The sequence below is a fragment of the Spermophilus citellus genome (assembly GCF_964194105.1).
Source record: "Spermophilus citellus genome assembly, chromosome: 9".
Lineage (NCBI taxonomy): Eukaryota > Metazoa > Chordata > Mammalia > Rodentia > Sciuridae > Spermophilus > Spermophilus citellus.
Genome location: NC_138191.1, coordinates 121,295,673 through 121,433,521, shown reverse-complemented (window position 1 = coordinate 121,433,521; position 137,849 = coordinate 121,295,673). Strand labels below are relative to the sequence as shown.

Below are 137,849 nucleotides of genomic sequence, written 5' to 3'. Positions count from 1 at the left end.
TTTGTTCTCAGGCAACATCTGGTTGTGTGCACAGTACAGCAGGTCGGGAGGAGGGGCTTCCTGCCTGAGGTCACGCAGCGAGGAAGTGGCAGGACTGGGCGGCTGCTCCAGGTCTCCTGGTCTCGTTCCCTTCGCTGAGCATCAGCTGAATTCCAGGGGCCTGGGCTCTGGTGGCCAGGGAGGAGGGGCCACCAATCCTCTGTCCCAGGGATTCCCAGACCTAGTTTAGAGAGGGCCAGAGAGCCCACTTACTGGTTATGAACGGAGGCGAAATTGCACTTTTTTCATCAAATTTTTAATCCTCTGTGATCCCCTGGGTTCCTGGACTCCTGGTCCCCGGTTGCGGAGGGAAGGCAGGCCGGGGGACCATTATGCCCCAGTCCCTGCCTTAGGATGGCTCCCCGTCCTCAGCAGCTGTCTGTCTGTCCTACAAAAGTCTGTCTGCTTAGTCAGAGAACCAGATTTGCCACTGAAAGGAATGTCCCCTGACCCCGGACTCCACCCTGGCCCCCGCTCCAGGAGACAGGGGCTCCTCCCCTGGGCGCCCCCCCATGGCTCCCCTCCTCCTGACACAGGGCTCCGGGGCTCCTCTAGCCCGGCTGTGGACACTCAGACCACTGATGTGTTCTAGAGCCATGGCCAGCGCCTGGCCCAGCGTGCAGCCGCCTGGGCCCTTCCCCTGCACTTCCCATCATTCTGAGTTTGGGCGGCTTTCCCACAGGTTTTGTGTGGTGTTTGTTTCTTTTCAGGGTAGCTTCATGCCCTGCCCTGGCCTTTTAACAGGTGAACTTACAGAACGTGGCGCGAGGAGCAGGCTCTGAGGTCAGTCACAAGGATTCGAATCCCAGGGGTACTGCTTACTGTGTGCTATTGAGCAGATCACTTAACCTCTCTGGCCCCAGCTTCCTCGTCTGTAGAATGGAGATGTAAAATAATGACAAACGGCCAGGTGGCCAGGTGTGATGGCACGTGCCTGTGATCCTAGTGATTTAGGAGACTGAGGCAGGGGGATTGAAAGTTCAAGGCCAGCCTGGGCAACTTGGCGAGACTCTGTCTCAAAGTTAAAAAAAAAAGTTGGGGCTGGGCTTATAGCTCAGTGATAGAGCACTTGCCTCACACATGTGAGGCATTGGGTTCAATCCTCAGCACCACATAAAAATAAAATAAAGATATTGTGTCCATCTTTTAAAAAATCTTAAAACAACAAAATAAGTGGTAGGGATGTAGCTCAGTGGTAGAGTGCCCCTGGGTTCAATCCTCAGGACGAAAAAGAAAAAGAGAAAGGTCAGAAAAGATACTCTGCTGGGATCCAAAAGAAGAGGGTAAGAGGGAAGAAAGAGATTGCAGGAGGGGGAACAGCATGTGCAAAGGCCCTGTAGCAGCCACAGGAAGCAGAACAATTACTAGGGGAAAGAAGGCCCGGACTGTGGGGGTACTGCAGTTGGGCTTGCTCAGCATCTTTCATGAGTGCCTTCCTGATAGAACGAAAACCCAGACCTTTCTGAAGCCAGGGTACAGACCTGACTCGGGTCCTGCTGTAGTTTGGATGCTGAGTGTCCCCCAGTGGTCTGCATTAACGACTTGGCTGCTGGGACATGGTGGAGCCCCGGGGGGGGGGGGGGGGGCTGGCCGGAGGGCTTTGGGCCACCAGGGTTATGGGACCCAGTCTCTTCCTCTTCTGCTTTCTTGCTTCCTGGCCACGATGAGTGGCTCTGCTCGGCCACGGACTCCCACCATGCGACATGGTCTCCCCTCAGGTGAAATGCTAGAAGTTTCTGCTCCTCACTTACCGCACGCTCACTCTTGGGACACTCTCAGATTCCAGTTGCCCTGAGAGGATGCGGCCCACGGAGAAGCCACAGGTGGGTGCTGCAGCATGCGCCAGGCCGGCCTCTGCACTGGGCGCCAGGAGAGGGCGCCACTACCCCCCAGATGCCTGTAGCCCCAGAAGACCCACACAGCTGAGCCCAGCCACCTGTCCATCAACCACCCGAGGTGGTCAAACACTAGTTCCCAGGCATGATCCAGAGAGATGGACCAGCCGGGAGATCACGGCTGACCAGAAGCTGAGCAGGGGTGGGAAGGGCCGCGGGGGGGTGGGGACGAGGTGGCTCAGAGATATTGGGAGAGAAGAAGCTCTTAGGGGCGATGGCGAGGGCTGCAGGCTCTCTGTGTGAGCTCCGTCTGGCTACTTCCTCCTGCTCTCTGCCTGGTACCTCCGTAGAGTCACGCGGCAGGGTAAGAGCGAGGGCACCCGTGTCAGATGTGGGCACCATCTACCCGCTGTGTCACCTTGGGCAAGTCACCTAACTTCTCTGTGCCTCAGTTTTTCTCTCCATCAAGTAAGGACATTGAGAAGCTTGAGACTAATCACCTCAGGGGCTTGGGGAGCCCTGCCTGGGGCTCAGCAGGGCTGCAATAAATACTTTTGAGTGAGTGGATGAGAACAGGTTGAAATGCGCAGGAATCCAGCTTGTTTTCTCCCACTGTCTGCAGACTGGCTCTGTAGAGAGGCAGGTTTCCCTTCTTGGATGCCGATGGACGATTCAGGCAGAACTCCGAGTTTCTGGTCCCTCTTGGTTAAAGTAAGCAGTGTCATTTTGGTAATTCAAACTCACCTGCCGTAACGAGAGTGTCCACTCTGGCCTGGGGAGACACAGTGTTCTGATTTCACCCCTAGCTCAGAACCGAGACAAATGCCTCTTTCAAAGAGTGTTTAACACGGGCCAGACCCCATGTGCGGGACGGTCAGCTGCAGGCAGAGCTGTCAAATATGAGGAAACCCAGTTAAATCTGAATATTGGTTAAATAATGAGGAATCTGTGAGTGTATGTGTGTCTCCAAACATTGCACGGAGCTTACTTTAGAGACAAAGTTATTTGATGCTTATCTGAAATTCAAATTTAACTGGACGTCTTGTCCAGGATTTGTATTTGTTATATCTGGCCACCCTCAGGGCAGAGGACATGACCCCCAAATAATTCGGCCCTTGTCCCCTGGGGACACTTGCATCTGCTGAAGGCATTTGACTCCAGGGGGGCCAATAGTGCAGGGACACCCCTCTCCCTGTTCTCCCTCTGGGACAGTGGACATTACCTGTAGGGGGAGCTACCACCTGCCCAGGAGACACGGATCCAGTGGCCTAGGCTTCCACCCTCGGAACTCTGCCCTTTGACCCTTGGAAGCTTGTTTCTTCTCGACAGTTGGGAGGTGCCAGCCGCAGCCCTTGACCTGACAGAGGTGGGGAGCAGGAGTTCCTGAGGGCGGGTGCCATGGAGCTTCTGGAAGGGCCTGGGATCCCTGGAGAGCCACGGGGGATCCGGCTGGCTAGGACCCCCAGGGCGGGCGAGGAGGAGCCAGCCTGGAGCAGGGCTGGAGGGGCAGCGTCTACCTGGGCGGGAAAAGGGAAGCACCGAGGAGCCAGGCTGGGAGGTGGCCGGGAGGTGGCAGGGGTGGCTGGGGCGAGGCTGCCGGGAGGCCTCTGTCAGCTCAGAGCCGTCCCCATGTGGGGTCAGAGCCGATGTTCTGAGAAGCCTCCAGACCCCGGCCCGGGGCCTGGCACGTGTCTCCAGCTGGCCACGCCAGGCCACGTCCTGGACAGACCTGCTTCCGCTGACTCCTGAGTCCATCCCCCTTCCCTCCCCGACACTGGGGCCAATGGAGTGCCCGGTGCAGAGCAGGAGCCGAGCAGGCCACGCAGGCCCACCTCTGTCCCCAGACCCTGACCCACAGCGTCCACCCTGAAGCTGGAAGGGGGCACACAGCCAGGAAGGGCGTGAAGGGAAGGGCGCTTCTGCCTTTGGCGTCTCCTTGCCTTGGCTCTTCCTCTCTTTTTCCAGAACTGGGGACTGAGCGCAGAGACACCCCACCACGGAGCTACATCCTGGCCCTTGTTATTGTGTATTTTCAGAGTGAGTCTTGCTAAGTGGCCCGGGCTGGCCTCAAACTTGTGATCCCCCTGCCTCAGCCTCCCCAGTCACTGGCGATAGACGTGCACCGCCCCATCCTCACCCTGGTCCATGAAGATGACTGCTGAGCCTCTTGGGGGTCTGTGGCGAGACGTCGGGGTATTTCTGGCTTTCCTCATTGGCATTTTAGGGGCAACCCATCAGTCTGCTTTTCTGTCTTCCAAATGTCTGTTCTCTCCTCTTCTGTGCCAATTAGTCTTGTGGTTTTGTGCATCAAAAATAACCCCTCTGCCTTCGTGTTCGTGGGGTGTCAGGAGGGGAGCAGAGCTTATGTGCTCAGTCCGTCTTATTTAACCAGAGTTCACAGTCGGATGCCAAGAGGCCGAGGACATGGTAAATAGTGTTGGAAGACTGGACCCCACCTGCAGAAGGACGGAATCGGGTCTTATGGCGCACCCAAGTCAACAGAAAACGACCCGAAACTATGAAACCACTAGGGGAAAACAGGAAAGCTCCGTGACATGGGCACAGGCAGAGATTTATTTATTTATTTATTTTGGATATGACCTTGAAACACAGGCATGAAAGAAAAGCAATAGATAAATGGAATTCCACGATAATCCAAATGCTTCTGCAGAGCGAAGAAAACCATCCACAGAGGAGAGAGAACCCGTGGAACGAGAGAAAACGACAAGGAGACCAACGTTCACATCGGATAAGGGTCAGTCTCCAAAATACACGAGGAACTCGGCTTGGCGGCAAGAAAACAGATGACCCAATTAAAACACGGGCAGAAGACCTGGGTGAGCGTTTGTCACAAGAAGACCTGGAAACCCACAGACGGGACAAGAGGCTGACCACTGGTCATCAGAACTGCAAGTGAGAACCACCGTGAGATGCCACCTCGTGAGTCTTAGAAGGACCGTCAGTCAGCAGGTGCAGACAGCACAGGTCGGTAAGGACTCACTACAGAGTCAGGCGTAGTCACCGTGGGGGCTGGTGGGGGTCTAAATCACATCATGGCCATTAAGTAAAATAGCAGGGAGCTTCCTTACCTACCCCCAAAGCAAAAACCGGAGGAGCTCAGGAGCTCTGCTGTACTGCAAGGTCGCTTTTGTTAGTAGCAATGTGTTGTGTACTTGAAAACTGCAAAGAGAATAGAGTGCACACACACACACACACGCACACACACATGCACACGCGCACACACACATATACAGCCTGACTTAACCATTTAGCCATTTTGATATATGCATCTGATGCGTCCACCAGAACTTCACGCTGGACATCGGACATCTGAGCATGTATTTTTTTTTCTGGTCCAATCTCAAAAATAAATACCAGGGGGCCAAAATTCTCCTCATCTCCCCAAAAGGAAACTGAGGCTCAGAGAAGCCCCTGAAGAGCTACCAGATGGCAGGACCCGCAGCCACCCCCAGCCTCTGTCTCCAACACCGTGGTTCCCAGCTCTCCTGGAAGTGCCCAGGGAGGGCTCCGCTCTCCTCACCTCCCCAGGATGGCATCTCGTGGGTGAAGTCCTGGGTGCCAGGAGGAGGCCCTGGGTGCCACTCCGCCCCATCAGACCGTGTCCTCTGCCTCTACAGAGCTGGGCATTCAGAGAAGGCTGCACTACTCACTCGGCCTGTATTTTTAACAATTGGAGAACACGGGCGCGCCCAGCGGAGGGGTGGGGTGAACAGATTCCGGCCCATCCATTGGAAAAACACCATTTGGCGGCTCAGAATGATGAGGTAGAAGAATATTTAATTTCATGGAAAAATGCTCCTGGCATATTGGAAAATTGAAGAAGGCCCTTTCCTAAGCAGGAAGTGCAGAATAATCCCATTTGAACAACAGAACACACACAGACGATAACAAATTAATTAACAAGGAATCAATGTGCCTGTGCTGCTCTGGCTTGAGAGTCTGTCACCCAAACTCACGTTGAAATTTAATCTCCATCACGGAGCATTAAGATGGCGAAAACTCCGTCCGACTGTGGTGTTTGGAGGAGGGACCTCTGGGAGGTTATGAGGTTAAATGAGGCCATCAGGGCGGTGGGACTGGCTTTATAAGAGGAGAGACCTAATCTAGGACCTTCTGTCTCACATGTGACACCCTCCTGCACTACCTTGGGACTCGAGAGAGTCCCCACCAGAGAGAAACACTTTATTATATGTGGCCCTTTTATCTCCCAGCCTCTACAACCATGAGCTGGAAAAACCTTTCTTCTTTATAAATAGTACCCAGTCTGTGGTATTCAGCTACAGCAACAGAAAGTGAACTAAGACATACATCCACCTTCATGGCAGCATTATTCACAGTAGCTAAAGTGTGGAAGCCACCCAAGTGTCCATGGATGGATAAATGGACAAACACAATGTGGTATACGCAGTATACCCTTGGCATCCTCGGGGGATTTGTTCCAGGACCCTCCTCAGAGATCAAAATCTGTGAATGCTCAAGTCCTTTATGTATAGTATTGGCACATAGTATGCACACACCTCCTGCATGATTTAAATCATTTCTAGATTTCTTATAATACCCAATACAATGTAAATAGTATGTAAATGGTTACTATGCATATTTGTTTAGGGAATAAAGACAGGAGAAAATTCTGTCTGTGTTCAGCACAGATGCAATGATTTTTCCAGATGTTTTCTGCCTTTGGTTGGTTGGATCTGCAGATAGAGAACGCACCAGTAAGGAAGGCCACGGTGCACACGATGGAATATTATTCAGCTTTTAAAAGGAAAAAAAAATTCTGTCGCACTCTACAGCATGGATGAACCCTGAGGACATGAAGAGGGATGAAATAAATCACTCACAAAAAGACAAATACTATACGATTCCACGTATATGAGGGAACTTAAAAAAGTACAACTCAGAAACATAAAGTACAATAATGGTTATGAGGCCTGGGGGAGAAGGAAGGAGGTGGAGTGGCCAGGGCATAGTGGTACATGTCTGTAATTCCAGCAGCTCCAGAGGGTGAGGCAGGAGGATTGTGAGTTCAAGGCCATCCTCAGCAACTAGTGAGGTTCTGCCTCTAAATTAAAAATAAAAACAGCTGGGGATGTGGCTCAGTGGTAAAGTATCCCTGGGTTAAAAAAAAATGTCTTATGGAATGAATGGCTACGCTACATTATGGACGTATCCAGTAACACTGAACCATATGCTTCAAAAAGGAAAAATGGTCAAATGGTCAAGACGATACAGATTATGTGATGTATATCTTACTACAATTTCTTTGAAGTGAAAAAGCAAAAACCACGCTCAAGAAATGACAAAATAAAATTGATAAAAGAACCTGAAAAAAAGGTAACATTACTGCAACCCTTGATCCTCAACACCAGGGTCCCAGGGTCCCAAACCAACATCCACAGTCAAAATGCATCCTCTCTCCCCTCAGGTAGGAGATCAATCTCGGAAGCCTCCATCACCCTCCCGGTCCTATCCCTTCTGATCTCCAAGGCTCCCCACCCCCACCTGGGGTTCAAGGACTCTCCACCCCTGGAGTGCTGCCCCCGCCCACAGCATCTTACACACGTTTTTCTCTTTACTTTCAACTCGGGCCTCTTCTTAGGCCTACTTTATTCATTTTTCTCTTCTTTTTTTCTCTTTGGTCTTTAGGGAGAGTAGAGGGCGGATTAGCCGGAGGGCAGATTAGCTGAAGGGCGGGAAATGGCAGCGAGCTGTACCAGGAAGGAAAGTCCCCACCACAGACCAAACAAGGGGAAAGGATCTGACATCTTAGCACCCTCCATCCTAGGAGACTCTGGATTTCCTCTTCTAATTACGACTGTGCAATTAAAAATGGGTAAGATAATAAAGTCTATGTTATGTGTACTTTACCACAATTCCTTTAAAAAGTGGGGAAAACAAACCACGAGCAGATACACACTCAAGAAATGACACAATAGGGCTGGGGACACAGCTCGGTTGGTAGAGTGCCCATCTCGCGTGCACAAGGCGCTAGAACATTACCTATCTCCTTGATGCTCTTTTTTTTTAATTTTAATTTTTTAGTTGTAGTTGGACACAATATCTTTATTTTACTTATTTATTTTTATGTGGTGCTGAGGATCGAACCCAGCGCCCTGCCTGTGATAGGTGAGTGTCCTATGGCTGAGCCACAACCCCAAAATTGATGCTTTTTAAAATAATAATTGAAATAATATTTCAGATACATTGAGTTAAATAAAATATTACTGAAATTAATTCTACCATTTTTAATATTTATTTTTTGTAGTTGGACACATACCTTTGTTTTGTATATTTTTATGTGGGGCTGAGGATCGAACCCAGGGCCTTGCAGGTGCGAGGCGAGCGCCCTACCGCTGAGCCCAGCCCCGCCCCGCCCCGCCCCGCCCCGCCCCGCCCCCTAACTCTATCTTTTGAAAAAACATCTTAAGAGTCAAAAACTCAGGGGCTGAACCGAGCGCAAGTTAAACTCAGACTTAGGCTGCCCGAGGTCGCAGCCGGAGGACACTATGGAGAACTCTGATCAGAGTCACGTGGGGACCCTGGCTGTGGAGCAGCTGCCACCTCGGCCACTGTGGTTCACCGGGATGGTGGGACAGCCACAGCTCTGGGAACATGGCACCAGCAACGAATGCTCTGGCCTACAAGTGACACCTGTCATTTCTGCTCACCTGTCATTGGCCAGAAATAGTCACATGGCCCCACCAGCCACAAGGGGGCGGAGCAAGCCCACTGCGCTGGGGGCGGATTTTCCTTGCTTTAGGATACACAGACCGTAATAAAGAGGCAAAAAGAAAAAAATATACATAACAATAGAAAAAGTAGAACGGAGCAAGGTAGGAATTATGGTGTGTATCAAATTGTTTAATTTAAAAATTTAAATATTAGGATGCATTTAAAATTTTTAAAAATCATGTCTGAGGTACAACAAATATTTGTGGAATGTTGAACACTTTTTTGAGGGGTACCAGGGATTGAACTCAGGGGCACTTGACCACTGAGCCATGCCCCCAGCCCTATTTTGTGTTTTATTTAGAGACAGGGTCTCACTGAGTTGCTTAGCACCTCATTGTTGCTGAGGCTGGTTTTGGACTCATGATCCTCCTGCCCCAGCCTCCTGAGCCACTGGGATTACAGGTGAGCGCCACTGAGCTGGCTGAGAACTCTTTCTGAAGAGATGGCAGCTCTGATGAACCTCTGTTTTGCGTTATCATCAACAAAGTGCTTGCCCATTGGGTACCTCATTTAAGTAGCATGGTTTCCCTTGGCAGAGCTGGGTTGGAAGCAAGTGAGATATTGATGGAGCTCCTTCCAAACCCCAATATTTCTTCTCTTTCATTTAGCATCTCCTTTCCTAACCTGACTATCTGTTCTTCTCTAACACTAATATTTAACTTGCTTTCCTGCTGGTATCACCCATATTTCATACAAGGAAACCGGACCAAATGGAGGGACTGGTCTAGTGCCACACAGCCCTGAGGGCAGGACCTGGATCCAACCGCAGGTCTATGAGAATCAAAGCTGTGACCGCCATATTCCTCTGCCACGTGGGCTCATTTCTTCAATTCTAGAAAAACCTCAAACAGCATAGGGATGGGTTTGGGAGGAACTTCCATGATCTTGTGGTCCAGATGGTCTTCCCCTAGCAATGCCTGCCTGAGGCCCTGGGTCCTTCTTACCATGCTGACCCCAAGTGGGATGACACTTTGAGACCCTGCCTGGAATCTCACTTCATGGACAAAAACGGCCTGACCTCAGCAAGGGGGCCAGGTGACTCGGGCATTTCAGGGCTGCCTTTTCAATATGCTATTTTATTTCTAGCTTCATAGGGCTTGATATGAGCTTTCAGAAATGTATTTTTATGAGATTCAGAGATATTTATTTTACATGCCCTTTAAAAAGTGCTAGTACCATGAATAATAATAGCTAACAGGTCGTCGGTGCTATCCGTCAGGCACACCTCTGAGGCATCAGCACGATTATTTCACCTCGTTCTCACATGACAGCCGGCTACACATAACCCAGGATCGTGGGAACAAGAAGAAACTTGATGCCATCAACCCGTGTAGAAGTGGCCTCAGCTGGGGTCCTCAAGCTGGGAAAGCCAGCTGTGTCTCACTGCAAATGACTTACTCAGTCTCTGCTCCTTAGAGTGGTCCTGCATCATTCCGCCGTTGGGATGGGTTATCCTGAAACTCCAGAAGGGGAGGGGCTTCCCCAGCTGTGCTCAGCACCACAGGCCTTTCTAGAAGCGGCTCTGGTACTTTTGTCTTGTGTGACATCAGTTCCCATTTACCGCGTGCTCACCAGGTGCCGGACCCTGTGCTGAAACATTTATAAAAATGAGCTCCTTTGGTCCTCATCATCCCGTGCGGAGGGTACCACGATCGTCCCATTTCACAAGTGAGGAATAGGAGGCTCAGGCAAGTTGCCCAAGGTGTCATTGCTGGTGGTGACCGGGCCTGAACTGGAAACCATGACTTCAAAGTGTGGCCGGAGGTTCCTCACCCTTTGTACCCATTGGTGTTCGGGGCTGGATCATTCCTGGTGGTGGAGGACTGTGCCAGGCACATTGGGATGTTTAATAGGACCCTGACCCGTGACCCCGAAACGCCACAGCCTTCCTCCCTCGGTTGTGATACTGGAATCATGTCTGGGCCTTGTCACATGTTCCCTGGGCTCAGAATTGCCCCCACTGAGAAGTCCTGCTCCAACCACTAGGCCTCCCTGGCCAGAGCCCAAGGCAAAGACCCAGCTGACCAGGTCACTGCCACAGGGCTGGGGACACAGTAAGAAGAGTTTCAAGGTAACTTCCGTGTCTTCTTCCAAGAGTCTGAGGGCAGGTGTTCTGAGCTCTGTGGCCCTGAAATCGGCTGCCCAGCCGCTGAGGGGCCTCTTATCTGAGGTCCTCATCCCCCCCCCCACACGCCCCAGGTCATCTGGTCTCTCCTGCCGGGGGCTGAGTCTGTCTGGTGGCCATTAAGGAAGCTGCCTGATGATTATCTCTTGGACAGAGCTTGGCTTTATCTCTCATCTTCTGTTCTAAGTGGGACTAATGACCGTCTGGGACTCTGGGCCCTGCGCAGCCTCCTCCTGTCTGTCTTCTCAGTGCGGGGAGCTAGGAGGCCCCCAGAACCTCCTCCCAGCTCCCAGGGCGGCCCTTCCCACCTCCCCAGGCAAGTCAGAGGCCTGAGAGCCCCTGCAGATCAGCCTCCCCATGGCCGCCCAGCCCAGGCCGTCTCCTGGTCTGGCTCCCTTTGGCTTCTAAATGTGGTTTGGATTTGGGGGTCCTACTCCTCTCCTGCTCCCCCAGTGCCAGCCAACACCGGGCATTACAATACCCCAAAAGGCACCTGCCTTATTCACTCCTGCCTGTCATTGTGTTTCCCTGGTTTCCCCTGGGAGTAGCCTTTTAAAAATGCTCCTCTGAACACCTCCCCCATAACCACCCACCTACAATGCTCTCTCTTTCCCCATCACTCCCACTTATTTTTTTTGCTATTTTTGTACTAGGGATAGGATCCAGCAGTGCTCTACCACTGAGCTCCATCCCCAGCCCTTTTAATTTTTCATTTTGAGGCAGGATTTCGCTAAGTTGCTGAGGCTGGCCTCAAACTTGTGATCCTCCTGCCTCAGCCTCCTAAGTGGTTGAGATTACAGGCACTCCCAGCTAGCTTCTTAAAAGCATCATGTTCACTTCACCACAGGGCCTTTGCATATTCTGTCCACTCAACCTGGACTTCCAAGACTACCTCCCACCCCACCAGAGCTTGGGTCCAGATTCCTTGCTACATGTTCTTTAAAGCAGTATCTTCTCCTCCTTCTTCACTCTTATGTAATATACTTATTTGGGGGTTGTTTAAATTCATTTTTCCCATGAGACTGTGAAGTTCATGATGGGGGTGACATGTCTGCATTTCCCTATCATTGTATCCCTAAAGCCTAATATACTGCCTGGCACACAGCAGTACCGTTAACATGCTTGCGGGATGACTAAATGAGCTCCCAGAATTCTCCCAACACGCCTGTGAAGATCTCACCCGAGTCTAGTGCTCTTTCCCAGCACCTGTTCTCACAACATTATAAGATGCAGAACATCGACCTGAAAAGACACCAAGGGCTCTGAACCCTGAACATCTGCCACTTCCCATCTCCCACTTTCCAGCTGTGTGATGTTGGACCAGTTCCTAAATATCTCTGTGCTTTTGTTTCCTTTTCTGGAAATTGTCAGAAATCATAGTACCTGTCTCATGGGGTGGTTTTCAAGATCCAATAAATTTGTTTCTTTAAACATGATTTAAAAATACCCTGCCACAGCGTAAGTGCTCAGTTACTCTTAGTCATTATTAATATTATTAACAGAAAAAGGATAGATTCTAGGATCAGGTGGGCCTAGTATTTTTCTCCTATTTGTAAGTTATTTTCCCAGTGTGACCCTGGGCAAATCATGACACACTCAGAGCCTTGGGTTAAATTGCATCTGTTGAATTGGCATCTGAAGAACCTCAGAAAGGGTGGTTGAGAGGGCTGGATGGGACTTGAGAGAAGCATTTAGCACGGTGCTGGTACCTCGTGGTCCCCCTTCTGTGGCTGAACCGGTCCACGTTGCCTTTCGGATAACAAGTCCTATATGGGTAGCTTCATGGGGGTCTTATATCTGACCACATTTCTATCCCCTCTGTACCTGGCACATAGTAGGTGCTCCATTAATAGCACTTTACTGGACGAAGGAGCCCATAAACGGGACCACGCTCTGCCTCTCTCTGTGTCCAACTCAAGACGGGAGCAATGTCTACCATCTAATTTGAATCACTGTTTGTAGACAGACTAGATTTTTAGAACTGGCTGTTCATTTTTTTTTTGTTTCCAGTCCCACTTGGATTTCTGAATTAAACTGAGAAAGATACTGTGATGGTTAATTTTATGTGTCAGCTTGACTAGGCTAGGGATGCTTGGAGAGCTGGTAACACATTCTTTCTGGGAGTATCTGGGAATGTTCCAGAAGAGATTAGCATTTGAATTGGTAGACTGAGTAAAGATCTGTCTTCACCAGCATAGGTGGGCATCATCCATCCCCTGAAGGCCTGAAGAGAACCTTCTGGTTCTTTGCAGATTACGGCAGATGTGTGCTCAGGGCCTGAGCTGGGACGTCCTTTGCCCCTGGTTCTCTGGTCTTCAAACTCAGACCAAGGCCCAGACCATTGGCCCACTTGGTTCTCGGCCTTGTGGCTTGGACTAGAGCTACACCACTGACACCCTGGGTCTCCAGCCCGCAGACGGCAGATGGTGGGCCTCATAATCACGTGAGTCAACCCCTCCTAAGACATCTCCCTCTCTATCCTAATGGTTCTGTTTTTCTGTAGGGTCTTGACTAATACTGAGGCTTATTAACCGATCCCAAATCTCAAGTCTTAAGTATTCTTATTGTAAAATGGAGCTATTAATAACATCTGCCACATAAGATTATTCTGAAGAGTAAATGAAGCAGTATGTACTTAGCGGGTAGAAAATGTTCGCTATCGTTCCCTTCCCTGAGCCTCGGTTTCCATATCTGAAAATGCTCATCCAGTCCTCATTCATTCATTTGCTCAATACAGGGCCATCGTGGCCAAGACTTGGGGGCAGTTACAGAGGTGAGCAAGCCCTGTCCCTGCTATGAGGGTCTCAGTGTCTGCTGTGAGATGACACATCAGTAGGAAAGAAACCCAGAGGGAGAGAGCCGTGGTATGTCCATAGGGTATGTCTATGGGGTATGTCCATGGGTCTGTCCATGCAGTTTGTCTACAGGTGTAGGGTCGGGGGTCCTCTGAGGCTTCAGAGAGCTTGTTAGAGAGGTTACAAAGGTCATGGTATCACCAGATTGGTGTCATCACCAACATTCCATTGGTCTGAAATGCAGCTCTGGTTTTTGTAACCCAAGTCTGAAAGGCACATCCGTCCTGCCGAGGCCCTTCTTTCTACCCTGGCTCATGGAACATGCCAGAGGCTGGTCAGGCCGTCAGTACCACAGTGAGCACCCAGTTTAGTCATTTCCTTCTGAGATGCAGCCTTGCTTTCCACCTCTCCCTCTGGGTCCTGCCTTCACAGGGAACCTAGCTGATTCCCCTACACTTCTGTGCAGCAATGTAGAGGATGTCCTCAGGAATGCACGGCTCCCTATCTGTTTCCCCAGAGACTAGCCTGTCATTTCCTGGGGTGGGACCCAGCAAGGAGAAGTGTGGGGTTTGGAGACGTGGAAGAGGCTAGGTTAGGCCTCTGGGCTCCTGAATTCAAGTGGGTCACATGCTAATCACTGATGTTCGCAGCTGGTCCCAGGGAACTGACTCCTACCAACCAAATTCACAAGACACTGAAACATTTGAATAAAAATTTTATACTGAAACTGGGTGTATATGTGTGGTTGGGAGTGATGATTCATCTCCAGTGTCCAAAATATTTGCACCTGTTCACCACAGCAATCTCTTGTCTTTTTTTTCAGTTGGAAGAAATTTACATGCCAGGAGTATTTAAATATCAGGAGCAGACCTGATACTCTGCTGTCAGTGGCCTGGCCAGAGGTGGAAGGACGTCTGAGTCCCCGTAGTAGACCTCAGAGAAGAAGCTAGACTTCCTCGGTGAGAGCCTGCCTGGGCCACTTTTTTCCTGTCAGGAAAGGCCTCCCTGCAGTATTTTCTGTCTCGTCAACGCTGCATTTCATTTTAAATTGCATCTGAAAGCAGATATTTTCCCTCTTGCCTATTACACCTCTTAATTTGTCTCTCCCTCTGCTGTTATTTGTCTCTATAAAGTGTTATGCATGAAAGACCCACATAGCACAGTGCTCCTTTGCCCTGGGTGAGGCTTAACAGGAAGGGAAGACACAGGCTAAGTCCAGGGAGGAATGTGAGGGCCTCCCGGTGGAGATGCAGGTGTCTGAGAACACATGCCTGACAGTGTGCACATGGGCATGATTTTGGAGGTGTGTTACCTGAGTGCGGGTACGTGTGCACATGTCAACCTTTGGACTACTGTGTATTTACGTCTGTGCGTACTTGGTCGTAATCACTTGGGTGTCTAAATTGTCCGTGCTCACATATCTGTCTCTGTGCATCTGTTTCTATGCATGCAAACACACGTGTGCACATAAACACGCGTAGACATCTGGGTACATGTATGCTGCGTGTTCTGTCTGGTCTTTGGTGCGCATTCCCGCGGCTTGCTCTCTTTCCTTGTTTCCCAAGCCTGCGGTTAGCATCCTTCCCTGCCCCACCCAAAGGCCCTGGCCTCAGGTTGTGGGAAAGGAAGGCAGGGCGGTGGTCTGCGGGGGACAGTGGAAACACTGCCTCAGCCGGACCCAACCGCGGCCACGTCTCTCTGGTTTGGCACCAGCCACCCTCCGAGGCCCAGCCTGCCACAGCAGCACCAGCATGGCTCAGCGGAAGCTCTGAGAACCTCTGGACAGTCCCTAGCTCCCTGGCCGTTCCGGACTGGCACTGAGGGGGTGAGAGAGGTCACCTAACGACGGGCATAGCCCTCCAGACTAGCCTCATCTCCTGCCCCTTCCGGTGGACCACGACCCAGGGCAGAGCGGGCGCGGCGGGGGAGGGGGTGTCTCGGTCGCTCGCAGTCCAGCAAACGCACGGCAGTATCCAATGGGCGACTGTGGCCCAACGGGGATCCCTCCAAGGCAGCCAATGACCTCGCTGCGCTCTCCACCCCCGCCCTCGCCAACCCCGCGCAGCTGGACCATTGGTGCTGATGGGCTGGGGGAGTGTGCGCGGCGCTGGCCCTTTGAGGGAGGGGGCGTGGCTTGGAGTCCGGTCCCCTCTCCCCACCCTCGCTCAGCCCCAGCACCCCCTACGCCCAGACGCGAGGCCATTGGCCTGGCTGCGGTGCCACTGCTGGTGGCGATGGTGGTGGCGGTGGAGGGGGCCGGACCGCGGGACGCGCGCGGGAGGGCGTGGCCTGAGGGCGTGTCCCGGCGGGAGGCGGGGCCGCGGGCGCTGTCGCAGTGAAAGCCCGAGCGAGCCGCGGCGGCGGCGGAGGCGTCCGGGCGGGTGTGCGCGCGTGTGGGGCGCAGGCTCAGCAGCGGCAGCGGCGGCGATTCAGCTTGCGGCGGCGGCGGCCCGTCTGGAGCGGCCGCTGCGAGGACGCAGCTGCAGCGGGGGAGGCGCAGCCCGGGCTGCGCGCTCCTCGGAGCCGGCCGGGGCCGGGAACAGGTGATCCCAGCGGCAACCCCGACCCTAACCGAGTTGGCGGGGCGAGAGCCCGCGCTCCTGGGGGCAGCTGCAGCCGCCCAGCCGCGGCTCTTCTCGGACAGCGCCCGGCGCTGGACCCAGACTCGGGCATCTCTGTGCTCCCGGGGGCTTGCGAAGCCTCTTGCCGCCTCAGGCTCGGAAGTGCCGGCTCCCGCTCCTCGGCCTCTCCCCGCACCCCGGCGCCCTCCTCGCGGCGAAGCAAAGTTGTGGACGTGTCCCGATAGCCGAGCCAGGGTGCTGTCGCGATCCAGCCGGGGGTGCGCGCGCTCGGAGAGGCGCTCTCACGCCAGCGCGGCCACCGCCTCGCCTCCCGAGCCGGCCCCCTCTAGAAACTGCTTCTGAGGCTGAAACTTTGGGCGCAGGCGAGCGCGGGAGGGAGGCCGAGGGACGGAGGGCGGCTCGGCGCGGGCCACCAGGACGCCGCCTGGCCCCGGCCTGCGGTCGCCCCTCCGCACCAACCACCTGGGCGCCACGGACGGCATGTGACCGCCCCGGCGGCCGCCGCAGCGCGGGAAGGCACGGGCCCCGAAGACCCAGCTGCTGCGGGGAGGGGCCGCGCGGCCACCAGAGGGAAGTCTGCGGCGCGCCGCCGGCCGCTGCGGGCCCGGGCCCCAAGCCGTGCCGCCCCTCTCGCCCGGGCCCCGCCGAGGCCGCGGCACCCCCGCCCCGGGGCGGGAGGACTCGTTCCAAACTCCCTGAACTTCGGGGACAGTTCCGGTAGCCGTGAAACTCCGGGTGGGCATCCCTACCCGGGAACCCCCACCCGCGCGGGTTCCCTGCACGCCTCCCGGCACCGAAGCCCTTCCCAACACGTGCCTGCCCTCTGAGGGCCTTGGGGCCCCAAGCGGAGCTGACGGTCCCCAGACTCGTGCCGGGTCACGATGCTCATGAGAAAAGTGCCGGGCTTCGTCCCGGCCTCCCCGTGGGGGCTGCGGCTGCCGCAGAAATTCCTCTTCCTCCTCTTCCTCTCTGGCCTGGTCACCCTGTGCTTCGGGGCCCTCTTCCTGCTGCCCCACTCCTCTCGCCTCAAGCGCCTCTTTCTGGCCCCCCGGGCCCAGAAGCCCGGCTTGGAGTTGGTGGCTGAAGTAGGTGGACGCTCTCCGCCCGGTAAACAGGAGCCGCCTCCCAACCCGGCACTGGCTGAGCCAGCCCTGGGCGCCCGCCACCACCGGGTCAGTCCCCGCCGCAAGGAGTGGATGCGGCGCGCCCAGCACCTCAAGGAGTGGATACCGCGCGCTCGCCCCACCGAGGAGCACATCCCCACCACGGCCTCAAGCTCCTTGCTCAGATTTGATTTCGAAGCGTTCCAGAGACGCCTCCGCCACCCGGTCCTTGGAACGAGGGCTGAGAGTACAGAGCCACAGAGCCCAGTTCGAGCCCAGCGGGAGAAAATCAAGGAGGTAAGCACCTTGCCCCCAACCCGTCCCCCAAAGACAAGACCTGGTGCTCCCGTCCATTTCCTTCCTGGCCCCTGATCCACCCTAAATCTTTGAGATACATTTGGCACCCCTCTCTTCCCAAACTTCCCACCTTCTCTCAGCCCTGAATACTTTCTTTTCAGGGATTCAGTTACTCCTCTCCACCCCTGAAGGAAGGCTGCTGAACCCCTGGAGCACCTGCTCCCAACCCCCAGATTGGTGCTTATTTAGTCCCCAGCCCAAGTGGGCTCCCTTGGAGTTGCTAATGAGAGTGGAACTCAGGTTCCTTAGGGCCCGTTCTGTTTGCATTTACAGACCTGGGAGCCAGCGGCAACATTGTTTCTTGTTATGTCTTAAAAAGTCTTTTTTTTTTTTTTCAAAGAGAGAGAGAGAGAGAGAGAGAGAGAGAGAGAGAGAGAATTTATTAACATTTATTTTTTAGTTCTCGGGGGACACAACATCTTTGTATGTGGTGCTGAGGATCGAACCCGGGCGCACGCATGCCAGGCAAGCGCACCACCGCTTGAGCCACATCCCCAGCCCCTTAAAAAGTCTTGATTCACCAAACCCCTGTAGGACCTGCTGCCTGGAAACCCAGGATTTGAGGGGGATATGGTGTTCTGCAAATATCTTGTAATCTAGTCGGCACCCTACAAACCAGAGGTGTTGTGCTTTCCTGATTTCCTGTTGAGCTTTGGAACAATCATGCATAATTGCTTGTGACAAGAGAAGGAATGGTCAATAAGGCAGTGGTAATGTTACAGAAGCTCTGAGGTTATTGGCTTAACGAAGCAGGTCTTAGACTGATTGTAGGGATTGTACCTGGGAGGGATTTAGAAATATCACTTTGAGTCTGAGTCTTAGTTTAAGAAATCAAAAACAAACATTAGCCTTGCAGACGGTTGCTAAGTCGCCACTTGCACCTAAATATTCAGTTCTGGGGCTGTGAGAGCAGCTTACTGGAGGCTTGTGCCCAGCAATGCAGAGGGGGCTGCAGTGACACCCCCAGGCCACGAGGGGGCCGTGGGCAAGCAGTGGGCCAGGGTCTCCTCCCTAGAAATGAGAGGATGCTTTCCCCTCTGCATGGACCCAGAAGGAAAGAACTGCTTCAGCCTGTACTTCTTGGTTGGCTGTGGGAGGGCAGGCAGCAAGGGTCAGGACCTGCCCTGCCAAGACCTACTCAGAGCTGGCAGAGAGCTTGCCTATCCCTCCCCATCATCCAGTCTGTCCTCCCTCCCAGTGCCCACCTCTCCCCATTTACCTTTGCTGTTACTCTGCGGTGCTTCCCTGAACCCTATTCGAGACTGTCTTAACTAGCAATCTCAGGACTTTTTGTGAAGTCAAGATGGGAAGCCACAACGCTTGAGCCCTGGGGGTATGTGCGTGTGCATATGCATGCCTCCTGGTTTCCAAATTCTTGCTGAAACCTCAAAGGTTCACTGAAGGCTAGAACTTGAAGTACTATAGTTAACACTGTTAAGGAGCAGTGCGGTCCACAGTTCACCTTGACCCACGGCACCCTTTCCCAAATCTGCTCATCGCTCTTTCTGCCCTCCTGGACCTCCTCCCAGGGCAGTAACTGCCAGTGAAATTACATACCAATTGCATGTGTGCAGTTTTTCATGCAATGTCCAGAGCTACCATCCAGTTTTCAATAGGATTCCCCATAGGATTAAGAATGAAGTACTACTATCCTGGTCAAAAGAGATGCATGTGACCCATTTCTGAGAGCCTGGGGTGGGAGCCATGGTGGAAGGTGTAGGTTGGCTTGTGGGGAACTTGGTTCTGTCCTTCCATATCAAGGCAGCCTCCTTGAGGCCGGGGGTGATGACTGGGGGCAGTGACTGGGAGTGGTAGGAGGGGTGGGGATTCTGTTTTGCAGGTGGGTGTAAAATAATATGATAGGAGGTAATTTGTGTTGGTTGCCAATTTTCCACGGCATCTCTTACACCCTGGAAGTTGCTAGAGGAATGTTCGCATTTACCTGCGGCAGGTGCTCAGCAGCCCTCTCTTACTATCTTGAAGACCCTGAGCTTCCTCAGGGTGGGAGGGGCTGGTATAGATTCCTATTATGTTTGAAAGCCTGTGGTCTCTTCAGGCTTCTTGAGTCTAACACCCACCCCCACCCCCCCACCTGAAAAATCTGGGGCAGAGGTTTTTGGCTTCGAGGTTAACCCAGAGTTTCCATCCCTGCCGTCCCACCCGGTGAGCAATGCAGGTGAGCAATGCAGATGACGGCCGCTATCTTTATTTCCCTCTTGTTTAAATTTGTCTCTGTGTCATGCCTAGGGGTAGATCATTTCAGAGCAGTGCCTGTTTTCACAAAGGGGACGGTGGCATTTGTCTTTGGTTTGTTTATTTCCAGACATGGATTGATTAGACCCACGGAGCGGACGGGGAGCAAGCATCAGATAAAAAAGGGTCTGTTCTTAGAAGATGAGGTTTTAAAAGTGAAAGTAAATGTCAAGACAGATTCAGAGAGGGTGATAAATGAGAGGAATGGGAACTGGACACCCAGGCTCTAGATCAACAAACTCTATTTATGAACATTCTGGTTTGAGAGATGGACATGGGGACAAGGTCTGGTGCTGATAAGACGGGCTGAGCCACAGGCTCTGGGTGTACATGCATCAGGAAGCACTTTGTTACTGGAATCAACTATCCACCCCGCCCCCAACAAAAAATATATATATTTTGAACCTTGGAGAAAAACAAAGTGGTAGAGAAGGGAGACTCAAGCTGTTGTCTCAGCTGAACTGTCAACTGTCTGATTTAACTGTCACCTCCTTTCCTTCCCGGGTCTTCCTGTGAAAGCAGATGGGTTGGTCGTGGACACTGGGCTCCTGGCCTGGCCCCTAGGTGGCCTGCCAGCCTGGTCAGGCACTGCTTAGCAGTTGAACTTTCTCTGGTCTCAGCCTATCTTGGTTCTGTGAAGCCGAGGACAGGAGTGGGCTGACGTGTTGATGGCAGTGACGTTCACTCTGTGTCCCAGCAGCTGCCCACAGCAGATTCCCAGATGTGTATTAAGTTAATATTCCTAGCACCCAAACTGAACTTTGGGAAATGGGATTGAACAGATTCTCAGCTTGGGATCGAGAAGAGTGCTGGCCAGCATATGAAAGGCCGGAATGCTGATTAGCCGCCTTCCCTTTCAGATCTGAGGATCGTGCAGGGAATAGGGTCTTCCTCCATAGGTGGATTCCTTATGAATTTAAGTTCAGGCTTTTCTCACACATGACCAGAGCTGGCTATGTGTAGTTTGTTCAGGTTACATCCAGGGAAAGAATTTAGTGTCCTGGCTCCAACTGATGGTGGTTGGTTGCTGATCTGGGGAACCTCGGTTACCCCTTCTGGGGAAGAGGGCTTTATGTTAAAGGGCACGGGCAGTCTCTGCAGTGGGCACAGGGAACTGGAGTTGGGGCTGCCCCTACCCTGCATGTGCTTTTGGACAAACTGTAGAAGAAGCTGCTTCCTCGGGTTAGATGCAGCCTCACTCGGAGTGCTGGGCTGGGCCAGAAGCATGTGGGTTGGATTTGACCACCTTCTCTGTCCACTGGAGTGGCCCTGGGCTCTCATGCACCACTGCATACAGCGGGCCTGCTAAGAGTCCAACCAGAGTTTAAGTCTATCAACTCTGACCTTCAGGAGAGGGATTCCCGTGTATCACTGGGTCTCTGTGTTCAGGGTAAAACCAGTGTCACATGTGGAAAACTCTCCTACCTTCTCTAGTCCCGCCTGTTCACTGGTCTTTTTAGCCCCTAGAGTACGATCTGACATTCAGCTGGAGCGCAGACACTGGAGTGAATGGCTAAAGATCTATAAACCATCAGATGAGGCTGCTGAGGTGGAGGTGGGGTCTTCTCTGGGAGGGTACCTGGAATGGTAAGGAGGCTCAGAGTAGGAGGAACCACAGCCGGGTTTGGGGGTTGAGCAGCTCAGTGCCCCAAGAGGTCCTTTAGAAGTTGCAGTTGTTTTCAGAGTGCAAGGCTAAGCTGAGGGGAGCCCAGAGGTCGTGCCCATGAGCAGAATCCCCACTGCCTGGATAGCGGGCATCGGGAGGATGCTAGAGGTGCCCCAGGCTGCCTGTGGCTTGTCAGGGAGTGCCCCAGCCCTTGCCTGCTGCCTTGATTCTCTAGGACCTGACCGGTCCTGAGACGTGATGGTGTCAGAGTATGTCATCTTGGCAAATGACCATTGCTCCCATCAATGGGCTGGTTTGTTCATCACGTGTGGTTTCTCGGAATATCTGATTTATCGTCACTGGTGCCAGGGACAGGTAGGAAAATTAAAAGGCATTGTGTTCTTTGTAGCATGTGAATCTGAGCCTGTGAGATGTTCAGGATAATTAATATCAGGAATAGCTCAGATTTAAATAGTCTCCCCTGGAAGAGCGCTGGGATGCAGATCCGCTGGAGATCCTTTTCCCCTCCCCATCCTTCAGTGCTGTGCCTTTAGTATAGACGAGTGGATGGAGGCTGCTCTCACAGCTGGACAGAGCCTTTGGGAGACCCATCCTCAGCCCAGCCACACCGCCGCCTTCTTCCTGGAGTGTAGCAGGATGCGCGTCCCTACCAGCTGAATCCCTCTCCACTGGCAGGCGGGTTGGCTCTCTGCTTTCATTTCTTAATTCCATCATCATTCGGGGGAATTAGACATTCCAGGGGCAATTGCTTCTCAGGCCTCATCTCCTCCACTTGTCTTCAGTGTGAGGGCAGGACACGAATCACACCATGACTTTTAAAAGTCAGCTCCTTATTTCACAGTACAGTTAGCAGGGGGCTAAGAGCTCTGTGGTTTTCAGACTGATTGATTTACACCCGAATTCAAGAAATTCCTTTTTTTTCTCGTTCTCCCGGAAGACTGATTCATTATTCCACCCCAAAATAAATATTGTGATATATATTAGGCATACTTGGCTCCAAGGGACTTAACATCTTTTCTCCTATTGAAAAAAAAATAAATCAGGCTTGCAGATTGTAAAGACAGGTACAGAGAAGCTGGTTGGTAAGCCAGGTGGGCAGCCAGCCTGGTGGGCATGACTGGCTTGTGAGGGCAGCAGAGTCGCATGTGTGGTAGGGAGGCGCTGGGGGCTTGGGGTGACTCTCTCCCTGCCTTGGCCAAATTGTCAAAGCCTTAGAGGGGAGGCGATGGACGTGGAATTCAGGAGAGGAGTTGCTTGGAGTGAGTTCGGGGCATTTATTACATTACCTGAAAATAGGGCCACACACGGAGTGGGGATGAGGGTCATGAACCGAGGATTATTACTATTCCAGTTCTGTGCACCTGCAGCCCAGAAAACCAGGCTCTCAAGCAATGAGCCGAGTCTCCTGATTTCTCACTACCCTTGGGCCAAGGCCTTTATGCACCAGTGTTTGCATCATTTGGCGGAAAGAGACGATAGATTTTCCTAGCCCTGTATTTCCGTGGTAGATGATGGAAAGGAACCAAACTGGAGACTGAGGACTCAAGGACCTTAATCCACCTCCCCCGACCCCGCTCTGGGGGATGGTCAGAATAAGTCAGACCTCCTTCTTTGGTGTCTCAACCTGCCAAGAGAACAAAAGCCGCGGGAACCTCAGCCCCAGGCCTCGCGTGGGGCCCAGTTGCAGGTGCTTCCTCCCCCCAGAAGGCTGTTTTCTAAGATTTGGGCCGAGAGCCCCGCGCAGACTTGGCAGGCTGCTGCCGGTCAGGACAGCTCTTACTCACATGGAGGTCTGAGTCCTGTTAACTCTGAGTCTTCCTTAATGAAAGGCTGAGGCCATTGCCGTGGTCCGTCTGCCATGGTCTGGTTCTGCGGGCGGTCACTTGCACAGAAGCAGCTTTGGCATCTTGACGAGTGCCCTCATGGACAGATGAGCAATAATTGTGCTTTTATGGGGCGTCTTCTGAGAGTCGGCTGCTCTCCCGGTGGACCTTCTAGAGTTTCCAGTAAATAGCAACCATTTTCAGTGGCCGTCTCCGTCCTCTTCTGAAGCATCGTGCCTAACACAGTCCTCTCTGGCTGACCCCGCTGTGGACTCGCGGTGCACTCCACTGTGTGATCTGGTCCTGTGCAATGGCCTTGTCCTGCAGGGCTCAAGGAAGCGGGTCCCAGGAGCGTGCCTGCCAATGCCTGTTTTTTGTGTGTGTGTTTTCTCCCTGTGTTTCACAGCCCATGATGTTGTACTATGAAGTGATACAGTGAAATGCACTGATCTTAGAGATACAGTTTGCTGATTTTTTTTTTTTTTTTTTTTGGTACTGGCGATTAAACTCGGAAGCACTCGACCACTGAGCCACATCCCAGCCCTATTTTGTATTTTATTTAGAGACAGGGTCTCACTGAGTTGCTTAGTGCCTTGCTGTTGTTGAGGCTGGCTTTGAACTCAAGATCCTCCTGTCTCAGCCTCCCGAGCTGCTGGGATTACAGGTGTGCACCACTGTGCCAGGCAGTTTGCGAATTTTAACAACTGTAGAAGACCACGTAAAACCTACCACCATCAAGATATGGAGCTCTCCACCCCCTCATTTAGTTCCTGGGCTCCCCATCCACCCCTAGTTGCTGTCTTGATTTCTCTTGGCAGGGACTAGCTTGGCCTATGGTGGATTTTACCCTGCAGCATGGCCCCATGGCCCAAGGCTTCTTCCACGAGGATGCTGTTTTAAAATCAGCATACCAAACCCTCCTTCCCTTAGCGCCTCATTCCTGTTGTTGAGATGTGTTCCCTGTCGATTCTCCAGCAGTTTGTTTATCTGTTTATCTGTGGTGAGATTTGGGAGCTATTTCTAATGTTGGCTGTTTTCAACACAGCTGCTCTGAACATTCCATGTACCAATCCTTGTGTGGGTGGATGGGAACTGTCCAGGTTCATAAATTAGATACATGTGTCACTTTATAAGAAACTGAAACGCTTTGCACAAGTAGTTAGATTGCTCTATCCTCCCACCCCAGTGTGTGTGAGTTCCCCATCTCTGTCCATATTTACTCTTATCAGTGGTTAGGCTCAGCTGTGCGGCATGGGATATAGGAACATTTTGTTCTGGTTTTGTTTCCTGTTAACTATTGATACTAAATGCCATTTCATGTATTTGCCATTTCTGTATTATCTCTGGTGTCTGTTCAAACCTTTTGCCTCCTTTTTAATTAAAAAATTAAGCTGTTGTCATCATATTGTAGGAGTCACTTATGTATTTGGACGTCAATCCTTTGTTAGGTATATATTATGTACGTATTTACTCCCAGATTATGGTTTTGTTTTTTTACCCTATCTTAATGGTTTAATTCAAAAAACAGAAGTTTTAAAATATTAAGAAATCCAATGTATTATTAAACAAACAAATAATAAAACCAGCTGGGCATGGTGGTGGCACATCCTTGTAATCCCATGACTTGGGAGACTAAGGCAGGAGGATTGCAAATTTGAGACCAGCCTCAGCACCTTAGTGAGAACTTGTCTCAAAATAAAATAAAAAGGGCTGGGGATGTAGCTCAGTGGTAAAGCACCTCTGGGTTCAATCCCCAGCCTGTATGTGTATGCACACACACACCCAAAACCCAAAGAAATCCAGTGTATCAATGGTTAGTGCTTTCTTTACATGCTTAAAAAAAAAACAAACAAACTATGGCTACCCCAAGGTCATACAGATAATCTCCTTTATTTCTTTTGTTATTATTTTAATTTTTGTTGTTTTATTTTTATTTTTATGTTTTGTGGTACTAGGGATTGATCCCAGGGGTGCTTTACCACTGCTACATCCCCAGCCCCTTTAAAAACATCTTTAGTTTTGACACAAGGTCTTACTAAGTTGCTTGGGGCCTTGCTAAGTTGCTGAGGCTGGCTTTGAACTTGCCATCCTCCTGCCTCAGCCTCCTGAGCTGCTGGGATTACAGGTGAGAGCCACTACTCCAGGGATAATCTTCTTTTAATTCCAGAAGCTCCGTGATTTTAGTTTTTACGTTTAGTTCTCTCATCTACTTCAAATTAATTTTTGTGTGGTGTGAGGCAGGGGTTGAGGCTGATTATTTTCCATTTAGATGTTGTTTAGCAGATTTGCTGATTAAACTTTCCTTTCTCCACTGAAGCGCTTTGATGCCTTTTTTGGCAATGAGTGACCCAGCGCCGGCCTGTTTCTGGACTCTGCCAGCCTTTTGATTCATCCTTATGCCCTTACGCCCTACCTTGGTGTTGTACCTTTATAGCAAGCCGTGAACTCTGTGTGTTTCCACCGTCTTTGAAGTTCTTTTTCAAAATTTCTTTGGCTATTACAGGCTCTTTGCATTTCTCTATACCTTTGAGAACAAGTTTGTCAGGTTCTATGAAAAATCCTGCTGGAATTTTGATTGGATCAAATGGAAGATCAAATGGGAGAGGATTGCTGTATTAACGATATTGAGGCCGAGGGCGTGGGAGAGCACCTGCCTAGCACAAGCAAGGCCCTGTCCATCCCCAGCCCTGCGGCAGCTACAACAGAGCCGTGTTGGGTCTTTCGGATCCTAGATGGGGACTCTCGCCCCATTTGTTCAGATTTTCTTTACTTTCTCTCAACTGTGTTTTCACTATAGAAGACTTAGACATCTTTCATCAACTAATCTTTTTTACAAGTTTTATGCTGTTACAAATGGTATTCCTTAGGGGCTGGGGATGTGGCTCAAGTGGTAGCGCGCTCGCCTGGCATGCGTGCGGCCCGGGTTCGATCCTCAGCACCACATACCAACAAAGATGTTGTGTCCGCCAAGAACTAAAAAATAAATATTAAAAATTCTCTCTTTCTCTCTCTCTCTCTCTCCTCTCACTCTCTCTTTAAAAAAAAAAATCTAAAAAAAAAAAAAACAAATGGTATTCCTTAAATTTTTATTTTCCAATTGTTGGTTGATAGCTCATTGAAATATAATAGAAGAAAATGAAAAACATACATTGACTTTGTATCAGAACTGGCATCTTTTCCTTATTCTTATTCTCAAGGGAAAAAGCCTTTTTTTTTTTTTTTTGGTGCTGGGGATTAAACCAAGGAGCACTTTACCAGCACCAGCTCCAATCTCTGTCTTTTAGTTAGTATTCATTTCATTTACATTCAAAGTGATGTGTATATCAGAATTCAAATCTACCCCGTGGAAGGGATTGTGTAATTAGTCCCATATATCCTTGGTTTCTTTTATTCTCTTTCAGGCTTTCTTTTGGATTAATCAGGTATTTAAAATTCTGTAATCTGGGGGCTGGGATTGTGGCTCAGTGGTTGAGTGCTCACCTAGCATGCACAAGGCGCTGGGTTTGATCCTCAGCACCACATAAATGTTAAATGAAGATATTGTGTCCACCTAAAACTAAGAAATAAATATTAAAAAAATAAATAAAATAAAATTCTGCAATCTGTAAATATATACACTCGCATATTTTAAGTGATCACTTCATTTGAATGGTCTCTGTATTGCAGTCTACTTGAGGTAATGTAACATTTCATGTATAATGCAAAGCTGTTACAATGTACTTTAATTTCCCTGATCTTCATTCTGTTATTGTCATATATTTAGTTTCTATATATGTCATAATCTCCATAATACATTAGTATTATTTTTGCATCATTTTAAACAGTTTGAAAAAAGTTTGGCCCATATTTCTTCAAAAATCTTTTTCCCCATTCAATTGATCTCCTTTACATTTCGACCTCTAGAAACCTAGAAGTTAGATTGCTTGATCTTGTCTTAGAGGGGACTGACTCAACGACTCTCTTTTTTAAAAAATTAAGCCTTTCTCTCTGTGTTTCACTGTGGATCATTTACATAAACCTGTCTTCCAGCTCACTGAATTTTTCGTCTATAGTGTAAAATCTGTTGTTAAGCCCACCCAGTGAATTTTTTTGTTTTGGGTAATTTTTACTTCTAGAATTTCCCTTTGGGCCTCTTGAAAGGTTTTTGTTTTTCTTGAGATGTACCATGTGTTCATTATTGTTACTATAGTTTTCTTGAAATCCCACAACATATTTATAATAGCTTTTTTAAAAGTGCGTTATTTCCAACATCTTTGCCATCACTTGGTCAGTCTCTGTTGACTGATTTGCTTCCTGGTTGCGTCACATTGTTCTACCTCTTAATGTGTCTAGCCATTTTCTTATTCTGTTGCAAACATTGCAGACGCTATTCTTGAGATTCTTGATTCATCTGCTTTGAAAGAACTTTTCTCCCTTTCCTACTCTTTCCATTTTGTTTTTGGATGGGAGACCATTGACTCTAGCCTATCACATTACCATTTGTGTAAAATGCAAATAAGCAACATGGTATAGATCTCCAAGACTCCTGAATCACATTCGAGATGTACAGATCCTGGCATAGTGCAGATATTTAAAGACTCTTACTTTTTTTGTAATTGGCATTGGATAGTGAAATATAATTTTGTGTTGGAACTATGACCTGAATAGAGATAGCAGTTCTCAAAAGGGCCCATTATTTCTGGTTGAGCACCTCAAATTATTTGTGTATTTTTTCTCATATGCTCTTTTTTTTTTTAAATTTTTTTAGTTGTAGATGGACAGAATGCCTTTATTTATTTATTTATTTATTTATTTATTTATTTATTTACTTATTTTTATGGTGCTGAGGATGGAACCCAGTGCCTCACACATGCTAGGCAAGAGCTCTGCCCCTGAGCCCCCGCCCCACCCCTCTCATCTGCTTTTATTTTATTTTATTTTAAGAGAGAGTGAGAGAGGAGAGAGAGAGAGAGAGAAATTTTTTTTTTTAATATTTATTTTTTAGTTCTCGACGGACACAACATCTTTGTTGGTATGTGGTGCTGAGGATCGAACCCAGGCTGCACGCATGCCAGGCAAGCGCGCTACCGCTTGAGCCACATCCCCAGCCCATCATCTGCTTTTAGATATGAGAAAAAAATAATAGGATTCCCTGATGTCCTAGCCTCTTCCACCACTGTGCCTTTCTTCTCAGGACTTTATGAAATGTCAAATATTTTCTCTAGGCTTTTTAGCTTCAGTCTAATGACTACCTTTTAAATCTTGGCTTGTAAATTCCTACATTAAAAAAATAAGAAAGACTTGGTCACATAAGCCAAATTGCTAAATTACATATCAGAGGGCGACTGAGTGCACAGGGCTACAGAAATTTCCAAGTTGCTCTGGGAGATCTGATCCCGTCTTGGCTCAGGGAAGGCTCTGTTGCATCTCAGTGCAAAAACTCCCTTTCATCTTATTTCTGTCATTTGGGACCAGCGAAGGTATTGAACAAAAGTTACGTCTCTTATTTACTGTCCCTGCCCCCAACCCTGTTCCTGAAACGAGCTGCCCAGAGGTTAACTTTGCCAAGCTCATTTCCTGGAAGATATTTCAGCACCCGCGTTGTTTTTCCGCCCTTGTGGTCTTGACCAACATCAGCAGCACTTCCTCCGCTTCCTCCGGCCCCCCCATCCCCACCCCCACCCCCGCCTTTCTCCACCTGAGTGTCTAGGCAGAACCCGTGGCCGTTGAGGTTCTTAATTATGACAATCAATGGGGGAAGAAGGGCGTACTTTCTTCCTTTCAGAACTGGATCTTTTGGAGAACAGCCTCTAAAATATAGTCAATTTTGCTACCTCACAGTAGAAGGAAAACCTTCACAGAGAAAGGGTCACGTTTTGGCAGAAAAATAGCAGTTCAGCCTGGAGACTCCCAGCAGGTTCACATCTGGGCTTTCTGGGGGTGTAATTAGGAGAAGGGAAGCAAGGTGCTCTCAGAGGTGGGTGGTGCCGCGCGGCAGCCTCCCTGTAACCGTGCCAGGAGGTCTGTGTGTGATGGTCGGTCCTTGGGTAGCTGAGAAAGGTTCCATTGTGGCGTCAATCCAGATGGAGAAGAGGGAGGGGAACATAATACGTTTCCCGTGATCCAGCCCCGGGTTGGGTTTCAGCACAGTACGATTCCCTAAGGTCTCGGTGCGTGCTCTTCAACTTGGCACCCGTGGGAACAGGATCCCAGTCTCGCAGCCCTGGAATTCGAAGTCCACGGGTATGCGAGTGGGGGTGTTAACTCCGTGCCACCCCCTGGGTTTTACATGGAAGATTTCCCAGGGAGTCCGCCTTGAAGGAAAGTGTGGCCAGGCTGGGATGGTGCCCACTCTGCCCAGGACAGATCAGGTCGAAAATTCTGTGTGTGGGACGTTCATTACCGAGCTCTAGCGTCCCATTAGGAATTCAGCGGATCTGCCCAGCAGCCTCGTGGCAGGTAGGTCATGGACCACAATCCTGGTATTAGCTGACCGAGCGGAGACCTGGAGCGGGGAGTGACCAGCTCCCGGCCTGAGGAGTCGGTATTGTGAGGTGCAGATTTGGACCTCGTCTCCTGCTCTGAGGGCGGTGCCCTTCCTGACGTCAGCCAAAGACTGATGGATGGAAATTCAGAGGAGTTTTCCCGTTGAAATGGAATAACACATTGTCCTGGTCTGGGTCAGTAGTCAATGAAATGATTTGGTGAATCTTGAGAACAGGGATTCTAACCTTGCGGTCTAGAATCACCCAGAGGATTTTACAAAGTACTGACGGCCAAGTTCCTCCTATGAAATCAGATACGGAGTGAACTGTTCTGGGGGGCAGCCTGAGCGGTGGGATTTCACGAGCTCCCAGGCTGCTCGGCCTGGGCCTGGGCCTGAGCCATCCCTCCTTATATCATTCTCTTTTATCCCCTTATGGGAGGGGTTGGGAATCTTCTCTCGTTAAGCCGCGCACCAGGATTGGGTCACAGGAAAGCCGGGGAAAGACTCAGGTAAAATTGAGTTTTCTCGAGTTGAGAGAGCATATGCCATTCCCGTAATCAAGAGAAGCTGTGGATTTATTAAAACTTTTAGAAAAATACTGAAAACGTCCACTTTCTCCAGAGTCTCAGGTGTACAGTGAGCTAAAGGAAAGGCACAGATGAGTCTGGGCTTTCAGGTAGTTAATAGAGCAGCACTGTCACGTGCCTGGGTCACTTCCTGCCACACAGATCCTGGAGGTAGGGAAACATTGCTTAGCTGTATAAATATTTGCTTGTCCCACCTAAATCTTTTTTGGGGGGAAGCAGGCAGGACATAAACAGCTGAAATGAAAATATTTGCTTGTCCAGAAGTATATTTCCCAACAGGCCTTCCCTCCCTCCTCTGGCGGCCTCTGGTGCTTTCCAGTTAACAGAGCGGCCTTTGCACGTTGCTCTCTGGGCTCACGGAGACCCTGCGGGCAGCAGGGCAGGCTGTTATCTATAAAATCGAATCTCTGACGGATGCTCAGGAGAAAAGGGATATTGAAGAGGTAAAAGAGCAGAACCCGCTCCCAGGTGTCGCAGCTCAGTGCGGCGGTGTGCTGGGATTTTTATGTCACATCTGCTCTGCCAGGTGCTGACTGACAACCTGAGAATAGCGGACCTGGCTTGTTCAGATCAAATCTCTCCGGACCACCTCTGGTGGAAGCGGCAGGAAATAAGAACATGCTGTAGAATCACCAGAGCGTCTCTCCCAAGGCTTCAGGAGGGTCCCCCACAGAGCTCGGTGTCTGTGCAAGGAACCCGTGAATTCTCAGCCTTGGCCAGCTTGCACTCTTTCTCTGTCCCAACTCTTTATTTCTAGCAAATCTTTGGCTGATGCAGCATATAAAACATGTCCTGTTGTCCTACATTGATTGTATCCCAAGCCTCCAGGGTGGACCTTCAACCTCAGAGCACGAACGCAGAGGTGGACTTCAGAGGAGAGATTTCCCTCTGCCGTTCAGCCCCACATTGAACCGAGCTTCCTCAGAGCTGCTGGCTTCAGGAAGCAGTGACGATCCTGGAGCCTGGCAGATGGCTGTCGCTGTGGTTTCCTGGAGGCCTGTGTGGGAGACGATTGTTTGTATATTGGTTTTCATTTATGTGTTGGTCTGATTTCTCATCTTCCTGAGGTACCCAGATGCTACAGTGATAGATTGATTGGAAGCGACTCATTTGTCAGGGTTCCGTGGGGGACGTGGGCTCCCTTCTCGTGTGCAGTGGAGTCTAAAATGTTTAATTAGATGCCGAGGCATTTCTGCCCGGCTCTGCCTCTGTCACTTCTCCCAGGTGGATGCCGCTCCCCGAGCGAGAGGGGAACAGGGGGCTTTCTGGGCCCACTCTCCTTTCCTGTCCCCCCTCACTGCAGTCCTCACCTGCACCTCCTTTTAGCTGCTGTTGGTATGTGGCCCCCCCACCCCCCATCAATGCTGTCCTAGAAACCGCCTTCAGGTGGCTGCTGGAATTTGCAGAGCTGATAAGTCTCCGAAACCAGTTGCCAAACAGGTCCGAACCAGACCCGATGGAGTAATGGGGTTACACTGAGAGGGACGTCCCCTCCCTGCCACTTCTGTTTCCTTCTGGGTAACTTTTCCAGGGGACTGACTTGTTCTTATGTGTGCCAGGCAGTGCCCTAGACAGGAGGATGTAAAGGGGAGGCTTCTGCCCTGAGGGGCTCTAACGTCTTGCTAGGGTGCCGAGGGCCACGCCAGGGAGGTGCCAGGTAAAGTGGGAAGGAGGACCGGGTGAGCCGGGGGCTTGGGGACAGAGGGGGATTTCAAGGAAATGTGGTGCAGGCTGGGGTGGTGAAACTCCACCAGCCAAATGCGTGGGTGTGGGAGGTGATGTGTCAAATGGCCCATGCTCTACCCGGGGCCGGGTGACACCCGGAGTCGGGTCGGTGGGGCTTCCTGGGAGGGGAGATGAGTTTAATTCTAAACTTAATAAAAATGAGATGCTTATGGAATTTAGGTGGGATCATCTAGGGGGTGGCTGGCCTGGGGGCTTGGGCTGGGTGGGGCCATGGTGCAGGTCTCCTATCTAGGAGTCATTGGGTGGCATTTCGGGGCCACGGGTTCAAGTGTGAGTCCGCTGAAGGAACACCTGGACTGGGAGGCAGAGGGGCCAGAGCCCTTGGGGACACCAGCGGTTTGAAGAGGGACCAGAGGTTGGGGAAGCGGGTGAGTCCAGAGGTGGAGACTGAGAAGCTGCTCTAGGTCAGCCTCTACTTTCCTTTGACTCTGGCTCTCTGCGCTTGGTGGCCGCCAAGCATCTTTCAGCCTCCCAAGGGGCCTGCCCGGTCTCTGCTCCTTATGCCTTTCCCGAGACGGTCTTCCGTTGGCCACAGGCTCCTGAGCTTTCCTCCCTGGCTGCCATCGTGGAGCAGAGTCACTTGCCAATGGTGTATCAGGAGTCACATGGGACTGTCCCGCTGGCCCGTCCCGTCGCCTGGCTTACCCCTGTCCTGGCTGAATGTGCAGAGCCAAGCCTCCCTTGCTATGTGGGAACAGGGCCAGCTGCGTCCCCAACCTGGCCACACCACCGAGGAATGCAAGGCCGCTCCCTGGGGAGGAAGGAGGAGCCGCGCTGGGGGGAAGGCAGATTCTGGCTTCCTTGCTGTCCAGGAGAGGAAGACATGGTAGAGTTGGCGTCCCCAACTGGCTGCAAGCAGGCAGTGGCCAGAATGATACCAGCACCGTCTCAGCTTGTGGCCGGAACCCTGCGCTTGAATGGCGCCTCCTCTGGAAACCAAGCCCCTCCCCAAGCCCCTCACCGTAGAATCAACAGGCAAAGTCCCTGCTGAAACTGCCATGGGGGATGTCCCGGTATGCTCCCACCCTGGCCGCTCTTCCTCGGTTTCTCCTGATGTCACTGTGACAGAAGCTGCCCAGTCTCCTGGGCCCAGTGTGGGTCTCAGAACAGTCCCCCGGCTGGGCACTTGTCTAAGGAAGTCCTCAGAGCTCTGCCACCAGAGCAGCCTGTCCTGCAGCTCCCGGGTCTCCTGGCATCTCCTGAGTGGCCCAACGCATTCCGACTGTGTGTTCAGTGGCTTGGGCATCTTGAGGTCCGACTGTTAAGGTCTGCCCCAGGGTGCCAGGTGAGATGAGGACGGTGCTAGTCCCTTGGTTTATCTCTGCAGAACAGAAGAGTGACTCAGTGGACACTGTGTTCTGCAGCTGCTGTTGGGCTGCCCAGCCTCCTCCTCCCTCCATGCCTGTCCCTGCAAGGTCTGTGCTGGCCGGGGACCTGGTGGCCGTCTCACCAGCTAGGCTGAAAAGCGTCTGACTCCTACATGCTGGTGGTGCGGCCCGAGCCAGTCCTGGACCTGGCTGCTCACCGCCAGCCCCTCCCCACCGTCCTGGGCTTTGTAGACCTCAGTGTGGCTTTAGCTAAGGCTGCAGCAGTGGCTGGTGGCATCAAGTACCCTAAAAACTGCTGGGAGAGGTGGCCTGGCTTGCTTTTTAAATACTCATGAAATCCATCACTTTGAAGTGTCCAATCCAGTGACATTAGTGCATTCACAGTGTTCGGTGACCATCAGTCTTATCTAGTTCCAGAACTTTTCCTTGGCCTCAATGGAAAGCCAGGACCCATTGGCAGTCCCCCCCTACTCCCCCACCACAGCCCCGCCCGCCACTCATCCGCATTGTGTCTGTGCGGATTTTTTCTTCTGGTTTTTACATAATAGATGGGGTCATGTTATATGTGGCCTCATGCTCTGTCCAGGGTTCACCTGTGTTGTAGCGTGTCAGGGTTCTGTTTCTGTCGTGTCTGAATGACACTCCACTGTGTGGAGGGGCCCTATTTTGAGCTCCTTCCGTGGCTGAACATTTGGGCTATTTTCACCTTTGGGCTGTGAATAATCTCTTTGTGCGTGGCCTTCTGCGTGTTGGGGTGGACATCTGTTTTCAGTTCTTTTGGGTCCATGCCCAGGAGTGAGATTGCTGGGTCCCAGGGTGACTCTCTGTAGCCTATGGAGGAGCCGTAGGCTGTTCTTCACGGAGGCCGGAGCATTTCACCTCCTTAGCCAGGCCACCTCACCTCCTCATCAGTGGCACACGTGGGGAGGTGGTGACTTTTGCAGCTGTGCGTGCTAGCACTAACTTGATGCCACCAGTCACTGCTGCAGCCTTAGATAAAGCCACACTGGAGTCTGCAAAGCCCAGGACTCTGTGGCTAGCACTAAAGCAGTTACCTGGCGTGAGCCTCCATGGGAGGGTGGCTGGGATTTGTGGCCTAAGGAGTCTGCAGGGAGGGGACACAGGGTCTGAGAACTCAGCTGGAGTCACAGAGTTGCTGAACAGTGCAGGGCCCAGTCCCCAGGTGCCTGAGCCCCCTCCAGTTTGGGGGGAGTGTGATGGGAAGGTAGGTGACCTGCATGGAGATGGCTTTGAGGTGGCTTGGACGGTGATCCAGGTGCTACCGTGGGTGTGGGGTGTTTGACCCTGAGCCCGGGTGGCAGCAGAGTGTCCTCCCCAGATGGAGGAGGAGAGCCCATAGCTGCCCAACTGCTCAGGCTGACGTCCAAGGGGGAGGAAAACGCCCACAGGGGTGAGGGTAGTCCACAGGGCTCCAGAATGGCGCTGCCAGGTCCTAACCCCATGCGAGGCCCTGCCCTGAAGCCGAGGCAGCTCCTTGTTCCCCCGTGGGCCTCCGTGCAGAATTAAGTGCTCCAAACTACCCTTGAAGATCTCTCACTTGGTATAAAAGCCAAGATTTAGCTGCTCCTGTTTGCTTTTTATTGGAGACTTCTTTTCTTCTGGAAGCCAAGGTCTAGTTTGAGTGGAAAGGGAGTAATGGAGAACCCAGAGGTTTGGCACAGGGCTGAATCGCCTCTGTGTGCCCTGTGATTAGGGTGAGGGTTGGTGTGTGTTGGGGAGGACCTGACGGGCTGGCGGCAGAGCCTCTGGGTCTGAGAACGGCTGCGGGGCTGTCCTCTTATCTATTGCTCCACTAGCTCCTGCGGAGACCGGAGCCAGGCCACCAAGAACCCACAGCAGCCCCAGCTCCACACAGCGACGCCGGGGTGGGCATCTGTCATTGCACCAAGCTCTGGGAGCCCAGCCTGCACCTGGCAAAGGTCTCCTTGGAGGCACATGAGCCGAGTCACTGCCACCCCGTAAGCAGTATTAGAGTTTAGCAATGGTAGAGTTTAATGCTGATGCTTCTATATTCCCTGCCTCCTTGGAGCATCTGGTAATCAGGAAGCATATTCCCAGTTCACAGATTGAGGCTTAGAAAGAGTGGCTTTCAAAGTTCCCTGATGAGGCAGAGACAGAACTAGGACACACATCTGGGACTTCTGGCTCCAGATCCCGCATTCTTTCCATTGTGCTTCACTTGGAGAAGCTCTCCGAGATCGGGGCTAACCTTCTCCTGCTCTCTCTGTTAGAGCAGGGGACAGGCTTGGGCTCCTGAGGTGCTGGGAGCCCAGGGATGGACCCGGGTCATATCTGATGCTAATGCAGCCGGCTTTCTCTCTTGCCAAGCCCTGGATGGACATGAGATAGATCTGTTTTCCCCGGTCTGCTGAGGCCATCTTGACCCCTGGCTGTGCCCCCATCTGTCCATGCCCCTTTCTGGGGAGCAGCTTCCCAGAGAGACGAGTCCTCATCCGAACTCTGCTCAGATTTCCGATTCCAGCTTGGGTTCTGATGAGGCCCAGTGAGCGTCTCCTGCTGCAGCCCCAGCTCTCGGCAAATGGTAAACTCTACTTGAGGGCAACATTCAATTATGAAAATCTATTTCTCTTGCCACATTCAAAAAGTCTCCTAATGTGCCTTTGTGCACACACAAATTTAGTGACACATCACTAAATGTGTATGTGGTTGCCATGGAAATGTCTCTCTTCTAACATGGCATTCTAAGAGCAAAGAGAAGGGAAGTTGTCTTTGTAAAGAGAAGCAGAGCAGAACTTGGCTAATTGTCATCACACTAATCCCTAAACTGTCATTCTTCCCTGACTACCTGTCTCCTACTTCCCGTCAGCGACTTAACAGTAGAATCCAAATCAGCGGGTGGGGTCTGGGTCGCTTACATTTCCTCAGCAATTTCACGAGCACTGTTCTTAACCCTTGTCCCAGGAAGGAGCCCAGGCCATCTTGATTTGAGTTTTCCCCTGGAAGCGTAGAAAGTGTGCCTTCCTGCACCGCCTAGCACTCGCCACTCACGAGCTCTCAAGTCTCAGAAGAACTCTTGGCACTGTCTCTCTGCAGAAAGTGCAGGCTGAATAGGTCTCCTGAAGGTGCTTTGTGATTTCCACCAGAGACGGTGAGCCTCCGTTTTTTGTAATTGTGACAGGTTCATGATGTGACGGCAGATAGAACGTGCCAATTTCAAGGCACTTTTTGAATTTCAGAAGTGCCAAATATTTTCCTAATGGCGGTAGAGAGTGCGGAGAAAGGAGAGGGACCCCAGGCCGGATGCCTCTGGTCTGCCTGGCTTACCTCGATCTGCCTTTACAGCTCCTCTCGGCTTTCCTGACTATCCCCCCTGCAGGCAGAGGAGTCCCTGTAGCTCTGGACTTGACCAGCAACCTCTGAGGGGAACCCCTGGTTCACACTGGTGGTGGAGCTGCGCTGGCCTCCCCTGGTTCAGGGCTCAGTGGATGCTTCCGAAGTTCAAGTTGTGAGTCTCTCACCAGATTTTCAGGCAGGATTCAGAGGCCAGTCCACTCGTGGGCATGTTTTCTCTTCCTGGTGTCCATCACATGTGGCCTCTGGGCTGGAGGGTCCCTGGAGGCTGAACTCTGTGCCTCTGGAGGGTCCCTCTTGTTCCCTGGAGTCCTGAAAGCCTGCTGGCGGCCCGTCTGCAGCTGCCCTGCATCTGGTGGAAGAATCTTGCCATCTGATATCCGTGAACTGCGGGGCCCTGTTGCTTTCCCTACTGAGGATTCTAGGTGGTTCTGTCTTGTCTGGGGCTCCCAACAAAACTGTTGGCCACCAGCCTGGCTGAGTTGTCAAAGCCGGGCAGTGGGGTCCGAACCAGCTGTCAAAGCTGGGGCTGGAAATGCTGAACACCCCCGTGTCCGCAGCGCTGCATCCCTGAGGGGGTCTCCTTTTAGCAGGGGCCTGAGGAAGGTCTTTTCTATTGCAAGAAAGATTGACCTTCTTGCTTTGACCAGTCAGGTCCTCAACACTATTTCTTTTCTTTTTTTTTTTAATACCTTTATTTTATTTATTTTTATGTGGTGCTAAGGATCGAACCCAGGGCCTTGCACATGCCAGGCAAGCGCTCTGCCTCTGAGCCCCAGCCCCAGCCCTCACTATTTCTTCCCCAGTGTCTTTTCTCCTGTTCTCAGAGGATTGCTGTGGCCTTGGCTCAGCCTGGGCTGGGACCTTATGGAACTTACAAGATTTACAAGAACCTAAGGGAGCTCACCAGCTCTACCCAGTCAGTGCTACGTGTTCCCATGCTGAGGCCTGCTGGGGACGCACCGGCTCTGCAGGCCACCACCGCTCCTGACCATGGCTCCAGGGTTGTTCTGAGCTTATCTCAGGGTCTGTGTAGGAGCTCATGACCTCCCCAGAGACACCAGGTCAGACGTTGCCTGCTTAACTCTGGCCTCGACCCCAGCAAGAGACTCCTGACTCTGTTGGGGACAATATGGAACTTCTCTTCGATATATTATGCTCTGAATTCTCTCTCCCTGCTGTTTTAGGCTTTGATAAATCTACCGAACGTGGATGTATAAGTGACTGTTAGAGAGTTAGATGTCCCTTTTTTGCTCCTGGCTTACGCAAGTAAATATCAATTTAGTCCTTATGGAAGGAAAATAAAGGAGACTTGGTTGTCTCCTTAATCCACAAACCCTATAATTCTCACCTGGAAAATCTGGCTCTCCTATTTCAAATCAGTTTTAATGGCAAAGGCTGAAGAGAGGCTTTATTGCTCTTATCTGAACTTATTTTTAAACTCTTCTTTTTACTTGTTCATTCAGTAAATAAGATCCCCCTCAAGGAGAACCAGAGGGGGTGGGCTTGGGAGGAAGTGGGGGGACAAGTGGATGGGAAACTTGGGGTTGGAGAAATTCCCACCCAGCAGAGACCAGAATGGGGTTGGGGGTGGCCACTGCTGAATTCTAGAAGCTTCCTCCTGTCCTTTCTTCCTTCTCAGAGGGGAAGCGGATGGACTGGCCCTTGCTAGAGACGTGTCAGAGAGCAACTCAGCTGCCCAGAAAGACGACAGCCTGCCCAGGGGGACCTTGCCTGGCTCTTGGGTTGTTCTTTAAGCCATTCTGGGGGCCTGGGACAGTGGCTATGGGCTGCTTATGCCCCACAAGTGGTAGGAGCTGGGCAAGGTCCTGTCCCACTCCAACCTCCTGATTTGTGAGCAGCCCTCCCAGCAGGAGGCAGAGGGCAGCCCGGCACCCTGGACCCACACCCCTCAAAGAAGCGTCTGGCCCTTCCTGTGTCCTGGGCTGTCCTGCAGGGGACATCCTCTTCTCACAGGGAAATGCCCTCCTCAGCAGAGGCTCATGGTGTCTGGCCAGCTGCTCATTCTTTAGCCACCAACAGACCTTGTGGCCTTTAGAGGGTGTTGTGGTTACCACTCTGGAGTGACCAGGGGTCGGTCACATGTCAAAAAGAAATCACCACGTTCCCCATGGGGACAGATGTCTTCATGTGTTTCCTCAGACAGGTGGGCTGTGGGGCTGAGAAAAGTCACCAAGTCCTGCTCCACCTGAGGCGTTTAGGGACGTGGTCCCCGTTAATGTGACGGTTGCCCATTAGGGGAGAAGGGAGACCCTGCTGCCTGCCCGGCGAATCCCACCTGAGGAGGAGTCTGGGGACCCTGCAGGCCTAGCTGGTGGCCCTGCTGTGTCCACTGACACCAAATGTGTTTTCTTTGTGACGGGCGGCTCCTGGCTCCTCCTCCTCCTCCAGGTCTGACCGGCATGTCCAGCTGACCCTGACTGCCAGGCCCTCCCCGAGGCTGCTCTGGGGACACTCTTTTCCCGGGGTCTGAGCAGAGGGGCCTTAGCCCTGGGTGGCCCAGCAGAGGCCTCCCTGACTGGAGGTCCAGGCAGCACCAGGGACCCTGCTCAGGACAGCTGGTGCCATCCTGGTGGCTGTGGGGAAACAAATGGCTTCTCTCAGTGACTCTGGGACTCCAGCAAGTACTGCTCACTGCCAAGGAAGTCTGCTCTGAGCAGTGCATTCGCTCCCTCCTGGGAAGTGAGACTCTGCTAATGGGCTCTCAGGTTCTGATCCAGCTGGCACCGGCTGCTCCCACCCCCAGGCTGGACGGCCCGCAGCACCCACTCGGGCACGGGGCTGAGCTGCTGGCAGCTCGTGGCCCACGGCTGCTCTGCCAAGACCGCGCCCGCTGCCTGCCTCCAGCCTCGCCACCCTTTCCCCTGCCCTGGCGGGCCTTGTCACGAGGCTGTTCCTCTGACCCAGAGCCGGGGCCACCCACCGGTCTGCAGGGGAAGTCACTTAACCACAGCCTCAGTCTCTTTTCCTGCACAGTGGGTGATAGCAGGACCCTTGGGGTTGGTGTTGACACAGAATGCCTGGCACATAGTGGGTCTTTAATAAAGATCAGTTTCTGTGGTCACTCGGTGTTGGATTCCTGGTGAATGTTTCCTGATGCTGCTGGTCATAACCTGGCCCCCCCAGGGGCCCTCACAGGGAAACGTTCTGCACTGTGACATGACTACTGCGGATCCCTCACAAATTCCTCCTAAGTGGCTGGACTGTCACCCCACTCCGGATGGCAGCTCCATGGACTCCTGGTTTTTCTGAGCCCTCTTGGACCCTGCAGGTGAGAGGGTCCTGGGCAAGGGCTGTGTCAGGGAGGGTGTAGACCTTAATGTCGCCTTTCCCCAGAATCAGGCTGCTCTGGCTCAGCCGTGGCTTCTCCCATGTCCAACCTCTCCTCTCCCCGGGGACTTTTGTCAGTGTTTGGAGATAGTTTGGGTTGTCACAATGGGAGATGCCATTGGCATCTAGAGGGTGGGCGCTAGGAACGCTGCTCAACACCAGACTCTGCAAAGTCCAGAATGTCCGTAGCACCACACTGGAGAGCCCCCGATCTGTTCCTGGCTGGGCAGTGAGATGAGTCTGGGACTTCCTGGGTTATAGGAGCAGCATTACCCAGACAGGTAGCCCTTTGTATCCTCCAGCCAGGAATCCAGAGTCACTTATCTCCATTAACCCCCCTGAGCCTTAATTTCCAGTTCATATACACAGCAATACTGGGGGTCGCCTTTACAGATGAGGACTTAGCAAAGGCTTGATGTCTTCTATAGAGACTGTTGTCTTAGTGGACCCCAGGCGCCTGACTCCTTGCAGAGGGTAAGGCTGTGTGAAAGGAAAGCAGTCCTGACTTTATTTGGGAGCAAGTATGAGCTGCTGTCTGGATCCAGGCTCTGGAGGAAAGGCCATCCCACAGAGCATACCACTAATGGTCCTTTCTGTTCGCGTAGCAAGCTTTTCCTCTATCTGTTGGTGGCTTGGGATGGCTGCGTTTATGTCAGATGCCGTGGAACGTAGTCCGCTCACGTCGAGCCTGTACATTTTCCGTGTTTCCAAAGTGCTGTGGAGTTCTCTGGCACACATGCCGTCTGTCCTCTGAGAATCAAAGTGGCTTGAAACAAAGTGAGGCCTCGTTGGTCCGAAATAAACCATCTTGTGAGCTGGGCTATTTTAAAACTAAGGCAAAACTTAGAACACAGCTCCGACTGAGTGCTCCAGCCTGCTTCGTCCCCAGAGATCCTGGAGGAAGGAATTAATGTCCTGCGTGATCCTGGGCAAGTCCTCTTCACTTCTCCGGGTCTAGGTCTGCAGCCCCTCTCTGGGTCCCCTTGTTCTCGGGAAGGAGGCTCCTGTCGAAGAGGCTGCTCTCCCAGGGTTACAATCAGCCCTTGCAGACGGTGTGGGCGAGCTGAAAAAGTGACCCTCTCTCCTCGCCTCTGCAGTTACGCATCTCGAATCTTGGATGCTCTTGAAATGCCAAATGACGAGTTTAGTTACCGGGAAACCGGCCGACACTTGTAGTTTAAATCTCTTTTCTTGGCTCCAAGGGAGTGAGCTGAGTTTGACACATACAAATGGAAAACTGTTCTCTGGATCTTTCCTCTGGCCCTTGGGGACGGGAGGTGATCGATGTATGGGGCAGAGAGGGCTGATTAGAGGAGCCTCTTCCGCCGGCCTCCTGGTTTCTCTCCTGGTGTCTTGTCAGCTTCTGATCAGGGAACTGACGTCCAAGGCTGTTGGACAAAATCTCCTCCTTTTCAAAACCCTCCAGAAAATGCCAATTTCTTCCCCCCAGGGACTTGTTCCCAGGTTAATAGGAGGGCGTAAAGGAAGGAGCTTTGGTCCCCAAACCTCAATTTCTCCGGTTATAGTTGGATTTAAAGAAGACAGTCTTGTCCCTGAGTCCTTGAGCCTGATGGTGTGGCACCGCAGCTCCCCAGCAGGGCAGGTGGGAGGGCCACTGCACCCGGCCACTGGTCCTCAGCAGTGGCTTCTTTTTTTTTGGGGGGGGAGGGGGTTGTTTCCCAATGGACCAGACAGTACAAAGCTGATGGGGGTCTTGGGTTGAGATTATCATCTCTTTTTCGTTTTACTTTAAAAAACAGTTTTATTGACGTCATATTTGTACGAATTTAGGGGGCCCAGTACAATGATGCCACGTCTAACGATCACATCGTGTCTTTTCAAAGATACCATTTCATAATGGGTCTGCAGGTCCACGTGACTCCTTCCCCAGGCTACTGATTTGCCAGAAGTAGCTTCACTAAAGTATTAGATGAAATTCTCCGTTTCATAGGGTCAGCCTCACATCTGGGATAAATAAGCCTTGGGTGTGGGTCCCTCCTGGGGTCTCCCCTCCTGTAACCCCGTGTGTCCCTGCCGTATCCCAGGCTGTGCTGACTGCAGCAGGTCATTTGAAAGCACTGTGAAGAGCAGAGCCTTGGAGATGCCGGGGTGGTCACGCCCAGGCTGGCATCTGGCCATCGGTTCAGGTTGGCCAGTCAGGCAGGAGCCGAGGAGGCCAGGTGGAGAGATGACCAGCCTGGGCCTTTGCCAGGCAGAGGAGAGGCCTCAGGCCTGGGGTCCCCCTGGAGAGGGCCCTCCAGCTTCTGCTCCAGCCTGTCATCCTACTGTCACTGGGCTGCCAGGGTCAGGTCCTGAGAGCCCTTTGTGAGGAGCAAGGGAACTTCCAGACGCAACAGAGTGTCCTCATGTGTGTCTTTCCCAGTGCCCCGTCAGAGGCTGGGGGGAGTGGAGCAGGGCAGCCTGAGGGGTGAGGTGCTTAGGTCCCAGCGAGGCCGCGGAACAAGGCTGGGGGCTGGACGGGTGGCGCCGGCCTTGCCCAGCTTGCTAGGTGACTCACTGTGCGCACGGGCGATTTATGCTCTTATTTCTCTTCAGCAAGAAATAATTTCTTGCTCGTCTGCCCCCGAAAGACCCAGGGCTTACACTTGAGGTGCTGAGAATCGAGTGGCTGGTTGTACTTCAGTTCTATTTATGTCCCTTTTGGGGGCTCGGGGCCGCCTGTTGACAGACACACAAAAAAGAGATTGATGCAGACTGAGCCGTGGAAGAGCAGGAAGGCAGGCGGGTGGGGGCAGGGGGGGTGCCCTGTGTCGCCCCGTTCCCCCAGAGGCCTGTACCAGTTATCACTGGCTGCCGCCGCCTTTTATCTGCCACCTGCACTGGAAGGACAGCACCCACGTAACTTGTCCCTGCCACGGTCCAGGGAAATAAGCTCCAGCCACCACCAGCCGTGGGATGAAAGCAAGTGGTTGAACGTACACAGCCTGCCCTGGCGGCAGGGCCCACCCCCTCTAGGGGCATCACGTCCCTGCCCCTGGCGACCTCTGACTTCCCCGCCCCCGCCTCGGATGGTCTGGAGAGGGGACCACGTCCCCTGCACCCAGGAGCACCTGGCCGCACTCTGGGTGGCCTCGCAGATGTTAGTAATCCAAAGCCAAGACTCGGTGATGCGGGTGGCCGGTCCCATCTGCTGCTCATCGTCTCCATGGAGCTGGGGGACAGGGATGGTCACCCTGGTTTTACCGTCGAGGACCGAGGCTCAGGGACGTTACACGACAGTGGCAGAGCCAGGATGTGACCTGGAGAGGGACCCTGGGATGGCCCCACCAGGGTGAAGAGGGGCTTGGGGCTCCACCCGGGGAGGGAAGGGAGTGGCCCAGGGCACGGAGTGAGAGCTTGGGGAGGACATGGCCGCTGCTCCTTCAAACACCTACTAAAATTCTGTGTCTCCCCTGAGGCTCCTCTGGCCGGCTCAGCCCCTCCTGGAGGCTTCTTTTCATTGTCTCCTTTGATCTTTAAAGCAGGAAGTTGACTTCTCTCCAGATGAGGAGGCCAAGGCTCACGGGACTGCCTTGTCCAAGCTGTTTTCTGACCGGCCTCCACCCCCACCCCTACCTCCATGCCAGTGATCTCTGCACCCCTAAGTCCCAGGCTCCTGTGGAGTGGACGGGTCCTGGGCTGTGACCCAGAGTAGCCAAGGCTCATGCACTCATTCCCGGCTTGGCACAGGCCCCTGGCCCTGCCAGCACCTCTCATGTCCCCGGGTCACTCCCAGTCTCCGCAGGCACATTCCATCAACTTGACTCCACAGAGAGCCTGTCCTGCCTGCTGGGTTATCTGCAGCCTGCATCTTTCAGCCAGCAGCATAAACAACGCTGGCTCGGCCAGGCTTTTCCTGGCAGGCCCCTCGTTGTGCCTGAAGAGCGGAGGCCGCTGCAGGGCTGGGCTGAGGCCGCTGTCTCCCAGCGCCTAGTGGAGGGGCCTGCCTCTGAGGTCATCCACTTACCTGGGCTCTGCCCCATTTTAAGCACAAGTGGACCCAGCCAGGGACTTGGGTAGGAGGAGGTCGGGAATTGGTTCATCTTGTTGCTGAGCCAGAGACAAGGGCAGTCTCCAAAGTCAGGGCTGCTCCACTGCAGAAGGCTTGCCTCCTGGGCCACCTCCCGGGCCACCTCCCCTGCCCAGCTGGAGCCAGCATAGCTCCGGGCCCTACTCCTGCAGCACCCTAGCTCTGCCCTCCCCTCTGCCCTGCCCTCCCCTTGGACCTGCTGGGAGCTTCCGGTGTGACTCTGGGGCCAGTTGTCCACATGAAGCTTCACTCCATGAAAAGCGCAGGGCTGGACGGTCTCTCTCAGACCTCCAGAGGCAGAGGACACCTGGCATGCCCTTCTCTCCAGGAACCAAGCGGGCCTGGGAGCACCTGCAGCAGGACTCTTAGAGATCCTAAATCTAAGGGGAGAATGTGAGACCCCAAATATAATTTGGAAGAAATCTGTACTTTTTATTGTTTATTTATTTATTTATTTTAAAAGCTTTTTTTCTACAGAGGTTTTTTTTTTTTAAGAGAGAGAGAGAGAGAGAACTTTCAACAGTTATTTTTTAGTTTTTGGCAGACACAGCATCTTTGTATGTGGTGTTGAGGATCGAACCCGGGCCGCACGCATGCCAGGCGAGCGCGCTACTGCTCGAGCCACATCCGCAGCCCCCAAATCTTTACTTTTTAAATGGCAGAAGTCACATGCTGTACATCAATGTAGCTTCCTTCTAACTTCTGATTGCACAGTCCTGGTTGAGTCCATTTGACGCTGTGTCTCCTGGGATCCTGCCGTACTGGATCCTGTTGGATACACCCAGTGATATGCTAGAGCTGACTCCGGAGAGCTAGGAATTTTGTGAGCTGATTGTTAAAAAACAATCATTATTTAAAAACCAATGACATCAATTTACCATTCAGTAAATTACATTAAAAACAAGGGTAGTCAATATTCAAAACTCACCCCTTCCTAATTGTTTTGCTACATTTTAGAATGCGTCTGTACACATAGATTGCCTGTGGATATGCTGTGGTGCACCACTGCATCCACCAGCTGTGTTCAGTGACATTGTGTTGGTAGCTTGAATTGGGCTGTGCTGGGAATATTTACACCACAGAAATTGGCAAACACTATAAATCCAGATTTTATGTTTGGTTTTGATAAAGGTCCAAACTTAAAAAGCAATGGATAATCTGGGCATGGTGGTGCACACCTATAGTCCCAGTGGCTCAGGAAGTTCAGGCAGGAAGATCACAAGTTCAAAGCCAGCCTCAGCACTAAGTGAGGGGCTAAGCAACTCAGTGAGACCCTGTCTCTAAATAAAAAATACAAAATAGGGCCAGGGATGTGGCTCGGTGGTCAAGTGCCCCTGAGTTCAATCCCTGGTACCGCCCCTTCCCCCCCCCAAAAAAAAAAGAAAAAAAAAGCAATGGATAAAATGTTGATAAAAATATATCATGTACATAGAACAAAATAATTGAAAAAAGATTCTTCTGGTGTTCAAAAACTACTATCCCAAAGAAGTGCTTACATCACCGACAAGCAGATGAAGTTGTGGCTGGTTTTGTTATTTCATTTTGGTCTTACTCATTATAGTAAGTGAAAGTATCAACCCGTGTCCATCCCCGTGTCCCCTGACTTGGATTACCTGTGCCTTTGCTTCTGGCTGTGACCTCAAACCATTGTGCCCTGGTCCCCTTGCATTCACTGTCATTTATTTAGCAAAATACACATTCAGTGAGTGCCATGTGCCATGCTCCAAGGACAGGGCAATGAGCAACACAGACACGGATTCAAATTCTGACCTAGTGGAGAGAGTGGGACAAAAACACAATAAGTATGTCACCTCCACGTGCGTATTTGCAACCTCTCACCTCTCTTCTTGGAGGCACAAATGATTCCTCTGTGTCACAATCCTCCCCCCGAACCTAGAATAAGCTGCTGTCTCCACCACGGTCCCATCGTCCAATGTCACACTGATAGGGACGAGTCTGTGTGACTGGCAGGAAGTTGAAAGGATGTTGGGGTGAATATCCAGGGTGCCTCAAGGAAGTAGACCAGTAAGAGGGCAACAGAACCCCGTCCCATTATATCTGGGAAGCGGGGGCACCCCTGCCCCTCGGAAGCTACGTTGGTGGCTCTCCGTCTGTGTGGGGGGTTGAAGGAGGTTGGAGATGAGCCCCACACACCTGAAAGAAGTTTAAAAACAAGTTTAATGGAGGAAACCCAGCAGGCTGGCCTGCTCACCCTCTTACCTGCGAGGGCTGCTTCGAGCTCCTGGCTCCAGCCTCTGTCAAGCCCCGTGACCTGCGTCTCTCCCCTAGAGGAATTTTCAGACTTGCCGGGTGGTTTATGATCCACATTGCTAGCCAGGGAGCACGGAGGTTCGAATGTTCCGGAAACCTTCCTGTCTCCCTGGAATCTCGGGGCCCCACAGGGAGCTCTGCCCCCCTTTCTGTGTCCTCCTGTTTTGCAGTTTGTGATCACTGTGTGTATGGGTGATGGACGTCTGTCCGGAATGTCAGCCCAGGAGGGCAGGGACCCACCTCTGTCTTGTGCACAGGGCCTGGCACGAGGAAGCCCCAGGAAAAACTTGTGGAATAAGTCAATAAAATGAGGGGGGGAGCCTGGAGTAGGGCAGAGAGTGGGGATGGCAGGTCTCAGGGCATCTGGAGGAAGAGGCACCAGGAGGAGGCAGCCGCCTTCTTTGGCATCCAGCAGGTAAAGCCAAACCCCTTTGCATTTGTCCAGGCCCAGCCCAAGCATGGCCTCCAGGGTACCGCCTTCTGTCCCCCCTTCTGTCCCTCCTCTATAGAGAGGCCTCTGCGACAGAACACAGCTGTTCGCAGTAGAGCTTTCACGTGAGTCTCAACATGTCTTGGGTCACAGACTCCTCTCTCCCTGACTGACACTTAGTACAGGTGCGCTCACACGTGCATGCGAGTAAGCACGCACCTCGTTTAGGTTTCAAGCAGTTTACGGCTCCCTGAAGCCCACCCGTCAACTCCAAGTCAAGAACCCTGATTTAGAAAATGATCCCCCCAGGCTGGGGCTGGGGCTCAGCGGTAGAGAGCTCACCTAGCATGTGTGAGGCCCTGGGTTCCATCCTCAGCACCCTATAGACATAAAGAAAGAAAATAAAAAGATATTGTGTTCATCTACAACTAAAAAATAAAATGTTTCCCCAAGTCTAGCACCGTTCTTGGTTTATAGGCAGCACTTAGTGTGTGGTATTGGGGGGGTGAATAGGAGGGCGACTGGGTAGGTGGGGCTGAGTGCAGCTCAGTGGTAGAGAGCTCACCTCGCATGGTGAGGCCCTGGGTTCAGCCCCGGACACTGAAAAAACAGAAGGAAAACACTGAATGGGTAGATGGGAATGTAAAAAAGTGACCTAATTTGACATGACCTATATAGAGCTGAGCTAATAAGCCCATTGAAGTCCTGCGGGGAGAAGGGTCGAGGAGGGGCACCTTCTGCACTGCTCAGTCCTGGCCCCGGGGTATGGTTCTGCCCACACCCAGGAAGCCCACCAGGTCTACAAGATCATCTTCCCAGGAAACGCTTAGAACCTCATGTCTGACGCATCGTCTGATAATAGGACGGAATGTTTTATATGGAACTTGCCCTTAGAATGTCAGAAGTTGTGATTTTACAGGAACATAATTGAGTCCAGTGGGGTGATTGGGTGGTTCTTGGATCTTCTTCAAACCCCCAGAAAGGGGTGATCAAGGGCCTCTGCTCCCCACAGAGAACTGGGTTACGCCTCCAGTTCTGCAGCGAGGGACCCAGCCTGGCAGCCCATTGTCCTCGCCCCCTCCAGGGTCAGCGATCAGCACCCCTTGTTGGGGCCCATCTCCTGCTCCTTACTGCCCACTCCTACATTCCCTCAAAAGGTGGCAGATCCTGAGCTTTTAGTTTTCAACTCTGAAAGCTTCATTTTCTTTTTTGCTTCTATTTTAATCCCTGTTTTTCACACTAGGGCATTTAACAGTGTTGATTTTTTTTTTTTTATACCAGAATTGTTCAGAACCATTGGGGGGAAACAACCTACAGTACCAGAATTTGCTTGGAAAACAGTTGTCAAGGAAATAGATTTTGCAAAACATTTCCTCCCGGGAGAGGTCTCTTTCCACGTATCCCCGCGTTGAGCCTTATTCTCCTGTGTGGTCGAGGTAGGCGCATCGGCAGGTCGTTTGTCTCGCCAACAGCTAATTACGAATTAAGGCCCTGGCTGGCATTTTTTACGGCTTGGCCGCTGATGGTGGTCCAAGTTCAAGGGCAGTGCATGGGACCTCTGAACTGTTCCTGGGCAAACGGGCGTGATTTCTCGGCCCTGGCTACGGATCAGGGAAGGAATGGGATTCTGGAAACGGGATCAGCCCGGAGGTACCTGATACACGGAACTGAGATCACAAACACATCTTTCAATCCCAAGGAAAGGTAAAGACTCGCGGGGCAGGGGAAGCGGCAGCGTGACCCAAGGCCCTCACCTGAGGAGACACTGACCTCGTGATTGGACCAGCTGGCCACCCAGACTCCAGCCAGTGCTTCTCAAGAGAATCTGTGATGGTAGACGCGCCGAGGAGCATTCGGATGGCTCAGTTGTGCCAGGCCCTCAGGGGCAAGGCCTGGGGCTTTGTGTCATCTGTGAGAACTTAGTCAAGGAAGTGCTGGCCCTGTGAGAGCTCTGGCCACCGACCCTGGAAGGTCGTTGGTCACAGACCTCTCCACTCCCTCCCGTGAAGGTGCAGGGCCCACGGGGGGACGGTGGGAGAGTGGCTGTGGAAGGCACAGAGATGGCCCCGTCTCCCCATGATCCCCCTCTGCGTTGGGATCTATTGTGTTTTCGGTCATCTTTAATTATAAAAGCTATTACTGGGCTGGGGCTGTGGCTCAACTCACCTGGAGTGTGTGCGGCCGGGGTTCAATCCTCAGCACCACATACCAACAAAGATGTTGTGTCTGCCGAGAACTAAAAAATAAATATTAAAAATTCTCTCTCTCTCTCTCTCTCTCTCTCTCTCTCTCCCCCTCCTCTATCACTCTCTCTTTGAAAAAAAAATAAAATAAATAAAATTCTCTTCTCTCTCTATCTTTAAAAAAAATAAAAGCTATTACTATGGAATGGATTATCAATGTGATTCATTCGTGTTGCCTAGTAACATTTTTTATGTCCAAGACACACATGTTTCTGTAGCACGGGCGGAAGAAGTAACCTCCCTCTCTCCCAGCCAGTGGGGTGAAGAACAGACCCGGTTTGGTACCAGCCTAAGTCTTCAATAAGGCTTGGTTTTAACCGATGTCCTTCTTGGCTAAGTGCCCATCCCCAGTAGTGACACAGAACTCTTGGAAATGGCGAGTCGCTGTCCCTTGGGATGACGTTCTGTCCCATTATGGACCAATCTCGACCGCGAGGGCCCTTTCTGCATACCCCTGCCGCCCGTGAGAGATTGTGAATCTGTAGGTTTTTGACAATTTCCAACCCAAGAAATGATGGCTGTCGGAGAAAGTGGGGCATTAGCTGGATATTGCAGGTACAGTCTGTTGGCACCGCTGTGAGGCCAGGTTATCGCCTTCATCCTGCTGGTTTTGAAAATGCCCCATTAAGGAAGAAATGGCGGCAGAGTTATCACCAGAAGTACTCAAAATCACTCCCTTTAAAGGTCACACCGGTGGAATTCTCAGATAATTCCTGGCATTGCTGTTTGATTTTTTTAAAGTGGAGAAACAGCTGCTCCAACCCTGGGAGAGGTCATCGGCCGGGCTTCCCATCTGCAGAATGTCTGCGACCCCACCAGAGCGGTCACCGCTCACAGATGATCACGGCCCGCGTTGTTCCCCCTACACTCTTGAGATGGACTGATTGGCATATTTAAATCTCATCTCCCAGGCGTTTGCTAATTATCATAGCCTGGATTGAGGGGGGGAAAAGCACCCTAATCAAACGGCTGTTTAGAGATGCTTCACATTTTAAACGTTTGCTGGCTTCATGGGCAGAGAGGAAATGGGCCTCTGATTTTTCTCTGGTTCTTTCTCTGACCTCAAGAGGGTTTAAACTTTTCATGGTTTAAATAGCCACAGCTCCTCCTCTCTCTCGGGAAACGTTTTCGCATCTACATTCTTCATCATTTTGCATCTCCTCCATCCTGACCCCCTTTCTCACGGAGTGACTTCCCAGGCGGGAGGGAAGCTGTTGAATTCCAGCTAATGAGGCTCATTTTTTTTTCATTCATTTTAAGTGGGCCCAGGCCGGCCCACGGTCAGGTCAAATCCGGGCTCAGACAGTGACTCACGTCCTTCTCGGGTCCATAAGTGAAACGCCAAGTCCACTGTGGCAGCGAGAGGGGTCCCTTCCTCCAGCAAAGGACACGCATCCCCAGCAAGAGCAGCCCCTCAGGTCCACAGCGGAGCAGAGACCACCCTCATTAAGGAAGGCCCGCAGCCAGGGGGTGAGGGGACCCCGCTCCATGCCACCCCCACCATGGCCAGCCTGTCGGATGGTTTTATGCAATGGGCTTTTCCGTCACTGTGCCCAGAACTGGGAAAACATGACGGTTTCCGCCTTGGTACAGAAGGTACAGCTGTCCGTGAGAGGAATCTCGCCGAGGCCTTTTCTTTTACAGGAAGTGTCACGAGGAGCCTGTCTGGGATTTATGGGAGAGCCCAGGGAGCCATCGTCCCCTACAGTGGTGCCTCCAGAGCAAGTGCAGGGGAGAGACGTGGTGGAGGTTCATCACCTGTCGCAGGCTGTCCGTCCAGGGCTCCCTTCTCTGGAAGGGTTGCTTGGCCCACGCGGGAGCTGCCGTTTCCTGCAGCAGGTTCTCAGGCCCCAGCAGGGAGCCCCAGATCTAGAGGCCGCTTGGAAAGAGAAAATCCTGGTGCCCTGGAAGGCAGGGCCGGAGAGGCCGTCTGCAGTTCCCGGAGAGTGGGGGGCGCGGAGGAGAGGGGACCCAAGCGTCCAGGCAGCCGCAGGCCTGCGTGAGCCTTGGTTCTGATTTTGATCCTGAACAATTCAAAGCATCCGTGGAACTCAACTGAATCCTCCCGCTTTCCTCCTCCATCCTGACAGAGCCCTTCTGTTTTCATAGTTAATTGTCCTTTGGTCCTTGTGTTTCCGAGTTTCCAGATCAAATGGCGGGCGGGATGTCTCACTCTCCCCCGGGGACCAGGTGATCTCTTATGATCCGCTGCTGTCATCCTTTCAAGCAGCGCCTGGGCTCAGCCCTGGCAAAGAAAACATCCCGAGCGCCCCCTGAAATCCAGTCCTGGAGCCTTGTGGGGATCCGGAGTGCCCCGTGCCCCTGCGCGCCCTCCGTCCATTTCTTTCCTAGAAAAATGGGGAGAGAACGCCTCGAGCTGCCTGATGAATGCAGACTCACTCCGTAGGAGGAGCGGCTCCAGGGGCCCGAGTCATTTGTGCGGCATGTGTGCGGCGGAGCTGGCCATTTACTGCTTTGGCGCTGTCTCTCTCACCATGGACGGGTGACCTCTGTGGGTTTTGCAAGTCTTTCTAGACAAAAAAAGAGGGAGAGAAAATAGGTACTAAGTATGTACCTTGGAATCTGCCTGCGGGCCTCAGAGGAGCAACAGGAGGAGAGGCGTTTCTCAGAGTCTGAATGGAAAGCGGGACTTTTTCCCAGATTTGAATAATTCAGGTGTCAGCTCCGCTGTCCTCCGGGAGGCCTTCCTTGCCCTCCCCGAGCTCAGTCACCTTTCCTTTGCTGGATATTGCTGACCCCCTTTCAGAGCTCCCCCTGCTCCTTATTGTCTGCCTGTCTGTCCACCCCGGAATGCAGAAGCCATGACAGGGACGCGGCCGGCGCTGTATCCTGCTGTACACAGCTGGGCCGGGCTCAGGGGATGTAGTAGGTGCTCAGTGCATGTCTTCTGAGTGGAGGCCAGGTGCTGGAGGAGTTGGAAGAGGGACAGGAAGAGGAAGAGGTTGCAATCGAGACCGACCTGGGTTTGTCCAGTCCCCCCCTCTCCTGGCTGTGAGCCTCGAATCACCAAACCTCCCGAGCCTCCGACTCTCTATAAGATGGGCTTAAACTTGCTTCCAGATTGCTGAAGGGGCTTAGCCGAGAAAAAAGTCTGTGACCACATCTGGCACAGGGACCGACGTGGTCAGGGACGGCTCACTCTGGGTCTGGGTTTGAGATTCTCTGATGGGAGCAAACAGAGCCCTTCTCTTCCTGAGTGCAGGGCTTCCCGGCCTCCTCCTCGGTCCAGGATGGACTCTGAGGAGAACCCTGCCGCCCTCCTTTGGGTCCAGGGAGCAGCCCGAGGACGTAGGCCGTTCTGGGGCTTCTGCCCGTTTCTCTGTCCCCAGGTTTCTCAAGAGGTGGGGACGCTGGGAACTAGCAAGCAAAGCCCTGACCTCCTGGCCTCCTTTCCCTTCCTCAGCCCAGGCCTCATGCCAACCCCAAGGGCCCTGAAACGGGTCACCTGTGCCCCTGGCTGACACAGATGCCACCAAGCCGTCAGGCAGGCCCCAGGGTGGGGATCACTGCTGGCCCACCCCAGTCCAGGCTCTCCGCCGAGAGCTTTGGTATTCTCCTTGTTTTCACTTAAATTGTCTTAAAAAAACAACACACACACACACACACACACACACACACACACACACATTTGGGCAAAAGACCTGGCCCTGCCTCTCACCTCTGTGGCCGCGGCTCTGCTGGGGCAGCCTTGAAGCCTTGTCCCTTCCTTCCAGCCGCCAGAGCCTTCAGGGATGGGCCGCGGCGGTTTCTTGCCAGCCAGGATGAGCCGCTGGCACCAGGCAGCAGCCAGTCCTCGTCCTGCTTCTCTGTGTGCCCCCCACTGCCTGGAGGTGCCGGGCCCATGTTGTAACAGGGAGGCGCCTGGTGTGACGGACACAGCCCTTCAGATCAGCCAGACCCCGGCGTCCCCAGGCCTGGCCGCCAGCCGCTTGGCCACACGTGTTAGGAACACGAGGCTCCGATCTTACCCTGGGGACCGCGGTGGGAACCAGGGTGCCGCCATGGGGGAGGTGCCACCATGGTGCCAGGAGGTGCCCTCTTGCTCCAACGCCTGGGCACGTTATTAACCCCCAGGACCCAGCTGTTCCATCTCCATAATGACAAACGGCCCCTGCAGGGGGAATTGGGGACGTGAGCACCTGGACCTGCTGTAAGTGCCCAGGGGACGTCCAGCGGGGGTAACAGAAAAGGAAGTCTTCAGACCGAGGGCGCCCGCAGGAGCAGCCTCTTGGAGGCGGGGGGTACAGTTGCCCTGTTGTGTGAGAAGCAGGGGGCATCCTGGCCACCAGCACTTCCTGTGACACCAGGACCGGTGCCTCGGTTTCCTCACTGGGAATTCTGAGAGTAAGGACATTAATTTTACAAGATGAATGTGAAGATTAGACGAGAGGAGGAATGAAAAATCTGGCTGTGTGTAACATTACTGTATCACTCCTTTGAAACAAATGAGAAAATCGAGGCACAGAGAGGTTAAGTATCTTATCCAAGGACACACAGCTGGGACAACTGGGGTCCAAAGCCACGCTGCCCATTGCTGTGCCCAACCTCCTCCCTAACAGCGCCTCCCAGAGGTGTGGTGAAAACTGCATGCGCCAATACACACATTCGCAATAGGGTGTTTGGCGTTTCATAAACGCCTGCCTGTAAAATGGGGGTGACGGCCCCCACCCTGGTAACTCTCAGGTGACCAGAGGGCTCAGTGAGGAAGGCAGAGCCGTTGGGAATGCTACATCCGCTTGCACCAGGCGGGCTGTAGATGTTTTCCAATCAGGCCTGTTGGAACGCACGGGTCCATGAGCCGAGGTCCTCCCCATCCATCACCTTTGACCCTACCCCCAGGCCCCCTGTCCCCAGCTGACACCCAGCCTGTGGTAGAGGGCGAAGCGGGGAGACCCCTCATTTGCAGTCAGGGAATGGTCTAAGTGCCGCAGCAGAGCGCTGTGTGCTCCTGGCCGTGACCTCCTCCGGTCGGCCACAGGCCCAGGAGCTCACCAGGAGGGGCTCGGGGACGGGAACGGGGGTGGGGGGGACCTTGCCCTGCTGGCCTCTGTCAAATTCCTGCTGAGTACATTAAGGCCACTGGGCAGGGAGGGCTTCTGTCCCCCTTTCTCCACAGCCCCCATGACATGAGCAGCCAGGGTCCCCTGTGATGCCACCAACCTAAGGCATCTAATCAATATGTATTTATGGAGGCCTCCTTGTGCCGGGAACTCCACTAAGTGCTGGGGACAGCAGTGAGTGGCCGAGCTACTGCTCAGGGAGCCCGTTCTGGTGGGGAAAATGGATGCTAATTAATGAGTCACACGATCCTTGTCAGAGTTCAACTTCAGTAAATCTCCATGATGGGGGTTCAGCCTCATCCAGGAGGATGGTCCAGGAGGCTGGGGAAGCAGCCGTGAGGCTGAGGCTGAGGGGAGTCCAGCAGGCAGGGTGGGGGCTGCAGGCACAGCCAGGCGGGGAGAAGCAGCCTGGCTGGCCAAGTGCAGGGCTCCTGGGCCTCCTTAGGGGCTGACCTTGTACCTGATGGAAGAGTGGTGGGTGTGGGGTGGAGTGGGGATAGGAGTGGATTTGCATTTCCCATAATCACACCTGGCTACTGTGTGGGGCGTCCTGGAGGAGGCCAGAGAGAAGGCCCAGACTCCACTTGGGGGCCTGCTGCAGGAGTGCCGTGGAGAGAGATGTGTTTGGGATTGGGGTGCCAAACCCCAATGCCGGGGTTGCAAACAAAAGTGGGTAGAGAGATGCTGAGTAGGTGAGTGAACAGGATAACAGGCACCTTGGGCCGCTGTTTATTGAACACATAGCAGGTACCAGCCACGGGCTAGACATTTTACAGACGTTATCTTTCTTCCTCTCAAGGTTACTAAGAGGATTAAGGAAGTATTCCTGTTCTTTCAGATAAGGAAACTCACCCAGAGAGATGAAGTCACTCACTCCAGGCCACACAGGGAGTGGTGGGAGTCTGAGAGCAGGCTCTAGAACCTCCGTATGTGATTTCATCACTTGGCCTCTGAATGCTGGTTCTGATCCGGCAGGCCTGGCGTGGGGCCTGGGGTGGGGCCTGGGGGTGCCCACCTGCTGCTCCCCAGACCACAGCTGAGCTTAAACAGCACCCCCCTCCCAGGCTCACACTCAGCCCTGGCGCCTTGGGACGGTCACAGATGGCCTGAATTTCTGAGTGCTCGAATCTGGACCCCACGGGCAGGATGTCCCGGGTCCTGTCTGAGAGCCAGACGCTGGGAGGCAGCAGGTCCCCTTTCTCGGCCTCCTGCTGTCCCCAGTGCAGACCCCACCCGTGTTCAGCAGCTGAACGGGAGCCCAGGGGTCGTGGGTGCTCCCGGCCTCGTCCACGCTGGGTGTCCTTGGGCTCTGCTGGAGGCGAGGAGAAGCCCTGTCCTGTCTGGGTCATCAGACATCAGATCCCAGGATGATCAGAGACCAAAGCCCCTCCCGCTCGGCCCCCGCCCGTGGGAACAGGGGTCGCTGCTGGAGAGGCCAGGGAGGCTGCGCCCTGCGGGGTGGGCTCCTGTCCTTAAGGACGAGGATCCGTTCCTGGCAGCTCGGGGACCAGCAGCTGTGGTTCTGAGACTCTGCCACACCTGGCCGAGCGGGGGCTTTTTAAGGAGGGGACCGGCTCCGCATTCCCGCCCCTCCTCCCCGCTGCCCCCCCAGACTCCCCCCCCAGGCCCTGGCGGCCACCCTGCCTCATCCCTCCTCCAGGGCACCTTCCCTTCTTGGCTCCATGGCTCTGGGCCCCTGGCCTGGGAGGGCACTGGGCCTGGTGACCGCAGGTTCCAGTCGCTTGTCTGTGGGAGAGAATTCTGGAGCTCCGAGGAGGGAGAAGGACAACCTCAGACCAAAGGGCCTCGTCCGCCTGCCACGGTCCTCATGTTGAGGTCTCTCGTCCCTGGGGGTTGTTCAGGGGACAAGAACATCCTTTGTTTGGGAAAGAACGGGAGAAGCATCTGAGGATTCGGCTCCCAGAGTCTTGGCTCCCTCGTCCTCTATCACCAGAGCTGCCCAGAGCAGGGCAGGGGAGGGGCAGGGTGAAGGGCAGGTGAAGGGCAGGCCTCCTGGTCTGTTGTTCTGGATTCTTTGAATCTGTACATCACAGACTGCTGGAAGGGAGGGGCTTCAGAGACTCCAGAGCCACCTTCTGCCTCCAGCATGGACACCACAGGAGAACTGCCTGTCGTATATTTCTAGAACCCACTGTGGGCAGAGGTACGGATCCTCTTGGTATTTTAGTCTCTTGTCTGGGGATTCTCATGGTCACATTCTTGAACCTGACCTGAATGTCTCTTGCTACAACTCAGGCTGCCATTGCTCAGTCAGATGCACCATCCTCCCCTGCTTCTTGGAGACAGATCCTCCTAGCGCTGCTCACCTCTGAGTCCTGCCAGTCACTTTCCCTCTCCTCCTCTCCCGTGGCTCCTGTAAAGCATGGTTTGGGGAATGCATTGTGTCCCTGGCCCTCAAATTCTGTTTCTCTGGAATTCTGGCCCCGGGCTGCAGTTCATGCTGTGGCTTCTGCTGCGTGAACTTCTCTGACTCCTGCTCTGAGGACCTTCCTCCTCCTTCCCTGAAAACCCAGCTCTGCCCGTCCCGTCCCACAGCCAGCCGCCCTGGTACTTCCTCCCCTGTGGACAGGAGCAGACCACTTCCCCGTCCTATTTCTCATTTTACAACAAACATTTCGGAATGTTCATTGTAGAAAATTCAGAAAATGTAAGTCAACTAGAAGAGAAAATTTAGAATCCCTGAACTGCTCCTATCAGATAGAACCACTGCCAACACTTGGGTGTATTTCTCTTTTTTTTTTAGACCCTTGTACATAGGCCAATGAAATTTCATACCATATCATTTAGCATCTTGCTTTTCCACTTAATAAGGCATAATGAGCATTTTTTTGCCTATCACTAAACATTTGAAAACACAATTTTTAATATCTATTTACTATTTTACATCTCATACATTTTTTTTAGCCCTTGCATAATTATTTCTAAATGGAAAAATACCTATCCCGTCAAGCCCACCAAACGACCCAGCTTGAGTGAGCTGAACTAGTCAGGGAGCTGCAGGAATGTGAGCAGCGGTTGTTCATTATGTGAGTTTTATCTCCCCGAGTGGACTGCTCTTCTGTATTGTCACAAAATTGTTAAACACTTTTCCCTTTCGCCAAGTTTTGCACGGTGGTAGGCAAAATAAGCTGTCTGGCTGTAATCTTCAAAAACCCCTGTATGTATTTATAAATTCCAGCTTCTTTCCTGGGGATTTTGTAGGGGCTGTGGCTTAAGGAAGTTATTTGAAATATTATGAGCACAGAGATGTTCAGTGTGGCATGATTTTGCATTAGCCCCAAGCTAGGAATCACCAAAATGTCTAGTGGTCCAGGAGGATGATAAAGTCCACGATGATGAGTTGATGTGTCAGCTGCAGAAAATGATGTTTACAAAGCCTTTGTGATAAAATTGAATGTTTGTGTCATGATCACAGCAAGAAACAAAGAGTTGTGGGAGAAAAAGGGTGGAAAGACACTAAAATAGGAACGGTGGTTAGGGATTTCCTGCTCTCTGTCTGCTTTCCTGCCGTGAGCCTGTGAACCCCTGATCCATTAAAATACTAAAAGATGGAGAGACAGGTATCAGTTTTATTTTTTAAATCATCTGCAAAGATGCTTTAGTCTTTTTGGTGTTGCTATGACACAATACCTAGAGTGAATACTTTACGAAGAAAAGAGGTTTATTGGGCTCACAGTTGTGGAGGTTCAGGGGCGTGATGCTGGCATCAGATTCTGGTGAAGGCCTCTGGGGAGAGACCTTGCTGATCTCTGGTGGACAGACAGAAAGAGGAAGTGAGTGTGTGCAGGAGAGAGAGGTTGCACCGAGAGAGGAAGCAAGGGAGCGAGCCAGCCAAGAAGACGGAAGTGGCTTCGTGACAGCCCTCTCTCAGCAGCCAGGCCCGTCCCAGGACAAACCCACCCCACAAGACGGGCATCGGTGCCTCCCAAGGGTGGTGCCCTCCATGACCTAATCACCTGCCCCCAGAGCCTCACTGTAGGCTCCACCCCCTTTCAACACCGTGGCATGGGGCCAGGCCCCCAGCACATGAGCCTTTGGGGACACACTGGGTCCAAACCATAGCAAAGAATACTGCAGAGCTGAGCTGAGAAAGGGGCTCAGAAATGGGAGGAGAGGCGTGTGGCCCGAGGCCCATGAGCTGAGACTTCTGGAAAGTGCTCAGGACCCCGCGAGGGGCCTTTCAGAGGTGGGTGTGTCTGTTTAGCAGGAAGAATAGACTAAGGACTGCACCTCGTCGGAGCAAGACAGGGTAATTATAAAAGGAGAAACCGCAGGTGAAGTTGCTGGGCTCTGCCTTCTCAGCACAGGTGGAGGGAGCCAGGGTGGAGGGAGCCACAGTGGAGCCACCAGGCTTTGGAGGAACCGGGCGTGGGAGGAACCACAGGGTGGCTGGCAGTGGGCACGCTCCATCGTGATCCTTAAAAAAATAGGAAGATAGAGTTCTGTAAATATAAATCTGAGTCACTGACCTCCAGCAAAATTCCCTAATGGTTTTTTTTTTTTTTAAATTCAGACTTGTAGAAAAGTGGCGAACTCCACCCAGGGTCTCCCGTTGACCACCCCTTGCGGTTCTGCAGATGTTAACATCTCACCCTCTCCGCTCACCCGCCTTCCTAGACACGTGCACACACATCATGATTTTCTGGACTATTTGAGGGCACGGTCCAGACATAATGCTCTGGAACCCTGAAAACTTCATTGTGTACTTCCAAGAAGATGGGGTGCTTCTACTAACCCACAGCAAAACCATCACAGCTGGGAATTAACATTGGTACAGTGTGACTATACCACCACCATCACCATCACCACCACCACCATCACCACCACCACCATCACCACCATCATCACCACTATCACCACCATCACCACCATCATCACCACCATCACCACCACCACCATCACCACCACCACCATCACCACCATCATCACCATCACCATCATCACCACCACCATCATCACCACTATCACCACCATCACCACCACCACCACCACCACCATCACCACCACCACCACCACCACCACCACCATCACCACCACCACCATCACCACCACCACCATCACCACCACCATCACCACCACCACCACCATCACCACCATCATCACCACCATCACCACCACCACCATCACCACCACCACCATCACCACCACCACCATCACCACCACCATCACCATCACCACCATCATCACCACTATCACCACCATCACCACCATCATCACCACCATCACCACCACCACCATCACCACCACCACCATCACCACCACCACCATCACCACCATCACCACCATCATCACCACCATCACCACCACCACCATCACCACCACCATCACCACCACCACCATCACCACCATCATCACCACCATCACCACCACCACCATCACCACCACCACCATCACCACCACCACCATCACCACCACCACCATCACCACCATCATCACCACTATCACCACCATCACCACCATCATCACCACCATCACCACCACCACCATCACCACCACCATCACCACCACCACCATCACCACCATCATCACCACCATCACCACCACCACCATCACCACCATCATCACCACCACCACCACCACCACCATCACCACCACCACCATCACCACCACCACCATCACCACCATCATCACCACCATCACCACCACCATCATCACCACCACCATCATCACCACCACCATCACCACCATCATCACCACCATCACCACCACCACCATCACCACCACCACCATCACCACCACCACCATCACCACCACCATCATCGATGTTATTTCTGGCCCAGAATCTGATTCAAGATCCTGTGTTGCACTTGCTGCCCATCTCTTCAGTCTCCTTCCATCTGGAGGTTCCTGGGTCTTTCTTTCTTGACTTTGTTTATTGATTTTTTTGCAGGGCTGGGAATGCAACTCAGGGCCTGTGCATGCCAGGCACGCCCTCTACCACTGAGCCACACCCCAGCCCTTTGTGAGACAGGGTCTTGCTAAGTTGCCAGGGCTGGGCTTGAACTTGTGATCCTCCTGCCTCAGCCTTTCAAGTAGCTGGGATTACAGGTGTGAGTCACCTGTAGTGGTGTTTGAAGAAATGGATTCACGACCCTGGAGGTTACTCAGTTGGGGTTTGACTGATGTTTCCTCATGGTTAGTTCACATCAGGCAATTTTGGCAGAAATATCCCTGAGGTAATATGTCCTGCTAAGTATCAAATCAAAGGGTGTATGGGATTTGGTCCCACTAATGTTAAGTAACACCTCTATTGAGATAGAATTCACATTCCACAAAAATCCACCATTGGAAAGTGTGGCATTCAGTGTTTTTTGTATATCCAGTCATACGGTCATCACCACAGTCAATTTAGAATATTTTCATCACCCCGAAGACCTCAGGCCCATGGGCAGGCACTCTCCATTTCCCCATCCCTGCTCCTGGCCACCACCACTCCACTTCCTGCCAGTGTGTGTTTGCTTATTCTGGACATTTTATTTAAATGGAATCAGACACTCAGTAGCATTTCTGTGTCTGGTTTCCTTGCTTGGCATAGTATTTATCGCCCATGGTGTGACATGTGCTTTGATCCTTTTTATGTCTGAATAATATTCCATTGTATGGATATACCACATGTACTTGATCCATCCATCAGTTGATGGACATTGGGGTTGTTTCCACTTTTTGGCTAGGATAAATATTGCGGCTGCGAACATTTATTTCTGTGTGGACCTATGTTTTTGTTTTGTCAAGGGTCCCTGAGATCACTCCTAGGTTTAGCAATTCACTAGGAGGACTTGAGGACTCGCCACAGTCCCACTCACAGCTAGGATTTGCTACCATGAAAGAACACACCACAAAATGAGCCAAAGAAAATGTGCCTGAGGGGCTGGGGTTGTGGCTCAGTGGTAGAGCGCTCGCCTAGCACGTGCAAGGCCCTGGGTTCGATTCTGAGCACCGCATAAAAATAAATAAATAAAAATAAAGGTATTTTTAAAAAAAAAGAAAATGTGCATGAGCAGATGTCTAGAAGAAACCAGGTGCGGGTTCCAAGAGTCCCTTCCCAGGGACGGCACACAGTGTGCACTTAATCCCTGCAGCATGAAGTCGTGACGCCGTGGACGGTGTTGTCTACGAGGCAAGCTCTTCAGAGACTCATTGCTCAGGGCTTTTGCTGGGGGCTGGTCCCGTAGGCACCCTCTGCCTGAGGTGCACTGAAATCCCAGGCTCCCGCCAGGAAAGCAGATGCCCGGCATTAGCCCCCAGGTCTGTGCAGCCCGGCACCAGGAGCCGCCCTTATCAACTAGATGATGGTGGGAACGCTGGCGGGATCCACTTTCCCAGGCTCCCCAGGCCCAGCCTTGCAGGCAGCCCTTTCTGAGCCACACCTCTCCGACTTGCTGCGTCAACTCTTCCCCGTGCAGGTATACATTAGGATCGGCGTTGCCAGGTTCTCTGGTGACACCACATTTAACATCCCCCCCCCGTTTTTGTTCTCCACTGGCTATTTATACAGGTCCCCGTGGCCCCACATCCTGGCCGGCACCTTGGCTTGGCCACCTTTCTGAGTGTAACCATTCTAGCAGGTCTAATAGGTCTTTAAGTTAGCAATTTGCAGGCGTTTAGAACAAAAAAATAATGATTCATAGAAGCCAAAATGATTTCTCTGAGACAATGATGCTCGTCTAACCCCTTATTTTCTTTCTTTCTTTCTTTTTTTTTAAAGGCAATTTATTCCTTCTGTACGAGCTGTACTAGGGCAGGGTGTTTTTCTGTTCCAGCCTTGTCTTTCACAATATCTTCTTGTACAAAAATGGAGAGCCGGGGGCTGCGCTGATCACTTGGCGGCTTCCTCGTCTGCAGATGGATGACAGGCAGCTCCCAGAGCCGGGAGCGAGGCTCTTCTGCTGCCTCCTGGCTCCGTCCTCAGCCAGCTACAAAAGCCTCTGTCCAAAACCTAGGGAGACACACGTGGCAGCCCGTCGGCTTTGCCAGTTACTCAAAGTAGGAAGACGCACATGTGTTGAGCAGTGAGAGCTGGTTCCAGAAAGATCCTGGCAGCCCGGGTTGACAGGCAGATTCCAACAAGACGGATGGACTGGGGACAAATGGCTAGTCCGTGCCTGCAGGACCTGGCCCAGTGGTGGCCGAGGCAAGCTCACACTTGGATGTCTGGTCCTTACCAAAAGCATCAGTTCAAGGAATGGGCGACAGAGTCGTGGGCACCTGGAAGAGCATTTCAGAGGGCACCTCGGGAAGCGCGGGGGATTCAGAGCTTCGCTGGGAGGGAAGCTGCCCGAGGGGCAGTGTGGTCCGCTGGCCAGCAGGCACCCTGCAGAGACTCCAGAGTGGACTCCCCGAGGCTGAGGGTCTGCAGGGGGTAGCAGGGTGAGCCAGATTCAGGCTGATTAAGGAAGCATCCTGTGAAACTCTGTAGTGGCTTGGGCTGAGGCACCCCTGAACCTGCACCTGCCCCCTCCTGAGCCCGTCTGGCTCACCAGCCTCTGCTCTCCGACTTCTCTCTCACCTGCTGGTGTCCTACCTGTGTCGTTCATGGTCTGCACCGAGTCTCTGGCCGCAAGTGGAGCTCCAGAGCCAGCGGTCTCGTCCCTTCTTATATTCAGTTGGCAAATATTTTAATGAGCACCTTCTATGAGCCAGCGGCTGGGTGAGTGGTAGGGTGCCCAGCGGTGAATACTGGCCAGGGATAAGGGACTGCACGGCAGGACTGTGGGTGGGAGTGTGACTTGGGTGTGTCTGGGAACAGGGTCTCCCTGTAGACGTGCCCTGCAGTGAGACATGAAGGAAGAGGAGCGGGTGGCAGAAAGGAAGAGAGCAGAAGCCGGGAGAGTGACCCCGTGGCTTCAGCCGGGGACCAGGACCTGGCAGCGCTTGGTGCAGGTGTGTTCGCAGGAGGGAGGAAGGCTACTGGCTGGAGGGCGAGGGGCTTTCTGTCCCCTGCTCATCCAGCACCTGGGTGGAGCCCCCTGTGGCCCAGCTGGGGTGACGCTTGTGCTCTGAGGACCTGTGTGTGACGCCTTCGGAATCCAGCCCCGCAGGCTCGTGGGATGGGCCCTGCCTTCGCTCCACTCCGTGGAGGTGGGTGACAGGGAGAATGGGACGCGTTCCAAACACCTCCACATCCCTGCAGTGACAGTGCCTTTGAGGCCCGCAGACACCGTGGCTCCCGTACTTGCTCCGACCGTGTCCCTCCCGGTGAGGGGGCAGCTCCAGGTGAGGTCCCCCCCCTTCTTCTCTGCTGTCATTTCTGTTTGAGGAGCTGACGCTGCCCCTCCCCCACAGCCACTGGCCCCCCTCCCCCCGACTTCACAGGGGGACCCCGATGAGAGAGGCCGAGGGAGGAGGCCACCATTGCCAGTTCAAGATAAGTAGAAAATGATGGTGGGGGAGAACCAGGCCCAGGGCCGTGCCAGGCGCCTGGCATGTGTCCATGGCATCTGCATGTGTGCTGCACGGGGAGCCTCACGTCACCAAGCACCGTGGGGACCTGCAGACAGGGAGATGGAAGGGCTGGGTTCCAGCCACCTGGCTGCGCCGTTGTGACCGCTTTCCTCCGGGAGCCTCCGTTCCATCAGCTACGAGATGGGGAGGGGGCGCTGGAGTGTCCCTCCGTCTTCCAGGAAGGCGGGCCACACTCCCATCAGGGCTGTCCTCCGAGTCTGTGCGTTGGGCCACGGCAGTGGGTGCATCTGTGGGCACTGTCCGGATGTGCCTGGAAGACGTGGCTTCTAAACCTGGGCACCAGGGGCTGCCCCTCATGGAGGACACAGTGACCTCCTAGAAAGAGGGCCACCGGGAGAGACAACACAGGCCAAGGGACAGGAAGATAAAGCCACAGGCCGCAGCACGGTGTCCAGCAGGGGGTTCACGGGCACAAATCCAGGCTGAGCGTCCCTGGTCAGAGGTCCACAGGGCTCCGAAGTCTGAACTTGATGCCACACACCTGGCCTCTTGGGATGGTCACAGTGAAAATGCAGGTACACCAAAAATATTGTGCAAAGTCATCTTCAGGCCGCGTGTCTAAGCAGTATGTGGCACAGAGGAATCCGCGGCTGGACTCGGGTCCCCCAGGACGCCTCATGGTGCAGACGCAGATTTTCTAAAATTCAAACAAGTCTGAAATCTAAACCTCCCCCAGGTCCAAGCATCTGGGGCAAGGGACACTCCCCCTGTGATGCCTTCATCAGTGTTTGTCAGATGTGACCCAGGGACCGGCACATCATGGGGGACTGTCAGAAAGGCAGTTCCCAGCTCTTCCTCAGCCTGCTGAGTCGGAGCTCAGGGTGGGGCCGCCCACCGTTCTCCACTGCCCCCGGGGCTTCTGGGGCAGCCAGTGTTTGTGAATGGAAGTGAGGCTGGGTGCTGAGGGCCAACCTGGCCCCGGGGTGAGGCTCGAGTCGGGAAGTGACCCCGGGACCGCCACTCCCCTGCTGCTGGAAGGGGGCATGTCATTCTGTCGCTCATGGAAACCTTTTGGATGTGGCAAAGCAGGCTCATGCCTTGTCAGTAGACCTCGGAGGAGGCAGCTGAGACTCGGGGACATTCAGCCAGAGCCCCAGGGAGGGTGGCAGAGGCAGTGTTAGAAACCAGACCTCTCTGATCTCGCAGTGTTAGAAACCAGACCTCTCTGATCTCGCAGCCTGAGTTCTTTTCACTGCAGCGGCCCCTGGGCTCTGCCTTCCATGCTCCCCGCTCCCTCCTCTGCCCTGCGGCCACCCAGAGCTTTGCTGTGCCTCCTGCAACCTGCCCTGCAAAGGCAGATGGGGGACGCCATACCTGGGCAGGGAGGGAACAAGGGGACAGGGGCACGGGCAGGCGGTCACCATGCATGTCCCTCAGCCTCCAGGGCCAGGTGCAGCCTGGGGGAGCAGGTGCTGGTGTGAGGCGAGCTCGGGGTGTGCCAGGTGACACAGTGCCCGGCTCCTGTTGAGGCCTCGGTGTGCCCAGCCCCATGCTGGGCGCTCTGGGGGAAACTGAGGCAAGGCGCGTGCAGCCTCTGCCCTCGTGCAGCTCGGGCCCCAGAGCCAGGGAGACAGCCACCGCAGAATGGGCTTAAGGCCCATTGCCCCGGGGTGGATGGGGCTCGCCCACACGGTGGCATCCCTCACGGAGGTCCCTGTCCTCTGCTCTTTCTGGCAGATGATGCAGTTCGCCTGGGCCAACTACCGGCGCTACGCCATGGGCAAGAACGAGCTCCGGCCGCTCAGCAAGGACGGCTACCAGGGCCACATATTCGGTGAGTCGATGCCTGGTGCCGAGGAGAAGGCTTGGGACTCTGCTCCCCTGAAGGTGGCTGTGGGATGGTGCGGGAGCCGTCCTGGGAGGCTGCACAGGCTCCCGTGGGCTGGGGACCAGGCTGCCTTGAGGGTCCAGGCGCCCGTGTCTCTGGGACGCTCCAGGTGGACCCTGGAGTCGGGGCAGCCCGCGTTTTGCCTGCAGCTTTGCAGTCCGCTGGCTTCGCCCCGGGCCAGCAGCAGGCCCAGAACCCTGTATGTCCCTCCCTGATCCCACAGAGGCTGCAGGGGCTTCTTATGTGCCCAGCCTCACATGTCAACCATAGCACCACCCCCGTGCCAGTCCCCCTCTGCAGCCATTCCTGCCTGAGGATGCTGCCGCAGCCCGGCCACCCCCTGCCCTGGGACATGGGTGGTGCTGCCCTGGAGAGAGGAAGCCACTCCCCCTATCCCTCACCCCCAAAGGTTCCTGGAATCTGGAACCAAAGAACCAAGATGGAAATTCCCAGGAAGACCTAAGGGCAGATTTACAAGGGACAGCCCCACAGGCATGGCCCTGTCCCAGGTGTTGGCGACATGGGAAGGGGGACAGGGACCTTCCTTCTCCTAGACCAGTCAGTCTGGGAACCTGGCTGTTCCTTCTTTGGGTGTGGGCCGTGGACTTGAGTAGCGGGTGTGTATTTATTTTTCTGATTATCCTAGGAATGTCGGGAGGAGGGGAAAGTGTCAAAAAGATAAGGCAGAAAAAAAAAAAAAAAAAAAGGTTCCTGGATGTAGCTGTGGCTCTTGGCATCTGGGCTCCTCCCCTCCCCTGTCTCCTTCTGTGCTCTCCCCCCACCCACATACTATTCTATGACTTTTTGGTTTAATGTTACATTGTGAGTGTTTTCCTAGGTCCTGTGAATTTTTTCCCTTTTAATGGCTCCAGTGATTGTAAGGACGATCATTCACTTAACCGTCCCCCTGATGTTAGACAAAGGTTTTGCTATTAGAAATAATGCAGGTGGTAACATTTGTGCATGAGATTTTGTCTGAGAACAGATTCTTAGGAATTCCCAGGTCAGAAGGAGGAAGAGAGATGCTCCCTTAGCCCTGAGCAGGAAGGAGGTGTTTGGATCCCCGGTAGGGGCTGGCTGCCCCCACTGCCCAGGGCAGACCTTCCTGAGCGTCCCGCGGCAGCCCTGGGGAAGGCTGTGGATCTCACTGAAGCTGTTGGAGATTTTGCTCCTGGAATAAACAGAAATGTGGTGGAGAAAGCATCCCCTCTCCTCTCTGAACAGTCTGCAGATATCTTGGGAGTTGTGGTCAGTGGGTAGGACACACTGCAGATTTCTGAAATAACTCAGTGTAGGCACAGCGTTTGCTCAGACCACCGTGGGAAACACTTCTGGGAGGGATTGAGGGATTGGGCTGAACCCAGCCTCATTGTGTAATGTTTCTCATGGCCTGGGATTGAGTCTCAACCCTCCAGCCCCTTGTCAATCACCAAACCTGGAAGAGCTGCCTTTAAAGGTGGAAGGAACCCAGGCTTTTGAGTCTGTTTACAAATTCTTACGCTGTCCTGAGCTGTGTGACCAAGTCCAAGTCACTTACCCTCTCTGGACCCCTGTGGTTCATCCTTCATGCTGGGCTGCTATGAAGATGTTAGTGAGAGCAGACGTGAACAGGCAGAGGCCCGTGTATAGGAGAGTGACTTACGATTTCTGTGGCAGTGGCCCCAGTGAGCCAGCCCACTGTGAGTTCTGAGGTCCCTGGGGTGGCCTTAGCAAGGCCCTGGGAACCCATCACCCAGAGACAGGGAGTCTGCAGCTAACGAATGAGCCTCAGTGGGTGGCTGGCCCCTGAGAAAGGAGACCCCGGCACAGGCGGGGGAGCTGGTGTGCACCCTTTTCTCTCTCACCAAATGCCCACTGTGGGCCATGCCCAGGGTGACTCTTGGGGACACAGGGACAAATGGCACAGCGAGCCCTCCACCAACTCTGCCAAGACGCACAGCACCACTCCCCAGGGCCTCCCCCGGGTCCGTCCCAGCGTCCTCAGAGACAGGGACACGCACAACAGACAGGAAGCATCCTCGTGGCTGAGGTTCTGAGTTTCTGGAGCCAGACAGACCTGGGCTCAAACTCAGGCCTCCCCACCTCTGGTTCTGTGGCCTGGGGCAGGTGGCTCCTCGGAGACTTCCACTTTTTGTAGAGGGAATAAAGCTAAAGGTGAAATCAGCCCCCACCCAGCCCAGGGTCTGCCTGACACGTCCACCCTGTTACTACGTGGTGGCTACTACGATGACTGTCACCTTGAACAGGTCCTAGGGACAGAGGCCCATGAGAACACACCCAAAGACCAAAGGCTTGATTCTGGGAGCCTGGGAGAGGTTCTAGTTGGGGTGGATCCAAGAGGGGCTTTGAAGCTGGGTTATCCCCAAAGACACAGGTGGGTGGGCCGGGCATGGTGGTACTCACCCCTGTAGTCCCAGGGGGGCTTGGGAGGCTGAGGCAGGAGGATCTCGAGTTCAACGCCAGCCTCAGCAACTTAGTGAGGCCCTAAGCAACTTGGTGAGACCCTGTCTCTAAATAAAACATAATAAGGGCCGGGGACGTGGCTCAGTGGTTAACTGCCCCTAGTTCAATCCCTGATACTACACACACACACACACACACACACACACACACACACAAAGTCAGGCTGTGTGACACCACCTCGTCCTTCCTGGACTCCTGGGGACTGCATCACCCTGGACTCTGGCCTCACTGGAGGCTGAGCCCTGCGGACACAGGACGCCAGGGGTGTCAGGTGGTAGGCAGAGCCCACCTGTCCTGCCAGCCGAGGCCCTGAGCAGGGTCCCTGTTGGCGCTCAGTTTGGACATGGACACCTGCAGGCTCACCCTGGGGGCCTGCGGGGGACCTGCTGGGGCTGCCTGGCGGGTTCATGCGGACCCTTGAGATCTACAGGGTAGATGCCGGAGCCTCATCTCCCTGCGTGGCCCCTCCCCACACAGCCCCCTCTCCCGGCTGCCTCCTCCCTTCCTCAAATCTGCTCTTACTGTGGGAACCAGGCCTCCTGGCGGGGCACCCCCCCAGCTCCCAGCCGGTCTTGGTGGCTTCCTTTTTTACCCACATCCCCTCAGCAAGTCTCGTCAAAAAATGCCCCTCAGGCGCCAGTGGCCACCAGCAAAGAAGACCCAGCCTGCTCCTTGCAGGTGGCTCAGGCCAGGGTGGAACACGGCTCTTTCCCACTCTGAGCGCTGACCGGATGGTCAGTGTCCAGCTGGGAACAAAGAGCAGGGACTTCAGATCCTGCCGAGTGGCCTTGGAGCGTACCTTGAGCCTCTCGAGAGAGGAGATGGGCAAAGGGCCAGGCCAGGGGCCAGGCCTAGAGCTGGGCGGCGGGTGCCTTTGTCACAGAAGTGCATTAGTAGCCTGAGCCGTGCAGGGGAGGGGCGTAGAGGAACTAGCCATAAAGTGGTAACTGCACACAGTGCCGTAGACAAAGTGGCCCAGCCTCATCGCCTCTGAAAACCGGGCAGATGTGGATACCTGCTGCAAGGGCTGCAGAATACCAGGCAGTCTAGCTGGAGAGCTCAGCTGTGGGAGCTTGGGCCAGCTGCTTAACCTCTCTGGTCTGTCTCCTCAACTAAAAGAGAATGATAGTAGTACCTCCTTCGCAGGATTGGTGGAGAGTGAAATGGGTCAACACTCGAAGTCTCCTCTCTGTGCCTGGCACGTACAAGGCATTCTGCAAGTTTCAGCGGCCTGAGGAGGATGTAAGGCCCACCTACAGATCAGGGTCTACTCCCATTCTGACTGGGGGCGTACCCAGGGTCCCTGAACCCAGGAAACCACACGAGGGTTGCAGGGCTTTTCCACCCTGCTCCCTCCTGCCCTGTCCCTACAGCTCTCCAGTGCTTGGGTGGGCAACCCCTGGGCAGGAGGTTCAAATCCTCTTTGCCATGTACCAGCCATGTGACCCTGGCCAGTTTCCTGACCTCTCTGCACCTCAGTTTCTCTGTGCAGTGGGGATGACCATTGCAAAGATCAAACTCAGTTGACGTGTGTCGACTGCTGGCACAGGATCTGTCCACCAGCAGTCGTGACATACAAGCTGCTGTCATTTGTTTTATTTGTTAAATAGAATAGTTATCGCTCAAGGGAAGAGCCCGTGCGGGGCTCACTGCTGGCTCTCAGTCTGTCTTGCCGGTGGATGGATTGCCTGCTGCAGCCTCTGCTGCCCGTTTCCCTGCGTCCCCTGTCCCAGCCTGGCTCCTGTGCTCACTGTCCCTGTGACCTCCCGCCACAGAGTGCACTTAGAACCAGCAAACAGACCCTGTGGGAGTGACAGTCCTGCTTGGTCAGCGGATCCGACCCTCTTCTCTGCGGAGGGTGGAGGTGCTTGCGTGGCCAAAAGCAAGGTCCCCCGCTCCGAGCCCGCCCCCGGCGACAGCGAGAGCCCCAAATTGGATTCCGCCTCTGATTGTGGATCCACTGATAGAACTGCCAACCCAGTCCCCATTCTGGGGATGATTTATGGCCTGGGGTGAAGTAAGGGACACAGCATGATTTCCAGATCACGGGCGGGGAGTGTTCGGCCTCGGCAGCAGAAGAATCATCATTGCCTTGTAAAAGGAACAAGTGTGATGTGGAGAGGGACGAAGTCCAGGCCCCAGGAGGTCATTTTGCAGTTGCTTTTGGGGATGTGACTTAGGAGTGCCTCTGCCGGGTGGCCTCGCTCTCCCGCACTCTCCCGCACACTCCCGCACACACCAGCCTCCCCGGGGCTCTCCGTGGGGGTGAGTTCCTTTCTGGGAGGTTTTGACTTCAGAGATTTGTCGGGGTTCAGGTCTCAGCCCTGGCATTGCCAGCTGAGTGAAACTGAGCAGGCCTCAACCTTCTGCCCCCCGCTCCCTGCTCTTCACTCGGGGGGTTGGCCCACAGCGAGCCTCACCAGAGGTCAGAGGCTTCCTCTCCTGTTGGCCGGACGCCCTTCCCAGGGCCTTTCTCTTCTCCTGGGTTGGGGGCTGAGCGTTTTGACTTATCTGGAGAAAATACTTTGTCACCCTTCAAGAGTTGGGCTTTTGTGGAAAAGCTCCTCGTTCCTGGAAGATCTGCGTCAGGCTGTGCTGCTCGCTGCTTCCGGCCGTGTGCACACCCCTGGCCAGGCCTGGAGCTGGCTTTGAGGAAGAGCTGTCATCAGCCCCACAAGTGACGATGTTGCAGTCCCTGAATGGAATTGGTCAGGTTTCAGGGCAGCTGGCAAACTTTCTGGTAACCAGGTGTTTTGGGGAGCCCTGAATGCTCACCCGCAGCCAGGGGCAGCAGAAAAGTGGAGGAAATGGGTCAGAAGCAGGGTCACTGGCTTTTGGCACGAGGCATGTAACTGGGTGAACCCTGCACACACCTTTGAATGACAGGCAGCACTGGCAGGTGCTAGGCAGACACTGACACCCCGAGAGGTCTCCCTGGGTCCTTGAGTGACAATTCCTCAGTCACCTTCTAATGATCGAAAGGCCCCTCGGGTCGCTCAGGGTCATCATCAAAGCAAAGCACTCCCCTCGAAGGTGGCGCTGGGTTCCCCACTCCCAGCCACTGACCGACCCACCAACTGGCCCCGCGCTCCGGACTCCCCTCCTTCCGCCGAGATCTTTTTCCGAGCAGTTGTAACTAAGAAGCATCTTGCCCATTTTCTTTTCTTTTTTTTTTTTAATAGATAGAGATGAGAGAGAGAGAGAGAGAGAGAGAGAGAGAGAGAGAATTTTTAATATTTATTTTTTAGTTCTCGGCGGACACAACATCTTTGTTTGTATGTGGTGCTGAGGATCGAACCCGGGCCGCACGCATGCCAGGCGAGCGCGCTACCGCTTGAGCCACATCCCCAGCCCCCATTTTCTTTTCTTTCTTTTCTTTTTTTTTTTTTTTTAGAGAGAGAATTTTTATTTAGTTTCCAGCGGACACAACATCTTTGTTGGTATGTGGTGCTGAGGATCGAACCCAGGCTGCACGCATGCCAGGCGAGTGCGCTACCGCTGGAGCCACATCCCCAGCCCCCATTTTCTTCTTCTTTAAAAGGCTTCCCACCAGCACAGAGCAGAGCAGAACTTAGGTCTCTAGAAAATATAGTAGCAGGATGTTGTTGAAAGAGAACTCGGGCCAGCAGCCTTGGGTTCACCTCCCAGGACTGGCGCTGGCAGCCCCAGGAGCCACGGGCTGCGTCAGCTCCAAGGGACCCGCGCTCGGGGCCTCCCGCCTTCTCCCAGCCGGGGCTCAGGGCTCTCGGTGGGTAACTAGCACTCTGGCTCTTGCTGGATCTCTGGATATGGAAATGTAGCAACAAGTCTCGTTCCCGTCGGAGGAGCGGAGCGGAGTGAGTCAGGGCGTCTATTCCTGAGCGAGCTGCGGTGAGGCACCAGATGATTCACATTGGAACCCACATCCCCCACCCCACCCCCGCCCCGTGCCAGCTCCGCCCACCTCCCAGAGACCTTTCTTTCCTTGGAACCGGGCTGAGCTGGCACAGCCAGCCCCTTCTCTCCTGGCACTGATGGCAGGCACTTGCCAAATCCCCAGCAAACTCTGTGACTCACAGTCTGTGACTCGCAGAACCTCAGGTGGGCACTGCCAGTTGGATTCTTGGCAGCCACCTGGACCAGTGCCCGAAGATGGGGAAACAGGGGGTAGAGGAAACTCACGGAAGGCCTGACACTCGGATTTGAACCCTGGTCCTCAAGTTGAACCTCTACTTTATTTTTTCTTTCTTAATTACTTTTTTTTTTTTTTTTTTTTTTGGTACCTGGGAATGGACCCAGGGGCACTTAACCACTGAGCCACATCCCCCTCTATATTTGATTTTGAGTTGCTTAGGGCCTTGCTAAGTCGAGATCCTCCTGCCTCAGCCTCCCGAGCCGCTGGGATTACAGGTGTGTGCCACCGTGTCCAGCTTCTGGATTACTTTTTAAAAATTGAGGTGTAACTTACAACATACATACCATACAATGCACAAATGGCAAGTGCGCAGCCCAGGGAATCCCATGTGTGCATAAACCTTGTGGCTTAAGCAGGTGGAGACGGAGAGCATTTCTGTTTCCCTCAAGGGAGTGGGGAGAAAGTAGGTCCCCAAGGGTCGCTGCTACCCTGACTCCTGTCACCATAGACTCTTCGTCTGCTTTAAAACTTTAGGCCATGCCTTTTCAACTTGCTTTTTGCCTCCATTATCACGTCGTGAACAGTAAGTGGTTCTTATCCATGTTTGTCTCCCTGTTCGACTGTTGCTGAACGTTTGTTTCCAGGATCTGGTCATTAGGAATAAACTACTATAAACACTTTTTGTTTGTTTTTTAATTTGGTGATTTGGGGTGTGTTCGTAGAGGTGTGCAGCCATTGCCATAACCAATTTCTGAACGCTTTTATCATTCCCCAGAGAAGCTCTGTGCCCATTAGCAGTTACTCCCCCTTTCCCTGACTCTCCCGCTTCTCCCCGCTCCTGGGCAGCCCCGATCTCGTTCTTTCTTGGCGGAGATCTGCTCCTTCTCAGCCCCTTATGCAAATGACAGCCTTCACTCTCTGGTCTTTCGAGGCTGGCCTCCTTCACTGACTGTGGGGTCTCGTGGTCCACCCACACGGGGCCACTAGAGCATTGCTACTCTTCATCATCAGGTGACCTTCCACCGTGTGGATGTCCCGCCTCTCATCACCGTGTCCAGCTGTGGGTAGACATCTGGGTTGATTCTACTTCTTTGCTATCATGAATTCGCTGCTGTGAAACTCGTGCACTGTTTTTGATGTGGGCGTAGGTGTCCATCTCCCTTGGTGGGTACCCAGGAACAGAGTGGCTGGGTGCAGGGTGGCCCACAGGCGAACTTTGGAGGAACTTCCCGGTGGTTTTCCCCAGGGCTGCACCAGCCCTCGTTCCCACCAGGGTCTGAGGACGGTGAACGCTTCTGTACATGTTTTTTGGTGGAAATATAGCAGACCTCCATGTGGCGACTCACCCGGGATTTGAGTTGTGGGATCATCCCGTTAAGCTTCACCTGAAGCTGCCAGTCTTCCAGAGCAGGCAGCCCCTCGAGATCCTGAAGCTCCCGTCTCTCCATTATCCGTGCCCACACTCGCCATTGCTGGTGTGTGCGACCTCAGCCTCCTGCTGCACCCCACTTCCTGGAGGTGACAGGTGGCTTCTGCTTTGTGGTCCACCCCGCAGACTAGCGTGGCACAAAGCAGAACTTCTCTAGTCTAGACAGAGACGGTGCCAGGAAAAGGGTGTGAATGGGAAAACCGTTGATCTGGGGACAGGAGGTACATCCTGGCTCTGCCGCGGGCTCACCTCAGGTTTTCTCTCCTGTAGAATGGGGGGGGGTGGTGATACCTTGTGTTAGCCAGCTGTTCATCACTGTGACAAAATACCTGTGAAAATCAACTCAGAGGAGGAAAATTTTACTTTGGCTCATGGTTTCAGAGGATTCGGTCCATGATCGTGTGGCGAACTTCATGGTGGGAGCGCGTGGGGGAGCAGAGCTGCTTGCATCATGGCAACTGGGAAGCAAAAAGAGCAAGGCTGGGGCCAGGGACAGGGTATAGCCTTCGGGGCACTGTGACTAGGCTCCATCCCCACCCCTAGGGTTGCCACCACCTCCAATAGTCATTGGATGGATCAGTCCACCATGATGAGAACGGAGCCCTCATGATTCAGTCACTGCCCCAAAGCCCCACCTCTGAACACTGCCACATTGGGGCCAAGCCTTAAACACATGTATGTGCCTTTGGGGACATTCTAGACCCAAACCATAATGCACCTTCCCCCAGGACTGTTGCTGGCCATAACTGTTCCATGCCTACTGTGTGTCAGACACTGTTGTAGACACAAGATAGCCCCCACCCCGGGCCTCCCCAGCTGGGGAGGAGGCTGGATACATGAACTTGTAGGCCTTGGGAGTGTATGAGGTGGAAGCTCCCTGACTTGCTCTGTGTGTGTGGTGCTGGGGATCGAACCCAGAGCCTTGCCCATGGCAGGCAAGCACTCTACCACCGAGTACATCCCCAGCCTTTTTCATTTCTTATTTTGAGACAGAGTTTCACTCAGTTGCTGAGGCTGGCCTCAAACTTATGATCCTCCTGCCTCAGCCTCCCAAGTATCTGGGATTACAGGTCTGTATAGCCTAATAAGGGATGAGCTTTAGAGAGGTCTCCTGGGGATGGCCTCCCATTGGGACCAAAAACATGAATGCAGAAGCAGAAGAGTCATGCTACAGAGAGACATATGCAAAGACCCAGAGGGGAGATTGAGCAGGACCGAGGCGGCCCCTTTGGATCTGAAAAGTGTTCCGTATGGCTGGAGTGGAGGCGGCCGTGGGAAGAGACCATCTGTGAGCATATAAATGGGGCCCTGCAAATGCAACTTTTAGTTTTTCCTCCCACCCTGGACCCCGGGAGCCAGGAGATAGGACTTCTAATTGCTCCGCAGCCACCAGACAAGCTACCCTCTTTGTGCTCTGCCCTCCGAGCCATGTGGGCGCCTGGCACAGGCTGCCTTTGGTTACCTCTAGGTCCTGACACAGTGGGTGATGAGACCTGGGATCACCAAGTGGGCAGTCGGGTCAGCAACGGAGACAGAGGGGCTGCCTGGGTCCCCGTGGCCCCACAGAGCAGGGTTGAGCTGTGGCCGTGTCTGGGACCTGGGATCCCAGGCTTCTCCCCTCTGTGGCTCAGGGCCTCTGAGGCAGGCAGCCTGCTCTCCAGCAGGAATCAGTAGGAGCGGCTGGAGATTTCTGAGCACAGAGCCCTGAGGGGGACAGAGACCCGGAAGTGTGTTGTCAGCAAAAATCGGGGCTAATACTCAAGTTTGTTTTTCTTTTCATCGAGTCTGAAAAGCAGTTTGAAATCCACTGCCCTGTTTTCCTGTTTTTTTGTTTTAATGACTGAGTAACGCACAATTGCATTTTCTCCCCCAATAACTTTGAATTCTGGGAGGAGACCACGTGGGGATAATTGCTGTCCTCTCATCCTCCCCATGGCCACGAGGACGCTGAGCCCGAGGAAGGGAGCCTGGTGGTGCAGGCCTGGCTCCCGCGGAGTGCTGCTCCTGAAATAGCAGCGCCCAGAGAGGCGCTGGGATGGACTGAAGGACAGGCAGGGAAGGGAGGAGGAGGGGAGGGGAGGGGGAGGGCTGGAGCTATTGCTTCAGTTTTCACTGGGTTCAGCACTTTGTACCAAGTGCCTGCTGTGTGCCCAGCCTGGAGCTGGGTGTGGAGTGGGGAGGGGGATGGGAACGGGAGCAAGGCACCCTGGGCTCAAGGACAAGGGATGTCCCCCTATGTCCCCAGACAATGTATCACAGAGCCTGTGAGAAAGATGGCATCTCAAGAAGGGTTTGCCTCGAGCTCCTGGGACTGTTATCCTGTTCCCACGAAGCCCCCACCCCCACTTCACACCAGCTTGCCTGCGCGAGCTGCTCTGGGGCAGATTTCAACAGACGTCAATGAGACCTCTATGACAGGTAGAGGGGTAACGCGGGCCAAGCTCAGGAGGCCATGCCAGCCAGTGTGGGGGCCACAGAAGGGGTTGGGGTGCAGGTGTGGCCGGAAGAGGCCTTTGGAAACCCTGCAGGTGCCCCACAGCCCTGCACAAGGCTGGCTCTGCCCGAGTCACCAGCTGGGGATCCGAAAGAATGTTTCAATTTTAATTTATTTTAAAGTCAGAAGAAAAAAAAGCGATATAATAACGCACCCAGCCAGGGTTAGAGCCACCTTTATACCAAGACAGTTGTAAAGGGTCCTTTGTAGTTGTTTCAGGAGAAAGGGGCCCAGGGTGTCACAACACAGCGCTGCTCCTGGTCCTTGTCCTCGTCCCCAGGGGAAAGCCCCCTCCTTTTCATCGTTGCCGTGAAACCTGGCAGATGAAGCCCCGAGGGCCCGGGCTCCTCATCCCCGTCCTGTGGGGCAGGAAGGTGTAGCCACCGGTGGCCCTGGTGGGGGGACCGCCCTTTTGGTTTCATTTATTCCTTACGGCTGTGCTTTGAGGTGGTATCACTGACGGAGCACCTGAGACTCTGAGAGACGTCACCTGCCCATGCTGCGTACCTGGCCAGCGGCTGCGGCTGGCCACATCCTCCTTGTCACCTCCAAAGCCAGGCTCCCCCTTTCCTCTGCCTTGGGCACCGAGACCTGCCAGAGCCGGGGCCTCCCGTCTCGCCTGCTCCTGCAGCACCCCGAGTCAGGCCCCAAGGGAGGGCTTTGGGTACCCCGAGGAGCTGGTGACTAACTCGGGGCTGTCTGTGTGCCGTTGATTCAAAGGCCTGCTTTAGGCTATAAAAGTAAAGCCAGGGTGGTCATCGTCCCCAAACCAGGGTGATAGAATCCCACCCACCCCAGACGAGACCACCAGCAATCTCAGAGGGCGTCACCGCTGGGCTGCTGGGGAAGGGTTAGCGGAGAAACGGCCCAAGAGAAGAGGACTCTCCCTCTCTCCCAAGGCAGCCCTCTAGGTCCTTCCTTCCCCGTGGCAGGGTGGCTTCATGGGAAGGGCCTTGACTTCCCGGAACTCCAGGCTCCCCAGATCCAAGTGTGAGAGTGAAAGTAAGTCCTGCCATGGTGGGGGGGGGGTGCTCCCCGGCTGTGCGGGCCAAGCTCCTTCAGGGAGCAAAGCTGGGCAGCTCCTCAGGGCCTGTCCCTGAAACACCCCGAGACTACAGCTTAACCCACCGATGGCAGCTGTAGATGGACACAATGACTTTATTTTCTTTATTTCTATGTGGTGCTGAGAATCGAACCCAGAGCCTCGTACGTGCTAGGTGAGCGCTCTACCGCTGAGCCCAGCCTCCGCCCCCATATTCTTTTTAATATTGTGGATACTCTTAAAGCTGCCCAAGGAAGCAGGAATCCTGGGTCCCCTCCCCACTGTTGCTGCCTGTGTGACGACTCACTGTCCCCTCCCCTCCTGGGGACTCAGTCTCACCATCCGTCTGTGAGCAGTGTGGACGCGCTGCCCCCTACACAGGGGAACATCGGAGTTGGCTGCAGGCCTCTTGCCAGTGTGGACATCCAGGCTTCGTCCCCAGCCGTCCTGGCCAGCGGACCTGGAGCTGCCCCAGGGATCTGCATTAAAAGCAGCGTCTCCATCGGTGGTTCTGACGCCCGAGCCCCCGAGGGACCGCAGTTAGCAGAACCAGTTGGCATCCCCAAGTGCTCAGCCCCTCCACGCCCGGGGCGGGGGTGTTTTGGCAAATGCAAGCCCCTTGTCCCTTTGAGGTGCCGTGTGGGTGGGTTCCACCCAGATGGAGATGCCACGGGCCACCCTGGCCGAGTCACTCCCCCTCTCATGCTGTCTCTGCTCCTGTCCCTTGATGGATGGCCGGGAAGACAGGTCCACGGCCTTGGTGCTCAGCCTTGGATGCTTTATCTCCCTCGCCCCAGGCTGAGCGGCAGGACAGCCCCCTCTCCATCCCCCCCAGCCCCCCTCCTGCCTCCCCTGCCACCGCTCTGAAGAACAGCTCTGCTGCAGCCACTGGGTCCTGAAGGCAGGCGCTGTGTCCAGGACCCCTCCCTGCAGGACAGAGCTGAGCATGAGCTGCTGAGTGAACAAGCCCCGGAGCAGGGAGAAAGGGAGGCAGGGGCCACAGGGGCAGAGGATGAGTGTGGCCTCGGCTCAGCACGCGCCTGTGACAGAACACACCCCCCCCCCCCCGCCGCGTAGTTATTATGGCTGACACATCTAACCACTTCCACTTGGCATACGTCTGGAGGTGCTGGGTAAGCATCTCGTCAACCTCCACACAGCTGACAGAGTTGTGACACCACGACTTCACAGCATCCCCGACCTCCAGCTGATCCTGCTGAGCCAAAGCCTCCTTCCAGGGGCTCATCTCAGCAGGAGGGGCCTCTGGCCAGGTGAAACAGCATCCCTCACCGTCCCAGGAGCAGGCGAGGTTCCTACCCGATGGGGCTGGTTTTAAGATTAGAGGGGCTGGAGGAGGCCCAGGGTGCGGCTCCCCCCTTTGAACGCAGGGACTTTTCCTCCTCAGGACATCTTAGTTGGGGGATGAAAGTCCGAACAAATCCCTTTATCCTAAATGTTGGGATTACCTGAGTGAGCAGATCCTTTCTACCCTTAAAATTACTCCCTCCCTGTTTTCTTTTTATAAAAAATGATGAGAATACTGACCACTGTAGAGAAATTAGACATTACAAACCAGAAAGAAAAGCTCCCGAAATCCCACCAAGAGTCTCTCCCCAGAGTCGTCCCCGCCCAAAGGCACAGATGTAAATGTGCCTTATCATAGAATAAGCACGGGACCTGTGGGGGTCCCAGTGTTCTGCCGTCCTGTTGTCAAGCCCAGCTACACACCTGCATTGTTTCCTGGCTGCATTTTCTGTGGCAGACTGCCGTTACACAGTCCATCTCATTGTATTTACTGGACATTTAGGTTATTTCTGATATCTTCTTTCCTTTTGCCATGCTAAGCAATGGTGAGATGAATTTTCTAATTCAGTTCATTCATCTTTATACACTGTCTTTTTTTTCTTTTGGTACTGGGGATTGAACCTGGGGGTACTTAACTACTGAGCCACATCCCAAGCCCTTATTATTTTTTAGTTTGAGGCAGGGTCTCACTAAGTTGCTGAGGGTCTCGCTAATTTGCCAAGGCTGGCCTCAAACTTGCGATCCTCCTGCCTGAGCCTCATGAGGATTACGGGCATCCATCAAGTGCTCGGTGTATACACTTACCTGTTTGTTTTCTGTAAGTCTCTGGACACTTGTCTTAATGTTTTCTTGGATACGTTTTTAGAGAAGAACTAGCTAATATTTTCAAGCATTTACCACATGCCACTCTGCTAAGTGCTTTAAATATATTATCTAGTGATTTCTACAAAAGATTCTGTATAGAAATACCCACTTTTTTTTAATATTTATTTTTTAGTTCTCGGCGGACACAACATCTTTGTTGGTATGTGGTGCTGAGGATCGAACCCGGGCCGCACGCATACCAGGCGAGCGCGCTACCGCTTGAGCCACATCCCCAGCCCAAAATACCCACGTTTTTATAGATGAGGAAACTGAGACACAGAAAGGTTAGTGCCTTGGCCAAGGTCTCGAAGCTAGCAAACCACAGGGGCAGGATTGTAACACAAGCTCTTTGACCTTCAAAACTTCTAATGCAAAGGGCTAGGTCAGGTTGGCCTCCCGCGAAGGCATGGTGTAAGGGTACCTGTCCCCCACTGGTTTCCCACTAGATCTTGATCTGTGACTGGCTCACCCTGAGGATGCCCGAGCACCTTCCCCGCGACCCAGCCTCTCAGTGGCTGGGGGCTGTTTTATTTTACCCAGAGAACTGTCTGGGGCTGGAGCCTCCCCTTAGGGGAGTGGAAGTCCTGTCTCTCGGTTGCAGCCAGGGTTGAGGGGGCCCTTGGGCGGGAACCTGCTGTGGTCTTCCTACACCACCTTGCTCACAGAGACTGGGTCCCAGCTGGAAGACCCCTTGCATGCTGCTCTGGGAGGGCTGGGCTTGGCCAGGCCTCCTGGGAGTCGGAGCCCTTTCCGGGGGCGAAGGGTGCTGAGTGAGGGGCAGACTTCAAACAGGAGCCGTGGGCCATCTGCTTGGTCAGGATGCCACTAAACCGGGCAAATCCAGGGAGCCCTGAAGTAGGCCACCTATTTTGCAGGGACTCACCTTTGGGCACTAAGACAGGCTTGTGGCCCAGAGGGGAACTTGAGCCCTCTTTTCACGACTCTCTCTGGGTCTGGCTCTTTGTCAGTGGCTCTGCCCTTTGTGGGGGTCACCTGAGGTCCAGCTGCCTTAGCCGTGGAGCTGGGGGACAGGGTAGGACTGGTCCTGGTACCGTGGCAGGATAAGGCAAAGCACCAGAGGCTCCGGGTTCCCACCTCAGCCACCCTGCAGAGAGCGTCTTGGCCCGGAGAGATGGCGCAGGGAGGGCGCCCTCCCCTTGGCCCAGTTATCTCTTCCCAATTTATCCATAGATTGAGCTTGATGATCCAGACTCGTGTGCGTTCAGCTAATCACACGGGCTCTTGCTGCAATTTAGGTCTTCGAATAAGTGCACTTGGTTGCTGAATATGTGATCAGCCACAGATTTCTCATTCTTTAAAACCCAGGGAGCGGAAATGCCAGCGTAAAGCCATCAGCACCAGGCAGAGATTTCCAAAGCACGAAAATCAGGCTGCTCAGAGCGCTGTCCCCCCGCCTCCCGTCGGGCTGCCACTTGGCCCATCAGCACCCCATGCAGGGCCCAGGTGGGGGCTGCATCCGTAAGACCCAGGAGGATGGCAATCAATAGATCATCTGCTCACATTCTTTTTTACTTAACCAGAGAATTGGTTTTCCTCCGAAGTAGCTCAGTCTGGAGGAGAACACTCATTTGAGGGCTTTGCAAGGATGTCAACCACTGGGAAGAGCTGCTGCAGGCTTTGAGGCCAGGAGGGTCAGTGCCCGCCCCTGCTGCCCCAGACTTTGCCATGACTTTGAACACCAGCCACCCCTCTTCCTCCTGGTCATCATCAGCCAGCTGGGTCTCTGAACAGGACTTATTCAAGGAGCAGCTGACCTCCTGCAGGGCCCTGGGCATTGCACGAGGCACTGGAGGGTCCAGAGATGAAGCAACCGGCCCGTGTCCTACAGAGCCTGACAGCCACAGGGAACGCAGTGACACCGCAGGCGTGGCAAACCAGCATCGAGAGTTGGCAGGAGGCAGCCACAGACCCTGTTCAGCCACCGTGGGGGGAAGTCCCCAGGGCAGGCGGCTTGCCTTCTATTTCCTGTCAGGGAGGCCAGGACAGACCCCGTCAGGAGTCTTGGAGTGACCACAGGGGAGCCGCTGCTCATTCCTCTGTGAAGCATTCAGACGTGGGAAGCCTCGTGGCCTGAGCGTGGCCACTGGGACAGGTGTCCTGGGAACGGGGGTGCCTGCACCGCAGACGCAGCTGGGTTCTGTTCCCAGGGCCAGTAGTGCCCACGCACAGCCCCTAAACACGGAGGAGGTAAGGGTGAGTATCTCAGATGAGATAAGTATTTCTGGACAGGGTCCAATGGTGTGGCTGAGAGAACCTAAGGAATGGAGCCGTGGTTCAGGGAGAGCCTTTCATCCTTCCTGACTGGCAGTCTCATTCTATTCAACCTCAAAATTTGTATGTTTGTAAAAATATCAAAACTAGAATCAGAAGTGACTCATATTTCTTTTAAGGTGGCCCTCATTGTGAGGGTAGCTCACACTCCCAGGCACTGCCAATCTCAAAACAGTCCCACCCTCCTGAGAGCTGCGTTCAGGAGCCAGTACCTTAACCAGCATCATTGCCACCTGCTCATTTACGGTTGTCTTAGTCCGTTTTGTATTGCTATAACAAAATACCTGAGACTTGGTAAGCTATAAAGAGAAAAGGTCAGCTCACAGTGTTGGAGGCTGAAAGTCTAAGATTAGGTTGGGGTAGAGAGCTTGCTTAACATGTACCAGGCCCTAGGTTCAATCCCCGGTACCACAAAACAACAATAGTAAACAATACCCAACATTGCCCAGAGTACTGTAGAACTAATCGAAGTTTCTCTGTTCCCCACTCTTACCTGAGAGGACACAGGATTCACAGGATGTAATAGGAATAGCAGTGGATGGAGAGTCTGGCAGGAGACTCCTGTGATCCTAGGCAAGGACTTGACCTCATCTGCAAGCTGGGGAGGCTAGTTCCTGACGCAGGCCAGCCCGAACGGTTGGGGCTAGAAAGACCCAGTAAGGAGTTTAAAGTACAGAGTGGACAACCGCATCCGTAATACGGAACCTGAGGGTGGGGAATTCAATCCCAAGTCAGTACCGAGTCTTGGAAAGCATCGAGAAGCTCCCTGGTAAGCACGTCCACATCCAGCTTCCACGGGGGCTGTTTGCTACACTCCTGAGCCAGCCCCGGGAGCCATGGGGACCTGCAGGTCAGCTCTGGCAAAGCACAGCTGACATCCACCGCTGTGCGGAAGACCATCCCTCCTGGCCTGAACCCCAGGGCACTGGGCAAGGGGGTTGTGGGGCCTCCATCACCCAGCGCCCTGGAGCCGGCAGAGGCCCTTGCCTTTCTCTTCCCAGGAGGGAGTAGGTTTTCCTCCTTGGGACACAAAGTGCTTGCTGCCTTGGTTGCAGGTGGCATCTCCTGCTCAAGCAGGAGGACCCCTTGGGGGCTTGGTGCACCCGAGGAGGAGGTGTGGGAGGCCAAGCACTCTGGTGGCCGTGGACAGCAGCACCTGTGGGCCCTCCGTGCTGGCATACAGTAAGTGCTCATAGAAACTCTTCGCAGACACAGTGACTAAGTCTCGGAGAGAGCCCCGCCCGGATCACAAGAGCGTCCAGAGGTGGCCCCTACATGTTTCTCCTGCATCCTGACCGTCCAGCTCCAAAGCCTTGGCTCCTAAACAGAGCTCCAAGCCCCTTCTGTTGTGCTCATGAGACAAGCTTCGTAGCCTCCCACCCTCTTGGTAAAGTCCTCTCAGGACAAGGGTCTGGGGAGGTGTGGGCCGGGGCCGGGGCAGACTCAAGCGTTCCAGTTGCTCCTCGTCTTCCTCAGCGCTTGATGTTGTCACTTGAAAATTTTTTAGCCTTTCCAGTAGAACAGCCAGTCCTTTGTTGAACACCTTGAATGTGTTAAGTGACTCATTCTGAACTTCAGCTCAGTCCTGTCCACTGTAAGCAGAGAGAGAAGGAAGCTGAGTAACTGTGACCTGGTCCCCACGGGCCCGGGTCAGACGGCTGGGGTGGGAATCCTGCTCAGGGGCCTCAGAGCTTTCCTAAGGTTGGGCGGTTAATCTCACTGTCTCCTCTTCTGTGAAGTGGGACCGCCACCTCAGGAGTGCTGCGAAGACCAGCTAGAGTGACGCCGGTGAAGGGCCACAGGGGTCAGCCCTGGCCGCTGCTAGTCTCTCGGTTTTGCCTGCTGGCTGAGGGAGGGCATCAGGCGGCATAAGAAACGTGTGCGAGAGCTTAACAGCTAACATTTATTGAACCTTTGCTGGGTGCCAAATGGTGCTCTAAGTGCCCTTTATAGCTCACGGTGAGTATTAAAGATCCTGTGGACGTCCATTATGTCTTCACAAACTGGGAAAGGCCACCTGGCTCGGCTTCCAGGTCAGGAGACTGAGTTACAATGGCAAGAACCTGGTGGCTTCCTGGAGCCCTGAGCCTGGCGTTGCAGGGGTGGCCGGCTGGGAAATCATGACGGGCTGTTCAGGGACATTCATGAACCTGCTCTGCCCTCTGCTTGGATGACAGTGACTTCCCAAAGAGGGACAACAATGGATTTTTAGAGAAAGATGGGTGTTGGCATCATTGGGAGGCCCTGGGGGAGTGGCCTTGGATGCTCGCTGGCAGGGGTGGCTTTAGGAAAGGCCTTGCCCCTCGCTGGGTGTCGGGTCCCCACTTGCCCCTCCGTGGGTGTTGGGGTCCCCTTGTTTGGGACACTGGCCTCAGTGCTATCAGCGGCTGTTGTGTAAACAAACCACCCCGAGACTGGTTAAACAGCCTTAGCGATTTCTCCTTCGTCTGTGGATCCTCCTGGGCGCAGGTCGCTGGGTTTGGTTGCTGGACAACTGGGCTGTGTTCCGTGTGCACTGGGCGGTGCTTCTCAGGGCAGAGGGAGAGTGCAGAGGAACAGGTGGAGGCTTCTAAGCCTCGGGCTCAGAGCTGGCGCCCCCTCTGCATTCTGTTGGTGGCAGCTCTGGCGGGATGAGGTGACGGACTCCAGCTGCTGAGTCACGTGGCCAAGGGTCACAGCAGGGTGGGGGTTGGAAAGTCAGAAGTGTTTTTGCAATCCACCACAACATCCCCGGCACCAGATAGCTCAGGGGCCAGCTCCCACCTCCACGGGCTCCGGCCAGACACGCCCTCCTGGACTTGGGGTAAAGTGACCAGGTGCTTAGCCACTGCTCACACGCTGAACTCAGCTCCGTTCGATCAAGTGAACAGAACCGGAGGACAGACTTTTACTAGGTTGTTCTGCATTTATTAGCACCATTGTGTGCCAGGTCTTGAGCTGAGCCAGATACGTAAGTGCACGATGGCCGCCAGGGAAGATCCTGGGGCCACAGAGAAGGTGTTCCCGAGGCCCGTTTGGACACACACCAGAGGCCCCCTCTAGCTTGGCCAGTTGAGGCAGATCCTGGGGCCTCTTTTCAGACCGTGGTCGAGAGAGGCCTAGAGCCCACAGGCCAGGCCTTGTGTGAGTTCCCCTGCGGCCCAGGGCTGGGAACTGGAAGAGCGGCGCCCGGTGGCAGAGCAGCCTGTGCCGGGACAGTCTCCGCCGCGCTCTCCGTGTCCGGTATCTCCCCTGCTCTCCGGGCTCTTTTTGCCACCATGAGCCGGTGGCTTCCGGTTCCTCGTGCCCTTGCAAGCAGCTGGCTTCAGCAGAGTGAAATCGCCTCCGTGTTTCCTGCGGCCCCTCCTCCAATAGACGCCCGGCTGCATTTCACCCTAAACACCACTCATTTTTAAAGGGGGGAATTAAAATAGATCCCAGTTTAAAATGCAGAGGGGCGGAGAGTCGGTGCACGTTCCTCCCTTAATAGAGTTCTTCTTCAGTGAGGGGGTGACGAGAGAGACATATCGCTGCTTTTGTCTTTTGGGCAAAAACCAAAGGACTGCCATCCATCTGTCTGCAAATGTGTCTCTCGGGGCCGACCGCGGCAGGCTCCGTTCCCAGGGTAAGTGGTCTGCAGTTAAAGTCAGCCGTCCAGGGTGGCCGAGGGAGTGAGGGGTTTGGAGCCCAGATTAATATAACATTTTCCCTTTAAAAAAAAGGATGTATTTTTAAAATGGCATTTGCTCCTCGATTCGATAATTAGGGAAAAGCTTTGCTTCTGAGTAAAATCATTCTGGCTCTTATTCATGAATAAAAGCTGCAGTAGGATCAGAGGAGGATTTCCCTGGCAGGTCTGGGCCGAGCGCGTCCGCAGCATTGATTTTTGTGGCTGAAGTGCATTGTGTGTTTTGCATGAGCTTTTGAAAGCTTAGATAAATGAGGTGGCTCAGAAAGCAGATGAAAAAAAAATGGGAGGAAATTATACCGATCCAAAAGAAGATAAATGTCCACTAATTCTCAGATTAACATTTTAGACTCCTGTGTTTTCACAGAGGAATTTTTGCAGGGCTGATAATGTGAGATTGGTTCACAGGATCACATACCAGGTAGAATCAACGAGGCCTTGTGCGACTTCCCGGGGTCGGCTGCCCTGGAGAGAAAGCCGAGTTAATGCCACAACCTGGTGGCACCCCAGCCCGCACCTGTATCGGGATAGTGTCGGATCAGATCAACCCTCAAGGGATAGTTTGCACAAGCCCATTGGACTTAAGTGCAAAAGGAATTTACTAGATTACTGATTGGAAGTCATTACGATTAGGATGAGCTTCGGGCACAGTTGGATCCAGAACTCAAAGGAAGACCCCGGCTCAGGGTCGAGGTGTCGACTGTCTGTGGCTGTAGGTGGTCGGTATTCTCAGATCGGCCTTTGTCTCCCTCTGTCTGTTTCCGTTTGGTGCAGAGGAGCCGCTGCTGCTCTCAGAGCGCCCCCCCCCCAGCTCTGATCTGCGCCCCTGGCTCTCTCTGACCCTAGCCAGTCCTGGTGTCCAGAGGCATGAAGCATGGGGACTGGCCAAGGCCTCGATCACACCGTCCCCTGCATTGCCGGGGTGTGGATCGTCCTGCCCCAAGGAGACCACAGGGGGAGGCTGGGAGGCGGGGAAGGTGCCCGAGGAAGCAGCTGAAGGACCAGTCAACCACTGGCCCTGAGCAGGGATGGGTGGGCGCCAGGTGTGACCCTTGGGTGTCTGCAACCCCAGATTTTCACTCCTCCCTTCAACAAGTGTCTGAGCCCGCACACACGCAGCCTTTGGATCCCAGGGCTCTGGGTGGACAGCAGGGCCCAGGCTCTGTCCTTGGGGAGCAGCTAGCGTCTCTTGTGCCAAATCCAAAAGCATCCCGTGGACTTGCAGCCAACGGGATGTTTTACTGAGCACCTGCTGTGTGCCGAGGCCTGGAAACGGATCAGGACCACCAGAACCTTACCTTTGAGCAGAATCAAGTCGTACAATGACTGTGGTGTCCAGGAGAGCATGAGGACCACTGTATTAGAATTGTGTTTTTCTGCAAGTAACAGAAAGTCCTAAACAGCAATGGCTTCAACCAAATAGAATCTTATTTCTCTCTCACAAGTCAAAGCAGTAACTCTACCACCACTGGGGACTCGGGTCCCATCATTCATCCTGAGTAGTGACTTCTACCTGAAGCCCAAAGTGACTGCTCTGGCTCCAGTCATCATGACTGCATTCCAGACAGTAGGAACAGAAAAAGGGAAAGAAAAAAAGAGAACGTCCCTTCCCTTTAAACATTTTCCAGAAGTCACACACCACTTCAGCTGACGTCCGATTATCCAGAAACTGGTCACAGGCTACACCTTGCTGCAAGGGAAGCTGGGAGACCTATTCTCATGGCCAGGTGCTCAGCTAAATTGTAACTTCTGCGTCTATAGAAACCAAGGGAGGACGGACATCAGCGGGTAACTGTCAGATCTGGCCACACTCAGGATATTGGCTCTCCCAGACCAGGGCAGCCCTTTTTCTTGCATTTTTAAAGTCCAGGCCTGCACGCTGTCCTCGGTGAGGGCCCTTGGTTTTAGCCCCAGTTGGAATTCCTTGGCTTCCTCTTGGGCTCCGTTGAGGTGCAGTTTAACTCAGTAACGTCTCCTTTTAAGTACACAATTCAGCTCCCTTTGAAAAAGGCACTTCAGCATCTCCTGAGTGGAGCTTCGGGTCATTTTTTCTTCTGGAAGTCCCCGAGTGTCCCTTCAGCCCTTTCTGGCCAAGGTGACCACAGATCTGCTCTCTGGTGGCTCTGAATGCCTCTGGATGTCCTCGGGCTGGGGAGGCACACGGGGCCTGCCCCGTGCCCCTGGCCTTCCTCACGGCGTAGGATCGGCTGTCCCTTGACACTCCTGACCGATGCCGGCAGTCCCCACCGTGTGCTGCCTGTCTCCCGTCACCTGTCGAGGGGTTTGTGGTTTGTTTCCAGGTTGGGGCTTTCACAGGTAAAGCTGCTTTGAACGTCTGTGCGAGGACACGTCCCCTTTCCCTTGTGCACGTCGTACCCAGGGGTGGGATCTTCGCGTCCGCGCCAAGTGTGCGCTCGGCTGGGTCAGAAGTCGCCCCTCTGCCTGTCCGCGGAGGAGGTGCCAGTGTCTCGGTGGTCCCCTTGTCCCCACCTGTGGGCTGCCCCTCCAGTGTCTTGTCTGTCTCTACGTGGTTCCTCCTCCAGGAGGCGTCCTCCAGCTTGTCCCCGCGTGGTCACCCCCTCTGCTCTGGACGGAGTGCCGAGAGCCCTGCGGCCTCGAGAAGGTCCTCCTCCGGGCGCAGGGTCTGGTCTCTGATCGTTTTTGTCCCTGATCAGTTTTGGATTTTGCCTGTCCTCCGGGGGACTTTGCCTGCGGGCTTTGAGGACCTCGGTCCATCTCTCACGTTAACTCCTCGGACGTCTGTGGGTCCCGGCGGCGTCTCCATATTAACACGGGCAGAGGAGAGCATGGTGGGGCCCCGGCGAGAGCGTGGGCTCTGTGGTCAGCGGGATGGTCCAGCAGGGGACTGCGGACCGAGCTGCTGCCCTCCACAGCCGCGCTGACTCTGCACACGGATGTTTCATGTCCTCCCAGAGGGACACCTGCGTGCAGCCAAGAGCCGGTGGGCAGGAGCCTCAGGGACGGGTGGGGCCGTGAGCCCTCTGCTTTGCCCCGGTCCCCATCCCGAGGTGCTCTGTCTCCCCCCCTCCTGAGACCACCTGCCTCTTTCTCCTGGGGTCAGAGGGGACATCTTCTTGGAAGAGCAGGACAGGATGGGGGGGGGGTTAGTGTCTTCTCAGCTAATTTCCAACAAATCCTCCCCTTATCTCTTCTCAGAGACACCTGGTGTTCCCCGGGGCCTTTGGGGCTTTCCGTGCCAACCTGAGTGTGGGACATGCCATCGCCACGTGGGGCTTGGAATTCTGCTTGCTTGGCTTTGCCAAGTCAGTGCTCAGTGCCTCTCACCTTTTATTCTCCCCTGGTTTCTTAGCCCTTTATGGGTTTGTGCATTAAAAAAAAAGCCTCGTCGTGTTGTTCTTGTGGGGTTTGGGGTGGGAGCTCAGGCACCATCCACCTCAACGTCTTCACCGCAGTCCTGGCTCCTGAAAGTTATGGTTCCCCAGCTTCAGCCTCAGGGACAGTCCCACCCTGACACCTGCCTGGAACCTTTGTGAGGGAGGCCCAGGTCAGTGCCCTTGTGAAGGCTGGCTGCTGGGACTCCAAGGTGCCCGCCTGCTTTCCGTGATGCTGGAGCCAAGAACTGAGCCAGGCCGAGAGACACTGCATCGGTCGTCATCTGTCATCAGAATAACACTCCGTGACAGGTGACCTCAAACCTCGCTGGCATGCAGCAAGACATGGTCACGTAGCTTTGGAGTCTTCAGGTCACTTGGTCCAGGCTGGGTCTGCCCTCTAAGATCTCCACCGGACTCACCCTCCCGTCTGACTATCCCTTACCCTAGGAGGTCCTTGGCTGGGACAGTGGGGACAACCCAATCGGCTCCGGGTGGCGATGGCAGAGGGGCCAAAGCGCAGGTGGGAACATGCAGGTGGCTGTGACGCCTCTGCCTACATCCCATTCGCTGTCACTGGCTACAGTCAGTCATATGGCTGGGCCTAGCATACGAGGACAGGGAGGGCCCCCCTCCTCAGAGGCACAGGGCCTTGGTGCAGGGCGGGGTAAGGAATGGGGACTGTTGGTGTCCAGGTGCGGCTCTGGAGCAGGGTGCCCATCCTGCACCCTTGATTTTTGTCTGCTAAACCCAGAATATTTTGCCTGGGCAAGGAACCTGGGCCCGGCCTTCCTGACTCACAGTGGGTTGAAATAGTCCCTCCTGTACTTACGACTTGGAGGAAATGCCGCCCATCTTTACAACAGCCAGAAACCATCTCTCTGATAGAGCAGGGCCGTCCCCAGGCCCTGGCTGGGGCTGTTGATCACAGGCGCCCGATTTAATCTGCTTAATTATTTGATTCAATCAGAAGTTGGCTTAATTATTTTCTTGCTTCTCACCTCTTTTGAGTCCATTCTGGAAACTGATCATGTCTTTAGCACCAACACAGAGACAAACGTTTCAATTGGGAAATGTAATTAGCCAAGGAAAATGAATGTAGGAGCTGCCTTTTGTCAAAATACCATTAAAACCCAACTCGGGTCGATGCCAGGTGGTAGGGAGACAGAGGGCTCCGTTCATTCCCCTGGTGACCAGGAGGAAGGGCCCAGCGGGAGGTGGGGATCCCGCCCAAGAAGCTCATTCGCCCAGGAGGCGCGTCCAGGCCTGTTCTGGGGGCCAGAGGTGTGAGGCCGCTTGGCCTTGGCCCTGGGGAGTCCTGGACGGCAGAGTCCACAGGGCCACAAGGGTCAAGTGCAGTGGGAATACACAGGCAGGAGCCTGGACGCTGCGCCCTGAGGAATGAGCGGAGGGCTGAGGGCCCAGCTCAGCAGCACAGGGCAGGTGTCCTTGGGCACGGGCTTTCCAGTCCCTCTCCCCACCCAGTCCCTCCCGCTCCCTTGCCCTCTGGATGGGGTTATCAGGGAAGCTCCCCGAGTGTCCGCGCTACTCGAGGTTCGCGGTGTAGGACTTCGAGGGAGACTGAGACACCTGGAGCTGGGGTGGGTCCAGGGCCGTCAGCAGCAGGTGTGCCCCTTAGAGCAGAAGCAGAGGAGGACCGGGAAGGTCACCCTGGGCAGAAGGCGCAGCCCGGGCAAAGGCTTGGGGTGTGGCCGTAGCATGAAGGGCCTGGCTCACAGTGGGCCTTTCAGAGGGCAGTTCCGGCCAGCCCCTTGACCTTGGCCTCTGCGATGGGGTCTGCCTCCTGGGCCCTCTTGGTGCTGCGGGCCGTAGCGGTTGCTGCCACCCATCCTGCAGCGCTCAGACATGGCTGTGGTCTGCTGGGCTCTGTCTGGAAGAAGCCCTCCAAATGTGGTGGGTAGAGGTGTGAAGCCACTGGTCAGGGGCTCCTGCACCTGGGGGGGAGGGGGAGGGGGGAGGGAGGGGGCACCCCTCGGCGGCCAGCGGGAGGCTGAGCCACCGCACGTGTGCCCACCTGGTTCCTATTCACCTTAGGCCGTCCTTACAAAAGAGGCCAGACCCCACTCACCTGAGATGCCCACCGCCTGCCAGGCCCCACCCATGGGCTCCACATTTGTTCTCCGTGGAGCGGTGACAGCATGTATCCTGCCTCTTCCCTTGGTAGCACCTTGGTGTCTCTCTCTCTGCCTTTCCCCAATGGATCCTTCTTGCCTGGCAGACAGCTGCTGCCAGGAGAAAGCACAGCACCGTGGGCGTTCGGGCCTCCTGTTCTTGTAAGCTGCTGCCTTGGTCAAGTTGCTTGACCTCTCTGAGTCTGACTCTATCATCTGGAAATGGAGACACTCCAACACCTGTGCACTAGAATGGTCATGAGAATTAAGAATAAAATTCCCAGTGGTCACTGTGGAGGCTGCTAGGCACTGCTCAGATGACCACCTGGTGGACAGCACCAGTCGTTGAATTTCCATGGGCCTCAGTTTCCTCCTCTGTAGAGTAGGGAGAATGGCACCCTTAGGAGGGTGTAAGGACCAAACAGGTTCGTCGTTGTGTGTGGAGAGACTTGAATTCGATGCTGTTCAGGGCACAGGTGGCCTTCACTTGACAGGGGGTTGAGGACTCTTCTCCTGCCACCTGCTGGAGCTGGTGAATGGATCAGTAGGAAGGGACAAGAGAGCAAGAGAGGGGGAGGTCAGTGTCTCCATCTGTTCTGCTGAAGATTGGGACCGCTGGCCATATACACAGGACAAGGTGGCCTTCCCCTGATCCCAGGCTCAGAGACCAGGGGAGGAGCATTATCCTCCCCTGACCCAGCTGAGGCCACCAAAGGACACGGAGTGGCCAGGGTCTGTAGAAGACATAGCCAGGGACAGCTACCTGTCACCCCGGCCTTACCCCGGCCTCCCTACAGGGTCTCCGCACCTCGGTTGGGCTGGGGGTGTGGGATGCTTAGGGTGGGCCCAGGCTGAGCCTCGACCTTCCCCACCCACCCACCTGCCCCCTGCCCCCTGCCTCCTGCCGGGCGGGCTTTGGTCCTGAGCCTGCTCCCAGGTGGACCAGCAGCAGGCATTCAGTGACTCCAGAGGCAGCTTTGCCTCTGAACACAGAGCCCAGGAGGGACCCCGGCGCAGGAGCACCAGGACCGGGCAGAGACGTGACAGGGTTCTGATAAGGGTCCCCCTGACATGTCTGAAAATCAGGTGCGCGTCTTCCTGGCAGGGGATGCGGTTCCTGGTAATGAGCTGAGAGGCTGGAACGAGTTAGAGAGGGAGGCCGGCCAACCCCATCCCGGGAGGGGCCCGCAGATGGACGCCCGCCCAGCCTCCTCCTGGCTCAGCTATCTGGGGAGTCTGTCCGCCAGGGCGGGACTGAAGCCCGGAGAGAGTCTCCATCTGGGTCAGAGCTCCCTGCCCTTGGCCACACACCGCCTCCCTCGCCCCACAGGGAGTGTGCGACGTCCCCTCCCATTCAGCATCCTCCGCTCTCAACCCAGAGCCAGCAGCCACGGTGATGGGTGGCTCCAGTCTCCCTACTTCAAAGCCGACTTGACCCAGTGTCAGGGAGACAGTCAGGCGTCCCGGGTCTTCTGTTTAGTGGGTGTGGTGAAGGCAACGCTAGCTGCTGTAACAGGTAAACCCCGTGAGAGTAGCTGAAGGTAACTGGCACTTATTCCTTGATCATATAAAGTCAAATTGATGGTGGTGGGGAGCTCTGCTGCTCATGGCCACTCAGGGACCCAGGGTGACAGTGGTGCCATCATCTTCAGACTGTAACTCCCCAGGTCACCTCAGCTTTTTTTTTTTTTTTTTTTTTTTTTTTTTTGCATATGTGACTTACACCTTATTTCATTGGCCAAAGTGGGTCACAGTCCCTCTAAGATGTGAGAGGCTGGGAAGTGCCGTCCTGCTGGGCAGCAGGCTCCCCCCTCTGCCCTACCCCCAGGGAAGGGCAGCATGATCCTCCCTGGGCAAGGGAGAGGACTTTTCCCTCCAACAGCCTGTGACCCTGGATGAACTTTTTCTTTAATGGTACCAGAGCTTGAACCGAGGGGACCTAACCACTGAGCCACATCCCCCAGCCCTTTTTCAAATTTTGAGGCAGGGTCTCGCCAAGTTGCTTAGGACCTTGCTAAATTGCTGAGGCTGGCTTTGAACTTGTGATCCTCCTGCCTCAGCCTCCTGAGCCCCTGGGATTACAGGCGTGCGCCACCGCGCCCTGCTGGATGAGCGTTCTTGGGGCCAGTGAGTGCCCGGTGGTCTCAGACCTGGACAAGGACGCACACTGTGGTCTGGAGCCCATGAGGGGCCTGGGTCCCACACTGTCGCAGCCTTCTCCCAGCCTCAGGCTGTACCTGGCCCACACGGTGGCTCACAGCCCGTCCTTCGACACACCTCCCTGCCCCCATCCCGGGGGCCCAGCTGAGTTGGTGGCAGAGCCTCCCCACTCACGCTCACGTGTCCTGTGCCCTTCCCTGACCAACTTGACTCCTCAGGGCTTTTACACGCTGTGCCCTCTGCCTGGAGCGTCCCTCCTCCACTCTCCGGCGGACTCCCGCTCTCCCTGATCCCGACCAGAGGTAGCATTTGCAGGGGGCGCTAGAGAGGCTTTATGGGGATCAGCCCGGATGCCTCCCAGCCCAGGAGGTGGCACCCCAGCTCTAGAGGGGGAACCCAAGTCTGGGAGACGCGGGAACACAAGTGGGGTCACAGAGTGCGAGGCGGAGTCCAAGCCCAGGCCTGACCACCGCATGGGCTGCCAGCCGCTGTCCGCACCCCGCACAGCGCAGCCCATCCGCCCTCCTGGGGAAGCAGGAGTGGTTGTCCCTGAGCCGTCCCGGCACCCCCCTCGCCACCGTCCCCTGCACCGCCAGAGCGGGAAGCCCCCAGGTGTCGTCCGTCACGGTCCCCTCCCAGCCTGCCTGTCGGGTTTTGAAAGTTACCCTGAAGCCACCGGAACCCGAGAGGCGGAGGCCAGCCTTCTCCCTGTGGTTAAGTCCGAGGGTTCTGACGGACGGGGCCGTCTGTGCCCTCCACAGACAGATGCAAGTGGGTCACTGCGCATTCCTAAAGCGGTGACGCCAAAATCGGGTCTTTTCAGTTTCCTGGGTCACCTTCTCGGACCTTCTTTGAGAAGGACAAGTCCCTGGCTTTCCTGTCGAGCCTCACGGGGTGGTGCCTCCGAGCTCCAGAACTGGCCTCCCCAGGGTCACCTGGAAGCCCTGTGGGCTCGTCTCCAGGAAATGGGCAGCGTGTTTGCTCTGCTGCAGAGAGGGTGCGTCCGCAGGACCAGAGCCTGCGTGCCCTGGGTGTGCGAGTGGCGGTGGCCCTGGGTCTAACGCTGAGGCCTCCTGTGCCCAGGAAGTGCCCTCAGACACCGCCAGGGGACGAGGCTTGGCTTGCTGGGAGTGGGCCAGCTGTGCCAGTGGGGAGGGTCTCGTCCTGCCAGATCCTTCCCGCCCCTGCTCCCTTCTACCAGATCCTGTGCAGGGAAGCCTGCACCTCTCATTTCCAAGGCCGGTATTATTGGTTCTGTTTGACAGGTGCAGACTCCCTACTGGCCCAGAGAGGTTAAGTCACTGGGTGGTGGTCACCCAGCTAGGAAGTCCTACAGCCAAGGTTCGGTTGTCTGACTAGTAGCCTGTGTTTTTCCTAATAATCACAGCTGCCTCTGAAAACTCAAAGGTGACTCACAGACACCCCCCGTGACCCCCTGCACACCTGTGAGTCCCAGCTGATTGGTAATGGACATCATCCCCATTTCACAGAGGAGGATGGGGGCCGCAGGGTGGATGCTGATGAGATGGTAAATGTGTGCAAATATCTTTCTGGCGAAGGGAGGGAGGTAGAGAAGCTTCTGTTAGATTCTGGAAGGGGACTCTGGAGCCAGGAAAGGGAAGGCCCGGGTCTGTGTGGAGCCGGACCACCGCCCCCCTCTTCCTGATGCTGGGAGTGAGTCGGTGGGTCGGCCTCGGCCGATGGAGAGGCAGCGGGTGCTCCGGGCTCCCCCTGTCGCTCTCCAGGTTAATTCCACACACGTGTCAGAGCCTCCCGGGCAACCAGCGTCCTATTAGTTCTGTGATGGTTCCAGAGGTGACAGGCTAGGTCTCTGCCTCCCCAGGCCCCCACCTGCTGTGAGCCGGCCTGTACCAGGAGCGGAGGGGCCGGAACGGCGTGGGGAGGCTGCATCCCCGGGGTCAGCGCAGGCTTCAGGCAGGAAGGGGCGCTGCTGGCCCAGATGTAACAGTGAGGGCCCCGCGGGGAGAGGCGCCAGCTCCTTACACACAGGCAGTGCCTGCCAGAGAGGGGACGTGGTGACCCCAGGAAGGAGGAAGGGCCAGGCCCCACCTGGGGCTCGTGTCCAGCAGCCCACGTGCAGCCCTGGCTCCCCAGCATCGTGCTGGAAAGCCACCCGATTGTCTAAGCCACCGTTTCCTGCTCTGTGACACCGATGCTGCCATGGGGCCGTGGCCAGCATTTCTGGATCTCTGGTCCTCAGCCGGGCGGCAGGGTGGGGTGTCACTGTTCCCGTTACATGGATGGGGAAACAGAGGCACAGGAAGTAGCGGATCCAGACTTGGGTCTTTTTGTCCCCAGGGCCTGGCCCTGGCACCTCCGTGTCCTGGGAGGCACAGGGTCCCTCGGTGCCGTTCTTCTGGCTGTCAGAGCCGCGCCTGCATCTGCACCTCTGGCTCCGCTCCTAGGCTGCGCTCGGTGATCTGTGCATGGCTCTGTGTGGCCACAGCTGGCCCCAGGGGGCATGGGAACTCTGTGCCCTGGGCCTGGGGGCCCAGCGTAGTCAGGGGCAGCTGTAGGCTCCCCCTGAGGAGGCCCTGCAGTCTGCTGGACTCTCTGGACCCTGCACCCAGGGTTGGCGGCTGCCCAGCTGCGTGACCTCCGGTACCCTGGGGCGTTAGGCTCAGGTCTCTTCCCCATCCCTGGGTTCTATGGGCTCTTACCAGACCAAGACAGGCAGCTTTGCGGGGGGTCCCTCCTGGCTGGCCTCCCGCACAGCAGACAGTCAGGCGCAGTCCCTGTGCCACCCCGACCAGTTTTCCTGAGGGTCAGTCTGGGCTCTGTCCCCATCCTCTGCTTCCTTTTCTCCTCGTTGCCCAGGACTCCCCTTCTGTCCCCGGAGCACACGGAGCCTCCCACCTGGGGGTTCTCTGTGCTGTCACCCCCTGTCCTGTCTCACCCTCCCCTCGGAGCACCCCGGCCTCTGGGTGCAGCCTCTCTCCAGCCGCACGCGGCTCCCCATCGGAACTGAGCCCCTGTCCCGCTGCTCCCCTTCTCTGTGGCACCTGTGCAGGCAGCGAGGAGACCGCGTCTGCTCCCGTGTCCTCTGGTGTCTTCCTCCCCCGCCATGACCTGGTGCGGTGGCCCGGCTCCTCTCCTCACCGCGGTACACAGCCCCAGGCACCTGGGGGGTGAAGAGTCTAGAGGTGACGTCCTTCCCTGAGGCCCCGCTCCTCATCTGACAATGAGCAAAAGTCCTAGAACTGTCATGAGGATCAGAGGGACCTGTGCGAGATGGCAGTTGACCTTGAGAATTCCACGTTCCATGAAACCTCCTCTGGGCTGTCTGCCCCGGGCCAGGACCCTGGGGCACCGTGGAGTTGGCCTCCCAGAACCTCAGGCCAGTCAGGAAGGCCTGCTCGCCCAGAGGCAAGGGTCCCCTCGTCATTCCACAGACCCCAACACTGGATCTGTGGGGTCTCCCAGTTCTGAAGACACCCCCTGCCAGGGAGAACTTGAGAAAAGGCCACAAATGACCCTAAGGATTACCTGGGTCCCAAAGTCTCAGGAGCAAAGCCTCAGGCCAAGAGGGGGAGGGTGCTTCCCTGCGAGAGGTGGCATTTCATCAGAGTGGACACCGGCTCAGGTCATGGCTGGGACATTTTACTTGGAGGAGGTTCTGCCAAGCAGAGGGGACAGTAGTCCAGGAGAGGGAGGACACAGATGGACTTATGAAGCAATTGGGCTGTCGGGGCCTTGTGTCAGTCAGCCACTTCACAGTGACACTGCACGGCAAATGACCCCCCAGGAGTGGCCGGCAGCGAGCAGCGGCTCGGCTGGGTCCATGTCTGCCCCGTGCATGTGCTCGCTGGACCCGGGCCCACAGGGCTGCCTCTCGTGGTGACAGGCCAGGGCAGGGCAGGCCCCAGGATGCCAGCCTGTCTCACCCTCTGCCATCTGTGGGGACCAAAAGCCAAGAGTTCTGACACCAGCTCTTTCCCCCAGAGGTGGGGAGGCTCCTGCGACCACCCCCGGGCCCCTCGACCCTGCAGCTGGTGCCCCCCATCCTGCCCACCTCGGGGCCCACACATCCTTGTTTGCCCAGCATGAAGGCCATGTGTCCTGCCCTGCTGGGCCGGGCGTCTGCAGGGCTTCTACAACTTGGCCACAGCCAGGGGATTTTTCCACTGGAACTGAGCCTTAAGTTAACAGCCCTGCGTAGCGAGCGCCTCCTGTATGCTGGGCGGCTCATGTTCTCCTGTTCTGATGCCTCCTGAGTGCTGGGGAGCACGGGGGGGGGGGGGGGGGTTCTTTGTGTGCATTTGTCTGAACACCTCACCGTGACATTCAAAAAGGGAGTCTTTGTTGTCCCACTTTACTGAGGCCCAGAGAGGTCAAGTCAGTTGCCCAAAATCACACAGCCAGGAAGGGACAGGATGGGGTTGGAACCAGGGTCAGTTTGGCTCCAGAATCCATGCTCTTTCCCCTACCTCGGCTGCCTTACAGGACGCCCGCAAGACCATGTGGTCCAGAGGCTGGCTTAGGTCACAGCTGTGTCCTGCTCTGCTGTGTGACTTTGGAGGTGTCACATGCAGGCCCCGCAGAGCTGTGTCAGGAAGAAGGCAGTTCAGGGCTGTTTTTGGCACCATCAGGAGTTTTTCTAACGCAGTTTCCAGGTCAGAAGACCCTCAGCTCCAGCTTAAAAATTAACAAACACCAGCACCTTACAAACGCAGCCTGTTCCCCGACCAGAGGCCCCGTGAACCGTGGCCGGCCCCCTCACACAGCCCTCGTCCAGCCGTCAGCCATGGCAGATGGCCTCTGGCCGGCTGGGCGGCAAAGCACCACAGCTTTTTGCAGAGGGTGGGGAAGCCATTAGCTCCGCCAGAGCCCTGAGGTCTGGGGGCTGCCCTTCTGTCCCTCTGACGGCCTCTCTGTGGGGCGGGTCTCCACACTTGGCCTTGTTGGCAGGACACTGCCCTCCATGCTCCGCTGGCCTCCACCCCCTCAGCAGGCCCTCATTCCCGCCTTCTTAGTGCCTGGCCTGCGGGGACACCAGGGCCCCTGGGAAGAGCTAGCCCCAGCCACTGCCCCTGGGGCTCCCGGGACAGCGAAGCTGCGCACATGGTTGCAGCAGAGGGGTGGGCACGGGGCAGGGAGGTGCCCATAGACCAGGACAGCTCCTCCCCATCTGTGGCCGGCCTGGCCAGGTGACCAGTGTGCCCAAACCATTGCCTCGCACAAGCTTCCTGTCCAGAGCACGTCGGTCTCTGGAAGGGAGAGAAATCTCCTTCTCCGCAGCTGCTTGCCAGGAGCCACCTGCCCCTGGGACAAGACCATGTGGTCCAGAGGCTGGCTTAGGTCACAGCTGTGTCCTGCTCTGCTGTGTGACTCTGGAGGTGTCACTGCAACAAGAAGAGCCTCCTCCTCCTGCGGTGGGAGATGCTATGGCCGCCATCTTTGAAAAAAAAAGACCGGCCACATGGCCACGTCGGTCCCTTTGGAAATGGAGAAAAACGTGTGTCGTCTCTTTGCAGACCAAGGAACCCTCTGTGCGCACGTCATTAATTAAACGCGGCCATGTATGTGTAGCTCTGGGATACGGTGGTAACAGGCTGTGCCGTGGGTGATCTTTTTCCCTTCTACGTGCCCTTCCCAGAGCCGGAGTGGCCAGCCTGGCCTGTTCCACTTTGCTGGTAGAACATGACATAAAACTTCCTCAACGTCACGGTCAGCGAGTGGATTCGGGCCACGTCCAGGAGGCAGGTGGCAGCTGTGGACAAGGAGGTTTGTCACTCCTCTAGACACTGACGTGCTCTGGACGGGAAGCTTGTGCGAGGCCTGGTCTGGGCACACCTGGTCACCCTGGCCAGGCCGGCCACAGGTGGGGAGAAGCTGTCCTTGTCTATAGGGACTAGCCCCTGAGGTAGCGAGTCACCACTGTCACCCGCAAAGTGGGCTCAGCGTGTGCAGCCCGGCAGATTTCCTGACCAGCCTCGGAGCCCGCGGGTGTAGCCAGGCGCTGGGAAAGTGAATGAGCCGCGGGCCCTGCGGAGCCCTCCCCTCTTGGGACAGGGGCCAATTGTTATGAACCAGGCCACGGAGGCCCTGAAGACGGACAGCAGACAGGGGAGCAGATCCAGGGAGGACGCCTGTACTGCAGGCCACGAGGAGAATAAGGAGCCCTGGGCACAGCAGCTGGAGGAGCGCTGTCCCCAGAACCCTGTGGCTGTGGGGCATGAGGAAGGAGCTGGCGGCAGGCCTGCAGGAGCGGAGTGCTCCAGGAGCAGAGGAGGAGGCAGGGCAGGGGAGAGGGAGGGGAGGCCAGAGGGGCCTGGGGGTGGCTGGAAGGACTGCGTCACTGGGAGCCCCTGGGGTGCAAGCAGAGGAGCAGAGGAGTGGCAGGGAAGGGCACGGGTGGAAGCCCAGGCTCAGCCAGGAGTGATGGAGAGAAGGGGCCTGAGTGGGGACGGGAGGAAGGGGGAAGGGGAGGTCCGCAGGACTGGTGAGGGGCGAGCAGCAGCCGAGACCTGGCTCTGGGACCACAGCTCTTGCAGGAGGGAGCAGGCACCAACCACGGTGGGAAGACTGAGGCGACAGTGACGTCAGATGCCCGAGGATCTTCGGGTGGAAATGTGGGTAGGGAGGTGGGTGTGAGCCCGGGCACCAGGCACAGGCGCTACTGTCATCAGCACGGGGTGGGGGGACCATGAAGGGAAGAGGGGAGGCAGAACAGAGGCCCCAGACACAGCCCGGGGGCTGCCGGGGGCTCAGGGGCTGGGAAGGAGCACCGCAGGCAGGAGGAGGAGCTGGAGGAGGAGCTGGAGGTCTGAGCCCGAGGCCGGGCCCAAAGCCAGCCCCAGGCACAGCCTGCAGCCTGGCCCCTGCCCTCCGCCTTCCGCTGCCCTTCCACAGCAGCCTCCTGGGTGGGCGGGAGGGCGGGCGGGACTGTGGTGTAGACTAGAGGCCAGCTGATGGGAGGCACAGGTAGAGGAACCTGCGGCCTTCAGAGCGAGCTGGGGACGGGGCTCCTGTGCTGAAGGTGGGGGTGCGCAGGGGCAGGGGCAGGGGCGGACGGCTTCTCAGGAGGAGGAGCTGGGATTGGAGCCCTCGGGGGATGGAGATGGGAAGGGCCTGCAGGCAGCCAGCTCTGGGGGGACCCGGGAGGCAGCTCCTACCAGAGTTGGTAGAAGAGGCCGTGGGAGTGGCGTGGCCTGTGGGGTTGGGGACTGCCGTGGAGCGTGGCCTGTTGGAGCAACCCTTGGGGCTGCTTGGAGACACAGCTGCAGGGTTAGCAGGAAGGAGCGAGAGATCCAGCCGCAGCCTTGAGTCCCCTGAGCTCAGAGCCCGAGGAGCACGTGGGAGAGGAGGGCCCCCGAGCCAGAGCCCCAGGAGGGCACCACAGACGCCGTGGGCAGGAGGAACCAGGAAGCCTGGCCCTGGGAGGTGGGCCCTGGGGAATGTGCAGATCTGAACCTGCTGAGATGCAGGAGACACAGGGGACCCTGAGGGTGGAGTGGGCGGCCCAGCCACAGGGTGCAGGAGAGCCACGGCAGGTTCCGGAGCCAGGAGAGGCAGGGTCTCAGGAGGACAGGTCAGAGGTGAAAGACTGGAGTCTGGGAGGTGGGAGGACCTTTTAAAGAGGCAGGTGCACACCCCGCTCGGGGCCAGTGATGCCCTCCAAAGCAGGCACAAGGGCATCCCTGGAGACTGGAGGGGCTGCCGGGGGCCAGGAGGCCCACCTTCTGTCCATCCTGCTAAGTTCATGAATTCTCAGCAGTGGACCTTCCATCCACAGCCCATGCGACCCGCCCAGCAGCCCTGAGAACTAGGTCCTGCTGTCACCCACCTTGCAGATGAGGGAAACCAGGCTCGGAGGTAAAGTGTCTCCAGCCGATCGGTATGGGACACCAGAATTGGAACTCGCGGCCCCCGACACTGAGGCCAGCCTGTCCCCGTGGTGCGAGGCGGCCTGGAGAGGCTCTCTCATGCCCAGCGGTTAGGGCAGCAGCCCGCCTTTTCCCTGGGCCACACGCCCTTGCCCTTCCCCACTCCTGGCCCGGCCTTGGTTTCAAGGTGAGCCAGGGACCCCAGAAATGAGAACAGTGAGCAGACGTATCAAGCGCTCAGTCTGCTGAACAGGCAGGTTCCAACGTACTCATGGGCTGTGTGTGTGGCAGGTATGCACGTGACGTGTGCGTGTCCTGGGCCACCCGCCGTGGCTCTCAGGTGTCCTCACCTCATTTTACAGGTGGGGATTTCAGTTCTTAAAGCAGACGTGCTGCTGGCCCATGCTGGGACGGAACCCAGAGCTGTCCGATCCTGGGCCGTGTCCTAATACACGCCTCTGCCTCCTGCCCCGCAGGAGGGGAGCCAAGTTGTCCTTTGTAATCCATGAGGTTCCAAACTGGGGCTGGGAGAGTGGCCCTCCAGCCCCAGCGAAGGCTCCCGGCTGCCCTGTGGTCTGTGTTGGTCCTTGGCCACGAGCCAGGGGCCTGCTGACTAAAGGACCCATCTCTCACCCCGACTGGGAGCCGCCCCAGGCAGCAGATGGGGTGGAACCGGGGCAGGGCCTTCTCTCCTGCCCAGCCTGGCCTCTGGGCAACCTCTGGCCCGAAATGAAAGGCTCCCCAGTAAGTGGCTTTCTGGACGTGAGCCCAGCCATGTGCTGGGGTAGGATGCGGGGGGAGACCAACCACAAAAAGGATCCAGGTGCCCAGAGCAGGGGCAGGACCTTGCCAACAAACCTCAGCAAGCCACTTCTCAGCCGGCCACCTCAAGTGTCCCCAGAGATGTCAGAGGGCAGAGCTGGTCATGAGGAGCCCTGGCTGCCCTCCAGGCCTGGCCCGGGAAACAGAAGCCCTGTGGAATCAAAACACAATCAGCCGGGGCAGGATTCAGAAATCAGATCCTCGGCCGCCCCTCGAAGAACCACCACGGAGACTTCTGGCCCCACTGGAGCTGACTGGCGGGTGGGGGGCAGTCAGAGCCAACGCTGTCTGCAGAGCTCCCGAGGCCACGTGTGCGCCAGGGAGCCTGCACTGGCTGGGCCTGGGCCGGGCCTCCTTCAGCCTCATTTTGGATGCATCCCCTTCCCTCCGTGGGGGCCTCAGCTGTAAGATGAAGGGGTGACATAGCAGGAGTTCAGAGTCCCTCCAGGCCCTTAAAACCTCAGCTCCACAGCCCTCCAGGGTAGCAGGGGACCCTTGCTGTACAGCTGGGGTGTGGCAGGCTGGGGCCAGGGGCTTGCTGCAGCCTTGCTTTGTCCCCCAGCTCCCTGTCCTGAGCCCCTCCAGAGGGTAGTCCTTCCCGGGACCTCGTGGGTCCCTGACACCTGTGGGAGAGGTGGCCGGGACAAAGCAGGAAAGGCACCCCTGTCTGGCTTTGGGGGGTTTCCTGCCCGTCCTGGAGGTGGGGGCAGCTGACCTTCTAGAAGTTCACTTCCACCTGATACCTAAGCCAACTAAGAGGAGAGCCATGACTGCACCCCGTCACCCACCCTCCCGGGGTCCCCTCCTGCCAGGGCCAGCCCCCCTTCCGGGGATGCATTCTCTCACCTCGACCTCCCCTTCCTCCCAGCCTCCTCTCTCGGGGTACCTTCCAGGCCGTGCCCTTGGTCAGCGCTTGCCTGGCCGCGGCCGGGTTTCAGGATTCCCTGTCTGCGAAGTCCACACAAGTGGGCAGTTAGGGAGGCGCCCGGCGGGGAGCCAGGTGCCAGCCGAACCTGGAGACACCCAAAGCCTGCCCGGAGTCCAGCGGGCCGGCGGCTCTGCAGTCCCAGGAGGGCAGAGCCTGTGACTCAGTGCTTTTGACCTCTGCAAGGAGGTCACTGTGGGGACGGTTACTGCTCTTAGGCCACTGTGTCCCAGGTTGTATATCCAGGGATTCAACCAACTGCAGGTGAAACTGTGTGGGGAAAAACCGACATCTGTCCTGAATGGACTGATTTTTCTCCCCTAAACAATGCGGTACAATGCATTTACGTAACGTTTGCACGATACCTAGAGGTGATCTCAGTGTGCGGGAGGTGTGCTGGTCATATGCAAATATCACACGTTGTATCTATTTTGCCATTTTATATAAGGGGCCTGAGCATTCGCAGATTTTGATATCCAAGGGGAGTTCTGGAACCAGTCCCCACAAGGAAACCAGGGGACAACTGTACTCTGGTCCCCAAAGGAAATTCCTGCTGCCTGCAGTAACTCTGGCTGTCAGCTGTGAATTGGAGGCAGCCACCTCTTAGGCACCAGGCCGGCTTCCTCCCTCCCCGCCTCCCCACCTCCTCCACTCCGCAGGCCTCTGGGTGTGGCAGGTCCCCCTCCTTGCTTTCCTGCCTCCTTCACAGTATGGAAAACTCACTCCTTCACGGCTATCTCAACCTTTACTGCCAGGAGAGTCTCACCCAGCGCAGGAACAGCTGCGTAGCCTCCCACAGCGAGAGTGACCATGAGGTTTTTGTTTTATGCCTTTGATTGAAGTCTTTGCCCAACTTCCTTTTAAAAAAAAATGGAGATGAGTTTATGCCTTTAAAAATAACCTGCGAGGCCAGGCACAGTGGCGCACGCCTCTAATCCCAGTGGCTCAGGAGGCTGAGGCAAGAGGATCACAGGTTCAGATCCAGCCTCAGTAATTTAGCGAGGCTGTAAGCAACCTAGTGAGACTCTGTGTCCAAATAAAAAAGTGAAAAAGGGCTGGGGATGCGGCTCAGTGGTTGAGCACCTTCGGGTCCAGTCCCTGGTGCCAACAACAACAACAACAATAATAATAACAAATAAGCCATGAACTAAAGAAATAAACACCCGCAAGCCCAGCACTCGGATATTCAGGTATTCCCCGGGGCACACCCTGCCTGGCCGCGTGGTGCACACACACTTGCACTTTGGTTTACAATAAAGAGACCACACTGCGGCTCTTCTTTCTTTCTTACCTAAGAGATGCCAGGGTTTCTCTCCCAGGAAATAAACAGTCCACTTCACTGAGCGGGTGGCTGCCTGGTGTCCCGCTGTAGATTTAAGTTACCATGTGTGACCCGTCCGCTGCAGGACCTGGAGCCCCCCACATGCAGTCCTGCAGCACCCCATTAGTGTCTGCACCCTCCTCCTTCCTTCAGGACTAAGCAGGCCGTGGAATGAGGTCCCGGGTCAGACACGCTTGTCATGGTCTGTGTCTGCCACGCTCAGCAGAGCAGAGCTCTGCTCGACCGGCCCCGAGGTGACTTGCTGACCCACAGAGGAGTGGACCGAGGTCTGGCTCGGCCTGGCGCCTGGTCTCCCATCCCCGCCTCTGCAGGCCCACCAGGAAGCAGCTCACAGGGAAACACTGGGCCCCAGCCTCGCCTCTCCTGGGGACACTGGAGGTCCCCCTGGGTCATGCCTTGGAGTCTGCCCGGGCATTAAGGAGCGCTGGGACCGTGGCTTGTCTGGTTGGGGGTGGAAAGGATGAGAGCGACCCCGTTCACACCTTCGATTCTGCCCGCAGGCGGCCTCAACGGGGCGACCATCATCGACTCCCTCGACACCCTCTACCTCATGGAGTTGAAGGAGGAGTTCCAGGAGGCCAAGGCCTGGGTGGAAAACTACTTCCACCTGAACGTGGTGAGTCAAGGCCCTGGGTATTCGGACTAAAGGGGCCCTGCACATCAGCGACCAGTTCTACCCTGAGTCTCTGACCCAGAGATGTCAAGGGCCTTGCCCAAGGCTGCACAGCAGAACAGTCCCAGAGTCAGGACTGTAGAGGACTCCATGCTGAGTCCAGCCTTGAGGTGGGGACATCTCCCTGGTCTGGCATCCTCTCCTGGGCGGTAAGATGCTATGGCCATCCCCCACTCCCCACGAGATCGGCCCTTACTCCTCTGGGAGTGTTGCTTCTACCCAGGCTGTTCTCGGGCTGAATCTGTCCCTCAGGGCAGCAGGGCAGACGTGGCTTGATGGAGGGCACGTGGCCAGCTCTCCGAATGGGTGTGGCAGGGCCGCCAGTCAGAGGGCCGCAGCCAGGCCCAGGACCCTCGTGGTTCCCATTCTCCCGGGCTCCCCTGGACACGGCCAAAAGCCTCCTGGAGAGGATGGCACTGTGTCCAGACGGCACGAGAGCCCTGAAGGCCAGGCCTGGCCTGTTCATCTCCCAGCCCAGGGGTCTCTGCTCACAGCAGCGGAGGCCACATGCCGGAACCTGGGGAGTGAGAGGCAGATGGGAGGGGAGCAGGAGTTAGCCCTACGTGCCTCAGCCCAACAGCGCGCTCTGCCTTGGGAGGGGCCAGGTCGCTAGCACAGGCCGGGTGGGGGGGACCTGGGGGGTCCAGAGCCACGCAGCCAGGAGGCGGCCGAGCACAGGCTCCCGCTGCCCAGCTGCTCTCCCTGGGAGAGGGAAGGCGAGGTCGCAGCCGTGGTGGCGTGGAGCTCTGTCTTGAGCACGTAGAAGGCATCTCCTGGCACTGTGACGTCCAGCTCAGGTGTGAAGCCACCCCCTCCAGGTCATCGTCATTCCCTGGTCATCTTGAAGCTGGGGGCCACTCCTGGGGCTCATGCGAGGCCAGGAAGGTTAGACTCCTCCCGCTCCCTCCTCTGAGGACTGGAGTGACGTAGGGACATCTGGAAAGCTGCCCAGGGAGCCGAGGGTCCTGGGACACTCAGGCAGGCTGGGAGCATCCCAGAAGAAAGCCAGGCAGGGTCACCTCTTTGAACGGTGGCTTTCTCATCTGACCTCACGCCACACTGAGGCTGAAGAGAGTTGGCTTGGCCCGCTCTCGTGGCCACCGGTGATAAACTGTGGTGCAGACAGCTGCCTCCCAGAGCCCTGGGGACAAGGGAGGTGGCCGCAGGCTCCACTATGAGGGCCATGCCCTGCTGTGGGCAGCCACCCTCTCTGGGAGGCGCGGCAGCCTGTTCTGCAGATGAGGAGACCGGAGCAGGGAAGGGGGATTGTCCCCCAGCCGTGTTAGGTGGTCGTGTGGGATGTTATCCCAGACCTGGTTCTTGGCGTGGAGTCTCCAAACCCCTGATTCGCAGTCCCCACGTGATGGAGACAGGTGTGGGTGTGTCCCGTGCTCTCAGGAGCCAAGGTCTGAGACATTGCAGGCCACGCCTCTGCCTGGCACCTCCCACTCAGCCCTGGCCCTGCCGGTCACCCCGGGAAGGCCCTGTCCCTTCTCCCGCTACCCCAGGGTCTGCCTCCAGAAAAGGGAGGAGAGGCCCCGACTAGAAAAGGCCCCTTGGGCTGAGCTTCCTGGAGCTCCGCAGCCAGCTCCTCCAGCTCCGTGGAGCGCAGCCAGGCGTAACTCTGGTGGCCTCTGGCAAGGGTTGGGGACAGAAGCCAAGCCCAGTGTTTATTTGGAATGCTGTTAAAGGTTCAGTAGCAAACCCAGGCAGGTGCTAAGCCCCACCGACTTTTGCTATGAAACCTGGGCCTGGCCTGGCCCTCTGGGGGTGCCCTGGAGCCAGGCCCAGGTTGGGGGTGCAGCAGGGGCTTCAGTGAGGCCTCGGGATCCCTGCTCACTGTGTCCTGCTTTGTGTCCTGCAGACCGGGGAAGCGTCCTTGTTCGAGGTGAACATCCGCTACATCGGAGGGCTGCTCTCGGCCTTCTACCTGACAGGGGAAGAGGTGAGTGGGCCTCCAGTCCCCGGGACCATCCCTGCTGGACAGGGCTCTAGCGAGCACCCTGTCCTAGCCCTTCCTCTCACCAACGAGAAAACAAGGTTTCAAGGGGGCGGAGATCTGCCCAGGGGCCACCGTGAGCCCCGCAAGGACGGGTTCCCCTGAAGCCTCCTCCCGCTCTCTGCCGCCCAGGGCCCCGCCGGCCCCCAGTCAGTAGCGGATGCTCCAAGGCCTCGGGGTTCCCCTCGCAGGCAGCTGCTTGTGTCTGCGTGAGGCTGGTTCTCAGGACCCAGAAAGCCGGGAGCAGGGTTGTCACGTTTCCACCTCGGGGACCCTGGCTCAGTCACACTCCACGGCCACCCTTGCCCTTCCCTCCTGGGCCAGGTGCCAGCCAGACGCCCCCACCTGAAGGCAGAGCCCCACGCGGGAGACCGGGATCTCCTCCCACCCATGCTCCCCGCTGTGGCCTGCACAAGTCCCTTCTCACCATCCCAAAGGGGGATGCTCGTTGTCCCCTCTCTGAGCTGGGGAGGGCTTGTCCCGGCCAACAGCGCCAGAGCCCGCTTCTCCTGTAGAGAAGGGGGCTTCCTCCTCCTCCTCCTCCTGAGCTCCTGCACAGCCCTGGTGTCAAGCGGTGAGGTGGGCACTGTCCCCAGAACTCAAGTCACTGGGTGGGTGTCCCCTGTGGCCCAGCAGGTCCCTGCGATGGGGCTGGGTGCTCGGCTCCCTCTCCTGCCCCCTCCCCTGCCCCCAGGGACATGGGCTGGGGGAGCCGGAGGTGGGCCAGGCAACCGCAGCAAGACCCCCGCACACGTTGCTATCTGCAGTCGCCTCACCCCACCCCCCTTCACCTGCTGCAGGGCAGGGCCGCAGTCGGGGGTTTAGAGGCGACAGAGATTTATCTCCCCAGTTGCTTCGGGCCTCTCTCCGTCAAGCCTAATCCCCTCAGCAGAGATTACTGCTTGTACCAATTTGTCAAAAAAAAATTGTAGACAGAGCCCTCGGCTTTGAGCCACCCGAAGACTGAATTTTATTTGAAAACCTCAGGACAGGAAAACGACAGAAGGAGCAGGAAACAGGCACTCATGCTTCACGGGTCTTTACCACCTCCCTGGCTGGCTGTGGTGGGGAGAGGGGATGCAAGGGAGGGTGGGATGGCAGCTGCTTGGGGCTCATGGGGCTGGTTTGGGGGTCCGTGGGTCAGGCTGGTGGCCCCGTGGCATAGGTGGCTGATAATAGTTATCAGTGACTTGCAGATGCGGAAACTAAGACTCACGTCCCTGAGCCACTGAAGGGGGTGCTGGGCCTGACTCCTGACCCCGTGGTTCTCCTGTCACTAGTTGTCCCCAGGGCTCAGCCACACCTGCCTGGGCCTCCCTCCATCCCCTCTCAGCCTGACATGGTCTCTCTGTTCTTTAATGTTTCCCATGAGTATTTGTGGAGTCGGTGTTGAGGCCCCCAAGCCTCCTCCCAGGCTGAGGCTGCCTTCAGAGGAAGCCGCTGGAGACCCCTGTGCGGCCCTGACCAGTCTTGCCGAGACCAGGCGCTCTGAGAAGGCAGCATGACCGCGCAGTCTGGCACGCCCAGTCCAGGACAGCCCCAGCTGATTGCCAGAAAGCCTTGGGAGGCAGCCAGGGAGCCGGCCCCCACTGTCGGGGCAGATGGGGAAACCAAGGCTCAGAGACAGGACAGGGTCACACAGCTGCTGAGTGGCCCCTGGAACTGAGCCCTCAGGGCCCCCGTGCCCTTCCCACTGGACAGGGTGTATCCATGCTGGCCTCTCCCACCCCTGTCCTGGAGCGAGCCACTTAGCTCTGCAGCTTTGGGAACGTCGGTTCTGAGACTCAGTTGTCCCATCCTCAAAGTGGGTCAGCACCTTCCCAAGTCACGGCAAGGACTGACGATGTGTAGACCGGACACCAGCGCGTCTCACTCCTTCCAAGATGGCCAGGGTGGGGGACCCGCCTTCTGTCCCCAGGGGCTCACTCCTGTCCTCACTCAGTCCCCCCCCCCTGCCAGCAGGGAGGCTTCTCAGGCCTCTCAAAGGAGGGGACGTGGTCCACTGGCGAGCTCGGCGTCCTCGGGACCAAGACGGTCCGACAGCTGCCGTGTCCTCACATCTGCTGGAGCCCTGGGGGCTCCTGTGCTCACTGCTGCAGCCCCTGGGGTCCAACCAAGAGATGAGGAGCCTCCCGGAGACCCAGGGCCTTCGGAGCACTGCACCGTGGCTTCAGCCAGGCCAAGGCTAGAGGCCCCCAAGGGCAGGCCCCGCGGTTCTGTGGAGCCACGAGCCCCTGCACTCTGAAGTGGCTGGTCCCAGGGCCCACTTGGGGGCCCCACCATCAGGTGCTGGACCATATTATCTTCTCTGGCCCGTGGCTGCCAGCCCCACGCAGCCCTTCCCTCCTCCTCAGAGCAAGGACTACCCCACCCTCGGAGACCTCAAACCCATACCCAGAGCGTTGGGAGATCCCTCCCCACTGCCCAGTGCACCCAGAGGTGCTCGACCACCGAGCCACATCCCCGGCCCTTTTTACTTTTTATTTTGAGTCACTTAGGGCCTCGACAAGTTGCTGAGGCTGGCCTTGAACTCATGATCCTCCTGCCTCAGCCTCCTGAGCCACTGGGATTGCAGGCATGCACCAGCGTGCCCTGTGAGTTTTTGGTCACAGGGAGGACTTGACAAGGGTTTGTTTTAAAACCATAGGAGGTCAGCAAATTGGGCTGTCCCAGCTCCAAGGTGACAAGACACCAGGAGCTGTTGCTTAGGGTCTTGAGTCTCATCTGTCCAAAATAATATGACATTAAAAACTGTCTTCCCTCCATGTCTGAGGACATTGGGCCTGAACCCCCGCAGGTGCCTAATTCCATGGATGCTCAAGCCCTGATAGAAAACGGCCTGGTGTATGAGTGAACCCACGACCACCCTCATTCCTTGTAACACTTAATACAATGTAAATGCTGTGTCCACTGTGACATGTAGGAAATGATGACGAGGGAAAAAAGTCTGTACGTGTTCCATACAGATGCATATGCTTTTAATATTTTTCACCTGCAGTTTGTGGATTCCATGAATACACAACTGCAGATATGGAGGCTTCTTTTTTTTAGTAACGATTGCACAAGCCAGGCACAGTGGTGCACACCTGTAGTCCCAGCTGCTCTGGAGGCTGAGGCAGGAGGATGGCTTGAGCCCATAAGTTAGAGGCCAGTCCGGGCAATCGTGAGACTCCCCGTCTCAAAGAAAATCGATATTTTTTTAATTTCACAGAAAATAGATAAACCAAAAGAAGAATCTAAAGCTTGTCCATAAGCTTACCCTCTGAGAAGAATGTTATTTATATTTTGGTGTATTTCCTTCCTTTTTTTCATACATCCACATATGAATAATTTTTTGAAGTTGAAATACACTGTTTTCCTCTAAGCATGTTAAAAACCCTTTCTTTGCCATGTGTCCTCGGACAGCATCATCTCGGTGGCTGTGTGGCGCTCCATGATGTGAAAGCCATAATTCAACCACCTGCCGAGACCTGGGTGTTTCTGTCCCCAAGCTATTCTAAATAGTGCCAGAGTAAATAGTCGTAAAGTTAAATCTTTGCAACGCTCTTGATTATTATTCCTTTAGAATAAATTGCTGGGAGAGAAACTGCTGCGGCAGAAGGTCACGGGCCTTTTGAGTCACCCTGGACTTTCAGGGGGACCGTTTGGCGCCTCCGGCAGGACCTAAAGCCTAGGAGCTTCTTGCACGTGGGTGATGGGGACAGGGGTCCCGCGCCCTCCATCCCTGTGTCTAATGGGAACAGTGAGCAGCCGCACTGTCCTCCCCTGTGACACCGCGTCCACAGAGTGGGCGGCACTGACCACTGGTGACCGCCCCACCTGCCGGGTCTTTGTGTGGACAGGGAGGCGACCCCCAGAGCAGCCAACTGCTTTCCTTCCATCTTCCCACTACCTCTAATCAGAGGGACAGTCCTTCCTCCCAGCCCGGACCCTGTGATGAACGCTGTGCAATGATTAACTTTCCTCTCCCCCCGCACCTCTGTGGGGCCGGTCCTTTGCGGGTCCAGGCTGCCCCCCAGGCTGGCTGCCTGCAGAGTCCAGGAGCGTCACCTCCCCATCTGGGCTCGCAGCCCGGGGAAGGTGCACCCTGCAGCAGTGGCCTCCAGGAGTGACCGCCCGCCCTGCTGACGCAGTGCCCGTGGTCCTGTCGCCCAGGTGTTCCGCAGCAAGGCCATCCAGCTCGGGGAGAAGCTGCTGCCGGCCTTCAACACCCCCACGGGGATCCCCAAGAGCGTCGTGAACTTCAAAAGGTAGGACGCCCTGTCCTTGCCCACGCTGGGCCTCAGGTGCTGCGGCAGCTTGCCCACGGTCTAAGCCTTGTCTGGGGGGGCAGTCTGGGGGTGGCCTCGGGGCGGCCTCGGGGCAGTTGGCAGACAGAGGGAAGTGGGTCCCTGGCCGTCACCCGGGTCCCATCTGTTCTTCACAGATGTGGAAACTGAGGCCCAGGGAGAGGGCAGTGCCAATCTTGGAAGTCAAAGGAGTCAGTGGCCTGGTGACATCTACCTTGGCCAAGGACGTTCCTGGGCAGGTGTCTGTCACGCAGCCTGGTGCTCAGGTTCAGGCCCCCTGGAGCTGACGTCTCCCAGCTGTCTCCAGGTCGGCCCGAACCCTCGCTGCACCTCATCCCCCTCCCTGGGGCAGGTGCCCGAAGCTGCCAAGGGATCTCAGGGCCCTGGCTCTCCCCAGGACAGAACCCTGCTCTCCAGGGGACCCAGGCTCTGTCCCTGTGCTGCGAGGGTCCATCCTGAGGCCCTCTGACACACCCAGACAGGAGGAAGGCTGTGGCCGCTCCGTCCCCCAGGCCCCACCCCTGCTCCCGAGGGGAGCTCTGGTCTCAGGTGCTCGTCCCCACGGAGCTCAGCCACCGCCTGGGAGCAGGGAGCCCACTCGCACCGCAGCCCACGGCTCCCCACCCCGTCCTACCCCTTCTCCAGCTGTGCCCAGAGGAGGGGCCTTGGCGTGCTCAGTGTCCTCACGACTGTCCTCTGTGGGGGAACACCCCTGGGGGCCATCAGGCCAGGGAGGGACCGTCAGGGCCGATGGAGGCTCGGCTCCATGCCAGGACCGACTCCCCAGAGCTGATGCTGGGACCTCAGCTCGGCTTCCTCTTCCACAAACACTGATCCTGGAGAGACGCAGCTCTCCTTCCCGGGCCTCCCCTCGTTTTCTGGACCAGAGTCTGTGGGTAAAAACGGGAGGGTGACCGGGAGGCACGTGGCCATGTGCTGCTGGTGCTCCTTGGAGAGGGCCTGCTGGTGGGGGCTGGACCCCACTGCTCCCCTGCCCTGGCCGGGGCTCTTCGTGGGCAGCTCTGGAAGGGAGAGTAAGAACGTGGCCCCGAGGGGGGCCTCGCCCCGCACTCCAGACAGGGGACGGCCATCGCCCAGGCAGGCCTGGGAGACGGGGCAGAGCCAGCCGTGACCAGTAACCTGCAGAGACCGCTGGACTATCCGGGACGGTGACAGTGGCCATTCCAAGGCCCTCTGTGGCCGAGTCCACCTCTCACTGTCTCTTTCATGGAGAGCCTCACACATCAGCCCCACTGCCCCAGGCCCCCCCCACCGTACAAATCGTAAAGGCTCAGACTCACAAGCCGGCCTTTGTCACGGGCACCACGTCCACATGTGGGCACACGCACCCACACACAAGTGCGGGCCTCTTCTGCCACACCCGCATGTACACATCTTCATCATTGCAAATAGCTACTGGGCATTCACTGTGTGTCAGGCACGATGTGAGCACGTGACGTGGATTCCTGAATCTCTCAGCGACTATATGGATCCCATTTTGCCAGCAAAGAAACTGAGGCTCAGAAAACTATGGCAATTTACCTGAGGTTACCCAGCAGTCAGAAGAAGTGAGAATTAAATGCCAGTTCTCTCTGGCTCCAGGGTTAAGGATTACACTGCGTAGGTAGGGACTTTAGCCAGGGTGGGGTGGGGGGGCATTGTGGAGTAGCCCCATTTGCCAGGGGAGGGGACACAATACCTGAGCTTACAAGGCTAGAAGAGGAGGGCAGAGCTTCCTACTGGGCACTTGGCTCACAGGGCTGACCCCAGGACACCCTGATCTCTGGGATGCTGCCCAGAGCACATGCCTTTGGGGCGCAAAGTCCTTAAGATCTGGATTTGGATCCAGCTTCACCTGCTCTACTCCTTGCTGTGTGATCTTAGAAAAGTGTCTCCCAGCCCAGCGTGGTGATGCACGCCTATCACCCCAGGGACTCGGGAGGCTGAGGCAGGAGGATCAGAGACTTCAAAGCCAGCCTCAGCAACTTAGCAAGTCACTTAGCAACTCAGCGAGACCCTGTCTCTAAATAGAATATGAAAAGTGGCTGGGGATGTGACTCAGTGGTTAAGTGCCCCTGGGTTCAATCCCCAGTACCAAAAAAAAAGAAAAAAAAGAAAAGGGTCTCTCCCTTTGAGCCTAAGTGTGCTCTCGTATGATGTAAAGAGCACAGGATCTGTTTCTGAAGTTGGATGTGAAGGTACAATAAGATAATCACAGCCACCTGGCCTGGATCAGGAATTTTTTTAAATTGTTGATGGACCTTTGTTTTATTTATTCATATGCGGAGCTGAGAATCGAACCCAGGGCCTCACACATGCCAGGCAAGCGCTCTGCCACTGAGGCCCAGCCCAGCCCCCTGGATTAGGAATTTATGAACAATGGTAATAAGTGACAGATAATTCATGTGTGCACAATCCTATGGTGATAAAATGACAATAAGAACGTGTGTGATTCATACCTCACATGACTCTCAGGCATGGGCCACGGGATTTAAGGGAGGAGAAGACATACCTAGGAAGTGAGCCCACCTGCTTGAGGGCACCACCTGGGACTAAGGGGACCAATGCTTGAAGCCAGGCAGGAGGGAGGAAAGTCACCAGCCACCTGCTCGTCCCTCCCAGGCCGGGCCCTACCTGTGCACCAGGAAACCCCACCACAGGAGCCCTGGTGGCCTGGTCAGCAGGAGGAGGCAGGAGGGAAGGCAGGAGGCCCAGGTGGACCCCTGGGAGGCCAGGAAGCCCCCACTCGTCAGGAAGCCCTCTGCTGAGCTCCAAGCTAGAACAAGATGTCACCTGGCCTGGGGGTAAGAGGAACAGGGAGGACAGGAGGGGGCAGCTCCCTCTTTCCCTCCAGGGCATCTGGAGGCCATCTGAGGGTAGATGACCCCTTGGGGAACCACGAGGCCCAGAGGACCACAGTGTGAGCCCCACGTCCGCACCTCGTGGCTCTGACCATGGACCTCCCCTTCCCGTGGGGTCTTCATTTCCTCCCGGGGACTAATGAGGCTTCACCTGTGGGTCTTAAAGGGGTCATGATGCAGATGGCTCAGGTCAGCGCCCAGCAGGCCACGGGGGCTCAGTAAGCTGGAACAAAGTGTCCCCTCCTGTTCTGTCCTCCCTCTCCTCCCCACCCCCGCCCCGTGTCAGGGGCAATATCCAGGGAAGCCACAATGGGACTCAGGGGGCAGTTGTCTCTGCATTTGTTGAGGTTCCCTGACCCCAGAGATCTCGAAACCCAAGCCCTCCCTCTGCTCCCAGCAGCTGAGAGGTTGTGAGCTTCCCTACCGTCCCCAGAAACCACCCAGGTCCAAGACCAGGGCTTAGAGAGAGAAGGACTGCCTCAGGGGAGCCCCAGCCCCACCCCCGGTGGCAGACAGTGACCTCCCCACCCCTCTCCCTTCCCAAGTCATGTCCCTGGGGGAAAAAAAAGGACAGATAGGGGCCAATTCCTGGCCTCCGTCCTCCACGGGCTCCCTGAAGAGTCCCCAGGCCCCTGGTTATCTGAATGTCCAACAGGTAGATAGCCACAGGGCGTAGGGGACTGAGGCCCTGGGAGAGGAGACAGCTTGCCCAGTGTCACGGTTTAGATGTCCTCAGAAGGCTGTGTGTGAGACGAGACCAGAGAGCGTAGAGGTGACATGGTGGGGTCAGGAGAGTCAGTGCGTGGGTCTTCCCGAAGGCACCCCCTGGTCCAGCTGCGGGCAGACCGGGCAGGGCTGGCGGAGGCCGGTGGCTGGGGTGTGCCTCTGGATATATTTTGTCCTGGTGAGTGGAGCTCTCTCTCTGCTCCCTGGCGGCCCTGTCCTGAGATGTTTTCCTCTGCCACACCCTCTGCCATGATGTTTGGCCTCATCTTGGGACCAGAGAAAGGAAGACGACCGTATTTGAACAGAGACCTCTGAAACCGTGAACCCAAATCAACCTTTACTCTCCCACGTGGTCCTTACCAGGTCTTTGGGTCACAGCAGTGACAACACTGACTCAAACTCCAAGGCCACCCTCTTCTGCACCCTCCTCCTCTCCTAATCCCCACCAAGTCTCAGGCCCAGAGACCCAGCAGGAGGTATCCTCCGTCCAGGTGGAGGAGTGTGGGGACCGAGGTGCCCCATGCTGACCGGGTTTGCCCGAGGACCCAGCCGGCACACGCTAGGACCTGCACCGGGCTCCCGATCCCAGGGAGGAGGTTAATGGTTAACCCGAGCTTCAGGTCCCAGCTGCTGGGTGAGCTCAGGCAGGTGACATAGTGCCCTCTACCTGGTTCCTCAACCACGGAAGGGCAGCGGTGAGGACTGACTGAGCCCTTGCTCCCCCGCGGCTCACGAGCTGGAGGGCCACAGCGCGGCTTCCCTGCGGGGTTCAGAGGAGCACATGGTCAGGGAGAGGAACGCCCACTCCCACCCCAGGTTCCCCCCAGCCCCACAGCTCCAGGGTCATGGCCATACCAGGAGCTGACCATCACGTGGAGGTCCCAGGAAATTCCACACCAGAGCCGGTGTGTGTCCTGGAGCGGAACCGACAGAGTGGGGAGAGGGGGGACCCAGGTGGGGTCCCTGCCCTGCATCTGCCCCCTCCAGACCCAAGCCCGGCACCACCGTTTTCCCCAGCGACGGGAGAATGCTCCTCTGTGGGATCTTAGCATGTCCTGACGACTTTGTCAATGTCATCTGCAAATTTACCCTGAGTGCCAGATCTCGAGCCCCCAAGTCTCACAGGGGCTGCTTGATGATAGAACCCGATATTTAGAGTCAGACGGGCCTGGGTTCAAATGACCTTCGGCAAGTCACCTAACCTCGCCCACTACGTGGTCCTCATCAACAAAACGGGGCCAGAGAGATTCAGTGGGATTACGTAGCTCAGTGCCGGCCACACTGCAGGTGACCCCACCCCCAGGTGCACCTGGCCAGCAGGGGTGACCGTGGCTGGTTCTGTGTTTTCAGGGGGAACTGGGGCTGGGCCTCCACGGGCGGCAGCAGCATCCTGGCCGAGTGTGGGTCTCTGCATCTCGAGTTCCTGCACCTCACCGAGCTTTCTGGCAACCAGATCTTCGCAGAAAAGGCAAGTTGCCCCTCTCCCCCCAAGACAGCACCCCCTCTTCTGCCCGCAGAGAGCAGAGGCCAGTGCCAGGAAGGAGCTGTGCCCCGACACATGCCGGCTTGGGGACAAATCTCTGAACTGTGAAATCTGGAGAAAGTACAGCGGGAACCCGGGCTCGGCCTCTCCTCGGCAGGAGCTGGCCACTGGCGCGCTGCCCCCTTTCCAGGGACGTTTAGCTTTTCCCAGTGCGATCCTCTGCTCTCCCCGCCAGACGCCCAGCTGGCTCTCACTGACAGCAGCTGGCAAGAGATTCCTGTCCCCAGCCGACGCCCACGGTGTCCCTCCTCACAGCTCTCAGCTCTCCAAGGCCACAGGGTATTGAGAGGTAGCATCCAGGCCAGCGTCCAATCCTGACAGTGACCCGCACCTGGCCCTTCAGGAGAGCCCTCAGGAGGGGTCCTTCTTCAGTGCTGCAGTCCCCACTGGAAGTGCCCCTGTAGGTCTGACCCTATACCCAAAGAAGAAAAGTGGGCACGTACACACACTCAGGTGGCACTCAGGCTGTGACAGCTCTGACCCCTTCTGAGTCCCCCTGGGAGATGGAAGCCCTGCCTGCCAGAGTCCTCCAAAGTCCTCAAGGATGGCCTTTTGGGGCCCCCCCCACTCCCCAAACCTCTAGAATGTCAGCCTAGTAGACTGGCGAGGGGATGGGAGGTGACAGAGTGGCACTTCTCCCTGGTGGCTTTCAGGGTGGAGTCACCAGCTGGCCTCAGAGCATCACCTGGCACCGGAGTCAGCATGGAAACCCACGCCCATGCGCTCCTGGATGCCAGGTTGGGGACCACTGCTGACTCAGCGTGTCCTGGAGGGGGGGGAGGGGAGCTTCTCAGCCCCTTGATGGCTGCCTGTGACGGGCGCTCACACCACCCTTAACCCACCTGCTGCCGTCAGAGACGCGCTCCTCCTGTTGAGCCCGTCTGCCAGGAGGGCCCTGGAGCGCTCCTGGGATGCACCCAATCCCATCCCGAGGCTCTGACTTCCAGATCCTTGTCCCACCTCGGGGCCTTGCTCCAGCCTCCCCGCTGTCAGTGCCCTTGAGCCAGGCTCCTCCAGGAAGATCTGACAGCTCGGGAGGAGCGGAGACAGGAGCTCACGCTGGTCGGGATCCTCTGGGGTAATTGCTCCAGTGCCTGAGCACCTGCTGTGTGCAGAGCAGCTGTGCCCCCTGGGAGGGAGATCTCTGCACTACCCCCATTTTACAGAGGAGGAAGCTGAGGCTCAGAGAGGCTCCGTAATGCACCCAGGGCCACCAGCTGGTGAGCAATGAAGCTGAGATACCAGCCCAGGACGGCAGGCTCTTTCTGCACCTGCTGAGTGCAGCAGGCTGTGGGCTCTTCCTCGGGGTCCATCTGTCTGTCTCTTCTCCCTACATTTGCATACTCTGGCTATTTTCATCCCCAGTCACACCCTCCCACAGAGGCAATTATTTGGCAGTCAACAAATTGGCCCAAATTCTAGAAGCGCCCATACCCTCCAGGGGAGCTAATTTAGCCTGTTTCTCTGCTCACCCCCAGGACAGTCAAGAATAACTCGGGTAGTGCACCTCCCTGTCCCCCATGATGGGCTCCATTAACATAAATGGACATGAAATCTGATGCGGCAAAGCCAAGTGCTGTCCCCCACCCCATCTCCCCCACACACACACTGGGGAAGAACCGTCTGCAGCTAAAAGGCTTCTCCTGCGGCTCCACACCGTCTGGATTAATCTATTAGCAGGTCCCAGTGTGGTCCCTGAGGGTCTTTCTCTCCCAGAGGATCTTGTGCTGGGTGGGACTTACAGCCCTGCCAGGGAGCAGCCACCCAGGAAGAAAGTCCTAAATTCCGCCTGTCACCCGTGCCCTGCACAGCCCCAAAGGCTGAGCCAGCCTCCGCCCCCTGCAGCTGGGGCAGCCTCGGCTGGGTGTGGCTGTGTAGTCACCATCCCCATCCATCTTGGACTCAGCCGCTGCTCCCTGGAGCACAAGGACGTACAGTCAGTGGGGACAGACAGACGGACTAGTGTCCTGGCTCAGCAACCTGAGACTCACTGGCCTTTGGCACATCACCGAACCTCTCTGAGACTCAGGTTTCTTGTCATTACACGGGGATAACGATATCTTGTAGGTGGCTCTGAGCGGGAGACGGTGTCCATAGTGGGTCAGTCTGTCTGTCTTAACGGAGTGGAGAAACAGATGCTGTTATTATTCTCGACACTGTTAAAACCCTCAACTGCCAGTTAGGGTGCAGGGGACTCAGGAGTCCAGGCCTTTCCCCGAAATGAGTCCTAAGGTATTAGATACACTCACTTGTTAGCTAAGCATTTTTTTTTTTTTTGCAATACTTATTAAGCCCAGCGATTCTCAACCACTGATTCTTAACCAGTGATTCTCAACCACTGAGCCACACCCCCAGCCCTTTTTAGTTTTTATTCTGAGACAGGGTTTCTCTAAGTTGCTCAGGCTGGCCTCAAACTTGAGTCTTTGGCATTACAGGTCTGTGCCACTGTGCCAGCTGTGTCCCTTTTTGTATATGTGTGGGGGCAGGGGATTAAACCCTGAGCACCCCTTAGCTCCAATCATATATATATATTTAAGTTGTTGATGGACTTTTATTTTATTCATTTATTTGTATGCAGTGCTGAGAATCGCACCCAGTGCCTCACACATGCTGAGCAGGGGCTCTACCACCGAGTCCCCACCCCAGCAACCCCCCGTCCTTTTGAATGGTTTGAATTTTGAGACAGTCTTGCAGAGCTGCCAAGGCTGGCTTCAAACTTGGACTCCTCCTGCCTCCGCCTTCCAAATGGCTGGGATCACAGGCGTGAGCCACCCCACCTGGCCCTTGACTTTCTTTTTTTTTTTTTTTTTAATACTTTTTAGTTGTAGATGGACACAATCTCTTTATTTTTTATTTGTTTATTTTTATGCGGTGCTGAGGCTCGAACCCAGGGCCTCATGAGTGCGAGGCAGGCGCTCTACCACTGAGCCCCAGCCCCGCCCTGGCCCTTGACTTTTTAAACTTCACCTGCGTATTATTCCTGGGGGGACAGTGAGGACTGAAAATGTACTCTCTTGGCGATTTACACAAACACGGCACACAGTTACTGAACAGCACTTGGACTCATTCCTCCTGTACGATTCCTATCCTCCGACCAGTGTCTCCACCGCCCACCTCCTGCCCACGGTCCCTGTGACGACTGTTGGATGCTACTTCCTCACTACAGCATGCAGCCGGGGAAGGGCAGGCGGTGGCCCGTGCCGTCCGGGGACAGGTGGTGGATCAGGCCCCCCATGGCCGTGTCCTGCCGTGGTCTGCCCCTGGGCACAGGTCCAAGCCGTGGCCACCTCTGGGCACCTCTCCTACCTGCCTCGCTGGAATGGTCTCCCCTGAGTCGGAAGCTGCCTCCCTTCCACGCTGGGCTGGGGGTCAGTCAGCTTCGGGAGGGTGAAGCGGTGCCGTGTCCATCCCTCGGCAGGTCAGGAAGATCCGCAGGGTCCTCAGGGAGATGAAGAAGCCCTACGGCCTCTACCCCAACTTCCTCAGCCCAGTGACCGGGAACTGGGAGCAACGTGAGTACAGAGACGCTGGGGCTCCCCCACCCACCTCCAGGGCCAGGACCCAGTGCGTGGCCACGAGAGGAATTCAGGGCGACCACGTCCCCAGCCGGGCATCTGCTCGGGGCCACCTACGGAAGCTGAGTGGGCTGGGGAGGACGCGGGGGCGAGTCTCCTAGGTCTGCGTGATGCGTCCCTTTGAGAAGCCTGGCTCTGGGAGGAGCAGGCCCCGGCCCCAGTGTGCCCTCTTGACCAAGGCCCTGTCCCATGGTCACCGTCTGCACGAATGGATGGCAGCAGGTTCCGTGGGCCCTGCCTCTGGGGCCTTCCCCAGACCTGCCCAGAGGCCCCACCTCCACTGTCTGCCCCACAGTGAACCCTCTCCATGTCCCCTGCCTCCAACCCTGGCTGTGTGGCAGGGGCTCAGGGGCAAAGCAGACCTGAGCCTCACAGCGTGTGGCCTGGGAGAGCGCATCTCCGCAGCGGAGCTGTGGAACAGGAGCGGGAGAAGGCTTCTGAGGGCCAGGAAGGGAGGAGGGCGGGAGGCCGGTTCCTGTTCAGCCCTCCAGAGGTGACTCAGGTTGTCCCCGAGCCAGTGATGCAGGCAGGGCCTGTGGGGACAGGGACAAGGACTCGCGGGAAAACACAGAGGCCTTTCCTTCCCACCCGAGCCTCTACCATCTGCAGGTCTGGGAGGCCCAGAAAATTCCACCCAAGAATTTCCCCCAGTGATGGCTTCACCCCAAGTGGACTCCCCCCGCCACACACACACAAAATACAGAAATGCAGAGTATTCTCACCCAGAATGCCCTGCCAAATCCCAAGGTGAGGAGAGGAGAGGGAGGCCTGAGTTACAGAGTGCGCCAAGAGACCACGGAGAACTGCGAACTGGCTGGGCCTGGGGAGGCTGAGGCAGGAGGATGGCAAGTGCGAGGCCAGCCTGGCTCGGCAGCCAGGTCCTGTCTCAAAACATAGAAAGGGCCGGGAATACAGCTCAGGGGTAGAGTGCTTCCGGGCCTGTGTGAGGCTCTGCTAAATAAATAAACAAAAAGAACCAAGAACCGCTTCTCCTTGCAAGGGTAGAGCCGGCCTCCCCAGGCAGGCAGCAAACCCCACGGGGAGAGGTGAGGCCGTGGCCTCCCTGCCTACCCTTTCCCTCTGCAAATTAGAGGGGACCCACACACACACCCCAGAGGGGCATGATTTTATTTTCTGCCTGTGCCAGGGGCCGCGGGGCGGGGCAAAGTCGCTCCCATATGGGAAATTGCTTCACATTAATAAAGTATGAGCCGGCGACGGCTGAAGAGCAGAGGGAAGGTCAACAGCCCTGCTGAGCCGGCGCCGGCCTCCTCCTCGCCCAGCCTCGGCGCCGGGATCATCTCAGGGCCTCTGGGGGTTTTGTGGGATTCTTCTGGGGCGTGTGTATTTCCCACAGATGATCACAGCCCCACCTCCATGAGGTGAATGCACTCTGCTAGTCCTCGGGTCAGCCCAGGCAGCAGGGTGAGAGCTGTGCATCCATCTGCAACCACAGAAATGGGGGGGGGGGGGTCAGGACTGCAGCGACCCAGCTGCCAACCCCCCCCCCAGGCTGCTCGCTGCCCCTGGTGACGGGGGAGGCCCAAGAGCCTCCTGCTAAGCCCCCATGAACCCTTGGCTCCCGGCAGCCCCAGGCCCAGACGAGACCAGGCTGAGACTCCTTAGAGCCCAGAGAACCGTAAGGAGAGGTCCGCAGCCCCTCAGCTGGGCCCCTGGCTGCTGAACCCCATGCTTCCTTGGGGGGGGTGGGGCCGCCCTGGGAGGCCCGGGCCCCGGAGTCTGAGTGCCTGTCGGCTCCGCCTGGCCGCTTCCCAGCTCCATGCTGCGGAGCCCTGGGCCTGTGGCCCTGCCTCCTGCCACCAGGTGTGATGAGAGTGTGACAAGGTCAGGAACCAGTGACGGACCTCCTGGTGAGAGCTGTCCACTCGGGCCAAGTCCACCTGCAAGGTGACTCTCACACTCCCCCGAGAGTCCTGTCTCCAACACCATGAGACCCGGTGGCCGGGCTCCCCTCTCCTGCAAACCCCAGATGGGAACCTGGACCTAGTGACACCCAAGCTGCACCGAGCAGGTGAGGGTGTCAGCCAGCACGGTGGAGAAGGATACCAAGGCCCAGGGAGAGCACCAGCCAAGGCCAGGGGCCCACCGGTGTGGCATGCGGCCTTCCCCACGTCTCCCCGGCACAGACCTGCCTGTCATGGGCTCGCTGGGCCTGCCCTCCACCCCACCCCACCCCCGTGCACCCCTGCCTGTCGGGCTGTACCCCCGCACTGGGATGACGGGCGGCACCGTCAAGGGCTCTTCCCTCCCCGCTGTAGCTAAGCCCCGAGGACCCCCCACACCTGCCCCAATCCTGTGCTGTCTCTCCATGTTCCGGTTCTCTCCAGGGCTGCTTCGGAGCCAGACCCTTTGCAGGGCCGGGATGTACTTGTGGACAGGGGCTGGCAAGGCCTGGGGGCTGCTCCTGTGTGACGGGCCTCCCCTCGACCCCCTTTCCCGTCCCACCCATCTCATCTCTCTGCCTTTGGGTCCCTCTCCTCACCTGTCCCCTCTTGATGCATCTTTCTCTTCACCCTTTGGCAGAAAGTGAGGCCTTGGTGAGGTGGCCTTGGACAGCTCCCTGGGTTCACTCTGGTCTTCCCATCTGGGAAATGGGCGCACAGTGCTCAGGCCCGCAGGGCTTTGGAAGGTTGAGCTATAAATAACACAGTTCAGCTCCTGGCCGGAGGCGGACACCCAGGAGATGGTAGCTGAAGACATACTGGGCCCCCACTCCCTCCCTCTCTCCCTCCTGTCCTCCAGAGGAGTCGAAGACATGTGCCCGTCCCCACCCTTCAGACCACCTCATGTCCCTCCCCATCTCTAAAGTGTGTCCCTCGCCAAGTCCACTGGGGGCCTCTCCGCCTCCCGCTGTTAGGTCTGGGAGCGCACGGGCCAAGCGCAGTCTTGCTCCTGTGGGCAGGTGGTCCTCGGCGGCCCATCTTCCTCCCGGGTGGACAGATCTCGACCAGCCCCGAGGCCCCGCTCCAGGGCAAGTCTGGCCTCTGTGTCCAGGGTCCAGCAAGCACAGGCCTCGGGCAGGGAGAGGTCTTCACCGGTTCTGCCCCCTGCTCCTTGGAGCTCAGTGTATCCCCACTTGCTGGAGTGGAGCTCTGTCTTTCTGGAGTGGCTCTGCGCCGGAGGCCACACGAGGGCTGGACTCTTCCTTCCGTGGCCTCTGTGAACCAGCCCCGGTTAATCACCACGGTTGTCACTGGGCAATAAAAACCCTGAACTTCCTGCCACCGGAACGTCTTTTAAAGAAACGCGACTCGTTTACAGTTAATAGGCAGGGGACCGGCCATCCTCCGCCAGTGCAGGCAGAGGGACCTTCCACCCTGGAGAGCCGGAGCCCTCGGGCACCCGACACCTCGCTCGAGACCCCTGCCTCTCTGTGTCACCGGCCGTGTCTTCTCTGCCCCGTTGGGGTTCCCTCCACCTGCACACAGCCCCCGGCGCCCAGGCCCACGGAGAGCTGTGCCCCCTCGTCACACCCCCACCGCCAGCGGCAGGTGGCGGTGACGTCCTTGTCCTCTTCCCCCTCACAGACCACGTCTCCATCGGAGGACTCGGGGACAGTTTTTATGAATATTTGATCAAATCCTGGCTGATGTCTGCCAAGACCGACACGGAGGCCAAAGTCATGTACTACGAGGCCCTGGAGGTAAGACGGCGCTGGGCTCTTCACGGGTGGGTGGTTATCAGTCCCCTGTCGCAGTCCCCTGAGTGCTCGGGCAGCAGGGGTCTGGGAGAGAAGGACAAGCAGTGTCCCCAGTGGCGCCTGGCAGTCTCGAGACTCCTCCCAAACACCCTGAAACAGGCTGCAGTAGCTTGTCCCCTCCCCTCACCCCCCCCACCTCCCCAGGAAACCCAAGCTCGCGAGGTGAAGTCTTTGTCCAAGGTCTCATAGGAAGTGACAGTCGGTCTGATTCAGAAACCACAGTTCAAAAACCCACGCCTCCTCCATGATGTCTGTGCTTCAGTGAACGTGCCAATGCCCAGGGGCAGCCAGACTGGGGCTGGGAGCTCCCAAGGCAGCTGCCAAAACGAGACCCTCAACTATCTTCCCACCAACCAGAGGTGACAGAGTTAGCATGTCCAAGTTGGGAGCAGCCTCCTGGATGTGTGGAGCCTTCAGTTCTGTGGCTGTTTATGTAGATGGAAACCAGGGCCCAGAGAAGGAAAGGCAATTGCTCAGGGCCACACAGCACAGAGTTGGCAGAGCTGGCACCACCGTGGGTCTGTCCCCAGGGTGGTGTGGATGAGAGGTGGCAGACTGAGATGAGTCCCTCCAAAGGGAGGCAGAGTGAGCCTGTAAGCCCAAGCTATTGGGAAGGGGGCTGGGGAACCACAGCCCATCAATAGATACCTTTGAGCCCAGTTGATGAGAAGACCCTGGACCGGCTCTGGGCCTCGAGTTAGCTGAGCACGTTGGGTCTGTTCTGTCCCCACCTTGATGTGAACGTCCACCTCACTCCCTCTAACCCGGGCTCCCTCTTCCCCGCTGCCCTGCTGAGTGGGTCCCCTGCACAGCCACCAGGAGGGCTGGAGAGGCAGGCCCCGTCCTCCCGCAGCCTGGGGTGGGCAGGCCCCTCCTCCGTCCCCGGGGGTCCCCCATCCCTGTGCTTCACCCCCCTCTGCCCCCACCCCTAGTCCCACAGGGGGTCCAGCCGTCTCCTCTCCTAGGACAGTGTTCAGTAGCCAGTCCCACTTGGGATCCACTGTCAACTGCTCCCGATGCGCCTTCCCAGCCTCTCTGCCATGAGCCGGGCTTCTGTCACTTGGGACGCATCTAGAACGTTCCCTGCACATCCCACCCAGCTCCCCAGACCCCGTGGGGGCTCCCTGAGAGTCCGCCCCTGGGCGAGCTGGCTCAGTCCTGAAGCAGAGCCTGGGCAGGGGGCACCCGAGAACTGGGATGGGCGCTGAGAGGGGAGCTGTGGTGGGAAGGACAGTGGGCAAGTGGATGGACAGACGGACCGTGGGTGGGTGTGAGGCAGATGGTGGGCGGTGGGGACGAGAGTCGATGCATTTGTGGGTGGATTGACGTGAGCGGTCAGTAGACAGGGCTGGGCGGTCCTCGGACGCCCTTTGCTTGCACGAATCTGGCCAGGGTCAGCGGTGCTTCGAGAAGCGCTGAAACGGCCTCCAAAGCCGAGCCCTTGGACCTCGAGCTCGGGATGTTTCCCCGCCCACTGCCCTGCACTGAGACCGGCCAGTCTTGGCCGGGAGCGGTCACTGGGACTCAGGCCCACCCTCTGTGCCCTGGGATTTGGTTGAGCTCAGACCCAGGCCCGTGGCTCCGGGAGGATGGACTTCAGCCTTCCCTGCAGGGTAAGCTGCCCGTCCAGGAACAGCCATCCCCTGCCCTCGAGGCACACTGCAGTGGAGGCTTATGTCACGAGTGGGAGCTTCCGACAGCACCTGCTTGAACAGCAGACAACTGGCCGCTCCCGCACCCCGTCCCCACCAGGGCTGGCCTCTGGCAAGTTTGGGCCTTTGAAGGAGTGTTCAACCTCGTTGGCTCGTGAGGTCACCTGGGGAACCATCGGATCCCTTGTCCAGCTGAACCCCTGACCAGTGGTCTCAGAACTTCTAGGGGGTAGGGCCCAGTGACAGCATTTGAAAGCTCCTAGGGGACTCCAGGGTGCAGTCAGGGTGACCGCCGGGAGGTCAGACCAGTGTCCAGCTGTGGCAGGCGTTGAAGGTACAGATGGGTCTAACTGGGTTGACCCCTTAGTGTCTCCTTAGCAGGCCTCAAGGGCTGGGAAAGCTGCACCTCGCAGCCTGCACTTACCAAAATGCAGGACAGCCAGGCCAGGGGGTCCCTGGAGAGCTCCCTGGGCGTCCCACACGAGGCACAGGAAGGAGTGTGGAGACCAGCAGCTACCGAGCCCTCGTGACCCTCCCGGGAACTAGTGTTCCCATTTTAGAGATGAGCAAAGTGAGTCTTCAGAAAAGTGAGATAATTTATCCAAAGTCATCCAACTTTTTTTTTTTTTTGGTACCAGGGATTGAACCCAGTGGTGCCTAACCACTGAGCCACATCCCCAGCCCTCTTTTGTTTGGAGATAGGGCCTCACTAAGTTGCTGAGGTTCTCCTCGAACTCCTCCTGCCTCAGCCTCCCGAGCCGCTGGGATTACAGGTGTGCACCACGGCGCCTGGTCCCCACCCGAGTCTTAAATCACAGAGCAGAGACTCAGGCCCACGCCTCATGCCCGCTCAGCCCTGCCGCACCTTGCAGGGATCAGACCTTCCCCGGCAGCTCAGCAGCCTGTGCCAGCCCATGTTTTCTCGGGGCCTTAGGAGGCCTTGTCCTTTTTTATCATCACATCGCTCATCTCAACTGCCTCTTCAAAGAGACCTGACCCGTCATTTCCTCTTCACCTCAGTCACTTAGCCCGGGCGGCCCCCCGGACAGAAATGACCTTGGGGAGGCATTCGGAAGGTCAGGCTCCAGCTCCAGCCCAGGCGCCCTGCATCCCCCCTCCCCCGAGGTTTGTGTTCCTACATCCAAAATGCTGACAGCTTGTGACTTCTCAGCCAGACTTGGGGGCCCTGGGCCACCCTGATTCCCTTTCCCTGCACAAGACGGAGCCTGGCACAGTGGCACTGCTTCCCAGCTCTGCCCAGGAGCTGGGCCCGGCCAGAGCAGATCGGCTGGCAGCCCTGTGGCTCTGCAGGTCCCCTCAGCAACACCCATGCAGAGCAGGTGCCCTGCATGTCACATCACCAGCCTGCCCCATCTGTCACTCAGCAAGGGCCCACAGCCAGGCGCCCGGTGGCAGGCCCCAGCAGCGGAGGGGAGCAAAACCCATCCAGGAGCAGACGCTGCTTGAGATCTGCGTCTGCCAGGCACTGGATGAGGGCCCCGGCCAGTGGCCCCCGCATCACAGTGCTCAGAGTCCTAGGGGGACAGACACAGAAACTACAGGTGGGGACAGCACCGGGTACAAAGGTCCCAGCAGGTGAGAGAGTAAGGGGTGCAGGGCCCAGTTAAGTCGGGCATCCCCCTGGGCAGGTGGCATTTGGGAGGAAGCCCCAAGGCTGAGTTGAGGTCAGCACCCCCAGGATCAGCATGTGAGAAGAGGAACAGCCAAGAGCTAGAGACCCCCGGCAAAGCAGGGCACCCGCATCCCCAGTCTCCTCCCGTTGGATTCATTCGAAGGCTGATGCCATTTTAACTCATGTGCACTTGGTTTCCCGGGGAGGCCTCTGCCCCTGGTGGGCGTCCCCGCCCGGACCAGCGCCATCCACGGTGTCACTGTTCCCACACCTGGCACAGCACTGACCCCAGGAAATACTCAGTGGTTCATGAACTATTTGAAGGGGAGAGGACATGAAAGAAGAGAGGCCCGTGTGGCCGGGGTGGGAAGGAGGGCAGGAGGCAGGTGGCAGAGGACACAGTGGCCCACGTTTATTGGGGGAGTCGGTGGCGGGAAGTAGCCCACTCTGCAGGCTTCCTGAGTTCTCGCCAGTCTGGGAGGGAGTGGGCTCTCCTACCCCGACTGGATACCGCGGAAACCGAGCCACAGAGAGAGCATCCAACCTGCCAGGGCCACCCAGCGTAGAACTGCTGGAGAAGAAATCCGAACCCACAGAGTCCGCACCCCGGAACTGTGCCCAGAGCAGGTTGGATCTCGGAGTCCGCTCATGGAGATGCTGCTGGACCTTTGTGTGTGGGCACTGGGAGCCCCTGAAGGTTCTGGCCAGTGACACGGGGTGACACAGTTCACTGTTAAGTGCAGACCCTGTCCCCAGAGTGGATTGGAGGCAAGAGTAGGGGCCGAGGCGAGGGCCCCAGGGGTCCCCTGTGGTGACCAGGCCCCAGGCCCATCAGGTCTGGCATCGAGGCTGTGTGAGCTGCCACCTGCGGTACCCCGGTCTCCTGGGCTCCTGGGACCGAGGGCAGGAGTGGGGGGCGGGATCACCTGCTATCTGCACCCCAGCATCCGGGCCCTTGCCCACCAAAGGAGCAGAGCCCTGGGGTCCTGGTTCTGGTGCGGCCGGGTGACCTGGGACAAGCCACTTCACCCTTGGTAGAGGGCGCCTGGCGGGGAAGGAAGAAGCCTGCAGGAGGGGACCCCAGGAGGGCAGCTCCAGTGCCTTTGGGGTCCTTTCTGATAATTGGATCAAGCACAGGGAACCTCTTCCCGGAGAAGGGAGATGGCGGAAGTGCTGACAGAGGACAGGGTCACCTTTAAAGATGTCTGAAATGTAAAAGATGTAAAGGCCGCACAGGGGACTCCCTGAGGCTGAGCGGCAGCCTGGCCTCCGCCTGCCTCCCCCAGGCCCCAGGCTCGGCTCCGGGTGCCAGGCCCTGCCAGGGACCACAGCTGGCCAGGGTCAGGGGCCTCTTTGCTGGGGTGGAGAGGCTGCAGCGCGGCCCCTGTGCTCACACGCCCTCTCCCCCTTCTCTTACCCACGCCCCTCCCCCCAACCCCCTTGCTCCCAGGCCATAGAGATGTACTTGCTGAATGTCTCTCCCGGGGGGCTGACCTACATCGCCGAGTGGCGAGGGGGGATTCTGGACCACAAGATGGGGCACCTGGCCTGCTTCTCGGGGGGCATGATCGCCCTCGGCGCTGAGGATGCCAAGGAAGAAAAGAGGGCCCACTACCAAGAGCTCGCAGCCCAGATCACCAGGACGTGCCACGAGTCATATGCCCGCTCAGGTAACCCTGCAAGGGGAGGGGGCAGCAGCAGAGACTGAGGCTAGACAGCAGGAAGAACTGGAAAGAGCAGCAGTGAGTGCAGGGAGTGGAAGTGAGGTGGCTTTTGAGTGAGGGCTGAGCAGTCCGGGCACTGGAGTTGAACATCAGGTGCTGTCTGGCACTTGATCCACAAGGTCACTGAACCTCACAACAAGGTGGGGAGACTCAGCCACCGTCCCAGGAGGCAGGGGGCAGAGTCCTCCAAACCCCGAGACAGAAACACAGGTGTCCTGTCCCAGGAAGTTCCCACCCTGAGTCCCCTCCTGGGAGCCTGCCTCTGCCCCCGCAGCACCTGCCGGCGGGCTCACCACCCCCTGGTACCCTCGTCACTTAGCCGAGATCACCAGAAAGCTCAAGGGCTCTGGTCAGCACCCACCCACACCTGGCCTCCAGACGCAGGGTCAGACGTCACGTGGGCAGCAGGAGCCCAACCCCCGATCTGCACATGGGGAAACTGAGTCAGCCCAGAGAGGGGAAGAGACTTGGCCAAAGCCACACTGCACACCAGCAGCCGAGCCTGGGTAGGGCCAGGTCTTCTGATGTCCAGCCTGCCCCCAGCACTGCCTCGCCACACGCCCCGCCCCCTGGCCCCAGGAGACGCCAGCCGCCTCCTGGTGGGAGCAGAGGTCCCCAGACCTGCAGTGCAGACCCCCGGCTCAGGGCCTGCTGCCTCAGCTGGGTGGCCCCTAGTCCCTTGTCTGTCTGGGGGGGGACAGTGGCATGGGTCTCCCAGAGTGTGGCAGGGCCTCCCCGGGCAGCAGGCCTCGGCCCTGGCGCAGGGGCTCCGAGCTCCAGGGGAGGCTGGCAGTGAGACCCAAAGCGGGTCTCCATTCTCCTGGAGGAGCTCAGCCAGGGCCGTCACCAACAGGTGGCCTGGGGTAATAGAGAGCGGCCTCTTTGTCTGGGACAGTCAGCCCGGTCATAGAGGACGGTCACTCAGCAGAGCCCAGTGCTCCCGCCAGCCTGGCTGCCCGCTGCCCTCAGCCTGTTAGCAACTTGGCACAACCACCGTGTTGTGGAGGCTCCAGCCGCGTCACCATCTGACAGGTGGGAGGGGCCGGGGCCTAGATCCCTGCTCTTCCAGGAAGCCCTCCAGGAGGGACGTCACACCCGAGCTCCAGCCTGGCTCCTGAGGAAGCGACCCACGTGGGGTTCCCAACCCAGATGGATGGGGGCGCTCAGCTGGCCTGGCAGGATGTGCAGGCAGCGGAGGGAGGAAGACCTGAGCCACACACCCTAAATTTTGGACCTAGAGAGTTAGATCCGAGGAAGGAGAGAGAGAGAGAGCACAGCCTGGGGGGACAAGGCATCAGACAGATCCTGGATCACACCCCAGCTCAGCCACCACTTGCTGTGTTGCCTTGGACAAATTACTTAGCCTCTCTGGTCCTCAGTTTCCACATGCATGAGGGGAGTGTTACAGCATCTATCTTAGCAAAAAAATAGCTTTCTTCAGATTGAGGTAGTGCACGTCAAGCACCCCGAACTGCCCTTGAAGTCACGGGTGGGAGCTGTGCTGGCCGTTAAAAGTATGGAAAAGAAAACAAAGACGGTAGAGCCCAGACCCCACAGGCCGGCCTCCTCTACTGCCCCTCTGTCAGTTGGGGGGCTTCCTTCCATCTCCCCCAGACCCAATCTAGGAGGTGTCAAGTGCAGCTTGCTAAGAAAGGGGATCTTTGACGTCAGGGTGTTGGAGCGCCCGAGAAGCCCGGTGCCCACCCACAGCACTGCCCCAAATGTGCCCCAGCTGAAGCCCTGTCCTGCCTGAGCTCTAGCCACAGCCCACGGACAGCTGGGGTCCCACAATCTGGGACAGAGCGTGGCCCCTTCAGAGTCCCACCTGATTCCTGAAGCTCTGGGGTCTTGCCGGGGCCCCCGAGGCCCAGGGAAGGGGTGCGTCTTCCCTCTTCCCAGTGCGGCTGGGTCACCCCGCGAGGTCACCCCTGGAGAGCCGGAGGTGCGGGTCCCAGTGGGTCCTCTGCTGCCCCCTCGCAGACACCAAGCTGGGGCCCGAGGCCTTCTGGTTCAACTCCAACAAGGAGGCGGAGGCCACGCACGAGGGCGAGAGCTACTACATCCTGCGGCCCGAGGTGGTGGAGAGCTACATGTACCTGTGGCGGCTCACGCACGACCCCATCTACCGGGAGTGGGGCTGGGAAGTGGTGACGGTGAGTGGCCCTGGGGACGGTCCGAGCCCCAGCCAGGGCCCGGGAGGAGGGCCAGGCGGGCTGCCCACCCGCTAGGGGTCCGCGCTGTGGTCCCCAGCAGACCTGGGCCGGGAGCGCGCGGGCCCCAGAGCACCCCCTGGCCGGACGGGTGTGGGGGAGCCCCCTCTGGCCCCGCCAGCCGCTCACCTCGTCCTCTTGCCACCGCCTGCCCGGCCCAGGTGGCCCGGCCACTCCTCGAGCCCGATGTTGGCCCAGCCCCCTCACCTGGCCACCTCGCTCGAAAACCAGACCTTCCCCAGGTGGCAGGTGTCCCCGGCAGGTGGGGTTCCAGAAGGTTCCCTGGTGCCTGCTGCGCCCCTGTCCTCCCCACCAGCCCCTGCCCACCCTCAGGCTGCGGCCACATAGCTCTGGCCCAGAGGAGCCCCGGGGGTGCTGAGTCCACTCCCCAGACCCAGGCGTGCTGGCTCCGTCCACTTGGCCTTCGCCCCCACGAAGGCAGGGGTCGGGCTGTCCCCAGGTCCGTCCCCTCCCGCTAAGCGGCGCCCCCCGCAGGCGCTGGAGCGGTACTGCCGGACCCAGGCGGGCTTCTCGGGGATCCACAACGTCTACAGCCCGGCCCCCCGCCACGACAACAAGCAGCAGAGCTTCTTCCTGGCCGAGACGCTCAAGTGAGTGGGCGATCGGGGCGGGCAGCCAGGCTCCCTGTCACCGGGGCTCCACGGGGGGGGGGAGGGGACGGCCCCAGAGCGGGGCCAGGGGGCGCTAGGGCCCGGCAGTCCCTCCCCTCAGTGAGACGGAGCCCAAGTCCAGCCCCAGAATCCACCCTGGACACTCGAGGCCATTTCAGCTCTCCACCGCTCCTGGTCCCCAGTTCTCTGAGACTCTGTCCTCCCTGTCAAACAGGACCCTGGTGACGTGCTCCGTGTCCCCAGGTGGGACGGTGCTCACGCGCCTTCCCTCCAGGCCTGCAGCCTCCCACCCTTGCTCCTTGGCTGGGAGTCGGCCACAGCAGACCCTGAGCCTTAAACCGCCCTGGTCGGCTCCTGCCGGTCGGTCGCAACCCCTGCCCTGCAGCTAGAGTCCTGGAGTCCCTGCTGTGCCCCCTGAGGTGCCCTGGTGTGCCCTGAGTGTGGAGGGGCCCAGGCAAGAGTTTGGACAGGTACAGGTGGGCCCAGTGGCACCCCCACCTGTCACCCCAGCAACTCAGGAGGCTGAGGCAGGAGGATCACAAGTTTGAGGCCAGCCTCAGCCACTTAGCAAAACACTAAGTTAAACAAAAAGGGCTGGGGATGTGGCTCAGTGGTAAAGCCACCCTGGGTTCAATCCCCCCTCCCAAAAAGAGAAAAGAAGGGTCCAGACAGCAGCACACTCCCGCCCCGTGTCAAGCTGTGAGCCAGCCTCAAGGGTCCTGACGGGGCCGGCACACAGGGCCAGGCAGGCCAAGCTGACTGGGGTCCAAGCCAGGTTTAAACCAGGTCCCTGGGATCCCAAACCGGGGGCTTTCCCCGGTGTCCAGTGTCCTTCCTGTGAGCGGTCCTAGGCCCTGACCTTCCTGCCCTCGGCCCCAGGCCCGTCCCCAGCCTGACCGGCTCTTCTCGCTCCCTGCCCTGGGCGCAGATACCTCTATCTCCTGTTCTCCGAGGACGACATGCTCTCCCTGGAAGACTGGGTGTTCAACACCGAGGCCCACCCGCTGCCCGTGAACCACTCGGACAGCTCCGGCAGCACCCAGCGCCCATACTGACCGTCCCCGCCGCTCTGGGCGCTCAGCGATGCCTGGCCTCTCGGGGACCCAGGGGACCCGGGACTGCTCCCCCAGGGACGGGGAACGCCGGCCCAGTCCCGGGCAGACCCTGGACAGACGACGAGTCAGACTGGCCACTACTTTTCCTCTGTGAGGACACAGGACCTGGAGTCTCAGCGATGTCACTAGGGCCGCGGTCACACCCATGTGACCGAGGCCAGACATTCCTTTCTACGGAGAATTTCTACGAAACCCACCCCCTCGCCATCGGGGCCAAGGACGGGCGTCGGCACTCTGACCCCGAGTGTCCATTCGCTTCCTTTAGTTTGGGGGTTTTCTTGCTTGATTTTTTTTTGTTTTGTTTTTGCTTAATTTGCTTTTTCTTGACACTCGAGCCTCTTACGATGATGAATATCATTTTCAAAAATCCCGTGCTTGCTCCACGGAGCCCTCCCGATCAGGGACGTGGTGGGCAGCCGCACGCGGTCCTGACCCTCCTCTCATTCCACCGCCTGCTGCCCAGCGCTCACCTGGTCAACCACGGGTCATTCACCTTAGGATTTTGTGGAGGGGCTCCCTTTGATTTGGGCCTAAGTGTTACAGATCACCTAGTGCTACTTCCGTTATTGTCATGGAAACCTGTGAACTAGAATAAAGGAGTTGATTGGATAAGAAATAAGACTGGGCTCATTGCACACCAGTGACGCTGGGGGAAGTGCCACCACGTTCTCATCAAAAAGAAGAACCAGCCAGCAGTGGATCCAAGGTCTGATTTAGTGAACGATTTCGACTCGTATTGCTTTCCCTTAAACGGGTCTGGATACATTCAGGAAGCGCAAGGCCCGCCCTGTAGTTAAAGCTGGGGATTTAGACTCAGGTTGAGGGTTGGAGGAAGCCCAGAGAGGAGCAGCAACTTGCCTGAGGTCACACAGCCCACTGAAAGGGCAGAGGTCGTTTCCTGGCCACCCTGGGCCTCTGTTCATGGACTGTCGTTCGGCAGATGCTGGCCTAGAGGACAGGGACACGGCCAAGAGCAGGACAGTCATAAGCTGGCGGTCAAGGAGGCGATCATAAAGGCAACCTTGAGCTGGGTGAGGGGCCTGCAGGTGTAGGCACAGGAGACGGGGTGGGCTGAGCCAGCCGTGGCCAGGACCACTCTTAGGAGCCTAGGAATCCCCTAGGACAGATGACTTTCAAACCAAGACCTCAAGATGAGTAGGTGCAGCCATAAGAGTATCCAGCACCAGCACCCTGCAAGCCCAGACCCCCTTCCCACCCTCCCGGTGCCCACCACTGCCCCCAGGAGGCCCTGAGACCATGGGCAGGACAAGGAGCTCGTCCCCACACTGAAGCGAGTCTCGCCCACAACCTGTCCCATGGCTGGAGCCACAGGATGATGCGGAGCCCCTCCCTGTGGCTCTGTTCTTTTCCTTTGTTCTGGGGACTCAGCCCCCCAGAATCCTCTTGAGCAGAGCTGTGGGGGCACAGTCCCCATGGCAGGAACCCCGGGGGCCTGGGGGAAATAAGCCGCTGCAGTCTCTCTAGGCCCACTGCAAAACAAGGAAACCCACTGCACAAACCCTGTAGAAAGGTCAGGATATAATGATAAGCAGGAAGCAAAAATCACTACTCTCCAGAATGAATACTGTTATATTTTCCTCTAGATCTTTTTCTACGAATATATAGAATATATATTTTGCAAACATGGTATCATCCTATGCATACTGTTTTCTTATAATCTGCTTTTGCACTTAAATATACAATGTGAACCTCTTTCCGTGTCAACAAATATACATTTATGTCATCACTGTGCCTGGTTGCGTAGTATTCCGTTGTGTGCCGTATCATACTTCGTTGGTCTAAGCCCTGTTGCTGAGCTTTTGGGTTTGTGTTAGTTTGGGGTCTTAGTTACAAATAATAGAAACCAATTCTCTCTAACTTTAAAAAAAAAAGTTATGTATTGAAATGCCGTGGGGTGACTCTTGGAATCTCAGGAAAGAGAAGAGCCAGACCTCAAGAAAGACCAGAAAGGTTTTAGTTGCCAGGAATCCTGCAAGAATGAGGGAGCGGCCTCCCCAGACACCATCAGGATGGATGAATCCAAAGTCTATAGGTCCTCCCGTGTCTCCTGTCCAGTTGGCCCCACCTGGGTCATGAGCCTGCCCCTAGCCAAGGGCAGGGCCAGCATCTTGATTGACAGATCCACCAAGATCCCGTGCAATGGGCAACGGACTGTTCCCTGGAGGGAAATCAGATTTGGTTACCAAAATAAGGGCCCCGCGTGCTGGAGAGGTGGGAGCAGGGGCCTGATGCAGGCTGTTTTGATTTTTCAGGGTAAAGGGAGCTTTGAAGAATGCGCAGACCTTCGCTCTGGCTACCCTTGACCGATTGTTTCCAGAGTGTCCTCTCCCACAGTGTCTCTCCTCTCCAAGCGGCTTTGCAGTGCCCCAGCCCCAGGCTCCCTGCTGGGCCCATGTCACTGTCTCCTCCACACTCCCCAGAATCCTGTTCTCTGCTTTATTGCTGAGAGCAACTTGTAACAATGAATATTTTAAAGTCCATCCTCCAGGAGGGCTCTTGCTGGGGGAGAAATAGCCGTTTGGCAATTTATCTTGGTTCCAGGGATGAAAATAAGGAAGACCAGGTGGACTGGGAAGGGGGGACGTGGGGGGGGTGAGTCAGCCTCCCTGGAGCTGGGGGCTCCTCCAGCCCAGCCTGACCCAGCCTTCCCCAGCAGCAACACCCTCTGCGGGGCCAGCAGGCGGCCAGTTCTAAGCCTCTTCTTGGCCCTGGCTAAAGCTGGAACTTCCTTTAGCACCTGTTTTCTTCATCCAGTGGGCTTGAGGCTGGTTCCTTCCCAGACCCTGAGCCCTGCAGAGTGTCACACCTCGGATGGGGTGGGGGATGCACAGCCCTGTTCCAGAAGCCTGTGTTTAAATGATCCTGTGTTTGATCGTCCAGCCAAATACCCTGGGAAGAAAAGCAAACTTGGAAAATCTGATTTAAAAGGCAGCATTCTGCCGGGCGTGGTGGCGCGCACCTGTAATCCCAGGACTGGGGAGGCTGAGGCAGGAGGATTGCAAGTTTGAGGCCAGCCTCAGCAGCTTCATCAGATCTTGTCTCAAAATAAGACCCAAGGGCCGGGGATGTGGCTCAGCACCCCTGGGTTCAATCCCCAGCACCTAAATAATTAAATAAAGGGAGCATCCCTGAGATCAGGATGTGATTCTGCTTCTTTGCTCCAGGGAGGTGACCCACTGTGACTCGAGAGAGGGCTGGAGGTGGAGAGTGGGCAGGTCTCCCAGCTCCCCCCCCCCCTGTCTGTCCTTGGAAGTCTGTAGTTGCCGTGTCACTGAGCTGTCCACCATCTGTGATGAATGCTGACTCATCTCGAATCTGAAAACATCTGTTTGGCTTCCTGTATTCGGAGCAGGATTTCGCTCCCGCTCAGCCTGTCTCTTCAGTCGGAGCTTCTCAAACTTGAATGTGCCCGTGAATCGCCTGGGACCTTGTTAAAGGGCAGCTTCCCCGTTCAGGGGGCCTGGCGCGGAGACGGAGCCGCTTCTCTAACAGGCTCCCAGGAGATGCCAGGGTCCTGGGGCCGCACGGAGCAGCGAGGCCTCGGGTAGTAGCCACTCGTTTGCCACCTACCTTTTATTTGTGTCCCTGGAGCTGAAACTGCTCCAGAGGCTCAAGCGTTGGGGTGGCATCTACAGGTACCTCGGCTGCAGAGGCTCCGACCTCAAACAGCTGTGCCCGTCACCTGTACCAGGGCCCCCTCCCCCAGGACAGTCAGGACGGGACAGGATCAGGCAGCTGGTGGCTGGGAACGATGCTTTCTGCGCACCCCGACATCTGCGTGGGCGGGTCCTGAGCATTTCAAATGTGGTCAGTGCACGTGAGGAGCTCAGTTTTTAAATTTTATTTCATTTTAATTAAATTTAAATAGCCATATGTGGTACTGGCTTAGAACTGGAATTTAGGAAGTCAGTACCCAGCTCATGCCCCACCGGACCCTCTGCCACCTGCATTTTACAAAATAATCTTACCACAAAACATACTGTTTGGAGACTCAAGGGTCCCCTGAAACATACCTGGGTATTTTTACACTCAGTTCCGAGTCTCTGTCTCCTGCACAAGCCCTGGTCGCTGTTTGGCTCTCTCACCCGTGGTTTATCTTCAGATGTCAGGTCAGCTGGGAGGCAGAGGAAAGAGGCCCCCCTGGGCTGGAACCAGGTGGAGCAGCATTCAACTCTGCTCTGACCTTTCCCTGGGCTGTGTGGCCTTGGGCAAGCTCCTTAACCCCTCTGAGCTCTGCCTTTCCAACTGTTTCCAAGGTTAATTGAGTCCCCGCGCCCGTGTGGGAACTCCATCCCTGGAAGCCTCCCCGTCTCGTGAACTTCTTTGTAAACTGTAAAACCTCGCTGTAAACGCGAGGCAAACACTGCTGTCAGAAAATCTCCTTTTTAAACAAAACGCTCGGAAACTACATCAAGCGGGCCCAGGAGACGGCCCCAGCTCTCAGAGCAATAAATCTGAGCGTGTTCGGCTTCTCGCACTGAGCAGGCCTGTTGTCGTGAGCCCTGCGTCTCCGGAAATTGGGAAACTGGGATGGAGATGGGTCCACCGTCCTGAGGCTTCGGGTGGCTGTGGGCGATGCCACGCAGGGCAGGGGCCAGGGCGGGAGGAAGGTGCCAGGACCTGGCCACGCAGCGGCCTAGAGGCGCTCTGCTGCGGGGGGCGGGGGTCCATTTCGTTTTCCCTCTTCATCCCGGGTCAGTGAGGCCCCAAACAGCTTGCTCTGATGGACAGCTGTCGGGCCTCTGGTGGCCTCCAGGGAAGTCCCCTGCCTCCTCCCTGCCACTGCCACACCCCTCGTCTCCCGACCCCGGCATAAATGAGCCCGAGTCCAGGTCCCCTCACCGCACTCCTGACATCGGCTGTTCCAAGTAAGAATTAAAAGTATTCAGTGTCCCTTGGCTTTAAAGGCTCCCTCGGGACAGCAGGCACGTGACCTCGTGACCTCGGTAACAGTGTCACTCAGGGTTCCTTCCAGAAGCCCCTGGTGCCCCGGGAACCCAGTCTGGGAAAGCTGGTAGACAGGTGGAGTCTTTCCTTCAGAAACCCAGCCCCAGGGTCCCCAAGGCGCCCACAGCCCCTGCCTGGACTCCCCACCCCCACTGTCACCTCCTCCAGGGGGCTTCCGCTGGCTCCCCCACCCTCCCTTGGCCCCAGCTTTTAAACACCCGCTGGCCTGGGCCGTGGCCAGGAGGGCTTGGCCTGAGCACAGGTTCCCAGGAGTCGCCCTCCGTGGACTGAGCGTCTCCTCGCCCTGGTGCCCCCGACTGGCTGGGGACTGGGGCCTCATCCTCCACCCGGCCTCCGCCCACGCTGAACGGTTGAGAATGGACACCAGGACCGGGCAGGGAGAAAGTGACCTACTTTATTGTGGGGTCTCTACAGAGGGCCCTGCTATGGGCCAAGGTCGGGGGTTCTCTCACTCATGAGCAGGAAGGTCCCAGGAAGATGGGGTGCTGGTCACGGGGCCCCGCGGCTAACGCAGTGAGGATGTCGGGGCTCAGCCCTCCCCCAGCACCTGAGCCTCCACCTCGTTCTGTGGAGACGCGGGGAAGACGGGCCAGCCTTGCAGTCACCAGGGCTGCGGCCATCGGCACGTGCAGACCATCCAGCCCTGGCTCAGGAGGCCCTGGGCAGCCACCGCTACGCCCGGGAGCTGCCTGGCCTGGGGTGGGAGCCAGCTCCCGTCCACGGAATGGCGCGATCACCAGATCAGTGGCTCTCGGCGTGCAGCCCGCAGCCCAGCGGCCCCTGGGAG

At 56.2% G+C, this 137,849-nt stretch overlaps 1 protein-coding gene and 1 long non-coding RNA gene across 4 annotated transcripts in view; one reads left to right on the top strand and one right to left on the bottom strand.

The window, feature by feature from the left end:
- Positions 1–16,402: 16,402 nt before the first annotated feature.
- MAN1C1 (mannosidase alpha class 1C member 1) lies at positions 16,403–132,534 on the top strand. Of its 2 annotated transcripts, XM_081308990.1 has the most exons (13): positions 16,403–17,529; positions 65,319–65,415; positions 104,221–104,336; positions 106,258–106,338; positions 110,548–110,642; positions 114,546–114,587; positions 115,619–115,736; positions 119,230–119,323; positions 122,935–123,050; positions 127,843–128,062; positions 130,097–130,269; positions 130,822–130,937; positions 131,887–132,534. In XM_081308990.1, the coding sequence occupies exons 1-13, from the start codon at positions 17,011–17,013 to the stop codon at positions 132,011–132,013; spliced, it is 1,914 nt and encodes a 637-aa protein (XP_081165116.1). In that variant the 5' UTR covers positions 16,403–17,010; the 3' UTR covers positions 132,014–132,534. The 2 variants fall into 2 exon arrangements, with proteins under 2 accessions (XP_081165116.1, XP_081165117.1); XM_081308991.1 differs by lacking the exon at positions 114,546–114,587 and having other exon boundaries at positions 131,887–132,528.
- A 1,176-nt stretch (positions 132,535–133,710) lies between these two features.
- The window catches only part of LOC308657364, a 4,927-nt gene continuing 788 nt past the window's right edge, over positions 133,711–137,849 (bottom strand). For both annotated transcript variants that reach the window (XR_014023909.1, XR_014023910.1), the window contains exons 3-4: positions 136,108–136,208; positions 133,711–134,252 (exon numbers count right to left, since the gene is read on the bottom strand). This is a non-coding gene — a long non-coding RNA (uncharacterized lncRNA). The remainder of the gene's footprint in view (positions 134,253–136,107; positions 136,209–137,849) is intronic.

Excerpts from the sequence above, each read along its gene's own strand:
- MAN1C1 (XM_081308990.1), top strand. The coding sequence starts at position 17,011 with ATGCTCATGAGAAAAGTGCCGGGCTTCGTCCCGGCCTCCCCGTGGGGG. Across the intron at positions 104,337-106,257 it reads ACTACTTCCACCTGAACGTG|ACCGGGGAAGCGTCCTTGTT; the intron begins GTGAGTCAAGGC and ends TGTGTCCTGCAG. Across the intron at positions 123,051-127,842 it reads TGTACTACGAGGCCCTGGAG|GCCATAGAGATGTACTTGCT; the intron begins GTAAGACGGCGC and ends CCTTGCTCCCAG.